Source organism: Brassica rapa, chromosome A03 (assembly GCF_000309985.2).
Source record: "Brassica rapa cultivar Chiifu-401-42 chromosome A03, CAAS_Brap_v3.01, whole genome shotgun sequence".
Taxonomy (NCBI): Eukaryota; Viridiplantae; Streptophyta; class Magnoliopsida; order Brassicales; family Brassicaceae; genus Brassica; species Brassica rapa.
Window position 1 is genome coordinate 7178401 of NC_024797.2, and position 121896 is coordinate 7300296.

Consider the following 121896-nt stretch of genomic DNA (forward strand, 5'->3'; position numbering starts at 1 on the left):
GAGTAATTAGAATAACAAGAGTTGTTGATTGATGACATTCTTTTAGAATATTTGATCAATAAATTCTATGTTTAAATAAATTTTCTATAAACTCCTCAAAAGGTTTTTGTTGATAGATGAACATTCTTTTAGAATTTTTGGGCAAAAGGTTGCATTTTTTAAAGAAATTTTCTAAAAACTGCTATCATAGAAAAAACTTTACTTTTGTAGAGAAATATTATAGATTTGAAATCGTGATTAAGCAATTGGGATAACAAGAATTTTTGTTGATAGATTGACATTAAGAAATTTAAGAAATTTATATTTTTTGTAGAAAAATATTGTAGATTTGGAATAGCAATTTAGAAATAGGATAACAAGAGCTTTTACCATAGATGAGTGTTCTTAGATACAGTATACAAAGTAGAAATATTATATTATAAAAAAAAATAAATAATAAGTAAATATACATACAAAAGAAATAAGTAAATATGCAATATAAAAAATAGATAAACTAAATTAAATATCTATTTGAAAAATGTATAGTAAAATAAACAATAAGTAAATATATAATATAAAAATATTACATTAAACATCTATTATAATATTAGAATATGTAAATATAAAATATAAAAAAATAAGTAAATATATAATATAAGAAATAAAAAACTATACTAAACATCTATCTGAAAAATTTATAATAAAATAAATAAGAAGTAAATATATTGTATAAGAAATAGAAATATTAGATTAAACATCTATCATAATATAAAAATTTGATATAAAAGCAAAACAATTAGAATAAGTAAATATACAATATAAGAAAAAATAAATAATAAGCAAATATACAATATTAGAATAGGTAAATATTCAATATAAAAAACAAACAATAAGTAAATATACAATTAAGAAATGAATATAAATAAATTAACCATCTCTCTGAAAATATGTAGTAAATAAATAATAAGTAAATATAAAATATAAGAAATAAAAATATTATATTAAACATCTATCGTAATATTATAATAATTAAATATACAATACAAGAAAAACTAAACAATAAGTAAATATATAATAAAAGAAATATAAATATTACATTATATATCTAACATAATATTATCATTTGATATAAAAGAAAAAAATGGAATAATTAAATATACAATAAAAAAATAAACAATAAGTAAATATACAATATTAAAAATGGAAAAACTAAATTAAACATCTATCTGAAAATGTATAATAAAATAAATAATAAGTAATATAGAATATAGAATATGAAAAATAAAAATATTACAGTAAATATCTATCATAATATTAAAATAATAATAAACAATAAGTAAATATACAATACAAAAAACAGAAAAACTACATTAAACATCTATCTGAAAATGTGTATTAAAATAAAGTGTGCTATGTTTATGTGCCAATGTGAAATCTATATTTTTATACAATGTGCAACTGTAGGTGACTTTGATTTGAAAAAAAAAATGGGATTAAAATAGTAATCTATTTTGATATGTTGATAATCATTATAGTTTTATGATCAGAATTTTTGGAATAGTAAAAATGATTGACAGGAGGTAGTACTAGTATATATGAAAATCAGAGATTGAACCAAAATGCACAACTGAATCACTCCAGGCTAATTCTACTCCCATTAAAAAAAAAAGACTTGGATCTAAAAATAGATTCACTATGAATTCGAAAATGAGAGGCCACACAAAACTCACGCAAATAGTGGAGAGATTGACCTTTGATCCACAAAAAGGATGAGAAGAATCTGCCAGAGGGAGATGAAAAAGTTTGGTCATGCATATTCAGATTGAAGAAAAAAGAAAGAGTCGTAAAACAGAGATAAAAGAAAGAAGACAGAAATGGTTGGAAGCAAGGAGAAACGAGACAAGAGACTCCAACAAGTCTCTCTCCTTCGTACTATTCCTTACTCCGATCACCAGAGGTATCTTCTTTTTAAGATGACTTTGTCGTTTTTGTCTTGTTTTTTTGGTGAACCATTTTATGTTTTGATCTTTAATCAGAAGTTATGATTATATTATGTCATTTAGGAGATTCATTAGATATTTTTGTTTTTTTTCTTGAATATGCTGAAATAAAAATTGTTGTTAGGTGGTGGACCTCTGAAACTGTGGCGGTGGTAACAGGTGCGAATAGAGGGATAGGATTTGAGATGGTGAAACAATTGGCTGGACATGGCTTAACTGTTATTCTAACATCTAGAGACGAGAATGTAGGCGTCGAAGCCGCTAAAGTGTTGCAAGAAGGTGGGTTCAACGTTGATTTCCACCGCCTTGACATCTTGGACACTTCCTCAATTCAGGACTTCTGCCAATGGATTAAGGAAAAATATGGATTCATTGATGTTTTAGTAAGTTTGATCCCATTATAACATTTTCTTTCACTTTGGTTATCTAAAAATCAGGTCTGAAATTCAACAAGATTTTTTAAAAATCAGTGCATTCAAAAAATCGTTTTTAGCACTGTTTAAACAATCTGCTAAATGGCGTTCGATTTCTTGAACATTGATTAAAAACTTGATGATGTGCTTTTTTTTTTAAGATAAACAATGCAGGTGTAAACTACAATGTTGGAACACATAACTCCGTAGAGTACTCTCATATGGTTATATCTACAAACTACAATGGGACAAAAAACATAATCAAAGCCATGATTCCATTGATGAGACAAGCTTCTCCAGGTGCTCGTATTGTCAACGTCACCTCGAGGCTTGGTAGATTAAAAGGCCGCCACAGTGTACATAATAATATTTAACTCTTTCGTTTTTTTCCTCTTCTAACGTTATGTTAGCAACAACAAATTATTATGATTTATTCTTCTTGAATAGAAACTCGAGAACGAAGCGGTGAGAGCGAAGCTTATGGATGTGGACTCTCTGACAGAGGAGATCATTGACGAAACAGTCTCTGAGTTTCTGAACCAAGTGGAAGAAGGAACGTGGGAATCTGGAGGTTGGCCACATTCTTTCACAGACTATTCCGTCTCGAAAATGGCGGTGAACGCATACACTCGAGTACTAGCCAAAGAACTATCTGAGAGACCAGAAGGAGAGAAGATATATGCAAACTGCTTTTGTCCCGGTTGGGTGAAAACCGCAATGACCGGTTATGCGGGGAATATCTCAGCAGAGGATGGAGCTGACACTGGAGTCTGGCTTGCATTGCTTCCTGATCAAGCTATCACTGGAAAGTTCTTCGCTGAGAGACGTGAGATCAGTTTCTAATGAGAAAAATTGGATGGGACTTGCTTCTTGTTTTCTTACTCGTTTTTTAAAGTTAGTTTATAGTTAATTGTGGAAGATATAAGAATTGATACTTGATATGAATAAAAGTTTTACCCCTTAACATCGTTAGTTTTCTGCATTTATGATATTTTTTCGTTTTGTATATGTTCTTTAGTGTTTTCACCCATTGTTTTCTTTGATTTATAAAGAATAATAATACTTAAAGATCTATGTTTCAAGAATTCATTCTGTAACTTATAAATCTTGGGATAATAATTATTTTTTGCTTAGAAGAACCAATACGAAATAAGACCATTGCAATTAATTTTCATATCAACTCTTGTATCTTAATGCACAATCAAATTCTTTCTTTAAAAACATGAAAATTAGTTTCATCATATTTTGACATAAACCTAATTGGATTGTTGGAAAGACAAAGAGTTGTTGAAATGAAGAAATTAATTATCCCTCAAACTTTTATTAGTATGAGGTTTTCTTTTCTTTTTATATAAACTTTTTTAGTTTATATATGTTCATTGTGATATTATAAAGACTTTTCTTTGATTTCCGAAGAATGAAAAAATATATTAAGCTCATGATATGTTCACTATCCTTTTGTACTTTCTATAAATCTTAGGCTGCATTTATTTTTGAAAAATAAACAAACGAACAGTCCCTTGACCAATTAACGAACTGCCTCTTCTCTGCAGTTTACCCGTGGCAATCAATCTCACCACTGGTTCCATCGTAATCGACACATCCTCCTCTTCTCTGCAGTTTTTTTTCTGATCGGCAAAATTGAACAAAATCGATAAAGGTGTTCATGTGTACCGGGTCGGGTTCGGATCCGGAACCAAGCTCCAACGGGTGGAGCCGAGCTCGTGGCGTCGTGGTTAAGACACTGGTCCTGATCGGAGGCGCTATTCTCCTCAAGCGTCTAACTAAATCCACCACTCGTAGGGATCACGCACGCGTCGTCTCTCGTTCTCTCACCGGAGAGAAGGTTTTAAAATTTCTCAATCCCCAATGCCTTCTTACTACACTTAAACGTTTCTTCCCTGATTCTTCTAAACTCTTGATGGTTTTGAAGTTCACGAGGGAGCAAGCTTCAAGGGATCCTGAGAATTACTTCAACATAAGGTTCTCGTTATTTAATGTTTTTATCTCTAAAGTTTGTGTTGTGGAATGAATCTGAGTTTGAATTAGCTTTTTGGCAGAATGATGAGCTGTCCAGCTGCTGAGATGGTTGATGGTTCACAAGTCTTGTATCTCGAACAGGTACTTGAAAGTAACACTACATTGATTGATCCATGTATGTTCACTTGTGTCATGTATGATTGTGTTCTTCTTCAGGCGTTTTGGAGGACTCCTCAGAAACCCTTTCGTCAAGTAAGCAGTCTTGTTTTGATTCCCGTTTGAACTAAAGCTAAAGTCTTTATTCGTTGTTACGGTTCCAGAGATTATATATGGTCAAGCCGTGTCCTAAAGAGCTGAAATGTGATGTTGAGGTGAGGTTATGAGCTGTTGTGAATCTTTTCTTATGTATTACAATACAGTATTAAAGTATATAAGCAATGTTTGATGCACCAGGTAAGTTCATATGCGATTAGAGACGCTGAGGAGTACAGAAATTTCTGTGACCGCCCTAAGGACCAACGCCCACTTCCTGAAGAAGTCATCGGTGTAAGTCTTTTAAGGGTTTTTGAGTCAGTAGAGATCGCTGGTTATAACAATGTTATCTAAAACTAATAGGACATTGGAGAGCATTTGACAACTATACACCTCAGTTGTTGTGGCCGTGGGAGACGTTGCTTGTACGAAGGCTCAACTTCACCCGGTGGATTTCCAAATTCATGGGTACTGCTCTTATTAGCAAAAGCCACTATCTCTAGCTTTTTAAACTCTTCCTGTTCTTCCTCGCTTGAAGTTTTGTTCTCCGATTGCAGAATGGGGCTAGCTATTGTACCTCAGATCTTGCAGTTTTGAAAAACAATGAGATACACCTCTGGGATCGTTGCTTTGATGAGAATCAAAACCAGGTTCATCCCATCTTTCTCACTCTTATCGAATTGCTGCTATTACTAAGAAATGAAATCTCATAAAGCTTACATAATAAGTGGGACTTTGGCATTGGGACATTGCAGGTTTGGGGACCAAAACAAGGTCCATACGAGTTCAAGCCAGCGACATACTCAAGCATCAATGAGAGCCTGTCTTCTTTGAACATACTTTATCAATCTTCAATCGATAGACCAATACAAGGATCACTCATCTTGCAAGACTTGTAGCCATTCTTTTACCAACCCCCTTTGTTCACACTTGTCTTGTATTTCATTTCCAACAACATTGAATACCGTTTTTGTACATATATAGAAATCTCAACATTTTACTTCATTTATAATGTCTAACAACAACTCAGAGAAGACATGTTAATACAAAACGAAACAAGAATGTAGCTAGCCTCTTGATGCAGCAGTTCATGCGGTACTGTTGACATAGAAGTAAAGAGCTGCTAAAGCTAGAACCCCAACAGCAATTGCTATAGGCAAAGCCTTCCTGCGTGAGATTACCATAAGATACAAAAAAATGATATGAATGAGAGTGGCAATAGATGTTAAAAAAAGAAGAGTGTTTTTGTCTTACCCAACGGCTTCGTCACGTTGGAGCTCAGCTTTTCTAGCCTTTCTCACATCCTTGTCGTTGACGTTCTTGCTCACATCAGGCATGTACGGTCTGAACCGCCGTTTAGGAGCAGCACACACTGCAAAACAGCCAACATTATAACACCGTTCAAAACCAAAAACAGTTCCTATAAAGAAAAAAAAACTGGTCAACATTCTAAGTAGTCAACATACCTGGACAGAAGTAATTATCAGGCAACTTATCGAATGGAGTTCTGTCATTGTATATATACCTGTGAATCAATAGAAAGAGATGATGATGATGATGATAAATGAACTTTTATATGTTAGAGAGAGAGAGAGGAAAGAGAGGGACTGAAAGAGACCCGCAATCACGGCAGATATAGGCTTGCTTGGAGGAGACACGCATGGAGAATCTTGGAGCAGAGGATGGTGACGAAGATTTCGAAAGAGACTTCTTCTTCTTGTCGCCGAGTATCCTCAACGAGTAATACGGCAAGAAAGACGATCTCTGGAGGTTTGAAGTCACTGGAGTCGGTTTGCCGGCGTAAAGCGTCGCCGGAGGAACGTACATCGTCGCCATTGAGAGAAGTAAGTGTGGTTGGTGGGATCAGTGGAGACGAGAGAAGATAAACGTGATGATGAGAGGAAGAGTATAGAAAGAGCGAGAGGATGTGGAAGAGTGTGTGCTCCTCACAAGCCCATTTCTCATTAGCCACGTCACAAAGTTTAGTAAAGTTTTTGTTTTTAAGCTTTGCTACGTAATAATAGAGGACAATATAGTTTATATAATAAACGAGACACAACATTACAACAATCCGACCTTAGCTCAGTTGGTAGAGCGGAAGACTGTAGTAGTTGCTGTAATCTTTAGGTCGCTGGTTCGATTCCGGCAGGTCGGATTTTTTATTTTATTTTGTATGCTCATGACAAAATAGTTTATTACTTGTTACTCTCTTACTAATAATCTTTACAAGAACACAACCCATCTTCAAATCAAACCTATGAAACCTTATCGAATCCCACATTGTAATCACTGATTTGATCCAGCTGTGGAAATCACTAAAACATCCTTATATTCCTACCCAAACTGTACTCTCTCTTTACCATAAGACTCTCAATGATTAGTTTTGTGTTAGTGACACCAGGAGACAATGAGAAGAACCAAATAAGAAGCCGGCCGACCTTAAAGATCTTACCATGTCCTTGAAGAACACATTTTGGGATTTGGTGGAGCTTTGCATGATTCCAAGAACTTGTTTCAACATCAGAAAATAAAAATAATTGTGAAATCACAACTACTAGAGGCAGAGCACATCAGTAAGGTTAAATAATCATTTATAAAACTGAAATTAATAGGAAGATCAAGACAAGCTTTCAATTCAGTTCCCCATGTAAATGATGTTGATGCCTATAAATAAGAATTGGTTTGTAAATCTATTTGAATTTGGGAATGATGACTAAGCCAACCAACATTAAGCTTTACTAATCCTGAACCTCAGCTCAGAGTGGTCAAGAGATCTTGTGCAGACCAATGTTGAGATCAGAAGATATGGAGATAAGAAGTGGCTGAGAGTAATGCCATTCCGCTTTAAACACTCTCTTCTGATGAGCTTTTATTGACTGCGTCGGTTTACGAGCATTGTACCTAAACCACACAATCCAAGCAGAGACAACAACACTCTTAAAATCACAATCCAATACTAAATTCATTTAATGCTGAAAGAGTTACCTGATGTCAAAAACATGGATAACCGGGTCAGCTGAACCAGAGGTGATGTATAAACCATCAGGAGACCAAGACTGGTTTATCAAAGCTGACTGTGATTCACTACTGTCTTGCTTCCAACCAAACGAATGAAGCTCCGTTCTCCTTAATCTGATATCAAACAATCTAAGCTGTTTCTCCGGTTCCCTGTCAAAGATTCTTACATTAGTAAACTCACAATTTTTTTAAAAAAATTATTATTTTTTTAAATAAAGTTTCTTCTTCTTACCCGGATTGAACCATAAACAGATTGAAGTCACAAGGGTTGGAGAGGACGCTCATGCATTTATACTCTATCTGATGCTTGTAGTCTGCTCTACCAACTTGAACATCAAACCCGTATATCCTCTTGTCTGCTCCAACCGACAAAACGACGTTCTTGTTCCTCATCCCATCAACTCCCATTACAGCAGCTGAATGCAGATTCCTGTGTAGAGTTTTCGACTTCCATTTGTTTTCTTCATCATCATCACTCTCGTTCCATAGAACAACGGCGTGATCACTCCCTCCCGTTGCAAAGCATGTGTTTTCCCACGGCATGAACTTTATGTTGTTGATTATCCCTTTCACGTGTGGTTTATTCTCCAGGAAAGTTACCTTTTAACAACACAAAAAAACAAAATACTTAAGTTTTAGTGACTTTCCACAAAAAAAAAAAAAATACTATTTTGTGTGTGTGTGTGTTGGTGTTTGTTACCCCGCGGGTCTTGTTCAAATTTAGGATGGATATCTGAGAATCACCATCGTCTGCAGTGTATACAGAGAAAAGGGTGTGCCCGGATGGGTGCCAGGCCATATCTTCTCCCCATCTTCTTTGTTTTTGAGATAAACAGTCTGTTGTACTAAGCAATGATGCAGCCAATCTGCAAAGAGATCACAAGGGTGTATTAACTACATGGAGAGACAATATTTTCTATATGGTAGTTAGGCTCTCAATCTTGTTTTACATTGGTTCTTCCTGATTTTAAATGGAACCATGAAACTTGAATCTATAATGCATTAGCACATATGATTTATTTGTTATGTTCTGTTTACTAAAGTAAACTAATCCTTCTAGATGGTATACTAACAATATATACAACAAAAAGATACTCAACCATTAACAACCTAAAGCAAGTAGCTACAAGGCATCACTTTTATCAAGCACCACAAGCTTCCTCACTCCTAAGTTAGTCCCAAACTAATATCAACAGAGAAAGATAATGACTAAAGTGGTGGGGAAAAAACGAACCTTCCAGGTTGCAGTTGCCATAAACTGACCATGCCATCCAGCGAACTTTATGATACATAAGGAAAAGATATCAGAGATTCAGAGTCCAGAGTCTTATTTCAAATACAATAATAGCAGACTAATGGGTCTTGTACCTTGTTGCAAACAGCTGCTCATTTACAGGGCAGAGAATCAAGCTTCTTAACTTCCTCTTGTGCTGACTGGAGATTTGGTTGCTAGAATTACACTTGATTGTAGTTGGTGAAGAGTTTCTAGCTATAAACCGAATCACCTCTTTATGCTCCTTTTGCTCTGCCATAAAGGGACACAAATATTCAGACCAGATTTTTTTTTTTTTTTTTTGAGACAAACCCCATACTCCCCAGACCCGAATAATATTAGTTTCGTGCCAACAGTCACTCGAACCAGAGACTTCTAACACAATTGTCAGTTGAGCTAACGATCCTGGTCCGACAAGAAGTTTAACATAGCAAAAAAGACGAACATGGAATGTTAAAAGAACTTACCGAACTTCCTTTTCGTCCCTCTATCCCGATCTCTGCTAGCTTTAAGATTAGGACTGTCACGAGAAGATGTTTGTTTCACAACAACAGTTTTGGACTTGGAGTTGGAGATACTGTCACGAGAAGATGTTTCAGGCTTTTGCTTCACAGCAACAGGAGTGTTGGTCTTGGACTTGGAGATACTACTACTATTACTTGTAGGAACAGAGGGTTTAAGAATCTTGCTAGGTGATGGAGATGGATAGTCTTTCCTAGAAGGAGTAAAGTTTTTTGTAGATTCATCATCATTAACATTTCTCAAAGTCTTTAATGGGTTCTCTTTCTTTGCACTACTAACAGATGGAACTGAAACTCCATCATCATGACCACGAAGGTTAGCTAGCTTAGCTTTTGAATCTCTCAAGCTTCTTTCTGCTTCAATAAGCTGAGAAATCCCCCAAAAATCAATTCAATCATTCCCAGAGAGGAAAGTTAAAAGGGAAGTAGACAAACCTTGGCTTGGTAGTTAGATATGTGATGCTTGAGACGCTCTGTCTCAGCTGAACGGTGCTCTACTAAAGCGACAAGGGCTTGTTCCTGCTCTTCTCTGCTACCGACATTATTATCTTCTTCTTCTTCTTGTCTTTTCGATATGGGTTTCCGAAGCTCGCTCATTTCTAATTCTTAAGCTTAAAACGACAAAAGGGGATCTGATCGTTCGTTTCTCTTGTCTGGTTTTCAACAAGATACAGGCTTCCCTTTCATTGGTAGCAATAGAAACAGAATTTTAGTTTTAAATTAAAAAAGAGTAAATAATGAAATATGCTATTTTTAGACTGGATGGTAAATACTTTCATGGAAATATCTCTTCCAATTAATGTCAAAATAATAGTATCTCTTAGCATTAATTTTATTCTTACCTAGGACATATTTCATCTTTGCAATATATTTCTAATTGGTTTTGTTTGATTTTTAATTAATTTGTAATTAACTCAGGTTTTCTAATTTAAGTTTTGTTTTCTGATTAAGTTTTCAACTAAAATCGGATCTAATTGTTTTCTGAATGTTTTAGTGACAAAACTCATCAAAAAAATTAAGGGAAAATCGGTAATATAGGACAAAATGAAAATATGTATGTTCCTTTATACATTAGCATTAATGGGCCAATGTTAGGCATAATTATTTTCATAATAACGAAAATAATTATGAAAAATATATATGTATATCAGAAATATGAAAAAAAAAATACTTTATCATGAAAATATTTTATATCTTTTAATATACAAAACTTTAATTCCAAAAAAAAATTGGATATGTTGATCAAAATTTGTTAGAATGTATGTTATAATATTTTTATAAGGATAAAATCGCCGTTCTAAGTTTTATAAAAGTTATAATTTGTATTGTAAACTTTTCTCTATGATCTATCTAAATATATAATACGTCTGCATCATTTCTAACCAAATGTCTTTGTTATTTATAAAATAATATATATTTATATAGATCATTGAAAATATATATATTGTAGGTTTTTTATTACACTGTAGAAAAATCTAAAGTAAGTCAACTTGTGTTATAGCTTTTACTCTATTATATATCGTAGAAAAAAACAACGAGTTTTTATATGTATGCTATATTCTAAACATGGTAATTTATATTCTAACCTTTTGTCTATCATGATCAATCTTTTTTAGAATATGTATTTTAACCTTTTTGTCGTCTATGGCTTTTTTTACAATATGTATTATATATTTTCGTATACTTTATGTTTTATCTGAGAAAATATAGAAAGCAAATCCTAACTAATTTTATACAAATTTATCTTGTTTTGTCTTTGAGTTATATTGAATCACGTTGAATTATAATTATATATTTCGATTGAACGATTTTTTTCTTTTCTTCTTTTTCTATATTTCCTTTTTCAACAAAATCAAATGTTTATATCTATGTAACATGTTGTGCTTGGAGACAGAATGTGAATAACGAGTAGAGATTATAAGGAATAACGAGGGAGATTATTCACCTTAGAATCGAGTACTACGTTAGAGCGGAGAGAACACCTGAGAAAGCGTCGGTGAGAACGCCGATGAGATCGCAAGAGATATTGCCGGAGAATCACCTTAGTCTAAGTTTTCCGTAAGTAGACAGATTGTAAAGAGGCGGAATAATCGAGATAGACGAAGATTCTTAGGTTTTTTGATCTTTTTAATGAAAATTAGATATGGAAATATTATTAATTTAGGGATAGTAAAATTATGCTATTTATTAATTATAGGGTTAATTTTGTATTTATAAAAGCAAAGATACATTGAGATAAAAGCAATGGACTCAAATGATATGGGAACAAATCATTTTTCAATATGGCCCAATTAACCAATTTTTCTTATTTTAAATCAGAAGAAAACTGTTGACTAGTATTTTGATGTTTTTAAACAACTTACAAATAAATATCTGTCACCTTCCATCAATAGTATATGTCACCTTCCATATATAATTCTATTTATTTTGGATAGAAAAGTTAATGGGTCATAATTGATGAGTTTTTATCACTAAAGACACTAAAGACGTTGTAAAATGCAGAAAATAGAAAATATATTCACAAGAGATATATGCATAGATTCTCTAAATATACGTAGCCTACTAATACAGTATTACATTAAGGATTTAAAAGTAAGAAAGTTAATGAAAAAGTCTTGTATAAAATTGCAGAAAAACTTCCAGGAGTCCAGGACATTTAAGAGCTTCTTCACCAAGCTTTGTATCTAAGATGTTATTGTAGGAGTGAAGATTTAGAGATCGGTGGTGCGAACAGGAGCATTGCTACTACTGGCTTTGTCATCTTTCTTGGTAGACACTTTCTTGCGTTTCCTCTCAGATTGTGGCTCCTTTGCCTTTAGCTCATTGCACAATGACCTCAAAGACGCAGCTAAGTTATCGTTTCTGTGCGCTGAAAACTCCAGAAAATAAAACATATAGGAGACTCATAACAAACACGAAGAACATTTGTGAGAGTGAAAGGGAGAAACAGTTAGTACCGGAGAGAACAACATCGTCCATATTGACAACTTTGCGTCCAGCATGATGAGCAAAGAGTTCAAGGTCCTTTGCAACATTCTCTGTTGTTCAATAAAAAAAAAAGCAAAAAACTTTAAGACTAAAAACTGTTCTATAGACTCAGAAAATACGATTCCTTTTCCTCAAATCCTATACAATGAGTTTTTTTTTTTTTTTTGAATTGAATATATACAGTGAGTTTTAGCAAACAAGCAACCACCACACACCATGCTTAAGGAAAATCTCACTATCTAGGCCACAGATATTTTGAACAAGATTCGTTTTATTTGGCGTTTCTATTAGCTAATCTACTTCCTAGGAAGAGAACCCTTCTTCAACACTGCTCAATTCCACAAGCAATGACCAATCTGTATTCCCTTGAAGCTATCATTAAAGATTTGAAATGAAAGCTTTTTAAATTAAGAGGGACCAAACCTGCATATTTGAAGGCTAGATCAGCCACGCATGCTACAACAGGTCCTGCTATCTCCATCCCACTTTTCTTTGCTGCTCCAAAAAAAAAACTAAAATTGATTCATCAAAAAACTCTACAGGGAGATCAAAAACCCCCAAATCTAATTCGAGATCCAAGTAATCGATTCAAACATTTTAGGTAATGATTATCGGACGAAGGAAATGGGAAACATCGACACGAATCAACACATATGGTGAAATCAAAATTGAAATTTGGAGAATCGATTGAAATGAGAGGAGAGAGAATCTAACCCTCGGATTCGGCGATAGAGATAGCGGAGAGTCTGAATCGGTCTCTGATGAGATCGTCCATGGAGTCTTCTTCAACCATTAGGTCTTCCTGGACATCGCTTACGTCCATGGCGTTAGCAAAATGAGCTTTAGGTTTTCGCCTGCGTCCTTCCGATAACAAAGGGGGGAGATTTTTACGCGGGAATACAAGACTCAAAGCGCAGCGTTTTAATCTGACACGAATACAAGATAGTATAAAACGGAGTGTTTTGTTTTGTTTTATTTTGACAAAGGCTGACTCCCCTGACACTGACAGGATATAAAGCGCAGCGTTTTAATCTGAATAGAGCCATGGGAATAGAGTATATAGCCCGGAGTGTTTAAATTGGGTTGCTATTAAATTAAAAGACCAAAGAACATACAGCCCACTGTTTTTTGGCAGAGTATAAATGGGTGACCCAACAAGAGATTACTTACACAGTAAGAGCCCATAATAATGTTTAAGGGATTTGATTCTTCCTTTCCTACCAATCATGAAGTATTTGAGTGCTCACCTTGCCTCTCTCTAACTTTATCTTAAAACTGAGTATAGGTTTTTATTTATGTTGGACAAAAAAAAAGGTTTTTATTTGATATTTTTATTTTTATTACACATGTGTGTCAGTCATTATTGGTCTAAATACTGAAAGATATTTCCATATATAAAATGAGGTTGGATATAATCCATGTCGCGCCCCTCGACTTCTAGGAAAATGAGTGGACGAACGAACAAAAGTGGTAACGTCTACATAAATAGAAAAGGAATAATCAAAAAGTTGATGTCGTACACGCAAGCTCTAACATAAACGTAATTGACAACTGAGTCCTTTGTCCAGATGCATTGCGACACCGATATTAGGAGGGTATAATAATCATTTACAATAACCACTCCAGCTGAACGTCACGTGTCTCGATCTTAGACTCTTTGAATCGGACGGTGGTGATTCCTTTATGTAGCGAAATTCTCTTTTGGCTGTTCACAAAATTGGTTTAGCTCTTTACCGACAATGTAACCTGTGTTTTCTTGGTTCACATTTTATATTAAAGTAAATTATGTATTTTAGGTTCGCGTTATTCAATTTTATACTGAAATTTCATTAGATTGACCAAATTACTGAGTTTTTCCTTCCGCTGGTTAGTCGATTAAAAACCGGTCGATAGATAACCTAAACCGAACCGGTAAGGATGTCGGTTTAGCTCCTGATATTTTTCAGTTGTATAAAGAAAAAGAAGAATCGAAGAGAGAGAGAGATAAGATAGGGTGAAGAGTAAAGCACATCCATCTGTTTTTTTTTTCATTTCTCTCTCTCTCTATCTCTCTCTCTTCTTCATCTTATCGTCTTCGTCGACCTTTGATCCTGCGTTCGGTTTAGGTGAGGGGACTTTTTCTTAAAATTCGTGTATTGGATCCTCTCAGAGAGGTTCTTAGTCGTCGGTGGTGCTTGTTCTTGAGTTTTATTTGAAGCTTACAGCTTCGTAATTGTCAAACCTAGGGTTTTATGTTCTATTGAGTATTGATTTGAGCTAAGTCGAATTCGATTTTCTGAGCTTAGTTGTGTGTTGAGACTTCACTTATCTAAAGTTCTTTACTTTTTTAATTTGATAGTATCTGAATTGGTCTTTTGTAGTCTTGAGCTTCATTTGATAAAATGATGTATGAGTCTAGCTGTTTCTTCAGGCAGAGTCATGCCTTGTTTTAAAATATATATACTAACTGCTTTATCTTGATTGATTTAGGAAGTCATGGCTATGGCCACAAGGGTGATGTCTCAATATACTCCACTGTCTTTAGCCTGTTCACAGAGGAATGCTCCCTCTCGTGGATCTGGCACCTCAAAAAGATCGGTGAAAATGATGTGCACTCAGCTACAAGTGTCTGGCTCAAGAATGCAAGGCTTTCTGGGATTGCGTGGGAACAATGTCTTAGACACTCTAGGGAGATCCCGTCAGAGTTTCGGTGGTAAGGTGCGGCAGGCAATGAATGTGCCCAAGGGGAAAGGTAGCCGGGGTGTGGTCAAAGCCATGTTTGAGAGGTTTACTGAGAAAGCTATCAAGGTTATTATGCTTGCTCAGGAGGAAGCTAGGAGGCTAGGCCACAATTTTGTGGGAACCGAACAGATTCTTCTGGGTCTTATTGGTGAGGGTACTGGAATTGCTGCTAAGGTTTTGAAGTCCATGGGGATTAACCTAAAGGATGCACGTGTGGAGGTTGAGAAGATTATTGGAAGGGGCAGTGGGTTTGTTGCTGTTGAGATCCCGTTTACTCCTCGTGCTAAGCGTGTTCTTGAACTCTCACTGGAAGAAGCTCGCCAACTCGGTAAGTACTTTCTCTGTAGCAAGTGTTTTGCTTTAATCTTTTGCCCCTGCTGTTAGCTGTTTGTCTAGTCATTTTTTTTTCCATTTTGTTTTCTAGTCTACCTTTTCCTTGTGTTAATATCTTCTTGTGTGAAATATCAGGTCACAATTACATCGGTTCCGAGCACCTTCTTCTTGGGTTGCTTCGTGAAGGTGAAGGTGTTGCTGCCCGAGTCCTTGAGAATTTAGGAGCAGATCCTAGTAATATTCGCACTCAGGTAAAGTAGTCATCTCTGTGATAGAATGATGTTTTCGTTTATATATTTTGAACTGATAGTACAAAGCATCAATAACTTAATTGAATTGGATGGCTAGGTGATACGCATGGTGGGTGAGAACAATGAGGTCACTGCTAATGTTGGTGGAGGAAGCGGCAGCAATAAGATGCCAACTCTTGAAGAGTACGGGACAAACTTGACAAAACTGGCTGAGGAGGTACTTACTTGTCGTACCATAACTGTATGTTGCAGAGATGATATAATTTGACACTTGCCCAAATATTTTGTTTCACTTCAGGGTAAATTGGACCCAGTTGTTGGTAGGCAGCCGCAAATAGAACGTGTCGTGCAGATTCTTGGCAGGAGGACCAAGAACAACCCATGTCTTATTGGAGAACCTGGTGTTGGTAAGACAGCTATTGCCGAAGGACTAGCGCAGCGTATTGCCAGTGGAGATGTTCCTGAAACTATTGAAGGGAAGAAGGTAAGGACAAGTCCTGCTTGTTTCTTAGTCTCGTTGAAAAGTTTGCCACTTAGCAGTTTAGAGTAATCTGATCGTTCTGGTGTTTTCTCATTTTCAGGTTATAACACTTGACATGGGTCTTCTGGTTGCTGGAACGAAATATCGTGGAGAGTTTGAAGAGAGATTGAAAAAGCTTATGGAGGAAATTAAACAGAGCGACGAGATCATCTTGTTTATCGATGAAGTGCACACTTTGATTGGAGCAGGAGCAGCAGAAGGTGCAATTGACGCAGCTAACATTTTAAAACCCGCTCTCGCTAGAGGTGAATTGCAGGTAATCATTATGTTTGATCCGATTCACATGACAACGCTCTTCACTTTGTAATTAATTATCAATATTAACCATTATGTTCTAAATCACGGCAGTGCATTGGAGCGACAACATTAGACGAATACAGGAAGCACATTGAGAAAGACCCTGCATTGGAAAGAAGATTCCAGCCAGTGAAAGTACCTGAGCCTACTGTGGATGAAACGATTCAGATCCTAAAGGGTCTGCGAGAGCGATATGAAATTCATCATAAGCTTCGTTACACTGACGAGTCTTTAGTAGCAGCTGCACAGTTGTCATACCAGTATATCAGGTAGCTGATCTCTCAAATAGTTAAAATAGCTTCAGTTTTAGACTTTCTGTTGATGGTGTCGCAAGCGTTACATCTGATTGTGATTTTATTACAGTGATCGTTTCCTACCTGACAAGGCAATTGACTTGATCGATGAAGCTGGTTCTCGGGTTCGACTTCGTCATGCACAGGTATGGTGAATCATATGCCAGGCGCCTTTTAGTTACCATTTCCATTTTTGATAATTATCTGACTTGCTCGGTTATGTAGGTCCCTGAGGAGGCTAGGGAACTTGAGAAGGAGCTTAGGCAGATAACAAAGGAGAAGAATGAAGCTGTCCGTGGCCAGGACTTTGAGAAGGTACACACACACACCTTTTATATTTATTCCTTTCATAACTGGTTTACATGTCGTAAAATGAGCTTTATGAGATGTAAATTTCATTTCAGGCTGGGACTCTACGGGATAGAGAAATTGAACTCAGAGCTGAGGTATCTGCTATCCAAGCGAAAGGCAAGGAAATGAGCAAAGCAGAGAGTGAGACTGGTGAGGAAGGTCCTATGGTGACAGAGTCAGACATCCAGCACATTGTGTCTTCATGGACTGGTATCCCTGTAGAGAAGGTATCAACCGATGAGTCTGATCGCCTCCTCAAGATGGAAGAAACCCTTCACAAACGTGTCATAGGCCAAGATGAAGCTGTCAAAGCCATAAGCCGAGCCATTCGCCGTGCACGTGTTGGACTCAAGAACCCTAACCGTCCAATAGCCAGTTTCATATTCTCTGGTCCTACCGGTGTCGGGAAATCAGAGCTTGCCAAAGCTTTGGCAGCTTACTACTTTGGATCTGAAGAAGCCATGATTCGTCTAGATATGAGTGAGTTCATGGAAAGGCACACAGTCTCGAAACTCATAGGTTCGCCTCCTGGATACGTCGGTTACACTGAAGGAGGTCAGCTAACGGAAGCAGTCAGACGCCGCCCTTACACAGTCGTTCTATTCGACGAGATAGAGAAAGCCCACCCAGATGTTTTCAACATGATGCTTCAGATCCTCGAAGATGGTAGACTAACAGACAGCAAAGGAAGAACAGTGGACTTCAAAAACACGCTTCTCATCATGACATCAAACGTCGGAAGCAGTGTGATTGAGAAAGGAGGAAGACGTATTGGTTTCGACTTGGACTACGACGAGAAAGACAGCAGCTACAACAGAATCAAGAGCCTTGTGACCGAGGAGCTGAAACAGTACTTCAGACCGGAGTTCCTCAACAGGCTTGACGAGATGATTGTGTTCAGACAGCTAACGAAGCTGGAAGTGAAAGAAATCGCAGACATTCTGTTGCAGGAAGTGTTCGAGAGGCTGAAGAAGAAGGAGATTGAGCTTCAGGTGACCGAGAGGTTCAGAGAGAGAGTAGTGGACGAAGGTTATAACCCGAGCTATGGAGCGAGACCGTTGAGGAGAGCCATCATGAGACTTTTGGAGGATAGCATGGCGGAGAAGATGCTAGCGAGAGAGATCAAGGAAGGAGACTCAGTGATTGTGGACGTTGACTCTGAAGGCAAAGTGACAGTGCTAAATGGTGGAAGTGGCACTCCAACAACATCCTTGGAGGAGCAGGAAGATTCTCTCCCCGTTGCTTGAAATAAAAGGGGAAGTGTGTTTGTTTCTTCTCTCTTCTTTTGCTTTCCCCCTTGAACGAATTAATGGCAAGAGAGATACTTGTGGGGGTTTCGTAATATACATTCTCTATATATGTAACCAATGTAATGTATAGATGACATTGTGTAGCTTCTATTTCTCAATGCTTTAAGGACTTGCTTTGGTACCAATGTTTGTGTCAATGGGTTTAGAATTAAGGTGTATTGGTTTCTGTGTGCCAAGCGAGAACAGACTTTTAAATCTGTCGATGTGAACCGAAGTCATAATCGAACTAACTAAAATTTTCGGTTTGGTTCGGTCTGGTTCAGAACCGAAGTTATACGGGGGAATAGGACGTGACCTGGTCTAAATACATAGAATTTTATTCGAGTGGCAAGACAATGTTCTAAACTAAAACTAAACACTCTTCACCCGTGTTCATCGTCGGGCATCAAGCAATTCAGCATAAACACACACAATGTTAAGCAACAGCGTATCAATCTCAATGTCGGACGACGACTCCAACGAAACAAACCGGATCCGCCCAAGTCGAACCCGTAGAAAGCGGAAGAAACCGGGTCACCGAACCACCTTCGGAGAGCTTCCACGCTACTTCCTCAGGCTTCTCCTTAGATACTGGATCCTCTTGGTTCTCCTCCTAGCCCTCGGTTTGCTACTCTTCGAATCAACCAGGATCGGAACCAAATCTGCAAATTCAGACCACAGCCAGCTGAAAAAACACAATCCAGATTCGAGCGGAAACAAGAAAAACGAAGGAAACTTGAATCGATTGGATCCCACCACGAAAGTTATCGGTGGTGTTAGGCAACGTAAGCTCTCTCCATCACCATCATTCAACATTAATTGAATCTTCTGCTATTGATAGATTTGTGTGTGTGTTATTAAGGTTGTTTAAAGCTTCTACCTCCTGAAGAGCTAGAGCATCTTGATATCTTAGAGCGTATAGACTCAACCTCTCCGGTTAAGAAACTTGTGTACCTAACCGGTACAGATTCATCAAGCTCTCCGGTTCGTGGGAATGGGACGCGTTTTAATTTATTTACTGGGAACCAGAGTTTTGCTGAGAGAGAGACTAGTTTTCAGGTCATCACTTGGTAATAACAACTTGGGTTTTCCCCCCGTTATTGTATGGTTCTTGATGCTGAATATTGTTGTTGGTGTTGCATTAGGTGAGTGAGACAGTTTCAGTGCATTGTGGGTTTTTCAATGAGAATGGTGGGTTTAGAATTGAGGATGAGGATAAGAAGTTTATGCGAAGTTGTCAAGTTGTGGTATCCACGTGTGCCTTTGGTGGTGGAGATAACCTTTACCAACCTATTGGAATGTCTAACGCATCAACTCAAAAGGTTCTTCACTGCTCTTGATCACTTCTTTTGGTTTTGTGCATTTAAATTGTGTGTTTTTGTGGATGCAGGTATGCTACGTTGCGTTTTGGGATGATGTTACACTCGCAACACAGGAAGCAGAGGGTCATAAGATTGGCGAGAATGGTTACATTGGTAAATGGCGAGTTGTGGTCGTAAAGGATCTGCCTTTTATGGACCAAAGGCTCAATGGAAAAATCCCAAAGGTGTACCCACTCATCTGCTTCACTTACACATGTTGTTCTGTGTTTCTGCTTGTATCTCACTCACTAGTGATATTGGGTTTTATTTAATGAATTTATATTGTTTGTTAGATGTTGTCTCATCGCCTTTTCCCGGAGGCTAAGTACTCGATTTGGGTAGACTCCAAGTCCCAGTTTAGAAGGGATCCACTGGGCGTGTTAGATGCTCTTCTTTGGAGAACAAACTCGGTGCTCGCCATTTCAGAGCATGGAGCTCGAGGTAGTGTATATGACGAGGCGAAAGCTGTCGTCAGGAAACACAAAGCTACACCCGAAGAAGTCCAAGTGCAGATCAATCAGTACCGGCGTGACAAGTTACCAGAAGATAAAAGATTCAACGGGAAAAAAGGTAAAAAACAACTCTTTTTTATGATCTCAGTGAGGATGAAGTTTTGTGACGACAACAAGTAGTGTTTTATTTGTGTGTGTGTTTTCAACTTAACAGCTTTGTCTGAAGCCTCTGTGATTGTGAGGGAACACACACCACTGACGAACCTTTTCATGTGCCTCTGGTTCAATGAAGTGGTACGCTACACGTCGCGTGATCAGTTGAGTTTCCCGTACGTGTTTTGGCGATTGAGAGTTCTGAAGAACGTCAATATGTTCCCTGTGTGTACACGTAAAGATCTCGTCAACAGCATGGGTCATGTACGCAAGGCAAAACCGTTAGAGTTTAGTCTATAAAGTTTTCTCTTAACTTTCCAATTTAAATTTTTATATAATCATTTTGTGTGTTAGCTAGTCTAGTGGATACATAGAAACTGAACCGGTATTTATCAGAACTGAAAGCGAGCTACAGTTTAATTTCGGCAATTTAAAGTTGGTGTGGTATGCTTGCTTCAATGGAAACTCGTTCAACATATGATAGTAAAGACTCCCTTCGGGCGAGAGTATCTCGTTGAATATAATAATAAGTCTCTTTGAACCTGGATTGGCTGAAGACTCCTTCTCATTTAGAGTCTTTTCTCTTGTTACTCTAATTGAGTACTAATCTTTCACAGGTACGATAATTGATTTTGCAATCAGTCAATATTGATCAGTGGGGAGAGTACATATTCTCTTGTGTAAATTTCCAAGTCTGCAAGTAATAGGCACTCTAACGGAAGATTCTCATTGAAAAAATTTGAATGAAAACATGTTCATTTTTTTTTTTTTGCCGTATGGTTCTGAAAGCCACTGGTTACAAGTCTGTTCCAATCAACGGTTTACCCTCTGATCACAAGAAATGTGAGTCTCAATTATTTGTACGATTAATGTCTATCGAAAAAAGGGTTAAGTTCTGATGACTTTTTTGTGTCATGTTTGAGCGTATTGTCCCGAATGTAAGAGGTCGAGTGGTTAGTCTTACTTCAAGAGCAGTTTCACAGGCTTATATTTATGTGGATGGCTCAAAAGAGGACCAGTAGGTTAGAGAAAAAATGTTAGTCTTACTTCAAGAGCGGTATCCAATTTCTATTGCTACCAAATTCTGTTCTTGTTCATTTGACAAACCTTTATTGTGCCGAGGAAACAGTAAGCACACCACCAAACATGTCCAACTAAACATAAAACTAATATTCTTTAGCTAAGAAATTAGGGGGATTAGGAAAAAAAATTGTTGCATGTTGGCAGCATATGCGAGACATTGAAAGTGTTTGGAAGAGCGAAAAAGCAGGAAGCAAAGGACTGATGCAGTTGCTTGAGAGAGAGAGGTGAAGAAGGTAAGATTATAGGGTGTGGGAGAAAATTAATGCCAAAGAAAAAAACAAATAGGTAGTGAAAGAAATAAACCAAAAAAAAATTTAGTCTCACTCATGGGGGATCTTTTAGCAGCAGCCAACTAAGATTAAATCTCGTTAAAAAAAAGGATTAAATCTCGTTTTCTCAAATGTCAAATAAAATTTTGACAAAAATATCAAAAATTAAAAAAAATATATAAAATTAATATTGCTTGAATAGTAAAATCCCGTAAAATCTAAATTAAGAAAATAAGATTACTTTTGGATTGTTAATTTTTTTAAATGAAAACATATATTGTGGATATATGAGAAAATCATAATATTTTTTTAACTCATCTACAAAAATAAAAGTGGATGGCAAAAAACCTTGTAGGTGAGTTTATGTGGAAAATATAGAGATTTAATGGAACAAATTATGCAACTTTCATGATTATTTGAATTATATTCAATATATATATATTAACATTTTTCAAGAAAAATACATTTTTAATTTCTGAACTTTTAGCTTGCAAAATTATATAATGAAACGGAATGCATAAAACTAAAATCGTTGAGATTTAACGGATTTTATAAAATGAGCAAGGATTGGTGGTAGTTTGATCACTTGAACGTTTCACTTTGTTCAAAAAAAAGAACCATAGACACCAGATTTTGGCGTCGAGAAAGGAGCTCAAATTTTTAGTCACGCTAACATACATTAATCAGATCATAGATACAAAAACACTTGTCACAAGCTGGTTTATAGACTAAACTGAAGTTGATATAACATAGGATTAAGATAAAACGTTTCATGTTGAATTTCGTATTTGTGTAAAAGAAAGCGAAGTCAAATAATGGAATCTAGCTAGTGCCAGTTGCACAGGTACTGTTAAATCTTTGGAGATTTTGCATACATCCGTAACTTGAATGAAAATGAGAAAGAGTCGTGCAATTACAAAACTCAATTTCAATTTGAATCATTTTTGTCTTTAGTATTTTTATTGCAATGTAGGCCATACTATTAGATTGTGAGTAAAGGTAATCGCTCGTATCATGATGATAGAGACTTCTATGATTATCTAAATCGTAGCTGGAAAAGTTCGTTTGTTCCTAAGTTAATATTTTTTTTGGTTAAAAAGTTAATTTATTTATATTCTTCTAACAAGAGAAGATCAATACCTCCCTGAACAACAAATAAATAATAACAGGCTGGATAAGAGTGAAAAAATTGAACACACGTTTCATTTCGTTATTTGCATCGTACATCTTTTATCGTAGTAAACTATTTATTATTTACTTAATCCATGAATGATAACATTATTTGAATATAACAACTACATATGAGATCAACCTAAAATATAAAAAGCTTTTGATACTACGTATATTTTACGAATCACATATTTATATTTAACTGGAAGTTGCCTGATCACACCGTAAAATGGAAGTTGTCGGTTTCTTAAAGTGAAGTAATCTATCTAATTATCGCATTCAGTATATTCATTTTTGAGATCTCACATATTCACATTTTTTATTGTGTCTTTCACTTAATTTTTCTTTTTTAAGTGTAGAGGAAATACATTTTCATTGCGTAGATAGAAGCCGCGATGCTAAGAAAGATATATGGCACGCAGCATGCTAAGAAATCATTTCTAATATAGATTTAGAACATAACTGGTTTTTTCGCTATCACCCACAAATACAACTTTTACAATTTTTAAGATTGGTAGCGGTTATTGGCGTTTTACAACAATCACTCAAACCGTTCTAAACCGGTTCAAACTTCTCTAAACCTCTTAAATTTAAAAACTGGTTCCAGCCATCGTTTATGGTTGTGGGCGGTTGCGATAAGGTAATTTTTTTAGTATTTAGTAGTTAACCAGTCATAAGTATCCCGCGAATGCACCAATTTTTAACCGCAGAACCAGTCATATAAATTTCTTAAAACCGTTAGAAACCACAATCACCCACATCCGCAAACTCCCGCAACCGCTACGTTTGAACCGGTCAAGTCTTTAGTAGAAAACGAATTACATAACATATTTTTGTATTGTTTCTTTGTACGAAGTTTCGGACCAAAACTCATGACTAGTGATAAGAACCGATTGCTAAATTCTCTCCCCTCAACTGCTGACACTCGAACATGATAGCTTTAGATATATATCATTTGTGATATATGATTCTGCCAAAATTAGGTGTAATGTATATGTTTTCAGTTATACAGTAACATTCTAATATAAGAAACACAAATGCCTAGAAATAGATACCAAAAAAGTACGTAGCATGCATTTGATAGGAAACGAATGACACAAAACACTATACTAATAGAAAAAAATGTAAGAAACATACATGCGTAGAAACATATACCAAAAAGGTATGTAGCATGCATTTAATAACAAATGACACTAAGCATTGTGGTGATTTACACAGTTATGTGTATAGTATTCGAGTTTAACTAAGGGAAATTGCACCCTATATACATGAAAAAAACTTAAATACACTAACTAACCAAAATTCCTCCCTCTCTCCTACTTTTTCTTCCTATCTCTCTCTACTCTCTCTCCCAAAATCTAATTTTCATTTTTTTTTTGGTTATTTGGCAAATAAGCCCTTTAACTAACTTATACTGACGGAAACAAAAAAAAAAAGAAGAAACAAATGGTATATGTTGATTCAATCAGTAAGACTTCAGGAGTTTTACTGAGAAAAAGAGTTACTGCCGGGGGAAAAAGTGATTTAAATGTAGCACTATAGATAAATTGTATTGTAGCTTTTTCTGTAAAACATAATTGTAATACATGCGAAAATATACATCACAGAAATCAGACACTAAATGCATTACAACGTTAAGAATGTATATTAGATTAAACATACGGATATAGATTTAAAGAGTTAAGTACCCGATTATATCAAAACAAAATATTGATTTAAGATTGTTTGTCTTATTTGTATGGTTAACGATATTATGGGATTAGACTTCACAACTTATTCAAATTTTCTGTTTTTACTTCTTTTTCTCAATTTTGTCTTCTTCTGTATAGGAAACTTCCCATGTCGATCCAAAGTTAGAAATGGACAAAGTATTTATTTCATTTTTACAAAAATGGACAAAAGTTTGTATCAGGCGTATCCACGTAAAGATTTTTAATGCTAAATTCACGCGTCCAAAAACATTTTTATTTTCTTCTTTTAAGCTTCATATACTATATGTTTGGGTAGGATAATCTAAGGGGTGACTGGATGAACTATATAGGCTGTAAGAATTTTTTAACTTTCATAAGTCTTTAAATCAGATTTCAATCAGACTTTTATATTTTAACAGTCATTAAAAGTCGAACAGGTTTCTAACTCCATCTTTTCTATTGTAATGTTTATCATTATCTTGGTGGGTGAACTTATTTTGAGATAAAATCAAACTAAAATTTCTAACTGATGTTAAAATACCAAAGTAATTTTAATTGTGGTCCACTCTTCATACATACAAATCTATTACGTATGTACTCGTGCTTGTAAATAGTGTGTGGTTCATCGAGAATGAATACATGTAACTAATGAACCAATGCAAGAAATTATAATTGGTAAAAAAGAAATTATAACAATTTATTTTCAAAATCTTGGTGTTATTTCCAAATGTTTTTCACGTGAAAACTTATGATACAGTACGTAAGAATCGTTAGTGATATACCATATAAACTTTTCTTTTACCACAATATTAATATATAATGCTTTGTTATTCTTCACACAATATTGTTAGTATACAATATTGATATTCAACAAAAAGGAAGAGAAAAAAAAAACAGACTCGCAAAAAAATTTGCCGCCGAAATAAAGGTAAAATATAAAACCAATGAAGAAAAGTGGTCCCCAACTACCATTTCCTCTGTTTCTCCATGCCTCTCTGAATACAAAACACAATTGCTTATATAAACTATTTCATGTCTTTACTTGTTCTTCCCACAAACAAGAAAACACACTCTCACAAAGATAAGAAATCTGAAGCTTCCATTCTTCAAATGGCATCTTTCTCTTATTTCCAACATTACCCTCATTCTCTTCTTGATCCTCTTCTCTTTTCCTCACCCAACTCCTCAACTAAGCTCTCTGGTTTCATCGACCAGAACCCTCTCTATCCACCACCAAACATTTCTACAATAGTAGATACTTCCTTGAACCCATTTCTTGATTCATTTAATGTTGAGAAAACCGAAAGCTCTGATGTTAAGAAACAGATCAACACTAATGCAACTGCAGCACTCACAGGCGACCAGCTCAGCCCCGGACCATCCACTACGTCCGCAGGAAAAAAACAACGGAGGAAGACCAGAAATGGGTCTAAGTCCAAGGTAAAAATTAAGTCAACTTGTAATGTGCTTTCATGTTTAGGAATCACAGGCAGAAACGTAAATGTTCGGGTGGTTTACAAATCAGGAAGGAGTAGAGGGAAGAAAATGCAAAAAGCCAAGAAATGGTAGCATCTCAACAGACGTAAAAGTGAAGAGAGCGAGCGAACAAGAGCCTCCCAAAGATTACATTCACGTTAGAGCCAGAAGAGGCCAAGCTACTGATAGCCACAGCCTCGCCGAGAGGGTATATTAGTCTTTTTGGTTTTAAATTGTATTTATTTCTTTAATGTCTTTAAATATAAAATTAGTTAATTGAAATAAGTTGGATGAATATAGGCGAGAAGGGAAAAGATAAGTGAACGGATGAGGACTCTGCAAAACCTTGTCCCAGGATGTGATAAGGTTAGCTTGAGGCTATTTTAATTATGAAATGACAATGTTTTTATATCCTTTTTTTATTTCTAGAAAGATTTTTATAATCCAAATGTGACATAAAACCGAATAGGTAACAGGGAAGGCCCTCATGTTGGATGAGATTATAAATTATGTTCAGTCCTTGCAGAATCAAGTTGAGGTGCATTTTTCTATATATCTTATTCTTATGACATTTTAAGTTTAAAATAGTAGGTACATACATATAAATTATAACTACTTTTACTTTTTCATTAGTTTCTATCGATGAAGCTAGCTTCCATAAGTCCAGTGGTCTATGACTTCGGTTCGGATCTTGATGGCATCATAGTTAGACCTGAGGTACTCCATCTCTTAATTACTTAAACCCCGTTTAACGAAAATCCGGTTTTGGTATTACCAAAAGTTGGTTACCGATCGCAATTAAGTCTCGTGCTGATGAACAGATGGGATCCGCAGACGTTGGAACGTCGTTTGCTAATGCAATGCCAACAACTACTACTAACTTTTCTTCACTATTGGATGATTCTATATTACCCGCAGAGGCACATCTTCAGGTATTTTATTTTCTTTTTATGAATTAAAAATTATATCGTAAAAAGGATATGATAGTAAGGATAATTAAGAATAGATAAGGATCAATTAAATATTAACAGATAAATTATGTGTTTCTTAATTTAGGAAGATGGAGGGGAAAGGGAGAAGACTGTAGACAGAAGTGGGTTCAACAACAACAGCTTTTGTTCTTTCTCTTAATTAATCACATGTCGACACAAACACAAAAGCCTGCTTTCGTGAGTTTCTTCTGATCTTGTCTCTTCAACAAACCTAATTATTGTTACTATTATTTTATTATTTCTCATATAATTGTCAAAAAGCTGGTTTTGGTTTCGTAATTATTGTTATTGTATTGGATGTAGGTTGATTCAATATCCTCAAATATGCAGGGAGGGGATAAAATCTACGTAAGCCAGGGCTGGTTTAGAGGATGTAATTAATTATTTTTTTCGAAGGTTTAAATAAAATAAATAAAAACTCATTTTCATATGTGGCCCTGAGATTTTCAACATCATTATTTGCATGCATGCTCTCATAGCATACATTCATCGCCATAATCATCAATATCATCGTCAAATTATAAAAGAGATGGTCATCCGAGGAAAGGGCAGAGGCAATTCGATGGAGGAAACAGAGACATATAAAACAAGACCGCTTAGCTTATTTATAGTGTTCTAATATATGATTCAAATTTGAATACTTTCGATTATTCACTTGTTAAGTATATCCCTTGACTAGTTCATGTAATTTAACTGCTTGTGTAAGATTTCTTGCACTAATGTTTTATTTATTTCTCCGTTCATTTTTGTGTAAACTGGTATCAAGGCACTCATGTTATATTTCTTAAACATAAATAATTAAATATATATATGCGGGTGAAAACCCATATATATATATTAAGATTCGTTTTCTGTCAATTCATTTGTTACATAATGTCAGAAATATTAGATTTCCCTTCCTGGAACGCTTTAATGTACAGTTGAATAGTTTGGTCATAGTTTTCTGCTCTCACTTGTCACGCATTGATAACTCCCATTCCCCTGTCTTTTCAAATTACATGCATCATACATATGCATATGTATATGTTACACATATCCTATGTTTTATTTAGGGTCTGAGAGGTAAAATATTAGAGTAACATTTGTTTTTTTGGTAAAAATATTAGAGTAACATAGGCAGAGTATGTAGTAATTGAGAAGAATAAAAAACAAAAAAAAATAGTTAGGAAAAAAAATAACTCTGGGTTTCCCTTCAATAATGAAGAGTGAAAATAATGATGAATGTGGCTGGATTGTATTATTTAGTGTAAACTTTTACTATAAAAATAAATTTACTCTAAATCTCACAAAAAGTTTAGTGGAATACATTTTTTTCACTTTTACACTATTTAAAAGGAAGGAAAACATAGATTGTACATATTCTACATTTTGCTGGAGTAAAAATGTTTTTTTTTCTTGTTTTTTCTCAATTTTTCCACTTTTTTCTTTTACTCTAGTTTACTCTAACATTACCAATCAAACCCGATATATGCCAAAAAACGCAAAAAAACTTAGCGATAATGAGAGTAAAACATTTTTTTATTTTCACTTGATTGGTTGGATTTAGAAGGAACTAGAGTAACAAAAAGAAAATTCTCCATATAGTGTAAAAAATTATTTTATGGATATAGATCTCACAACACTATATATACAACCCTTTGGTTAAACAATTGTCACTATATATCTATATATCTATATATTCCATAGATGTTCATAATTCAAATTAAACAGATAATAGTAAAAATACTGATTAGACCAAACTTAAGATACTTTCTTGGGAAAGGAGAAACCATAAGATACTGATGGATCAAACAATCGAAAGTATAGTATATATCAAAATTTTCAACTAAAATATGGCTTAATACAGCAGCAGCACTATTGGAAGAATCCAAACCACAAATGATATCCAGAAACTAATGGAATTTTGGTGCAGTAGTTTTTATTATACAAATTGCTCAGAAAGTAATCACTTGAATAAGTTAGCAGATTTCTCATCTCATTATTGTGATTAGTTGAATTATCTAACAATTACATGTGCAGCCATAATATAACAAATGGAAATTTCGTGTACTAGATCTAACTTATTTTACAGGTACCAAAAGTATAAAGATTGTAGCCGACCGTAAAATAAACATCTACAATATGCAGGCATCGATTGGTTATGTTTCAACAGTTGATAAGACTTGGGTATTACCAAGTAGTCAGTGTTTTGTTGGTCTCTGTCCTTTAGGTACATTCTGTGCTTTCTTGTTGTGTGTTCTTATTATTATATTATTTTCCAGTATAATCTTTTTAACGGTATAAAAATAATTATTTGATAAAAAAGAATAGTCTTTTATTTATTTTGTTTATCCAATTTGCCCTTTTCTCCCCCAATAAATATGAAGTGACACTTTCTACTTAAGGCTCCGAATGGTAACATCCATCTCGTACCGCACCGCAGTTAACAGTAACAAAAATCTCTACATATACCATATATCTATATTTTTTTATAACTATCAGAACCGCACCGCACTTAAACCGTTTGTTCCGTACCGCTCAACCCGAAGTCACCATTCGAAGCCTAAATTTAACATTCAAAAGCCAAAGGGGGCGTATTCCTCATATTGTTTTGTTTATTATTAAACTAACATCAGCATTATTACATTTTTACCAAATACATTTTTGTGATAATTAAATTCCAACTAAGTCATATAGTACATTTTTGTGATAATTACATTCCAACTAAGTCATATAGTTTTGTTTGTTCTACTATGACTTATAAACCGGCGAACCGGCGAACCGTATATATCAAGTGACAACGTCTGTGTGCGAATAATTGATAGATAAAACACAAGTGAAAATAAAGTTATATTTGACCCGCATGTCGATATTTAAACATTAATAAAGCCAAAACAATATAAATTCAAAAGAAACAATTCGAAGGCATGATTAAATGAGCAGTCCATTAGTCTTCAACGATTTTCATGTCTACAGTCTAGTCCCATCTCTTTTATTACACTATCTTTTTCTTTGTTTGCATGTACCTACCTACCTTTCCACGTACAATAATTTACATCCATAAAAACGTTCTAAAAGCTCTAGGTCGCAAAATAGTAGTAGTATAGTACGCGGAAACTCATACGCAACAGGATCTTCATTATACTATAAATTTTGTTGGCCACGTACAAAGAACAACAATAAAACACAAAGACATGTACAGATGAATGAATCTTTAAAGAGATAGATTGATGAAATTATCTTGCCTTCGTCTGCTCTAGAAATTACCACTGCCTCATGTCTCTATTCAAGAATTTTCTTTAACTAGAATTGATTTAGTTTGTTCCCTACATTACTGTTGAGATGCAAGCTAGTTAATATCTACCGTGAACAGTAGTAGTCCTTTGCCTGCTACTTTGATAACAATAATACAAATATATTACCTTTCTATTTATATGTATATAATATATATTTACATAGCCAGTCATGAGCATAGCATGGTGAAATATTTTCTGTGCCCTCTATGTTTTAAAGAATTGGTATAAACACGTCCTTATGCCTTTAAAACTGATTTTTAATTAATATTTACCTTAAAATATATATAGTCCCTTAAATTTTAGGAACCGTATATAATCTAGAGTAAATTTGTAAGAAAAGATGTTAAAATTGCATGCGTTTTAAAGCTCGAATTCCTATCATGAATCATGTGTTAATTACAGAATATGGAATGCGTTGCGATACTTGGGTAAATCTGTAGTAAAATAGTATCTAATTATATAAAAAAATGTTGGAGTCTCTCCTGCTGAGGACACGTCATCAAATAAGTAAACCACAGCTTGCCACGTGTCCTCCTCACACTACAAAAACTCGATCTTCGTTTGGGTTGCGGAAGGGCTTTTACACAAGTGAGCTATCTTAGTATTGGGCCGGAAAATCATCAGACACTTAAGCCCGTTAGACGCCTTCGCTTTGTCGACGTGAAGCCGACTTTAGTTTCTAAGTTTCATTGTCGTCTCAGAAAGCTGATTAGGTATAACATCAATGGAGATTCTCAAAGTTTCAGAGAGATGAGTCTTCTTCATTAATCGTTGCGTCTATGTTGGTTCGTGTTGTATCGTATCGTTCTCGATTCATCTCTTTACTGGCGTTACAAGTTCCATTGATTCAGCGTCATTAATGAGATCTTAACTCTTCTGAGCCACTGCAACCACGATCATTCAATTAATGATTATTATCCCTTTCCAAGCGGTGGGTCTCTACCTATAAAAAGATATCATCCTCACAACTCCAACAGCATTTGAAGATGACCAGCATGGTCTAGAGATTGGCTTCTCCTCTTTCTGTCCCTCAACAGGTTTTGTTTCAATCTTTGGAATCTTTTTTTTTTCTGTAATCTGATATTTTAAAGCGTTCATGTAGTAACTCTCACGTCCTGAATTTTTCTCACTCATATATCAGAGTTGTTCCTTTGGACTTAAATCATCGGAAGTGTTGATCTTTGTCGTATTAAGTTGTTAGTTCAATCCAACTCAACAAACTTTTATTATCTTTAAATGTTTTTTAAGCAATTTGATTGTTTTTGTTTCTTGCAGGTTATATTAGTCAGTGGAAAATTCTGAGTCCATGTAATTAAGCTACCGCAAACTACAATGTTGAAGCTCGCATATTGAATTGTTTGGAAGAGCCTCTTCTATTCACTTGGTGATCATCTTTAAGGATGTTTTAGCTTCTTTAGTTCTCTGTTTTAGTACTGCAGATTTCTAGGCTTCTTGTGATTACTGACATTGTTTCTTTTTGGTCCAGACACAATCAAATCATCATTCTACGAGGTCAAGAAGCTGCTCAACTCTAAACATCTCTTCTTTAAGGAGAGGAGATGTATGCTTATCACAACCGCTGCAGCCATCTCGACAACTGCATCAGGTTACGAGTCAGCATCGTCTGGAGCAGCATCACTGTTTTACGTGGCGGAGTCAGGAAACTGGAGAGAATCGCAGGGAGTGAGGAAGAGGAAGAGTCGGAAATGGCGGAGGGTTCAGAGTCTGAGACAGAGGAGACGAGCAAGAAGCAGATGAGAGTGGAAGGAGTATCGGCGGAGGTGAAGAAGATGAGAGAGGAAGCAAGTGTAGGATGATCCGGTGAAGATCATGTGTGAGAATAAGGAGTTGATGAGGAGGAAGGCATTGGAGCTGAAGGAGAGGAAAATTGGGTACGAGTGGAGGCGGTGGAGATGGAGAAGCAGAGAGTGAGGTGGATGAGATAGAGTAGCAAGAAAGAGAAAGCAAATGGATAAGGTTAACCGTTAAGCTAGAGAACTTGCGAGGAAGGCTTGAAATGGAAAGGATGGTTCTGATTATGAGGTGAAGAGATATTGAGTTGGCGGAGTTAAAGTCGTTGTGTAAACATGTTGCAACCGATTACTATCGATATAATCAGCAAAGTCAAAACGTATTTGCATGATTGATTCGAACAGATTAAGCATATTTATAATTATATTTTCCTGAGTTTGGTGCAGAATATTTCAAACAAAAAATTAGTTAAAATATGTAATATAACCTAATAATTAGTTAAAATTTAAAAATATTAAGAAAAATTGAGTTTTTAAAATTAAATAGAAACGGAGCTACCGTCTAATAAATAGATTGTAGTACTGCATTATGAGGAGACGAGCAAGAAGCATGCTACTCTCCATTTTAGATCAATTAATATAATTAAGTTTTTTGAATCAAAAAAATCAAACAAAGAGTAATTGAAATTTTATGAAAACCCACAAAGATAAAAGAGTTTATAGTTAAAGCTAAATGTTTTAAAATCTACATAAATAAATTATTAACACATAATATAATGAAAATGTAGTGAAATACATAACATAGCCAAAAATACTTAATATAACAAAATATATACATAAAAATAAGCTAAAAATAAAAATAATTTACAGATTAAAAAATAAAAAAATTAATCCAACAACTTATTGCTTATTTTACATTTCATTAAATTAAAGTCACCAAAAATTTTAAAAGAGTGAATTTAACTATTTTCGATCATTTAGCTCAAGCTGAAGAAACTATAGGAAAACCACAAAAAGTACATAATCAGAATATATATTTCAAGAAATAATTTTGAAATACTCTCCATTTCAGATCAATTAATATAATTTAGTTTCTTTAATCAAAAAATCAAACAAAGAGTAGTTGAAATTTTATGAAAACCAACAAAGATAAAAGAGCTTATAGTTAAAGATAAATGTTTTTAATTTCTACATAAATAAATTATTAACACCTAAAATAATTAAATTTAGTGAAATACATAACATAACCAAAAAGACTTAATATAACAAAATATATACATAAAAATAACCTAAAAATAAAAAACAAATTTGCAGACAAAAAAATAATAATAAGAAATTTAATCCAACAACTTATTGCTTATTTTACATTTAAAAAGTCACCAAAATTTTTAAAAGAGTGAATTTAACTATTTTCGATCACTAAACTCAAGCTGAAGAAACTATAAAATATTGAGAGAAATCCGCGAAATTACATAATCATAATATATATTTCAAGAAATAGTCTTGAAATACTCTCCATTTTAGATCAATTAATATAATTTAGTTTTTTTAATCAAAAAATCAAACAAAGAGTAATTGAAATTTTATGAAAACCCACAAAGATAAAAGAGTTTATAGTTAAAGCTAAATGTTTTCAAAATCTACATAAATAAATTATTAACACATAAAATAATTAAAATTTAGTGAAATACATAACATAGCCAAAAATACTTAATATAACAAAACATATACATAGAAATAAGCTAAATAAAAAAAATTAATCCAACAACTTATTACTTATTTTACATTTCATTAAAGAAAAGTCACCAAAATTTTTAAAAGAGTGAATTTAATTATTTTCGATCATTAAACTCAAGCTGAAGAAACTTATAAAATATTGAAGAAAACCACGGAAAGTACATAAACAGAATATATATTTCCAAAAATAATCTTTAAAAAAACAAAATATAACATAAAAATGAAAAATAAAAAAAAAAAACTTATTTTCATGATATAAACAAAAGATTAAGGTGACTATAGCTACTTATATTTTTATACTATATTCTAAAATTTATATATTAAAATAAACATACTAAATATATAATCAAAATTAAAATTTAAACAAAAACCCGGGCGTAGCCCGGGCCGACCCTAGTGTCATTATATACAAAATTTCACAACTCAAATTTGTTGACGTAATGAATGGAAAAAATGATGTAGAGTGTGTGTTTAATCTGTTTACTTGTATAATTGGACCATCCGCGCGCGGTTGAATATGGACTTTACTTAAAGGTTATGACGATAGAGTGTTTGACTAGACTAATAAAGAGCAAAAAGAATGTGATGACCAACTAATATTACAATTTTTTCATTTTATATATATGTATAGTCTCCTTAATTTCCTATAAGAAATTTAGTTAAGAGAAGCAAGATTAACGTGTTTCTTTGAAGCTTAGTTGTACGTTCAAAGAAAGTTAACGATGATTGCTTTACAATAAGGAGCATGTAAAGCGATTATGCGCTATAGCTTTCTAAAGAGCGGTCCAGATCCGATAGATGAACAAGAATTTAACACATTACTAATAGCTTTATTAAGCAAATTAAACCAGTCAAACTTACATTCGATTGATAAGTACCCTTACAAGAATATAGCAATAACTGGACTTTTCTGATTCCCTCATGATTTAAGTGTGCACAAATGTATTGTGAGATATGGTCTCGGCTAGCTCCTTAAAGTTTCATAATATTAAAATCGGTTTGTATTATTGGGTGGAAATAAAAATCAAAAACATATGTCTAAGATTTCTTCCAATCAAATTGCGCCAGCTAAGATTGGCCACAAATTATTTTTTTCAACTGTTGAATTTTTACAATAAAATATAAGCCACATAGATATGTTCTAAATTTTCACCATCATTGTTAAATATTCAACAGTTGATACTTGGTTTTAACACTACCATTGTAGGTGGTATTAGATATACTAGTTTTTCATATTATTTTTCATATAAATTCCGGTTACAAAATAAATAAACTAATATTTAAAAACATCTAAAAGGTTTAATATTAATAGATTATACACATTTGACATTATTTAGTTTATAGTACGTATTTGGAACATTTCCCTTGTTAATTAGCATAAAATTAAAAATCTGCTATAAAAAGTATGGTTTTTGAGTGTTGGTATGATTTTAAAATCTCTTTTTGTTTTTGCTAAAAATGATTTTAAAATCTTTACCACAACAATTCTTTTAAATAAAACACGACTGCTTTGTTTTAAATTCATATTAATAATCCCCTATATATTATTTGAGAAGCATTGCAACATTTTTTTGTAGCCACATGTCATCACTAGAATGATTCTTAGAATCCTTAGAAAAATATGTTGGTCCATCTAAATATATAATAAGTTTTTTTATTAAACCACAATAAATACATTATTAAATGTGCTTCATTATTTCCTTAAATAAGATTACGGAATTTCCTAATGTGGCTAAAATATATATGACAATTAATGATTTTGAATAATAAAGATTTGATAAAATAAGTGTGTATTATAATTATATTTGTTTAATTTTAAGCTATTAAAATAAATTAAACAATCATAGCAACTATATAATAAAAATTTAAAAAATTATTTATATATTATATTTTGAATTTTAAAAAACGAGTATAAATTACTAAAACTGTTAAAAGTTTCAAATTCAAATTTTGTGATCTATGATTTAAAACTTATGTTATGACATGGTACAAATAATTAAAAAATAATATAAGTTGAAAGTCTCATTTAATAAGTATCAAAAATAAAAGATATATAAATATATGTATCATTTTAAATTAAACTATATGCCATATAAAAATATATAAATATCTTAATTTTGAAATTTACTTTGAACATTTTTTTGATAAAAAATTTGAAAAATATTGACAACTTAATTTTTTAAAATATTATAAATTACTTAAACCATTAATCCCACAATGAAAATTTTGTTATCACTAATTTAGAATTTTTGCTATAACAGATACAAATGATAAAAAAAATAGCAAAAAGCATCATCTAATAAATATTAATATTAAAATATACCATATATATGTTACTATCATTTAAATTTAATTATATATCATATCAAATAGAAAATATATTTTTCTATTTATATAATTTATTTATATGTTTGCACCAATTTAATTATATAAGTAGTAGATAATGACTTTTTAATTATTCAATATATATTTATTATTTCATAATATGTTATAAACATATAATATATAAAACAATTTATATATATATAATGTTTATTCCGCGCAAGGCGCGGATCTTAACCTAGTGTATATAATATTCTATATGGAGCATAATCAACTCTGGATTCCTTCAAATCATCGTATAAATAAAAAGCAACATCATATAACTGATTTTGATCCGGATGTTGAATTCAAAGGGTTCTTAATTAAGTACATTTTCTCAGTTATAGTTTAGCAAGTATACATGTGAAAAAGCTGAAGCTGACACACATATTAATAAAATATATTTAATTTTGATAATAATACTATATTTGTAACTAATTCTTTTCTACAACTTTTAACTTACAGAATCAAGCAAACACAATTAAATTTTCAAATATTATCTAATAAAAATATATTGAATATGTAAAAAATATTTTTTGAAATAACATATTTATAAAATATGGATTTTGTTTTTGAAACTGAGGCAACGTTAGTTAAGAACATATTCGGTCTGCTTTCGAGAATTTGATTTTTTTTCCTTATTTCACAAAAATAGATTTGTGTATTATTAGTAATGTTTTTTCTTAAACATAAATCAACTGTAACTTACATAAGTGTAAGTTTCGGGTAAAGATAATTTTAGTTCTTATGAATGGTTAAAAATGTGATGTCAATACTCATAAGTGGTTTAAATACAACAATTAAAAAAAATCCAACAAATGATTACTAGGACAAATTAGTATAAACATTTTTTGAACTTTAGAGTAACCATTTAAACATAAAATGATTAGAAAAATGTATTTATCTACTTTGAAATATGTATCAAAGTGCCAAAAATCAAAATTTTGGAAACGGAGAAAGTATATATGATTTGTCATTAATATTTATGGTGACCATAATATTATGAAAACAAGTTGGCATGCGTGAGACGTGATATATATGGACCAGTAACTGTTGAAATCGATACGACAACTAAACTCTTCACCCGTCGCTGTTGTTCGAATCGGTGACCCATCTCATGCTTTTTCGTGTCTACTTTCTTTTGTTTTCAGCACTATGCATATATGATATCCTATTCGAAGTGAGAATCCATATATACAGATATACGTATGATGTATGCATGTATCAATTATGTATACTCAGTTCGTGTTGAAGTTATTAATGGAGCTATGATAACTCATATATATGTATCATCTTATTAATTTCGTTATTTTTAAGATAAGAAAATATTAGGTCTGTTTAATCTGGATATCGGTTCGGTTTTATGTTAGTTTTATTGGTTTTTAATCTCTTTAAATATAACTACCATTCTAAATTCATATTTATTTTAGTTTGTTCGATTAAAATTCTTAAGGTTTTTGTTTTTTTTCGGTGAGAGACCAAAAACTATTATTATTTGTTTGAATTCATGTTATATGAATTTTAAACAGTCTTGATGTCGAACTAATAATTTATGTTATAATATCTAAACACATGCAAAATCAAATCAAATCTAGATAATTATTGAAGAAAAGAAAAAAATTATTTAGACAAATTATTTCATTACAATTTGGTCGAAAGTAAAAGAAATCATTAAAAAAAAATATTTTAACTTCCTAGAGAATTAGAATCCTTACTTCTGGTGAATATTTAGCAGATAATATATTAGTAAAGCAAAATTGCATGTGAGTTTAGTATTGATTAAAAACACTGGAGTACATTGTGTAAGCGAGTTTGAGAGGTTTATGAAGGAGAAGACATGTCAATTAGTTTTTTTTGCAAATTATCTTTCTATGTGGAACCTTTGTATAATTTGTGAAACATGTACGTGAGTTTTATATTGAAAAAACCCGTAAAGTAGTACATAGCATGAACACATTTATGTAGAGTTTGTCTGAAAAAATATGTACATGTGACACGTCAGCATACTCATTCTCAAATCGTTGTGAAACTTCCATGTGGCGAATAAAACATAAACACACTAATGTCAAATGTTTATCTTTTAACATATAGGGATAAGCCTCACTAAATGACCATGGAAATATTACAAGATAAATATATATATATAGCAAATTAATACAAACATAAAATGGGGAACATAAGAAAATGTATAATGTAGTTCTTGATTTAGTTGACTTGATTCAACTTTTAAAATTTTTGTATTTGATTTCTAATTTTTACTTTGTCTAAACCTAGGTACAAGATTGGTAATAACTCGTATAGGTACCATCATTATTAAAATATACTAGTCAAAACTAATACGAGAAAGCGAATTCTTATTTGTGAACAGAAAAGTAACCAAATAAATTATTGAAATTATTAAAGGATTAGTGTGTTTTTCTTTTGACAAAGATGAGCGGACTAGTTAGTAGTTATTAACTTATTATTTAGAAAATTAGTCGTCTTGAGATATTAAATCTGAGTGGCTGTCGGGTGGGACGTTTGCTGCTGGAGAAATTTATCTGCTGACTAAAAAATGCCGGGGCCCAGCGGTGGGTTGGGTTGCGGACGGTGGAGCAAACCCATATGGCTATGCTCGATGTTGCCCCCACTACATATCTCTTCATTTTGATTTCCTGGTCTTATTTGTAAAAAAAGAATTGTTTTATATACAAATATAATATACTTCGTTTTGTTATCGTTTTAATATATGTTTTCTTGTTTTCATTAGGAGAAATCTTGGTGGCAGATGTCACAGTCAAGTTTTAATTGATTTTGTAGTAGTTTGTTTATTTATATATCAATACCAACTTGTGGTTTTAAAGTGATTATCATTGCAAAATGTTTAGAACTTTATATGTTCGCATAATTAACAAGGTTTTCTTAATCTATAAATCCAAGTATCATATTGGAAAAGTGGTTTACGCTGGATTAAATAATTTATGTTCATACGCAAGATCAAGTGTTTGCCTAAAGCAAACACGATTAACTTGTTCTCCGCAAATAAATATGTGGGAAAATGTTTATGGTGCAAAATGAAGATAGGTACCAGTAGAGGCTTAAGCAGAAGCAGTAGAAGCATGACCTTGATAATATAAATATTTTTTTGGCCATGATGGAGTCGAGTGTAGCAGAATTTGATTGAGTGACTTCTCTAGACAAAGCAATTGATTGCCTTTGGAGCGAGTTAACAGCTCCAAAGATCGAACTCAAATCCCTTTATGTTGGGCTAAGATATGTGTTTTTCAGACTCAATTCCAGTTACCGCCGTGTGATTATTGACTCTGATCTGAACAGTGTAGAGATTGTTTTGTGTAAACAAGTATTTTGAACTCTAGATTACTTGTTAGGCAATATCAATGAAATTTCTCCTAATCTTTGAATGCATGGAACACATCTAAAAGATGAATCAATTATTTCAGTAGATCATCAGAAGATGCTAAATTTGAACCTATTGTTAGGAAAGAAATAATGAAACTTTTTAGAAGCTTGTATAATTTATATGATATTCGATATTATTTGTTGTTCCTAAAAAAAGTTTTATAATCGTGGATAAAAATAACAAAAAAAATGAATTGCTTGCAACTAGAGCTGTTACATGCCTATGGTGTACATAAAATACTCGAAATTGAATGATGCAGGACTATTTTCTGTTGCCTTATTTTGATCAGATGCACTATTGTTTTAAGATGGTTATTCATGTTTCTTCTTGATTTCCATACATGATCTGGACGACCCGAAGAAGATGACATTCACTTTCTAATGACATTTTTTCTTTTCACATAATATCATTTGACTTGTGCAATGCCTCAACGACTTTCTAGTGCTGCTGCCCATTTTAATGACCTGATTGAAGATAATGGAAGATTTCATAAACAATTTTCTATCGTAGGAAAGTTTCTTCTTTTTTTGTTTGTTTGTCAAACTTGTACATGGTCTTGAAGTGTGGTGAGGAGGAACATATTGTATTAAACTGGGAAAATGCCATTTTATGGTAAGAGACGAGGTTGTGTTAAAACTTCGGATTTTGGGACAAGTAATCCAAGTGGACAAAGCAGAAATCAAGGTTACGATGAAACATACAATTGTCGATTTCAGTTAAAGGAATTCAATTCACAAATTTTCTGGATCATATTAGGTTTTACAGGAGGTTATCAAGGAATTATCTAAAATAGTGTTAAAAATGTGAAGCGCTGAAACCGGTGGCACGGTTTTTTGGAAAACTTTTTTGTTTTTTGTTTTTTTGTTTTTGTGAACCAATCGCGGACCGTCACGTATCGGTGGAACTCACAAACAATGCAAAAATCTTTCCAAGATCGGTCTTTATTTTGTGCTTTCTATCACCGATCCTTAATTTTTTGTGGAGTCCACTCAAATATTTAATTATTTTTTGTTAAGGATCTCCTTTAATGATGGTCTTATTGGCAAGTATCTCAAATAGGAATTCTTAAATAAAAATATGATTATTTTAACATTAATTCAATTATCTAATTAAAATTAATTATTGTTGATAAATTGAACCAATTAAAAAAGACATGTGGTATCACAAGCTTTAAAGGGAATCTAATAGTATCATTTTTAGATATTTTTCCTTGTCTCCCTCCTAATTTTCTTAATTTTTCTTTAATTTTATTGTTAAGATACTCAATGAGTGTCAACTAAGAGCATCACCATATCAGTAAGAAACTATGTAAATTTCTAAAATAAAAAAATATTAATATTATAATTATTTATTTATTTTTTATTTTCTTAAAATCAATTAAATCACTTATCTTTCCTAATAGATTGATAAGTGTCTTCTGAATATACTATAGTTTTTTTGAAACCTATAAGTTTAAGATTTTTACACATTCTCTCTCCTAATTTTATGTTCATTTCTTTTTTTTTTAAATCTTTAGGACTCTTCCTAAAATTATTGCCGGAGGTGCTCTAATGGAGGTGCTCTTACTCAGCTGATGTTTTTTTCTCTCTCTCTCTTTTACATGGCTTTGCCGTAGGTTACTGTACGTTTATACTATATCTGCTTGAATAGGAAACCTAGGAAGAAAGGCTGAGGCAGGATTTTGAGATTGGGGGACAAATCTTGTTTGCTAATTAGAGAAAACAGAAACCTCATTCAAATGTCATTCCTCCTCGGACCCCGTTTATGGCTGTATAGCTCATTAGCTCTTCAGTATTACGTACAATCTAGGTTAAATCATGACCCTGGTTGGAGATTTGTTAAGGTCTTATTGATTGCACTTCTTTTTCCAGTAGCATTGCCCCCTTTGATTATGGTTTTCAAGTTGATTTGTGTCCTCTATGTTTACATGGATTATTATTTGAAGGTAATTCTTTCTGATCATCAAATTTTCCGGGAGAAGAAGAAACAAGATAATGTCATACATTCTTCTCCAACGTAATATTCCTGGCTTTGATCCAAATACACGGCATTGTCCATACGGTCGGGTTAGTGTACCTATTTTTCTTCGTTTTTCCGTGGTAAAATGTTGGTGCTTCTTCCATCAAATTGCTTATTATTGGCAAGAGTTGTATATACAGTATGCAGATTTGATTATGCTATCTCTAACCACTCATGAAGTTCACTTTTAATTTAAACTTTTGGAACTTTCTTATATTTATAATGTGATGTCTTGTATAGTTCCTGAACATCTGGGTGCTGCGAGAATATCCGCAATATGAATTGGCCATTCTCGATCCACCTTTCATCATCAACTTCGAGAAATTATAGACGACTTTGTATTTCTTTGTTGGTAATGACTTCCTACATCATTGGAAATTCGAGAGGTATGTACATTGTGGAATCTTTTTGTTCCTTAAAGCATTGCCTGTTATACATCACATTAGAATTATGTTGATTGTAAAATTATATCCGGTTTCACGCACTAGAATGCTACTGGCATTTTACAAAATTATTATTTTTAATCTCTATTTATACTCTGTTTCCTTGTTATCTAACAAATTCTGGTGGTGTAAGTTATTGGTTTCTTTACCTTCTCCCACATTTCTTTCTCGCCTCTCAAGGCTCAATACCATATTTTGCACGAGCTGTAGAAAATGGTCGCTTATCTTAATGTAACTATTCACTTGAATTGTTCCGCTTCTAGTTTTGTTTGCCTAGATGATTACTAGTGAAAACCTGAACTGCATGATTTCTATAGACTCTGAGTGTGTGTTTTTACTTTTTATAATCCATTATTGACAATCTTCACTTTTAATAGGTTTTTTTAATAGGGTTTTCTCAACATGGTTGAGCATTTCAATCAAGCTGTGGCTGTAATGAAGATAGTATTCCAGAATAGGACAGGGATACTCTTAACATGTCCCATATTTGATCTTATGCAACCATTTGGAAGTTTCAGGAAAATACAGTGCTCATACCAAGGCATTAACTAACGAGTCACATCCTAAGTAATGTTAAAACCCAACATGCGTTTGGCACTAACTAACCACCATGTTGGGCCTCTCTAGCCTCGTTTGTGATCCTTTTCTAGATTCATCATTCTACTTTGTTGCGCTGTTGCTGTGTGGATACCAGTTGATAGTTTTTATATAATGGGACTAGTCCAAATATCCAATCCTTTTAATGGTAATAGGTAGAAGTAGAACTCGCCCTTGGCGAGCTTTTGAGTGAAGAACGGTGCTCCTTAACAGGCATTAACTAGCTCCACTTATGATTAATGCGTTTGTATCATTTCTTCTGTTATATCCAAACTGCATATAAGTTATGGCTAATGGTGTGCTGTTGTTGGTATCCTTGCTTATGAAAACTTGTTCAAAAATAAATTTTCAAAAATGATTCTTATAGATTTAGTAGTGTACTGAAATTCTTATTAGTTTTTTTTTCTATTTGAAAAAGTTCTTGTTAAGTTAGAATGTTTAGGAATGACTTTTAGATTATATTATGATAGGACCCTGGAATAAAATACGTGAAAGTTGCAAGCAAATAATTTTAAAATCTGAGCCGAGTTTAGTCACTGGTCAACTCATACCAGCCCCTTTGCTTCATTAGGACATTTTGCCTTTGTAACATTTATTACCACGTCTTTTTCACGCCATCGTCTTTTCTTTTGCTCAAGCCAAATTAGTAGTTTGGAGCAGGTTGAGTCTCTAAGAAAAAATATAAAAAATAGAAAAGTGAGACAAAATTCTCAAACTAATAAACTTTGAAAATCATTTGAACATAATACACTTATCAATTATATATATATATATATATATATGTTCAAAAAAAATTATATATATATATATATATATGTCTATTTTTTTAAACTAAATCAAATTACTTTCACATAAAATATCAATTAATTTTTTCTTTGAGAAATAACACACTTATCAATTATATATATATATATATATATGTCTAATTATTTTAAAAAAATAAACCAAATTACTTTCTCATAAAATATAAATTAATTTTTTTTGAGAAATAATATACATTCTCAGGCACTTGTATGTATGATATCCTCTATATATTATTCAAAGAAGGCAACAAAAATATTTTTGTCTTACCAAATTTTTTTTTTTTTTTTTGCCTGCCTATGTATCATTCTAAACAATCGGAGAAATATTTTTAAAATGCATTTTCCTAAATAAAACCAATTTTGTTGTCAACAAATAAAACCAATTTAAATGTATTATTCATTGAATAATTAAAAAAAATCTTGGAGAGGATGTCCAAACATTAACCCCCAAAAAGGTCCGAATAAAAAGCAGCAACTTTTTTTTTTTTTTTTTTTTTTTTTTTGAACACATAGCAGCAACTTTATAATAGAAAAATATCGATATTGTGTTTTTCCACGTAACATGCATGAGATTCTGATCATTGGGGTTGACGAATAAAATAAAACTGTAAACAAATACTAGAAACTAAAGCGCGTGGAACCCACTTTCCCCTCCCTGTATTTCGCTCTTTCCCAACTGGCGCAAACCAAACAGCTTTCACTTCCCATTAACTCTCTCTCTCTCTCTCTCTCCTCCCAAACCCTACCTCACTCCTCCGATGCCGTTAAACGACGGCGACCGGAGTTTACCGGAGCTCATCTCCTCTCTCCTCGACCTCATCCCCAACCTTCTCAGCTTCAAGTCCAAATGGTCCTCGATCCGCGCCAAGCTCTCCGATCTCAACACCCACCTCGCCGACATCTCCGACTTCGCCGCCTCCTCCACCAACCAGCTATCCCTAGACCTCCTCGCCTCCGTCCGTGAGACGCTACTCGACGCCGTCTCCGTCGCCTCCAGGTGCGAGGGACGAGATTTATCACAAGGAAAGCTCAAGACGCAGAGCGAGGTCGACTCGGTCGCGTCTCGCCTCGATCGCCACGCGAGAGACGCCGACGTTCTGATCAAGAGCGGTCTCCTCCTTCTCCAGGACGACGACGACGACTCGAAGAAGAAGCTTACCGTTTCGTCGAAGAAGGAAGGCGTGAGATCAGAGGCGAGGAGTCTCGTTATACGGTTGCAGATCGGTGCAACCGAGTCGAAGAACTCGGCGATCGACTCGCTGCTGGAGCTTCTCCGGGGAGACGACAAGAGCGTGATGATCGCCGTGGCGCAAGGAGTCGTTCCCGTTTTGGTTCGGTTGCTGGACTCGAGTTTAAAGGAGAAGAGCGTGGCCGCGATCTCGAGAATCTCGACGGTTGAGAGCAGCAGACACGTGTTGATAGCTGAGGGGCTGTCTCTGCTCAACCACCTCCTCCGCGTGCTCGAATCGGGAAGCGCGTTCGCTCGAGAGAAGGCTTGTGTTGCTTTGCAAGCTATGAGTTTCTCCAAGGAGAACGCTAGAGCGATCGGCTGCAGAGGAGGGATATCGTCCCTCCTCGAAATCTGCGGATCCGGGACTCCCGGGTCCCAGGCCTTCGCGGCGGGCGTGCTGAGGAACTTGGCTTTGTTCGCGGAGAGTAGAGAGAATTTCGTGGAGGAGAATGCGGTTTTGAGTCTTGTTGCTCTCGGTGGCTCCGGTACGCCTCTCGCTCGAGAGAATGCGATAGGGTGTTTGGGTAATTTAACGTCTGGCGGGGAGGATGATGAGGAGATGGTGGTGTTGGTTGTTAGAGAAGGAGGGATTAAGATGTTAAAAAGCTTCTGGGATTCGGATTGTAATGCGAAGTCACTTGAGGTGGGAGTTTTGCTTCTGAAGAATCTGGCTTCGTGTCCTGTTGTGAGAGAAGTTGTTGTCTCGGAAGGGTTTATCTCTCGTTTGGTGCCAGTTTTGAGCTGTGGGGTTCTCGGTGTGAGAATCGCGGCCGCCGAAGCTGTTTCATCCTTAAGTTTCACCTCGAAAAGCAGGAAAGAGATCGGTGGGTGCATTGATCAGTTGATTGATATGTTAGATGGTAAAGCTATTGAAGAGAAAGAAGCAGCTTCGAAGGCTTTGTCGACGTTACTGGTGTGCGCAAGCAACAGGAAGATTTTCAGGAAGAGTGACAAGGGTATACTGAGTCTTGTTCAGCTCTTGGACCCGAAGATTAAGAAGTTTGATAAGAGATATACATTATCTGCGTTGGAACTGCTTGTGACTTGTACGAAGTGTAGGAAACGAGTGGTTACTGCTGGTGCTTGCTTGCATTTGCAGAAGCTTGTGGAAATGGATGTTGAAGGAGCTAAGAAATTGGCTGAGAATCTCGCCCGGAGTAAGATTTGGGGCGTCTTTGCAAGGCCGTAAGAGACTCTGGATTAACATTGTATGTAAGAAAACATGGGCGATTCTTGTCTTTTTCTTTTTTTTTTCTCTATATGTTTTGTTTGATGAGTTTGGTTGTTCATAAGGTTTGGTTTGATTGGAGTAGGGAGAGTTTAATTGCTGATTAGCTCTGTTGACTAGTAATAATAATATCTTTGTAGAGTTTGATCCTTTCAACTTTCTTTCTTGTCCTCTAAAACTTTCAAGAACCTCGATTTATCTAAATCTAGGAACTGTGTAATGACTGTTCAGTGTCTGATCTGAAACTGTGTGTGTTGCATATCTGAGTTGGATTCTGGTGGTATGCCTTGTCCGAACATCAATCAAACAATGATGGTTGGAAAGCACATGGCATTTGTTTTGTTTATACCTTTTACAACTTGATTGTTTGTGGTCCCGTATGATTGTTACGGCCGTTAAGTTCTTTGGCATAATCCAATTATTCAAATCACCAATGATGTACAAGGAGTTGTCTCTGAAAGTTATAGGCAAGTTCTTGTCCAAGTCTCAAAACGTTGAAGCTAAAGATCTCTCCGATCAACTATAATGATGAGTTTGCCATAGAAATTGCAGAAAGCATGCCCGAACTTCGCCACTTCTAGCTTTTAAGTAACAGACTAGCTAACCAACACGGGTTTAAAGGCCATTCTTGAAGCTTGTCAAATCTAAATCTATCCAGCTTAGATTTGGAGAACATTGATATGAACTTAATTGTGACTTCTTCGGCAAATGCATATGACATGTTGTTTCTTTGGTCCGGACTCGGTATGTTTTGTCATTAATCCAAATGAAAAAGCTTTCGGTTAAGAGTTGTGTAGATTCCCTATTGTTTCGTGTAATTAATTTAAAACTTTAATAATTGTAAAGACAATTTATAAAATTTGAAGGCTAAGGGTTAGATTTTGATTGATATAACAATAACACATAAAACAAATTTTTAAACCTTTTTAAACTCTTTCATGTCAAATGACTTTATCAAATTTGAATAACACAAGATTGTGAATGTTATATTCAAATCTCTAATTAAATAACAACAGATTTAAAATTCTTTTACTAAAAGGATTGTAAATATAAAAACCAATAGATTTTTTTAAAAAATTAAGATAACTAATTTAAATACAATAATCATAATATTAAATTTAAACAAAAAGAATTAAAATCAGTAATTGAATAACATTAAATTATGATGACAAAAAAAAGGAATATCACTACTAAATTATAAGTAAAAAATCTAGAGAAGTAACTTTAAATATGCCATTGAATAACCAATTAACCACCCCCGGGTGAAAAAAAAAGTGACTGTTCGATAATCCCTGCAAGAAAAGAAAAGAAGCTTCTTTTAATTCTAACATCTTATCTTTTCCTCTCTCTCTCTCTCTTTGGGGGATTATTTTTTTTTTGAATCGGATCGCGAAGATGATAGATATCAGTCGAGTCCAGAAAGAGCTCCAAGATTGCGAGAAAGACAGAGACTCCTCGGGCATCCGGGTCTGCCCGAAATCCGATAACCTTACCCGACTCACCGGAACCATCCCGGGTCCAATCGGAACTCCTTACGAAGGCGGAACCTTTCAGATCGATATCACCATTCCAGGTCTCTCTTTTTCTGCTTTTTTTTCGATCGGTGATGCTAAAGTTTGGGGCTTTACTTGGTTTTGCTTCGAATTGAGTTAGGGTTTTGTTGAATTACGCTTATGGAATGTGAAATTCTTCTCGATTGGGCTTCAGATTGACTACTTTACTATCTAGGGTTTATGGGTGCATGATTGTTTATTGTGTTATTTCATGATTAAAAGTTTATTGTTTTTGGTTTAAATTGCAGAAGGGTATCCCTTTGAGCCACCAAAGATGCAATTTTCAACCAAAGTTTGGTAAGCAGATTCACTCTCATTCTTATTTCAATCACTGCAAAGTTGGTAACTTTAGTTTTCTGATTATAGAGATGTAATCATTGTTTTATGCATAACTCTTTACTCTCGGTTATGGTGTTAATGTTTTGGTTATATCATATTTTCCTTGGAGTGTTTGGTTTGATAATCTCTTTATCTTTGGTAAAGTTATTTTTTACATACATTTAATCATTTCAAACTCTGTGTATGTTAGTGTATTTGAACTCTCAGTTGAGTAGTAACAGTATTTGGGCAGTGCGTTGTGTGCTAATTAATGGTTTGTTTTTGTTGATTTTATTATCTTAACCAAACCCAAAAAGGCACCCGAACATCAGTAGCCAAAGCGGGGCAATATGCTTGGATGTCTTGAAAGACCAGTGGAGTCCAGCTCTTACTTTGAAGACCGCTCTTGTTTCAGTCCAGGCATTACTCTCTGCACCAGAGCCTAAAGACCCTCAAGATGCTGTTGTTGCTGAACAGGTTTTTACCTTAATCATCATTCATCGATTATGTTCGTTTTTTAATTAGTTACACTTTTTAAAAGCAGTTTTATTTTTTTCTGACGTTTACAGTACATGAAGAACTATCAAGTGTTTGTATCAACAGCTCGTTACTGGACCCAAACATTTGCCAAGAACTCTTCTCTTGAGGATAAAGTGAGTTGTTGGATATGACTATTTTAAAAGTAAAATGTAACGTCTGGTTTGTGTACTAAAGAGGCTTGTATTGTCGCAGGTGAAGAGACTCGTGGAGATGGGTTTCGGAGATGCTCAGGTTAGGAGTGCAATTGAATCAAGTGGTGGAGATGAGAATGTGGCGCTTGAAAAGCTCTGTTCTGGTTAGAATCCATCAAACCAGGCTTCATTTGGCGCTAGATATGATATTAATTTGGTCTATAACTTTATGTGTTGCGTTTCTGTTCTTGTCTGATGATTAAGAGTTAACTGCTTTTTAAAAAAAAAACTAAATGCAATGCTTATATCCATAAAAGGAGATCTTATCTAGTAGATCATTGGGCATGAAGTGTCATTGTCAGGTTTTATTCATGATCATTGTCTTAATTCTTATGGTTGAGTGTTGATGGAGTTGGTTGGTTTAAGATCAGTTTTCGTGATAGAACCGGTTATTTCTTCAGTCCATATAAACCAAACCACATACCAAGATGATTTTAATAGAGAAAAAAAATCTTGGCATATTCAATTATCCTAAATATTGAAAAGGTGGTTTAACTTCTTTTTCAATTATCCTAAGTAGAGAAAAAAATCTTGATATATTTGGCCAAAAAATAAATTATTGATATACAAGATCAGGTTTTTACTCTGGAAAGTGTATCTATGATCCATAAAGTTATAGAATGATTGAACCAAAACCAAACTAAAACCCACCTGAAATTCAAATTGCAAGGGATTTTAGTGTTTTTTTGTTAGTTAAAACTTAAACCTTGTGTGAGAATTTGTAAAATGCAGAAAGAGATAGAGATCGAACCAATAAAGGCATTGCATTTAGTGAACACGAAAGGTAGACGTTTGGTTTGGTTTGAAACTCAACTACCCGTCAAGTTTAATGTTTGACCATTCATTTATTTATATCTTTCTACAATCATTGTTTTTGAAGAAGAACTCACGGGTCTTCTTGCATAAGTTTTGTCGTGGTCTTTGGTTTGTTTACTTTGTTTGTTCCTTCTTGGCTCCTTGATAACACTTAATTTGAATTAGTCTTGGTGGGAGACTTACAACTTCAACATGTTGTCCATCGTCAACAAAGTTATATGACTTTTTGCTTGTATAAAATCAATTTGTTATAGGGGAGCATTCTTTGTTATAAATGATTATGTGAAGTTGCTATTTGTCAATAAATTCTCGAATATTAATAAATTTTAAATTTGGTAGTAACTGAAGTGCAGTGAGGAAGGAATCTAGAGGAACTTGATGTATTTAGATCAGATTGTGGGTTGGTTTAGTCCACGCGTCAATCATACAGACAAATGTCCTTGCTGGTGTATGTATGTATGTATAGACAAATGTCCTATACAGACAAATGTAGTCTATCAAATCTCAAGGACTAAATTGTATGATTGTACAATTGTACTAAATCTATGCTTTATTTTTGTTTTATGCTCACTGAAGCTACGATGCACTTGTTACTAAACTGTATGGTTGTACAATTGGGTTTAGGTGAAGTGGTCCAAAATATCAAGTTTGTATTGAATGTTGTGTTACCAAAAAGTGAAGCTGCAAAACATTAGGGATTTTAATAATATGTTGATAAATTATATAGATAACAAAATTAATCTAAATGATGGAAGTACAAAAGTTGCATATGAAGACGTAGTTTTAAAAATCATTAAAAATAACATGATTGAAAATTAAAATTTATAATTTGCTGAATTTGTTATCTTTCGATGGAAGGATGTAGCAAAATTTTAACATGACTGAAAATAAAATATCTTTACCGTCGTGAATTGTTCTCTTTATCTGAAAAATGCCACACCTTTACAAAATAATTTATTGGCGGAAATACAACGTAGATATTTTAATATTCATATAAAAATATTGATTCTAAAATTATTATTTTCGTTGACAAAACGGTATAAGCATCCAAAATTAAATAATAATGAGATAGGGATCATAAATAGACTTTAGTGAAAGAAAAATACACAAAAAGTCAAATGCGTTTGAACAAAAAAAAAAGTAGAATAACTTTTGGGCTTCAGCTTATTACGGATGACAGAGGCTTCATTAAGGGTCTGACTGGTTCAAACGCAGCGGTTGCGGTTGCGGCTGCGGGCGTTTGCGGATGCGGGTGGTTGCGGTTTCTAGCGGTTTTAAGAGATTTGTACGACTGGTTCTGCGGTTAGAAATTGGTGCGTTTGCGGGATACTTATGACTGGTTAACTACCAAATACAGCAGCGGTTAAATAATAAATTAACAATATTTACATTTTATATAATTATAAAAATATCAAAAATCATAATATTATAATAAATATGTAAATTATATTTTCAAAGTTATAGTTTTAAATTTTTTAAATTATAGAAAATATTTTTATTTTAAAATTTTATAATATTAATTAAAATATAATAGATATATTTTAGTATTTTTATAATTCCATTTTAAAAATTTTATTTTTATTTTTATTTTTGTATTTATATGGTTTTTAAAAAAAAAAGAAAAAAAAATTATCCTCCCGCAACCGCCCGCAACCGCAAACGCTAGCTGGAACTAGCTTTTGATTTTAAGAGGTTCGGAGCGGTTTGCGGGTGGTAGCGGGAAAACCAATCAAGCTCTTAAAATCAAAAGCTAGTTCCAGCTAGCGTTTGCGGTTGCGGGAGGATAATTTTTTTTTCTTTTTTTTTTAAAAACCATATAAATACAAAAATAAAAATAAAAATAAAATTTTTAAAATGGAATTATAAAAATACTAAAATATATCTATTATATTTTAATTAATATTATAAAATTTTAAAATAAAAATATTTTCTATAATTTAAAAAATTTAAAACTATAACTTTGAAAATATAATTTACATATTTATTATAATATTATGATTTTTGATATTTTTATAATTATATAAAATGTAAATATTGTTAATTTATTATTTAACCGCTGCTGTATTTGGTAGTTAACCAGTCATAAGTATCCCGCAAACGCACCAATTTCTAACCGCAGAACCAGTCGTACAAATCTCTTAAAACCGCTAGAAACCGCAACCACCCGCATCCGCAAACGCCCGCAGCCGCAACCGCAACCGCTGCGTTTGAACCAGTCAGACCCTAAGTTGATCAGTTTTATAACTTTACTTCAGGCATGTTACATGTACAAATACCAAAACTCTATGGCATGTCGCGTAATAAATATCACTCATATTCTTCAGAACTCTTTTAGTTACAGAGAGATGACGTCACATCTCAGATTGACGTGAACCCACACCGTTAACTATTAACGGAAAACCACCGTGATTCACTCTCTCCTACGTGCCAAAGACTCGTCTGCTTCAAAACACTGTCGTTTTTGGCAACTTCCGATTCCCACTGAAATAAAAGAGCTTCCGGCGATTCGAACAATATGGGCTGCGTTCTCTGCAAGAACTCCGCCGGAGCCAAAGATGAACCTCCTCCTGGAAACCTCCGCCGTGATACTAAGACGGATCATTTGCCTTCTTCTGTATCTGTACCGGAGGTAGTCGACATCGGAGAAAGAAAGAAGAATCAGATTCAGACGGCAAGAACGTGGCACACCGGCGACTTCTCCGCCGGCTCTTCTCGCCGTACGTTACGGATGAGTCTCTCTGCGCCGGAAGGATGGCCACCGTGGCTGGTTGCTGCTTGCGGCGAATCCATCAAAGACTTCACTCCTCGACGAGCCACCACATACGAGAAGCTCGACAAGGTTAATCCATTCGCATTAAATTAAGTATTAAACAAAACAATCATTAGCAGTTATAATAATAATTATTATTATTTTGACTTTTTATAGATAGGGCAAGGAACTTACAGCAATGTGTACAAAGCTAAGGATCTATTAACTGGAGAGATTGTAGCATTGAAGAAGGTTAGGTTTGATAATTTGGAAGCAGAGAGTGTAAAGTTCATGGCCAGAGAGATTCTTATGCTGCAACGCCTAGATCATCCTAACGTTATTAAGCTTCAAGGCTTAGTTGCTTCCAGGGTTTCTTGTAGTCTCTACCTTGTTTTTGAGTATATGGACCATGATCTCACTGGTCTTGCTGCTACTCAAGGTTCCAAGTTTGATATTTCTCAGGTTTGTTGTCTTTTTTTTTAACTTTAAAAGTGCTGAAAAGTGTTTTAACGGACCAGATGCCCTCTTAGGTCAGATGCTCTACTAGAAGAGCCAGATGTCCATCACCAGATGTCGCTCTAGTTGAGCATCTATCCCCCAACACGGACATCTGGTCTGGCTCTAGTTGAGCGTCTGGCCTGGCCCAAGAGGACATTTGGTCCGTCGCAACAAAAAATATTTTCTAGATAAATAATTAACTCCATTTTGTTTAGGTGAAGTGTTTTATGAAGCAGCTACTATCTGGGCTAGAGCATTGTCATAGTAGAGGAGTGTTACATCGAGACATCAAAGGCTCTAATTTGCTGATAGATAACAATGGAATACTGAAGATTGCTGATTTCGGGTTGGCTACGTTTTATGACCCAAAGCAAAAAAAGCAAACGATGACTAGTCGTGTTGTCACGCTCTGGTACCGTCCTCCAGAGCTTCTTCTTGGAGCTACGAACTATGGAACCGGTGTTGATCTCTGGAGTGCTGGTTGTATCATGGCAGAGTTACTTGCTGGCAAACCCGTTATGCCAGGAAGAACCGAGGTAAAACCAAAACCTTTAGCTATCAGATACAGATGTATAAAATTAATGCTTCTTGGTGAGTTTAACTTTTATCTTTGGAAACCATCTTGGGACCATATAAATGCATAATTAATAATGACTATTGTTTTTTTTAAACTAATTTTGTTATTTTTTTGTTAGGTAGAACAACTTCATAAGATATTTAAGTTATGTGGCTCCCCATCAGATTTGTACTGGAAGAAGTACAAATTACCCAACGCTACCCTTTTTAAGCCGCAGCATCCGTACAAACGTTGTGTGTCTGAAGCATTTAGCGGCTTCGCTCCATCAACTGTGCATCTAGTGGAGACACTTCTCGCTATAGATCCTGATGATCGTGGAACTTCTACATCAGCTTTAAATAGTGAAGTTAGTCATCTTTGCTTTATAATCTTTCAATTGCTTATAAAACATGAAACTTAGTTTGTTGATTAGATTTGTTATGCAAGTAAAAGCACTTTCTAAGCAAAAGTTTCTATAATTTGGTTTGTATGTGTACAGTTCTTTACGAGTGAACCATTAGCGTGTGATCCATCAAGTCTACCAAAATATCCACCTTCCAAGGAACTGAATATAAAGCTAAGGGACGAAGAGGCAAGAAGGTACTAACTCTTACATCGTCTTCTATGCGTCTTCTAAATGCTATTGGTTAGATTCATTTATAACCCTCATTCGTTTTGGCTTTTAGGCAAAAGAGTCTTGCGAGAAAAGCTAATGGTGTTGAAGGAGCTAGAAGAGTAAGGTTTCGTGGGGATCGCACAGGGCGAGCTTTTCCAGCTCCAGAAGCTAATTCCGAGAATCAAGCCAACTTAGATGTGAGCACAATCTTCTTTTCATCTCATTCATACTCATGCACACACACAATATGTATGTAACGTAACCCTTTCCCACTGTGTTTTACAGAGATGCAGAATGTTGCCACAAACAAATGGGAAGAGCAAGAGCGAGAAGTTCCCTCCTCCTCACCAGGATGGTGCAGTTGGGCACCACCCAGTGGAAGAAGATCATCATCAATCAAAGAAAAACTCAGTATTTAGTGCAAAGCATGAGGCTTCTTTCGGGTCATCGAGATCACTGAAGGTTGGGGAAGGGACATCAATGAGAAAGATTTCAAACAAAGACGGATCTTCTTCTTCTAGAAAGTACATATGGGGGCTTAAACCTCCTCCAGCGCTTGGGCTCTCTATGGACTTGCTTTTCAGGAGCAGATCAGAGGTGTTTGGGGTCCGGAGATAGGATTAGATGAAAGGGGGAAATGAGTTGGACAGTTTTATTAGTGCATCAATAATAAAGTATTGGTTGAAGTTCAAGTTCATATTCTTTGTAGCAGAATTGAAAGAGCGAGAGAGTGCACAAATGAAATGTAGTTTGACTCTGGTGTAAAAAAAAAACACAGTTCAGGTAGTCTTAGAATCCTACTTTATAAATTGTATAGTTGTTGAAATATGTTTTTGAGGCTTCCAAGATTAAAATGTTCATCCATTTTCTAATATCCCTTGCTTAATATATCAGTTTTTAACAGTCGCCAATCGTATCAGGATAACACACTAAATGGAAACTATTCTAGAAATGACATACTTGAAAAATTATAGAACATAAAACAGGATCAGGAACACCTCATTCATTATTTGGTGGGATTTGCCTCCCCAATCACTCCACAAAAGAAAAGGCAGGTGTTATGAACTCTCTTACTAGACTCCCAAAGATGTATAATTTTCAATTCGCAAGACAAAAAGGAAAAATAAAAACCGTAAGCCAGAGGATTAACAATAGCAAGAGATCAAATAAAAAATCACGAGGAACGGTTGTTTTGTAGCAAAAGAGACATCATTTTTCTCCTTTTTCTTATTTTCCTTCCCTTTAAAGATCAAAGAAGAAATGTGTTGGGGGTGGTGTCTGACGATGAACATTTTCTTTATTTGGATCTGTAACAAGCTCTCTTGGCTGCTCGAACGATATCCTCTACCTGAGGAAGAGCCAATCTCTCTAGGTTAGCTGCGTAAGGCATTGGAACATCAGCTCCTGCTATCCTCTCCACCGGTGCATCCAAGTATGAAAAGCTCTCCTCCACAACCGACGCACTGATCCCACCACCATAACACAAACATTAATCAATGATTCTGACAAAAGCGATATAGTAATCCAGAAATAGATTCGTTTCTAACCAGATTTCTGCACAGACTCCATGCTGAGGGAAACCTTCTTCAACTGTGACCAATCTACTTGTTTTTCTCACTGAAGCATTGATCGTTGCTCTGTCTAGCGGACGGATTGACCGCAGATTTATTACCTAAACATTTTATTACCAAAACATTTCAGAGCTTACGTATTTGATGTAGAATCACAAGATAAAAAAAAAACTGAAAATCTTCATACCTCAGCACTTATTCCCTCTTCTGCGAGCTTCTCAGCTGCCTGGAATCATTTATATTCAAGTTAATTCAGACACAGAACAAAGAGGAGCACCACTTTTGTAAGAATCATGCGAGGCAAAAAAATCATCCGAGAGTAATATTTTATCTATACTGAAAGGAGATGGTGAAAACATGTAAATGTCAAACCTTGAGGGCAAAACCGACCATCTTCGAGAAAGTTGTTATGGTTACATCCTTTCCTTCTCGTTCAATCTGTTATTAGCCAATACATCATTAAAGCATCCAACTGCTAGACTGAAGAAAAACGAAAGAGAAACATAAAAAAAGACAAAGAGGACGATAAATATCAAGCGACAAGCACCTTGGCTTTGCCTATCGGAAGACAGAAACTTGAATCAAGTGCTTCTTCTGAAATTGGAAATGATTCACCATATCTGCATGACCAAATCAAAATTAAGTGGGTTTTGTTATGTGTGTGGCTTTAGGCTCCTAATCACATGACAAGAATTCCGATTAGGCGTACTACTTACAGTAACTCGTTTTCGAGGAAGACAACAGGGTCAGGGTCTCTAATGGCAGCTTTAAGAAGACCACGAGCATCTTCAGCTGAATATGGAGCCAGAACTTTCAAACCAGGAACTGAGGCGTACCATGCTGCATAGCACTGCAAAATGTATAACAAAAGACATTCATTTAACATCCAGAGATACATAAACAAGGCCACAAGCAGTCGTAAACACAGATTATTCCTTGATCCCTAGTATTTATCATGTTACTTAAACAATGAATGGTACCACCACAATCATAAATACATCTACCAATCATGTTAGTCATACATTCTAGGCTCTTCTCTAAGACAGACAGTCATGGTTTCATGTGTTCATTACCAAGCTCAAGAGAAAACAGTTTGCACATTACTGTGCTAAAAACTTTTATCATAATCAATCAGTAAAATGGCTCATTTATTAAGGGAAAATTTGATCAACGTTAAAGGCAAAGATCCTATTTGATTATCATTATCTTTCTTTTGTGTGACGGAAACGGTATGTTCTACATAATTTGCGTTAGCGTTTACCTGAGAATGCTGAGCACCAACACCAGCAGCAGCACCATTGGGTCCTCTAAAGACAATGGGTACATTTATCTGTCCAGCAGACATGTAATTCGACTTTGCAGCAGAATTTATGATATGATCAATTGCCTGAAACAAATTCCAATATAGACGTTACGATACATATAAAAAGAATGTCTTTGCACAACAGTGCATAATCCCATAACGCAACAGTGATGCTAAGCAAGGTCAAGGAAAGAGGCAAAATGTAGAACAACATAAAACCAACGCTAACCTGCATAGAGAAGTTAAAAGTCATAAATTCTACAACAGGCTTTAAGCCGGCATAGGCGGCACCAACTCCAATTCCAGTGAATCCAGCCTAAGACATGATAAAAGATGACTGTTAGAATTCTTCTTCCCAATCTAGAAAACGGACATAAGGAAAGTCATAATATAAGAAACCCAAACCTCGGTAATAGGGGTATCGTAAACTCTCTCAGGACCATACTTCTCCAAAAGGCCTTTAGTGATCTGAGAGTACATGATTAAGGGTCAGACCAAGAGAACGTAAAAAAACTAGAAATTTATATTTCCACCAGGTCAACGCAGTTCTAACCTTGTAGGCCCCTTGATATTGTCCAACCTACATAAACAAGATAAAAATATGAAATTATATCAAAATATCGATACCTGACTATAAACGCCAGATAATGTAAGCTGCAACTAACCTCTTCACCCATGACGAATACTTTAGGATCTGCAGACATCTCCTCATCGATTGCAGAGTTTAGAGCGTCTCTGACTGTCATCTAAACAAAGGATATTCATAGAGAAATGTAAATGACGTTACATATACAAGGAACTTGCAATAAACAATAACTAAAAATTAAAACAGTAGCTCCTATATGGATTTCGATGAAGACGATTGATTACCTCTTTTGAACCAGCTGCGTAGCTCCTTGCGGAAACCAAAGAGAATCGCGTCCTTCTGAGAGACTGTTCAACAATCCATTTTCGAAAAATCAGAATCTCAAATCGGTATCGTCAATGAAGAGATAAAAGCAAAGGAGCAAAAGAATCTTATACCGAAGCAGAGAAGCCTCCTCCATCGACGGCACTTCGCCTCAAGATTCCCCACATCTTCTCTCTCTCTTACTGTAAAACAAAAATCAGCAGTATTAACAATCGTCGGGTGGAGAGAAAACGAACACAGAGAGATCACAATCCGGAGATCGATGATTACCTTAGCTTTGAACGATCTAACGCGCCGGCAAAAAAACGTATCGGAGACGGCGGATTATAAAGAGGAGAAGAGAACGACGACGACGACTCAAGCTTGAGCGAAAGGGCACTGTTTTTTTATATATTTATATATTATTATTTTTTTGTTGTAACAACAACAAAGCAACAGCTCTTTTATTCGTCTCAAATCACATGAGCCGTACGATTAGTTACATAGGTCTTGATCGAATGGTTGACATTTTCTCCTTTTTACTTTTTCTTTCTCAACTATTTTTATTCCATTTGGTCATCTATTCTATTAAAATAGCAGTGTGACCAATTGATAAAAGTAGGATCCAATTAAAAAAACTGATTTTTATATAACTCCAATTAATTATATCAAAGCACTAACACCTTATAATTTTATCTACCAAAGACAGTTATCACTTTTTCTGTGAAAGTGCTTTTACGATGATGACGTAAGCTTGTGAAATAAAACTGTCTTAATTCTTCTGAATATAACTGCAATAATTGACGTGTACAATGTACTCCACTATAATTTCTATTTTTTGAATATTATTTTTTGGTTTACTTTTATTTGTCTTGCACCATATGCATTCTCTTTTTTCTTTCACCATATGGGCCATTAATCAAAAATTTGTTGGCAAAAATGATATTTAAAAAAAACAATTAATTTTATATTTGTGTATTTTTTGTAATCATATTTGTGTATAAATTTTAATCAAAATATATTTTATAAAATAATAGAAATTTAAAAGTTGATCCAACATATGTTCGGTTCTTTGTAATTATATGTTTGTGTACCCGTTTCTTTGTAATCATATTATATGTTCTAGATTTTGACCCGCGGATCTAATGGTGGTTTGTAATTTTTTTTTTATGTTTCTATAAATATGTAACATTTATTGATAATTTCCCTTAAATAAATTAGATATAATTGTATAAAGAGAATAATAAGAAGCTTCTTAAATAAAATGAATACATAGTTAGATATAAATTAAATTTCTAGAAACATATATATAGAAACATAGAAAACAAAAAAAAATACAAACCAACGTTATACATACGGGTCAAAATCCAGAACATACAATATAATTACAAAGAACCGAATGTATGTTGGATCAACTTTTTAATTACGATTATTTGATAAAATAAATTATGATTAAAATTTATACACATATATAATTACAAAAAATACAGAAATATAAAAATTAAATTTAAAAAAAAAGTTAAAATAAAATATATACCCGCCCTTTGAAGGGCGGGTCAAAATCTAGTTATGACTTAAAAACGCTTTTTATATCTTAAAAAGAATACGAATTTGGAGAGACATATATTCTTTATTATTTATTTTATTTATTTCTATATGTGAAATTAAAGTTGACTAATGGAAATTGCAGATTTTTTTTAGTTTACAACTCCACAAGGAAAAATTGTAGCCAGTTTCTAGGTAGCTCAAGATTCCCCACATCTTTGTGTATATAAAATGTATATTCAGACATCGATTTGGTCTAGTTCAGATATTTTGAATATAAGAGAAACAATAACCAATAAAATGATTATTCGTTTTGGTTGTCTTTTGGTTCCGGTTAAAAAACACCCTGACCTCTGAATGATCCCCGAATTGCTAATTAGTTTACCACAAGAAACACAAAAGAAAAATACAAGGAAACAAAAACCTTAAAATCATAATCAATCTCTCTCACTGCTTCAAGCTTGAGCAGTAGAAGAATCACTAGTGTTAGTTTCTTTTTGCTTTCTTTCGGCTTGAAGGGATCTGCAAAGCGATTCAAGCTTATCTTTCTGATTCTTTGTCTTCTCCAACTGTTTCTTCAATCTTTCACGCTATTACAATGTTCAACCAAAAGCAGCATTGTTATCTTCTATTGGTTTCAAAAATTTGTGAAAAAATGGTTTGGTTTACCTCTTCAACGAGTTCTATGAGAGTAAGATCCGATCTCTCGGTTTTGCTCTTCAGGAATGCGTTTTCTTTCCTCAGCTCTTTGATTGCTTTTGACATCTACATGAATCACACCATCATAGATATATATAGTTTAACAAAATCACAGAAAATAGCATTTCAAGGACATGTTTTTACCTTATCGATTTCTTGTTTGAATGTTTCAAACACTTCGTTGCTCTTCACCAACGCATCCTGCATCATGTTTCATTTATGAACAAATGATCTTGTGGAAGAAAAGAAGATGAATACTCTGCAAGAAAATAAGGGGGGAAGAGAGCAGACCTGGAACTGCTGGAACTTCTCTCCATCAGATGTTAGCTGCACCCGCAAGTTTTTCTCCGTTGCTAAAAGCTGAGAAACTTGATCTGCATAAACCTTCATCTGAGACTGTTCATGGATGAGTTTCTCCTCATGCTGTTTGATTTTTAATTCAGAAATCTGTAGCTCCAGTGATTTCTGTTTCAGCTGTTCATTTCAAAAAAAAAATGAGATAAATAAATAGGTCACAGTTAAATGATGCTTCATATATAGTTTGAAGAAAGAATATAAATTGTACTCTTTGCTCATGTTGTTGTTCTGAAAGCATATATTGATCAGCCAGGTGCTTCAACTTCGTCCTTAACCTGAAGAATAAGTAAACAAAATCCACTGATATTGACGAAGGACCTCCGAAATATGTAAGAATATAGTTTGCAGAGTGTGACAGAGCGTGTTCATGATGATTTTTTTTACTTTTTGTGTAACAAAACGATATGTATGAAATATATGTGGGAATTGCAACACAATGTGCAGAGGATTGTATTAGATTCTATAACACTTCCTACTCCACTACAATTGAAAACTGTGGGGATTACGTTCTTTGGGCTTACATCTCATTTTCTTTTAGTTGTGAGAGGCTTTCATCCTTTTGCTCGTCCAACTTAATGCTCACATCCTATTAACCAAAGTGAATTTAGTAAGGTCAAGAGTATAGCAGAAAAAAAAAGGATGGTTTCATTTTTACAAGTTTCTGAATATTGCAAAAGCCTACAAAGTAATCAAATTAATGTTCTATCAGTCTGTTACAGAGTCTCCATCTACGTGAAACTAACATGTGCCAGCCAATATTATTGCGGAATTTCACATGTTAAGGAAGAAGAAAAAGGATAGATTATTTCCCTGAGCAAATAACTCAGAAGATTAAAGAAGACACTAAGGAATAGAACGAGATGCATCAGGATTTGCCTACTGAGGAAGGATAAACAAAGCTATTAAACATCAGTCCTTCTTACTACCAAATACCAATACCAGTGGCAAAATTTCTTAAACTTTGTAACCAGCAACAAAGATCAAAACACTAGGAAGAATTCAAATGTTCATCTAACCTTAATCGCTTCCTGGAACTTGGTTGATAAATCTGATCTTAAAGTCTGCCCCTCAGTCGAAACCCGCTTGCATTCTTCCTGTGATACAAAGGAACAACAACAAGACAAGACACTCTATAACGCAAACAAAGTAGAGTAAGAAAAAGAAGAATAAAAGAATGCATACCATCAACATTTTGTTCTGACGTTGTAACTCTCTACAAAGAGACTCAAGCTTGTCACGGACAGTAATAGCTAACATAAAATAAAGGAGAAACAAAACAAAATGACTTGCTGGGTTGGCTCTCAAAAGCATAGAACAATGGAAGTGACACAAACAAAAACAGGTTGTCCTAGTTAATTTTACCAGAATCTCTTTCAGAAAGGACTTGTTGATACTTGAGCATGAATTCAAGAAACTCCTTTTCAGATTTGAACACGTTCTTCGAATTCTTACGCTTAGTAGTCTCAACTGCCTCCTGCTTTCAATATCAGCACCACGTGTCATCAACACAACAGTATAGGCATAAATGATCATGACCTGCTTATGAAAGATATACTAACTTGTTTTCTGGGTTTGACCGAATCCACACTCTGAGTAGAGTCCGTTGCCTTGTCCTTGGCCAAGTTTAAATTTTGAGTAGACCCTTCTGATACTAACTCAAATAGCAAAGAACCAACGTTAGGTTACAAATACGAAAAAAAAAAGCCAATTAAGATTATACTATTCTCTCACATGCTTGAGGAGGAGGAGGAGGAGGAGGTGGAGATGATTCTTCCTGTTCTACGCTAAGCTTGCTCGAGACCTTGATTAGGTCATCAACGCCGCCGCCGTCATCATTGACATCCGTTTCTTCACAGAGCGGAACGGGGAAAGTCCTGGGCTTCTCTGCTTTCTCGATCGGGACATCATCGTTACGATTATGTTCTTCGGTCACCACCGGAGGCGGGTCAGCAGCTCCGTCGACGAATCCATCGGGTAGGGAATCGACCTCGGGGAGCAAATTCGAGTGAGGTGACTCCATTTTGACTCTGGATCTGGCAGCGAGCGCGAGATTGGGACAGAAACCCCCCAATTTTACTTACAAGTGTGTCGGAAGGGAGAATTAGACAACAAGAAAACTGAGCATTACTTTTAATGGAAAAGAAAAAAAAAAGTAATAAACCTGTTTTTTCAAAGTTCAACTAATAATAACACCAATATGGCCACACTACCTCTGTATTGTTTTTGCTAACCGGCCGAAACATTCTAACCCGATCCAAAAACCCGAACTGAAACTACACTAAAATATATGAATATCCGTCGATTAAAAAAAAAAATCCAAAGAGATATCTGAAGAAGTTGAGTCTTTGCAAAAGAGACACCCCAATACCATCAAATTGGTTTTCAAGTATATTCGCCACCAATGAAACAAAAACAACGATTCAACAATATATCAACCTAAAGAACACAATGAACTAATACATTTAAGTTATAAACTATGATCAACTTTGAATTTCAACAATCTCTTATAAGTAAACAACATGGCGAAGATTTTCTAGATTATACTTTTCTGATACTAATCTTGCACAATTATCCTAAATGTGTTCTGGTTCATGCAAAGAATATCATAGCCATTGTACTTCAGGTTCGTTCCTAAAACGTTGCCAAACTAATTCCGTCCCGATTTGTCCTCACTAACTGCTTGTAAATATTGCAATTCCATCACTCCATATATTTCTTCTAATGAGAGCATACATGTGTTTCTCTTCATCTAATAACCAACAACCGAAGGAAGAAGAGATTAAAAACTAAGATCGAGAATGCCGCACAAAGAACTAAAACACATATAAAGTAATTCAAACTTTGTATGTTCGTATCACACAAACAATATATTTATAATCAAACAAATCCAAGACTCGAGCACATACTTTAAATGTTTTCTATTTGAGACAAAACACTGAAAAAGAGACAAAATAAGTGAGAGGAAAGTGAAATTCATGAAATCTAAACACAAATGACTTGAAGGTATAAGAAGAAAAGACTCACTTGTGTAGTTCTCCATAGACTCGCCAGAGAGAGAGCTGGCAGCTACAATCGCAGGAGATAGAGTACGACAATCACTGGAAAAAAGAATTGTCATAGAGAGAGAAAGTTGGACAGTGATGAAAGTGAAAACTTTGATCGAAGGATTTAAGATTAGCTTGTGTGTGATTTTATATTTGGTGAGGGGCAGAAAATGTTGTCTATTTTTCGTTAATTATATATTTAGTGATATGGACAATGAAAACATTGTGGTAGATAATCATAAATTCTAAATAATTTTGTTGATAAATTAGACATACATATTAAAAATAGACAACATTTTCTTGCACAGTTTCAATTTTTCCAATTTCTGTTATTTATATTTCTTTTGCTTGTAAATGATTTTGCAGTTGAACAATAGTTTTCATTTTCTAACTCAAAAGCAAAATATACAGCTGCAAATAGCCACCAATTTTGTTTATTGCACAAGTTCAACTACTTACATCTTTTCACGCGAAATTAAAAAAAAAAACAGTAACATTCGTCAAACACTAATTTATCCTCAGAGAAAGCAAAGACGAACAATCGGTTGTACAAATTCGAAACAAGAGTATCTTAACACAAAACAAACGTCTAATTAAAAGCTTATAGTAGTTTCCATGGTTGGGTGCTTTTTGATTATTCATCGCCCCGTACGTTACACCACACACCGTTCGTCCTTCATCAAAGATGGCAAACATATTTTGTACGTTTGATCACTGGCTTGATTTTTCTTGCACCACACGAGAATGATCAGTGTTGTTGCCCATGCATCCTCTACCAGCACCAGCATAGCACGGTGCAGTTACATTTGCTAAATACTTCCTTGGCAATGCCATTCCGAATCTCTTTCCTTTTCTTTCTTTTTTCTCCTTTTTGACAATGCTTTCATTTTCCTGTGTCGTAATCTATTCATAGAATACAAATATATCAATATTAGAGAGCTTCGTATATCATATGAATGGTGAAGATAGATGAATGTGGTTCACTTTAAATAGATTGTAAGTTACTTAAATTGTTGTAAAGAGATATATGTACCTCTTTTGGCTCTATGATGACACTTTGGGTTTCCATCGACTTTCTCTTGTCTTCACCATCTTTTTCTGCCAAGATAATAGATAATTTTAATAAATTCACTTTACTATGAATCTTACTATGGATCTAAAATGAAGCAAAACTTAGCATTAGGCAAAATCTATGTAATATCTATATTGTTTTGACAAAAAAAAAGTCAGCATTCTCTATAGAAATAAAAACATATCTACCAATCATATGCACATGTGTGATGTGCATGCATCATCATTCCTCCACATATATGAGAGTAAATTGTTTTTCCTCTTTTAGATTTTTATTTGGTACGTACACTTGTATATATGTAATTATGTAAATATAGTAAACGAACGTATATAACTTACCTTTATCATCATCATCATCATCGTCATCATCAGAAGAAGTAACATTAATGCAATAAACCCTAAAGCTTGGAGATCCAGGACATATCATCCTCTCATCAAAATTACTCATCCTCCCTTCATCATGATCAATACCATCATCTCCTTGCTTCTTAAAAATGATGTCCTCATCATTTCCTTCTTTCTTAATAGAGATGACATCATCAATTTTCTCATCTTGTTTCTTCACAACCTTTTCCCCGTTTTTAACATCTTTTATCGAAGAGATCTTCTCATAAATAACTTCTTTCTTATCTTCCACGTGATGATCAGGCGCAGGAGCCACCTTAGCCGACAACTTCAAGCTGTCGTCGTTCTCCTCCGCCTCCTCTCCGTCCTCAGAGGAGCCGTGCCTTAGAAGCTCCTTCTTCGACTGCGTCTGGTTTCCTTTCAAGACGCTTGCATGGCTCCGTTTCTTCATCTCCTCTAATCTCCTCCTGAGAAGCGGACGTATTCCCTCCGGAAGTGGCACAACGCCGCCCTCACCCGCTCTCGCCGCCGCACCACCTCCTAGCCTTGAGCTACCGCAACCCATATCAATAAAACTATCAAATAGATGGGGGTAATCGCCGCCACCAAAAAGATCATACAGCGGCGGTTGGGTGGCGGGAGAAGATTCTTGAATTAAGGCAAAGAAGAGGAGAGAAGAGATTTGGTTTGTGATGAATGGAAGATCATTTTAGGAATCAGAGAAGATTATTAAAGGGCTGAGATTGTGTGATGGGTTGATTGGTTAGTTGCAGTTTATTTGCTAAATTTGGTAAATAGTGATTTATTTAGGCAAATGCATGAGTTGGTTCTTAACTTCTTATCTAAGTGACCTACTCATTCTTGTTGTCCTTTGACTTGCAGTTAGCCTCTCCTAATTTTGCAGATAAACTTTAGCCATTCAATTACTTTATATATTCGTTGCGTATTGCTTCAAATTATCTTGATCTTGCATTTTAGAGAATCTTCTTAACTAATTTCTTTGTATTAGTTACGAAGCTTTTATGTACAAACATATGACTTATTCTTGGGTTCACTCCCTAGGGTGAACCTCTAGATTCACCAACCAATAGGATTGTTTTATTTTATATTCGAAATCTTTTAAAAAAGGAAACAAAATATTTTCTCAGTTATAAGTTATATTATATTTTTAAAATAAAAAGGTTAAAATAAATAAATTTAAAAAGTAGTAATTAAAAAAAATATTTTTAACATTCTCAACAAAATACTAAACTCTAAATCCTAATCCCTAATCCCTAAACCCTAAATCCTAAACCCTTGGGTAAACCTTAAACCTTTAGATAAATCCTAAACTTCAAATCAAAAACACTAAACACTCAAGGGTTTAGGGTTTTAAGATTTAGTGTTTTTGATTTAGAGTATGAATTATCCAAGGGTTTGGAGTTTACCCAAGGGTTTATAGGATTTATGATTTAGGGTTTAGGGATTAGGATTTAGGGTTTAGTGTTTTGCTGAAGACGATAAAAATATTATTTTTTTTTAAATTTGTTTTTCTCTAACTACTATTTTTTCTAATTTTTTTAACCTTTTTATTTTAAAAACATAATATATCTTGATAATATTTTGTTTCTTTTTCTAAAAGATATCGAATTTGAAATAATAAAATCTTATTGGTTGGTGGACCTAGAGGTTCACCCTAGGGGGTGGACCCAAGAATAACTCCAAACATATATATACAAAATATACAATAGAAAATGATGAAGAATTTTTAATTTTTGGTTAACCATCCGGCAAGAGTTCTACTTCTATTGATACACATAGCTAAACTGAACTCAAACACAACTAACAGGAGAGTGCTAGTTGAAATATTCAAGTAACATTCGTTTGTAATCGAGAAAATTATTTTGATTTTATCAAGTAAATCTCGAACTGTGATATTGTGAAAATAATAAAACAGGAACGATAATTTTTGTGGGGCTTGGAAAGCATATAATAACTAAGAATTGGGCCTCTAATGGGCCTTTGACCCAATAAGCAAGCAAGCGGCGCCTTGCTTTTATGTGGCTTTGGGATACTTAGGGTTTTAGTTGCTAAAGAAATTCGATTCCTCTTCTCCTTCTTCTTCGTCGTCGAGCAGAGTCAAGCTTCCTACCGCCATGGATCCTAACCTCGCAAACAACCCCCAATTGATTCAATTCCTCAGCGTAAGTCTACTTTACTCTTGTTCATTTAAATCTAAATAGTTTCATCATATTCTCTGCTTGAGTAAGTTAGAACTATGAACTAGTTAGTAGCTGTCTTCATTTCATGACTGAATCGATTCATGAGATGTGTTTTGAAATGAGTGTGTGTGTGTGTTTCTTGTGGGGAACAACAACAGCAAGAGAAAGAAAGGGCAATGGCGAACGAAGTGGTGGCGAAGATAACAAGCTCGTGCTGGGACAAATGTGTGGACAAGCCAGGAAGCAAGTTCAGCTCCAGCGAGACTTCTTGCCTTAGTAACTGCGCCCTACGATACATGGACATGACTATGCTCATCATGAAACGCTTTCAGCAGCAGTGATTTTCATTATCATCATGATCATGATGATGTTACTTTACTTCTTTCCCTTTTATTTATTTTGAAAATCGTTTTTTTTTTTCCTTTTTCTCATGGCAACTGGTGTTGAACCCCGGCAATAATATTATTTCTCTTGGATGAATTGTTGTGGGATTAGTTTATGGTAATGTGAATGAGATTTTTATTTGATGGACTAATGAATCAGTGTGGAATGTTCAGCTTATTAAGATTATGGTGAAGCGGGCACATCGTTGGATATATTGTTTCCATTTTCACCATAATCTCAATGTGTCAGCAAAGTTGAAACCAGCTCTAAACAACTTATTCTATTCGTTTCTTTCAGTGTTATAAGCTGGGTAAACTGATTGGATTATAAGAGGATTTATATATTCTGTAATCCATTTGTGAGCATTGGGTTCAGTTATAGGGAGAAGAAAGAAGAACCATCAGTAACAAGGGCTGAATGAGACCACCCAATGTGAACTTGTGTAAGAAATCAGAATATCTATACTATACTAAAAGGGGATATAAGCCATGGAGAGGGTGTCCACATAAGATAGAAAAATCAACCAATCAGAGAATCCGAAATTGCCATGTCATCTCATTTATTTTTCGTAAAAAATAAAAAAAACAATGCGAATGTGAGAATCGAACCCGGGTTGGTATGATATATATATAGGACAGTTACCACTAAGCCATTGACACTTTCTTGGACACATATAAAGAACCACTAAGTATATAATCACAAACTTTTATGTACATTTACAATAATATGAATTCAACTTTCAAGACTCCGATACTTTGTTTTGTAAAAAAAAAAAAAGTAAGTGGCTAAGTTAATATATTCTTAGAAAGTGTGAAAACGTTGACAAATATGAAAAATCATAGATTTTTGTTTTCGTGACAAAGTTAAGAATTTTGTAAAAGTAAGTTTAACATATAAATTTTGGTGACAAATATGAAAAAACATAGATTTTTGTAAAATTTTGACAAAACAACTCAAAACATACTTCTCTAATGTCTTAATAAAATATTATTTAAGGGTGTAATAATTAAATATATTAATTCAATAAATTTTGTAATTTATAGACAAAACAATAACACAACAAATTTTGAAACATTTGTTTAACCTATCGATTTTTTTTCATGAGAATCCAACTAAACAAGATAAAAAAAATTAGATTTACAAATATTTAATTACCATTTTATTCAATTTTGATTAATTTCAAATTGTCATAATGTATCTTTTTGAAGTTACAAATATGAAAAAGCATAGATTTTTGTACAATTTGACAAAACAACTCAAAACATATTTTTCTAATGTCTTAATAAAATATTATTTAAGGATGCAATAATTAAATATATTAATTCAATAAATTTTATAATTTATAGACAAAACAATACCACAACAAATTTTGAAACATTTCTTTAACCAATCGATTTTTTTTTCATGAGAATCCAACTAAACAATTAGATTTACAAATATTTAATTACCATTTTATTCAATTTTGATTCATTTCAAATTGTAATAATGTATCTTTTTGAAGTTACAAAAAAATAATGTTCTTTCTTTATTACACTAGCATTGTATATAGATTCTATATACACAAAATAAATATAATATAACAACATAAGCTTGCTTTCCCCAATTCATATGAAAACTTTTTAAGTTATCCACCAAAGCAAATTAATTAAATCAATGAAATTGTTAAAATACAGCAAATTAATATATAATTTTATTTTAAATTAAATTATTTAAAAAGTGTATTTTCGTTAAAACAAAATAATAAATAAGTAAAACTGATTTGATGGTAATTTTTATGATATATATATATATATATATATATATATATATATATCAATTCTGTGAAAGAAATAGAAGCTTAATATGGAAAAAAATCTTAAATACAAAAACCTCTAAAAATTAACAAAAAAAACTAATAAATTAAACTATGATATCACTTAAAAGCTTCTTAGACCATATTAATAAAATATTTAAACGATAATTAGATAAATTTGATTTTTTTCCAGCAAAAAATTTATTATTAATTAGCATCAGTTATTTCAAGATGTTTAAGAAATGGTGGACAAAAAAATAAGATGGACATTAATGATATATGAACTATGAATAGTACTTTGTGAAGCAGACTTAGATAACATATCTGCACATCCATTTCCAGTCCTTTTTGATGCTTAAATTCAATTTCTTCAGAGTAGTTATTCCACAAATAGATCGTATGAGATATTGTTTTGATATGTAGATTTGTTTTTTCAATGTTAAGAAGATTGATAACTGTAAAAATGTCTCTTTCGAATATGATATGTCTATAACTGAGTCCCCAACATGAGACAAGTTTGTTTAAAAAGTAAATAATTTTATTTTTCTTATATTTTATAATCAATATATATTATTTACTGATAATAAAAATATAGTTATTCATCTATCACAAATATCTATGCAAATATGTGAATCAAGTACAACAATCAAACAACATAATGATTTCCACAAAGAAAATTTAAAAAATATATTTATGTTATGAAGTCATATTTTATATTCTTTAAATAATATAATACAATATTATACATTATTTTTTAGAATTGAGAAATACATATATCAGTTAGACAAATTAAGCGATAATTAGACAAATTTGATTTTTATTTTGTGAGTAAAAAGTTTATTATTAATTAGCATTATTTATTTCAAGATGTTTAAGAAATGATGGACAAAAAAATAGGATGGACATAAATGATATATGAACTATAAATAGTTTTTTGTAAAGCTGACTTAGATAACACATATGCACATCCATTTCCAGTCCTTTTTGATGCATAAATTCAATTTCTTCAGAGCAGTTATTCCACAAAGAGATCGTATGAGATATTGTTTTGATATTCAGATTTGTTTCTTGATTGTTAAGAAGATTGATAAGTGTAAAAATGTTTCATTCGAATATGATATGTCTATAACCGAGTCCCCAACATGAGACAAGTTTGTTAAAAAGTAAATAATTCCATTTTTCTTATATTATATAATAAATATATATTATTTACTGATAATAAAAATATAGTTATTCATCTATCACAAATATCTATGCAAATATGTGAATTAAGTACAACAATCAAACAACATAATGATTTTCACAAAGAAAATATAAAACATATATTTATATTATGTGGTATTATTTTATATTCTTTAAATAATATAATACAATATTATACATTATTTTTTAGAATTGAAAAATACTTATAATATCTTATCCGCGCGTAGCGCGGTTAAAAAATCTAGTGTATATAAAGAAAGATGGGAAAGGTGGAATGGTACCAGCGGTTTAAAAAATTCAATGGTGATCATAATTATTTATTGCAATGTTGGTATAAATTTTTGGATTTCAACCAGATTTTGTATCACTCCGATTAAAGACTACTCTCTTTTAAAAAAAAAATCAAAATAGAATTGTATTAGTCGAGAAGACTAAAAGACGGGGGTTTTAGATCGAATAATTTGTTTAACATTTATTTTGACATTTGGTGCATTCATTTGTTCAAACTATTTGTCCTCTCAAATTAAAAACATACCACATTAATGTTGAATGGTAACTTACAAAAGAGGTCCACATAGCAAAACCTCTCCGCTACACATGTGCATATAGACTAGAAACACTGGATGTTGAGATTAGACAAAAAAGTGATTGACGTTAACTGGTCAGCGATAAAAGCTGACACTGAACAGTAGAATAAGGACAACAGCAAAATTACTATTATATGTTTTTTTAGCTTTTAAGAAAAGATAAACTATTATTAAATCCATTAAATTTAGAGCCAAAATTAATATAATTCCAAATTTAAATAATCATCCATATATGTTTATAAAATCCTAAACTAAAATAAATATCTCAAGCAGTAAACCAAATAAACAATAAACAGTAATAACAAATAGAAATAAAATAAAGGTATTTCGGATGGGCGTTCGGGTACCCGTTCGGGTTCGGATCGGGTATTTCGGATTTTCGGGTATTTCGGTATAGAGGTGTAGAACCCGTTCGGGTATTTCTATACTTCGGGTCGGGTTCGGGTATTTTTAGTTCGGATTCGGTTATTTTGGATCGGGTTCGGATATTTAGATTTTGAAAAAAAAATTAAATTTTTCATTTCTTAAATTTTTTGTATTGAAGAATATAAATTTTGCTTAACTTTTTTTTTAATAGATTAAATGGTTAATAGATTTGGACATAACATTTTAAAACTAAAAATGCATTAATTTAGTTATTGTTTTTAAATTTTGGATGTAACTTTTTGTTATTTTTGAAATAAAAAACTTGACATGCTTTTTAAGTGAGTAGCAAATCATTTTTTCGTAATTGCATGTATATCATATGAACTTAAAGTATGTGTAGTATTAATATAAATATTTTATATAAAATGAGAGATGTAAACTAGAAATATAAAGTTAATTATACATATGTTCGGTTATCTTCGGATATCCATTCGGGTTCGGATATTATCCATTCGGGTTTGGGTATCCAATCTCTCCTAATTCAATACCCGTTCGGGTATTTTGCTACTTCGGTTCGGCTTTCGGTTCGGGTTTTTCGGATCGGGTTCGGGTGCCACTTCGGATATCGGGTAAAGTGCCCACCCCTACAAACATGAATGGAAGCAATTGCAAGACATAAGCAAAGAAAACCTCTTATACTTCTTAACACCAAATACTATATTATATTAAAAACTCACTGGGCTGAGTATACACTCGACAACAAGACGATAAGTGAAAAAAGTAAAACATGACGATGGATAAAGATAGTAAAGAAAAGAAGAGAGATGTAAAGAAACTTCACTTAAAATCTTAAACCTATTATTAGAAAAATAGGAAGAATTTGAATTTAGAACTAGCGTTGAAGAACCCAATCCAAACAAAATTGAAATCACTTAGTGACCGTCTCTGATGATGATCTACTGTTGGTGACAAAAGTTGCAAGACTCCAGAACCGTAGCTACAAGTGAGAAACTGAGGCCTTAATTTTTGGTAATGGGATTAAAATTCCAATGAGATGTAGCAACAGAAGACTCAAAGGGTAACCCTTTATTCAATGAACACGCATAGCTTTGAAAGTTGGGCTAAGGCCCTGGACAATATAGCAAACCCGTGTCAACATCCGATAAAGGTTTAACCAGAGACGTCGAGCAGAACAATAAACCGCCGTGTGAAGGAGATGGAGCAGTGAGCACCAACCGATGGAGGGCTGCGTTCACAATGATTATTGTCTATGTACATTGTGTCAGAAAGTGGCTTTCAAAGAGAAAGTGGCTTCCAAAAGAGAGTGGATGCTTCTGATTATGAACCACAAAAAATATTTAAGTTTCACCCCTGCTCATTTCCAACCTCAAAGACGATATTAAGCCAATTAGAGAAATCAGAGCAAATTAGAAAATACAAGTTTTACATAATTAAGCACTATTATGAAAAAACCTTCAAAACCAATTTGATTGAAATTATGCAAAAAGCAGTAAATAAACCTCAGCATTTTGCTATCGTGAAAATAAGAGCTTAAGCAATCTTTCATATACCTAAAAACAATAAATAAGCTTCATAAATCATTACGACAAGGAAGTAATTAGTAATCAAGCAGTAAAAGTTGCTACAAATCCCTCTATGAAATAAGAAATCATCATGTAGCTAGTTTCATTAAAACTGAAAAAGTATTCATGGAAAAAGAGAGTCAAAGATACTACTTAAGTTCTTGAGTTTTTCCATCGTGCGAAGATGTCAATGATGATAGACTATTCAAGAACTTAAAAATAAAAAAGAAAAAGGACATCTATTTTGGAATAAATATCTTATCTGAGGGCGGTGGCATTACCCCGACGAGGAAAAGAAGAATAAGGGAATCTTTGTGTAGAAATAAAACAGAACATTCTCTTACAATGGGAAAATATTCCAAATCGTCTCTAAGCCATTGGATCTGTTCCCGTTAGGATTAGAGTAAAGATTCTTAGTATCTCCCACTAACGTCATTGATTTACACATAAAGCTAACTCTTAAGTGGTAATCGCCAAAACCATGTTACCTTCATTGTATAATTTGTGGTGTTCATAGTATTAGGGGTTAACAGTTTGATTCATTTCTTAAAAAAAAAAACAGTTTGATTCCTTTTGGTTACTTGCGCTAATTAACTTTTATAGTTTTATGTGATCTATCAATCGGCGTTCAGAATTAACAATTAATCGCCAAAACCATGTTACCTTCATTGTATAATTTGTGGTGTTCATAGTATTAGGGGTTAACAGTTTGATTCATTTCTTAAAAAAAAAACAGTTTGATTCCTTTTGGTTACTTGCGCTAATTAACTTTTATAGTTTTATGTGATCTATCAATCGGCGTTCAGAATTAACAATTAAGTTACTTATCCTTGATTATTTGTTACCTAGTCAGTAATTAAAGTTGGGTGTGTTTAACTAAAAACGTATTGTACTATTCATTTGACAAATATATTGCAATCTTAAGAGAAAATTGACATTTATATTTTTCATACATATTAAGAAATTTATAGATTATTTGCAAGCACCAGATAAGTTTAATTTCTTGTTTAATACAGACAAAACACAAAATATTGTTTGTACTTGGAAAATATAAAACGATAGTTATATCCTAACGACTCTTACTACAAAGCAAAAAAAATTATTATAAATTTTAAGATCAAAAGGTATATCAGTATATGGCTACCATGCCAAAATGTTGGTATCTTTTTAGATAACGACGGTAGTCACTGTCCAAACGAACTCTGTATTGCTCATGCACTGGTTGAGCATGTACATCAAGCAAATTAAAGAAAACGAAATCATATAATGAGTCGAAACTTCAATAGCATGAATGTAATAATATTCCACAACTATTAACTTTTCATGAAAACAAAGACAGTCCGATCGAGTAGATTTTATTCCAAGAGTATCTTAAACACAGTGGATAAAAATTCAGAAGAACTAGAAAAATTTACTAATACATATCTCATATTGTCTAACGAAAAATATATATTTAAGAAGTCTCGTTTTCTAAACTTGTACATGGTTCAATTTCGGTAGACTGGTCCAAATGCACAAAAAAAAAATTTATAAGAATATGGACGAAAACAATGATACGATGATATCATCAAACGTGCATTAATTAAAATGTTTAGCATGTTCATATACAAAACGTTATTATTTGCGATGAGATTGGTAGCGTTTTCAATGACAAATCAGGCCAGAGAGAAAACTGTTCCATTGTATCGATCTCTTTGTTAGTTTGGTAATAATGAACGTGATTTTCTTATATAGAAAAAATAAACTAAAATGCAAAATGATACTCTATATCAATTTATACTGCACTCAAGAAAATGTTTTGTACATCACAACAAATGCTAAACCAAACTACTCTACAAATTTTGGATCCACCTATAGACTATGGATTATTACTCTCATTTTTATACAGAATGGGATTAGTGATTATTGCAGTTGCATCGTTTGGATTCACATATATTTATTTTAGCGAGATTACATACTATAATTAAAATACTGAGAGACAAAAGGTTTCCCTATTTTCCTTGTTGTTAATATGTTGGGGTAAAGATTTCAAAAGGGGGTTTCCTGATTTCCTAAATGAGTAATTGCAATTCGGAAAACGAACTATATGCATGACAATTCGGTTTAGGTAAAAGACCAACTTATTCTCTCATTGCACTTGTAACCCCTAAACTAGAGAGTTGTAGACAGTAGTAATCCTCAACACCTACTTGGTTGGTGACACGTCAGAAAGAACGACAATTTGGTGCAATAGAATGTACCGGAATGGTACTTTTACAAGATATAAGGTTTTAGTGCTCATAAGTTGCTGAGCTGGATAGATACCCACCCATTTTAGGTTTTAGGGTTTGATGATTATATTTGCCACAAGATTTATGAGATAAGACTAGGTTAACTTCGCATGCCGACATCAATGTGCGCACAACATCATTCGTTAGGTCTTGTTTCATTAGACGAATAAACATATGTGGATATTTTTTTGAAAGGGAGAGGGATTATATTCCTCACATGATTTATATTTCGTGGTTTTTCAAGCGGTTTACTGCTTTATATTGGTCACCCTCAAAAACTGATCAGACCCAATTCATACACAAATCATTTATTTGTTTGTCAAAAAAAATTTCACGCAATTACTCTTAATAGAAAAGTAAAGTATATGAATTACATTATGATATATATACTGACTAATATATTATTTTGAGAAGACGGATATATATTCTATTAAACTTAGTCATGTCCACATCTGCAGAACTAAAAGGTCGCAGAGAGGATTTAACCGCTCACACAAAACGCAGAAACTACGTAGGCATATTTATAAGTAGATGAATCATAAAAATCAATAGACGAAGGGTAAGATTAAGCTTAATTAGATTAAAGAAAAGGGAACCTTCGGGGCATGCAGTAAACAACTGTAAAGTAGAGATAATGCTCTCTGATTCTTTTTGCCCACTATCAACATCCCATTGAGTTCAAACTCTTCCGTTCTCCTCTCTCACTCACAGACGCATTTTGCAAGTTGATACACTTTTCTACTCCCTATATAAATCACTACCCTTCTCAATCAACAATTGCATCTTACATTAACAGATTCTCATCATGATCCTATAGTGTTCACTCGTTCCTTGCTTGCCTTCGGTTTCATAGAGAAAGAGAGGGGGAGAGTTTATAATAGATTATTATTAATATTTTCTTCACAGTAGCATTTCACTACTTTGAGAGAGATTAAAAAGATAAAATGGCGGTTTCAATAGTCGTCTTGCGTACGGTCTTTGGCATTCTAGGTAAATCTTCTCACGTTTACGTAAACGTTCATGTCTTCATGATGCATGCATGTACGTGAGTTATCGTGAATTCTAACATAAGATAATTATTTTGTAGGGAATATCATCTCCTTTCTCGTCTGTCTTGCCCCAATGTAAATGCCTTATAACTCTCTTTACGTTCCTCTTATATAGATAACGTTTTCCATCAGACATTAAATATACGTGTTGTTTATGTATTAGACCGACGTTCATTCGTATTTACAAGAGAAAATCATCTGAAGGATATCAGTCTATCCCATACGTGATAGCGCTCTTCAGTGCGATGCTATGGATATACTACGCAATGATCAAGACGAATGTAGTGATTATGATCACTATCAACGCCGTTTCCCTGGTCATACAAATCTTCTACATCTCCTTCTACCTATTCTACGCGCCTAAGAAGGAGAAGGTACTTATTCAATATTAACATAACTTCTTATCTTGAATGTACAAACAAGAATGACTACATCTTTACCTGACCGTTGTGTTTCGATATGGCAGACTCTAACGGTGAAATTCGTCTTATTTGTGGATGTTTTTGCGTTCGGCTTTATTTTCTTCCTTACATACTTTCTGCTTCATGGACAAAAACGTGTTCAAATACTTGGATACATTTGTATGGTCTTCTCTCTATGTGTTTTTGTCGCACCCCTTGGCATCATTGTAAGTTATCTCTTTCTTATTTACTCATTCGTTCATTCATTCATTAAAACTGTTTTTAATCGGTCAAGTTATAATCTTGAAAACACAGAGGAAAGTGATTAAAACGAGAAGTGCAGAGTTCATGCCGTTTGGTCTCTCCTTCTTCCTCACCTTATCGGCTGTCATGTGGTTCTTTTATGGTCTTCTCCTTAAAGACATGAATATAGCGGTACGTCTAAGTAGTCTTCATATTTGCTTTTTTTTTTTTTTTGTATGCTCCAGCTCTGAAAGCTAATGTTTCTTTAATTATTTTTTTCAGCTTCCAAATGTTTTGGGTTTCATCTTTGGAGTGCTTCAAATGATACTTTACATGATATACAAAAAACCTGGGACAAAGGTTTTGGAACCACCAGTGATTAACCTCCAGGAAATATCTGACCATGTTGTCGATGTCGTGAGGCTTAGTTCGATGGTTTGTTCCTCACAGATGAGAACTTTGGTGCCACAGGACAGTGCGGACATGGAAGACACCATAACCATTGATGAGAAGATCAAAGGAGACATTGAGAAAATGAAGGAGAGCAAAGAAATGCTTCTTATATCCAAGAATTAATAAGCTCTTAACTATCAAGTGTGGAGTTGTGTGTTTTAGTTGCTTGTCTGCTAAGTTAATGTTTAATCTGCATGTGTGGGCCTCTCTCTCTCCTCTTGAATGTAAAATAAGTTTCTATTAAATTAAATAAATGAATATGTCTTGTGTATGGGTGTCCTTTGTAACAAAAATAGATCGACTTGTCTATTATCTTTTTTTCAGTTGTAAAATCCAAAATCAAACTATATTAATTTTCTTCATCTTGTCATTTATACTAAAAAGTTTACACTTAGCAACAACTAATAATATCATATTTAGTATATATATATATGGTATTTTCTAATATTTAGTAAATATTTGCACATTAGCAAATATTTATCAAAGAAGTCTTGTTGTAGTCTCCTGCAAGTTTGTTCATTGAAGTTTGGGTTTCAGTTGATCTGGTTATAGGTTGTATTAGTTTTGGTGTTCATGTTTGTTTCTTGTTTCCTCCTTGTCTCCCATTTGCTATCGTCTCTATGGATTTCCATGTTGTCCCCCCGGCGTTTGTAACTCCGGGATTATATTCGCGGGGTCTTGTTGTAAATCTCAAGTTAATATATTCAGTGTTCAAAACTTTTTAAAAAAAAAGAAAGCGTGTGTTATATGCTCTCGGCTAGCGTCAGTCTGATGCTTTTGGCATGGTCTTCCGGTTTCATTAGTTGCAATTTATAATATCTATGATTAAATTCAAAAGCAAATGTAATTCAATTTGTAAATGTCAATTTGATGATCCTACTTACATCGACTGCAATAACCAATGTGTGAGTATTTGTTGGAGATTTAACTCTATTACAATACCCCTACTTCTCTACTAACTCCGGTGTGGTTGGGTCAGAGACAAAACTGCCACCACAAAAAAAAAAAAAAAAAAAAAAAACTAACGAGTCAATGGTATCCTCCTCCATGCAGTGACTATCCTTCCGAGCTAGCTCCAGACCTCTAGCGTCTCCCTCGGGATTTTTCATCTAACAACGCTTGGATCCTCTTTGACGCCTCCTGCAACCACAAGAAAAAGTTTACATTTCCTGAATCTGAGAGAAGATTTAGTAGAGAAAGGTGATAAGAAGAAAGAAGGAACCTCTAGCTTATTTCTGAGATCTTCTTCCTCCTTGTCGCGTCTGTCTCTATCCTCTGAGAATATGTCGATTAAACTCTCTTGCTCTTTCTTCACGTCTTCTAACTCGTCTTTTGTTCTTTGAACCTAACAACACCAAAGAAGAATCACCCATTGGTGACTAACTGATTGTTGCTTATAGGTTTGCAAGCAGACACAGTAAAAATGTTAAAGAGTAGAATTTATACCTCAGCTTCAAGTTTTTTGCGAAGCTCTTTCTCACGTCGCAGCTCTTCTTGCAACAGCAAGTAAACAGCTTCCTTTTTATTTAGCCTGAGAATTAAGGAAAACACAAAGCTTACAGTGTTGTTCAAACAAGTGAGAAACATGAATCATAACATGGTAACGTAAGGTAACAAAACCTCTCTTTTAACGTTTCATTCTCTTGCTCTAGTTGACTGAGGGTACGTGAATCAGTAGAACGTGGCTTGGTTGGTGGTTCGAAGCTCTGCGAGAACAAGTACACAAAAGGTTACGTTCATAATTCTATTTACCGGAGAAAAATAAAAGAAAGAGCATTGGAGGACCTTCTCAGGAAGCTCAGTGACATTTTCTTCACCCGGAGGATCGTAATCAGAGTCCTCATCACTGTTGATATCTTCTAAAGCTGGAGGAGCTCCTCGAGCCTTTGCTCGTCCATTAAATTTGGAAGAGGTGTTTCCATGTTTACCACTTTTCTCTGATGAACCGACCCCATTAGAATCTCTAACAGATCCTTTTCCTTTTCCTCCTCGATTCACAACTGTCCTTGCAGCAGTTGGAGTTTTAAAGCTCAACGATGCAGCAGCAGCAGCTCTTTTCCTGGTTGGGACTGCATACTCTGGTGATGATTCTACACAAATGTCCAAGAGATTTGTTTATTAGCACACGTTTTAAAACCCCGATTGTTTAAAAAAAAAAAAGAAGAAGATGTTAGTACCTCTGTCTTCAGAGTCTTTAGCGGACTTTTTGCCATGTGCTGAAACATATCCAATTCTGTGACAGTTCAACCTCCTGAATAAATCAGAAGCGCAAAGAGTTCAGTGAAGCATCGGCAATTTTCTAAAAAGCAAGAGAAGAGAGCAACAAACCAATAATTCTTCTGCATTACAAGAAGACGTGTCTCGAGTCTAGACAAAACTGTTGTACGCTCAAAACCTTGCTTATCATGAGCCGGCTCAACGAAATCAGCTTCCAAAACACCTTTTAGCAAACTAACGCATTAGACTTCACATTAAAAGAGCCAATCATGTATTATAGACCTTCCTGCAAAATAACGATTACCTATAATCCCACGACCTTGACTTCCTGCTGCATTCCATATCCTCCAAAATGGCTGACAAAAACAAAGTGGGACAGTTAAAAAACTGACAGAAACAAAGGTAATATAAGCCGAAAAGAGCGAGAGAAACCTTAATAAGGCGATTCTTGTGGTAGACATTGAAGCCTTGTACATCAACGTGATGTTTTGCATCCTTAACAAATCCAATCGTCACAACAGCAGACATCTGTTATAAATATTGCCACACAACCATATTTAGAAACTGCGCAAGTTCTTCAAATAAAATTTGCAGGAAGAAGTCTTTTGAGTATAACTAAGTTGTGAAAAACATTACATTTGAGAAATTAGATTGTCCACCGGGTCCTTCTTTTGGACGATAAGTGATTTGGTTTGTGTGCATCATGTCATTCACAATGTTGTGATGCTCAACATCTCTTCTTCGGAGAATGATACGGAACTCAGGTGGAACTCTCAGGTATAGAATCGATACATAACTCTGGAGACAACAATTCACAAGGTAACAAATGAATTTCGTAAAACAAAAAAAAAACAATTTCAACTGCCACTGTTAAGGAAAGACGGATAGAAGATTCATACTCTGAGTGAATGCCTGTATGTGAGGAAGTGTCTAGAGTTAGGGTACTGAGCAGCCATACTGATACTTTTCTCATCCCTATTGACCCCTCTAAGTTGGATATCCTGCAACCAAACGTGTGTCAAAGTATACGAATACAGAAAGCTTTTACATCGTTGCAGATCAAAATCACAGTAAAAAAAAAACACATACATGTGGATCCGTGTCAAAATCAAGTTCTAGCAGTCCTTGGTCATCTTCCCAGAGGTTATATATGATTATCCTTGTCCCATGCTCCTTCATTAGATTGAACTACAACAGCCATAGAGCACAGATAAGTGGAAATATTCTCAAAATAAACAAGTAGCTATAAATATTATGAAACAACTCCTTTGTTTTTTACCTGGCAAAGAAGCTCGTCTTCAGTAGAGAATGGGGACCATTGAACAATCGTATCCACGTTCTTATTCCAGTCACTAGCTGAAGACCGTACTATTGGACTCCATTCTGAACCTTCCCTTTCGTAGTCGAGCTTTCATTTAAATCACCATCAGAAGAAGATTAGAAGAGAGATTAAAATTGGCTAATTCTAATTAAATTTGGACAAACAGTTAACTCTGAAGCAGACAAAGGTTTCAAGGAGTTTGACGCCTATTTTCTAACAGTATTTCAGACAAAAGCTACTCTGAAACAGTGTCTGGCCTACCTAACTTTCTTATGCTTACAAATCAGTCACATGCTATCAAATATTCCAGATTATCAAGGGTTATATGAATGGTTATTTCATACAGTTAGCTTACCATGGGTACAACAATGTCCTCTTTTCCTGTGCTCTTCAGAAACGTGTATGACAACAGCCCAATTGTCTGTGTAAAGCTAAAACCAACCAACAAGCAAACAGAACATTGTAAAGCTTTTGTTGATCTCTTTCAATACACAACACATATCCCAGTAAAATCATTAAAACTAACTAACCTATCTCCATCCTTTCCAGGGCAACGAGAGAATACAATAACATCAGCTCCAAGTCTCATAGTACTAGTCTTGAATCCATTGCCATCTTCAAAAAAAAAAGCATATGAACTTTAAGTGTATTCTTGATGTAAGAAGCATTTAAAAATAAAATATTGCAGGTAAAAGAGTTGCCTTACACTGTCCAATAGTGTTTGCAAGTTTGCTCTTGGCAGAGTATCCTAAAGACATGCAGTGTCGCATCTTCTCAGGATTCATACCGCCTCCATTATCTGAAAATTTCCCAAACACAACATCATCAAAACGTGAATACAAACAGAAAGAAAAAAATACTAAATAAACTATTAAATACCTTCAATCAAGAGCATCCTGCTTCCATCTTTCTTATTGGTTAGCATGTTGACATTAACATAAGTAGCTCCACTGTGTACCTGATAACCCAAAACAGAAAAAAAAAAAAAAAAAAAAACATTACCACCAAACAGAAAAAATATTAAAAATAGAAACAAAACATTCCACACCTCATCCAGAGCATTGTCCAAAAGCTCAGCAAATGCTGCAAAAAATCAAACAAACATTCTTATTCCAACCAACTTCATAAAACACTGCTAAAAATAATAAAAATGAAAACTTTGATTAAAAAATATAAAAAAGATACCTCCAAGAGCCCACTTGTGACTTGTAGCGTTAGAATGCAAGAACTTGGGATGTACTCTCACATGATCAAACCCACCTGAACCAATTAACATCTCAACAAACTTTACCCCAAATAAATAGAGAAGTATACAACTCAGGGTTCGAGATTCGCTACCTGCAGAGACTTCCCAGTGACCACCAGAGGTTCCTTCGTAATCCCCTGCTTTCCAGAACTGCTTGCAAGACGGCGCCGACGAAGAAGGCCTCACGACGTTACAAGGCGTAGCCTGGAGAGCCACTATCGACGACGATTGCCCAAGCCCTTCCTCTACCGCCACCCTCTTCGCCGGAGTATCGATATCACAGTCCCTTCGCGCTCTCTTCTCGCCGACGGTTCTGGAAGCATCGATGCCGTCGTTGTCTTCTTCGTCGCTGCTGCAGAGATCGATTACGGAGGGTTTGATTCCGTTGACGGAAGTAGGAGTCGGGAGATTCTCTAGCTTTACGCGAATAGCATCATCATCATCCATTTTTAGGTTAAAGAAGAAAGGCTGATGACGAGGAAGGCGAGTCTGTTTTTTCTTCAAAAGAACTTTATTGGAGAAAGTATTAATTGATCTCTCCCGAGAATGGAGACTGCATTAAAAGGTTAAAAAAGCTTAATGATAGATACGAAACGGTGCCGAGGAAAAAAAAATGATACGAAACGGTGCCGTTTCTTTACTTTTATTTCTCTCCAGCACTTCAAATTAGCCCTGCCAGAGACCCAACCGAATCGTCGGTTTTTGGTTAACCGAAATTTTGGAAAACAATTTCGAAATTAACTGAACAAAATTTTGATTCGGTTTCGTTTGGTTTGGTTCTCGATTATTTTTGGTTTTCACTTTAATTTTCGAAATAACGATTTTTTTTTTGTTTCCGGTTAATTTCGGTAAAGTTTTCTATTTTTTTTTTGGATATTTTCGGTTAAATTTGGGTTTTTTGGTTAATTTTGGTTTTTCAGTGATTTTTGGTTTTTTTTAGTTTTTTTTTTGAAAATCGAAAACGAACCGAACCGAACCAAAAATCAAATTATTTTTCAAAAGCTTATCGAACTCAAAACCGTAACTAAACCGAAAGCCAAAAATTTTGGTTCGGTTCGGTTCGGTTCGGACAAAACCGCAGAGCTACTTCAAACATTAGGCAGAGGCCGAGCCGATCGTTAGTCAATTTTAATAAAGAGTTAACATATAATTGTACTAAACCATTCTCTTTTATATGGCTAGATCATTTACCATGATTTTTTTTAAATATCAAATCATATGACTCACTAGTTTGAACTTGAAGTCGTCTGAAAAACTATATCGAAATAAAACAACAAACGAAATATAAATCTCTGAGATGTTTATGTCTTCTAACTAATGAATCTACAACTTTTATTTTTACACAAATCTACTCTTCAGGATATATAACTCCTTTAACTTTGTAGGAAAGCTATACCACGTTACTAAGTCTTTTATCGTTGTTATCAGATCTTTAGCCTTTTGCACTTTTTAAATATACCATATTATTTATGGGTAAGGATATCTATCCATTTTTGAGTCTTCAATATTGTTCTTATGATAAAATAAATAATCCATATTGGTATATAAACTTAAAATAGAGAAAACCAAAAATTAAGAAAATGTTGTTGTTAAAACCCAAGTTTGAAGAGTTGATGGACACTCAAAAATATTATTGCTTATGGATTCATATTTAGTCCCGCATTGAGAACAATGATTATCACATCTCATGAGTGATTTGTTAAATTCATAGTTACATAAGGTTTCATGTGCTTGTCAAGTCACATAAGATGACATATCATTAATTTTCTAAACAAATGTTTGAAGCTGTATTAACTTCATGACATCAACTTCATGATTAAGTGTATTATTAGCTACTCAATATCCCAATTTGACTATACATATATAGACTATTATTCGTATAACTCGAACAAAACTATCTTGATGCCTCAATTGACTTATAGGCAAGGATTGTATCAATAAAATATCATCTTCCGCGGTAAAGTTCCTTATTTTTCCATCTTCCATGTTTTTGGCTCTCCATTAAGTCACTCACTATCATTAATGGATGAACAACATGTGTAATAACTCAACAAGACTTGCAAGCATTGTTGAGATCCATGGATCTTCTCAAAACATAATCTCATAACCTGAATGCACTTTTTGCTTTATCCCCAAATCTATTAGTGGCTTTGCTCTCTTTTCCAACATAAGATGAATTCACAAGGTTTGATTGCAATGGTGAATTCATTCTATAATACTTGCCTCGTAACATCCTAATTAACAGAGAATTAACTGGACCAGCATCTTAGTTGTTTTTTCCAATAAAATTAAATTAAATCTATGAACCATACGAAATTTAATTCCTTTTTCTCTTTATAAAAGTTTGATTGCAAAAGGTGAATTCAATCTATGATGCTTGCCTCGTGACATCCTATCTAACAAAGAATCCCCAAATTGGATTAATCTTCATAGTTGTTTTCTCAGTAAATCAGGATTGAATTCATGAATCATACAAAATTTAATTCCTTTTTATCTTTAGGATAATGAAATTACATAATTTATTTACAGAAAATCTAAATATAAAATTAATTGGCTAAAAGGATAGCATTTTAATTAATTAGATATGATACGATTAAATATAAACTTGAAGTCAGCTAAATTAAAAATGCACTAAATTTATTCAAAGAACAATTATATAACTAGCAAAATATAATGATGTTCGAATGACCCAGTTACCATCCGTATAGATATGGAGTTGCTGATAAAATTCTAGCACTATGCTATAAAAGTGTACTATGTTGCAAATATTATATAATTTCATTAATAAAATTATTAAAGTGGATGACAATTTTTTTTATTATAAGTGAGTGCAGAGTAAGGGTAAGTGATTCATAAATAAAATCATCATATTCTTAATCTAAAATACTATTATTTTAAATTATTTAAATATATTAATTATAATTTTTATTTTAAATACCATTTAACTTTTATATAAGTATATTTTTAATTTAATTTAAATAATTTTTATTTTATATTTAGTATTTTATATTTTAAAGTTAAATGCTCTCATCAAAAGCATAAGAGATCATTACATAAAGAGCATTTACATTTAATAGATGCTATGTTAAATATGTGAAGATTCTGGTTTGGTTTTTCATACCACCTCAAACTTAAATAATATATCAAGTTAATAAAAATAGTGATTAGATAAAGAATATAATGTTCTTGTAAAGGTTATACCAATCAAAATCTTAGTGAGGAGTCTTTTTATTTCAACTGTTAGTCTGATGTGCCTTGACAAGATCATTTTTCTTTTTCTTTTTATTGATATAAAATATTATTTTTAAGATAAATTAATAAACACAATAAATTAATAAAATCGATCGATTTTGAGTGATCGGTTCAAAATAAGATACAAATCGATAAGATAATAAGAAATAACTATTTAGATAATCATATGGAAATACATAGTCCCATTAAAATTACAAATTAGTAATTTAGATATATATACAGTTTATACAAGTTCAAACAAAACATTGTACTCTTTGATGTATATTTTCAATAGAATTCATCTTTTTTTTCTTAAACCTTCAATTTATTTAGATAATATTTAGTAAAATTATATCTAAAACCACACCAAACATATTTATTTTTTTCTTTTTTTTTTACCAAACATATTTCATATACACCAAATAATATAAAATTTAATCAATATATATACGGAAAAATCAAATTTTCTTATTTTATAAAAAATATATTCTAAAATAAATAATATGCTATTTGTATATATACAACAAAAACTCTATAAATTAATAATGTTGGGACTAGGATGTTCAATTAATTTAATAGCATGTTTTGTATGTTTTATGGATCTAAATAGTTGTAAATATTTGTGATTACTAATAATCAAATCCTTCTTATTCGTTCTTCTGTTTTGTCTGCAGAATAGTGGAGGAAATCATAGTTCCAGATTATTTTAAAGGAACTAGCTGAATTTCTTTTTTAATTTTTATTTTCAACTCAAAGGATTTTTAAATGTTTAATTTCACTAACTTTTGTTCAACATAAATGTCAAAAACCAGAAAATGCTTTGTCATACCAAGTTTTATTCGTCTAAATATACAATCATTTCGACCCTATCTGTGTTATTAATTGCTTAAACCCCCAAAGCAAATATGAAAAAATATTATTATAGAATGGAGAAAATATTTTGTAGATTTTCTTAAAGATTAAACCGTTGATGTTGTGAATGTCTTTGATGTAGTGGCTTTAAGTTCAACAACAAACAATTCTGTTTACAAGGAAGCGTTTGTTTCAGTAAAGTTAGTGCTTTTAGTAATTTCTTTAATTCAAAGTTTGCGTCATCCAAAAACACTCACATGTAAATTAAGATACAAAATCAGACATCAAAATCTCAGAAAAACAAATGGAATATAATTTAGGGAAATGTGAGGGTTCTTTTTTTTCCTCGCATTTTTTCTTTTATGCATAAGGTAATGGTATGAACAAGATCTTAGATATCTAGTATTATGGAAAAGGGAAAAAGAAAATCAAAACCTATATATCATTTTCAAAAAAACCAAAAAAAAAATCAAAACCTACTTAATTTGAACAAAGATGAAGATCGAAGAAGCTTGTACGAGCCGCTACGTCTCACGCCCATGGACTCGAGACCAGCACATCTATAGGGACTACCCAAACCGCAAATCGGAGGGTTAATCATACAATCATCATCATCATCTTCTTCATCGTACTCATCACCATTAAACTTCATATTAGCCAAAACCTTGTAGAAGAAGTCAACCTCGCAAGGAAGAACAATAGGCCCATCACGTCTATATCCATATTCAGCCTCTGCTTCTTCTAACAAGTTCTTGAACAAAGGATGGTTCAACAGTTTCGTTTTCACCACGACTCTCTCTTTCGTGGGACCCACGTAAACTGTGAAACACCCGTGTGGCGGCGGCGGCGGCGATTTTTTCTTGATCTTTCCTGTTGATTCCTTGTTATTAGCATTCTCGAGATGAGCAGAGCCATTCCAAGACTTGCTCTTGGTGATCGAAGCCGTGCTTGAAGAGCTCTTATGCCCAAAAGATTTCATTTTTCTCCATGTCTCCATTTGTTTCTTTGTTTTTTTTCTTTCTGTAGTTATATGTTTCTTGAATCTCTTTTATATATAGAGAATCTTGACTGGAAAAGAAGAGATATAGGTTTACTTTGAAGTCAATGACAATCAGAAGAGGGCGGGCTTAACTTTTCAATATAACCCTTACTTCACCATATACGAACTCATGGTCTAATAATTGAGTTTTTTTTTATAATATAGTCCTTGATAAAAAAAAAGATATATATTCAAGGTTATTGGTGATCTGGTATGTTTGTTTTATTCAGTTTTGTCAACGGAAAGGGTTTAGTCGCCTTTCTAAGATGGATACCACCTGATTTTCCTTTCGTGCATACCTATTATTTTCAATATCTAACAACTACATAACACACGTCATCTGTTCTCCTGGGCTTTTTAAAATATTTAAGCATTTCAATGGGTATTTAAATGGTTTTTGATGATTCTAAAAGTATCCAAAGACAATTTTTGATAGATAAGTATAGACTTTATTAAAAAGATTATGGGGGTGATTGGTTGGGTTGTAACTATAAAAAAATTACTTTAGCATTTTGTCTGTAGGATTTTTGATTAAGTTTTAAGTGATGTAAGTTTAAAATTTCCTACAACTAAAAAAATGGGGCTTTAAAAAATAAGATGTTTACAACCATTTTTTGAGTGTTTTTACTGTAGCTTTAATTTTTTGGTTGTATCTTTAAAAACCAAGATAAAGCATGATTGGTAATATTTAAGGTTGTAGATGAAAATTAAAGTTAAAGTCACTTCCTACATCCCAACCAATCACCCCCAATATACTTTATTTTCCTTAGAATCTGTGTAACTATGGTCCAACACTTCTTATATTCTCTTTTTCTTTTTGGTAGATGATAAAAAAAAATTGTGAAAGCATTGTAATTCATTTGTCAAAGTTTAAAGGTTTCTATACCATGTTTGGGGTTCGATTTCAGAAAAATAATTTCTTACAGTTATAGAACACAAGATTATCGGAAATTTCAGTGCTGAATACAGAATCATTTGTTATGGTCATATGTAGTACACGTAGAACCGCCAATCAATTCGAATGTTACAGGGTAAACTATATTGTGAAATCTTTGTCTTTGAAATTCTCATCATAATTACATATGTTGTAATTATCATATGAAACATAAAAAGATATTATATAATGATATAATCGATTATCAGTGTTAAAAAAATTTAAATTTTTTGCCGTCAATGTTCGAGGTTGGTTCTAGTCCAATTTAATATGGAATCATATACCTATAGTTAAAAAAAAAAAAAAAATATATATATATATATATATATATACCTATAGTTATTATTTTGTAATAAGGGAGAGGCACTAAAAAGGTTTATGCTTTCCACATTTTCCACAAGTTCATCTATAAATACCAAAAAGTCAACATCTGTCAAATAATTAATTTTTTTCTATTTGTTACTTTATCCGTTGACAGAAAAAATTACTGCTGTGAAAAACCTTCCTCATATTACAGCTACCCTAGAAAGACACTACCGAAGGAGAAGGTGATAACGTGAGCGTGTTGACTTGTTTAAATTCATATGAATTGACGAACATTTGTAAAAAGCATATGCGAACTTTGTTTGTTGTATCCACAAAAGTTGTATCCACCATTTTTTTTCTTTTAAAGTTTTTTTTTGGGTCTAATTATTTTCAAGTTGTATCCACCTTACTATTCGGCGCATGTAATTAATATCTATGCAATAATTTTTATTTTGTAGTTCTGTTTTAAAATTAATTAGTTTGTTGAGCCAAAAATGATCACTATAAGACAATAAATTTACTTAATGGAAACTCTTAACAATTGTTAACAAATGTAACTATTATAAATTATTAAATATTTCTATCACAGATAGACATTTTTATATATCACAAATCACTGATATAAAATATACTTAAAACATGAAAAGCGGAATTATTCCAAAAACCAAAAATCATTGTCTTAATGGATAATAGAATGACAAGTTACAAACAAATACATTTCAAAGAGGTTAGGATATCATTTTGCTGTGAATTGTGATATTCGATAGATCATTGATAAACTTTGTTTGGAAGTTTGTTTTTATCAAATTTGTATTCTAATGTTCCGGGTTTTTTTTGTATATTGTTCGACACACCCGTCCGTCACTGGCTAACTACCGCTGATGTTTGTAAAAAGGAAATTTTCTACTTGCGACTTGCTATGTTTAAAGCAACTTGCTATGTTTGGTATTATTAAATACTTTTGAGAAAAAGGAATATCCGGTACTAAATGTGCGCCCCGCAACCAAATTTATGTGGTATTCTAATACCTAATTTATAATATATAATTAAGTAATGACTCGTGTCATACGAAAAAAAAAATAGAAAGTTTATTAAAATATTTATGTTGCATAATATAAAATATGTATAATATATTTTAGTTTGAAAAATGGTTTCAAATGGTCTTAAATACAAATCTCAAATGATCCTATGACGGTCCTACCAAAAAAAAAAGATCCTATAACGGTAAAATGACCAAGTTAGCATTCATTAATGAGGTAAATGACAATATTTTTTAGATATATAAAATAAATAAATATTTAAATGAATTTTCTCAAAGATGATATTTAAAAAAATGATTTTTTTTTTTTTTTTTTTGAAAAATCTTTTTTATTAAAAAGCTTAGGAAGACATTCCTAAATATATATGATATCCTGAATTTGAGTTATATGCATATTTATAAAAGTATTACTGAAAAATATATTAATACATATATATAATATCTTCATAAAATTTAGGTAAACTCAAATATGTATTTATAAAACATTCTCAAATGTGTGTAAGAAAATTTTCATGAATATATAAGAATAATTTAATAAATTTGAATTAGATGTATATTTAGTAAAATATTTTTGAATATGTATAACATTTTCTAGGAAAAATCTTCATGAATGTGTATAAAATCTTCTTGAATTTGACCAATATTTTTTAGAAAAATAATATTGAATATATAACATTTTCTAGAATTTATGAAGTTATATATTTCTAAATATGTATAATATATTTATCAAATTTAGGAAAACAACCATTAATGTTGTAAAATTTATTTTAAAAAATAAATACATATAACTTGCATTTATAAAAAAAAGTACTCTTAAATTCAGAAAAACAATTCTTGCACAACAGCTGGGTGAAAGGTCTTGCGATCTTAAAGAAATCCTTGATGAAAGAAACCATGTCCCAAAAAACCTCTAAATCTCTTTAATAAAATTCGTCGGCTATAATAGAACTCGTTGGTCATAGAGTTCTCATAACCTTGATTTTTGTCTTGTTCACCTCAGTCATTTTTTGAAGTCTGATGTCTCAGCACGATTCTATCTCTCACCGTGAAAGTGCATTTCCTCCGATTTAGCAGAAAATGTTTTTTTTCACAGCGTTGGAACATCCTGCATAAATTTGATAAATAGACATAAAAGTTGTTCTTATAGACGAAAATATCTTCCTTGAAAACTTCCATTATATCTTCAATCGGATAAGTAAAAATAAACATCGTATGTTGGTGCATTTCACAAGCCAAATCATATTCTACGGTAAGTATAAGTGCTATAAGGACAAATGAATATCATCTTCTTATTGTTGTCATCTAGAAGGATGAGAATTTGAAAGAAACTTGAATAACCACTTGAAAAATAATAGTAAGGGTGGTTAGATAATGTCTCAAGCATTTGTTCATAAATAGAAGTGAAAAATGATCTTTGTGAGTTGCCATATTCAGTATTTAGAACTCAAAGCATTTTAGTTAGCCAAAAAAAAATGTCAAAGCATTTTCTATGGCCAGTAACACTCATAGTTGCCATGAATTCATTTTAATCACAATTGTGCCATATTTCTTAGAAGCTATATGAATATGACTAACCTAATTGCTATAGGAATATTTCGTGACCAAAATCATGTCTGCTTTTGTCACACTTTTAGTAAATATTTCGTGGTTTTCTTAATAATGAATTTGAAATGGTTAGGCACGTTTTGTATTTCACGATATGTCATTAATTCGAAAATAGCTATGTTTTCTCCGAGATTATTTTGAGGCTACAAGCAAAAAGATATATCTTTTAGTTTTTAACTAAGAAATATTTTAAAAAAAATTAATAAAAAATATTTTTTAGCAGAAAAATGTCAAATCGTAGTTTAAGAATCCCAAATGGATCTCCTTCACTAATCATGCTCTAAGGATGTCATGCATGATGAGGCAAATATCCACCAATTTAGTGCCACCTAAACCTGACAAACAAACAAAACTCTTTAGTTAAAGACACATGCCTCCTTAAGTGGTTGATTCTTGACCATTGGATCACATGAAGTCTTCCATCTCAGATCATCTCCAATGGTTTACTCTATTTTTTACTATAAAATAGAGTAACTCTATAATAGAGTTTGAGTTTGATCCAATGGTACTCTATTTTAGAGTAGAAAATAAAGTGATGAACAATAAAAAACAAATTACTCTATATTTGGAGTAAACCTATTTATTACTCTATTATAGAGTGAGAGTGAGAAATAGAGTACCATTGGAGCATTATTTACTCTAAACTCTATTTTAGAGTGAAAAATAGAGTGGGGTTAGAGATGCTCTCAGTCACAAAATTAATGTTTTCTCTTAATTTTCTTAATCAAACCTAATTTAGTTTTAAAACTGATCACAAGTAATATTCTAAAAAATCTCTAAGCATAATTTTGTAAATTACAACATTTATATCATTATCAATGAAATAATCAAGGCTTAGAAGCTTGTCGGAGGCCAACATAAACGAGTATTTCGACGTCCCGGACAAGCGATTACTTGGATATAGGATGGTATCAAGTCCTCTGGTACTTTCCTGTTAAAACAATCATTTCATCCATGTAATTTAAAGTAGCACACATCATTTCACCAATAAGGCTTAAATACATGTCGAGCAAAGTTAACGTCAACAATAACACACAGTATTACGTTATTGTACGAAGCACACTTCCAGAATGAGATATATAAATAGAAGATCACAACAATAACAAACCTTATTCATGCAGCAATAACAGGCATCACTTATAATCGTCAATTTTTCATCACTTGGCCGTGACATCTTTTCCACCAACTGAAGGGTTAAGCTCCTCCCACGCCTCAGTCCAAGCGATCATTGCATCAGCCAATTTCTCAAAGGATCAACTTTAGCAAGCTGTTTTGTCATCTTGGACAACTCCATATAGCATCTAGTGGTGGCAGGCCGGTCCTGAGCCTATAACTAAAAAACATGGGTATGCGGCCCATAATTTTTAAAGCTTTTAAGGCTTAATTTTGTTATTGTTGTTAGTAGAAAAATATAAAAGTTGGATCTAAAATATATTTCAAACATTTAACAAAATAATTTTTGAAGTTTAGTTTCTTATTTACATAAAAAGAAAAAGAAAATAACTTTTAAATCTGGTAGCTATGTATACTTTTGAAGAATTTTTAATTTTTAATCGTAAAATTAATTTTTATCAAATTTTAATTTTTTAGAGTTTATATTTTTAATTTCCTATTAGACCTAAAATATCTTAGGACCAGCACCGGTGTAGGGTTTTTTGGAGAGACAAACGTTCCGGAAGAAAGGAACCATATCTTCTTGCCAATGAACTCACTTGTGCTCTTTCTTTAGGTTCACGAACGTGTTAATCGCTTTGCTTTAACCGGTCTTCCTTGTACTCCCTTGCGTCCAAAGCGGTCTTGCTAACATTCATCCGCGCAATGGCGCTAGTCTTAAACGAAGTTAAACAAAAATTGTTTAATCTAATATGCAGAATGTACACTGGATTTATGTACATTACATTTATCTGAGAGTACGACAAATGAAAACAATGATATTTTTTTAAAGTAAAAAATAAACGGAAGTACTTTTCCAATTTTTTTTTTAAATTTGTGTAATTTTGTATTTTATTTTATTTATGATTTTTTGTTTTACTATTAGTCTGTTTCTGTTATCTGTAAAAAAGAAGTAAATATATGCCTTTTATCTTGTTAACTAGGTTAAGACCCGCGCCTTGCGCGGGATGAACATTATATATATAAATTAATTTATATATTATATGTTTATAACATATTATGAAATAATAAATATATATTGAATAATTAAAATGTCATTATGTACTACTTATATAATTAAATTGGTATGAACATATAAATAAATCTTATAAATCGAAAAAATATTTTTTCTATTTGATATGATATATAATTAAATTTAAATGATAGTAACATATATATGATATATTTTAATATTAATATTTATTAGATGATGATTTTTGCTTATTTTTTATCATTTGTATCTGTTATAGCAAAAAGTCTAAATTAGTGATACCAAAATTTTCACTGTGGGATTAATGTTTTAAATAATTTATAATATTTTAAAAAATTAAATTGTCAATATTTTTTCAAAATTTTTATCAAAAAAATGTTGAAAGTAAATTTTAAAATTAAGATATTTATGTATTTTTATATGACATATAGTTAAATTTAAAATGTTACATATATTTCTATATCTTTTATTTTTGATACTTATTAAATGAGACTTTCAACCTATATTATTTTTTAATTATTTGTATCATGTCATAACAAAAGTTTTAAATCATAGATCACAAAATTTGAATGTGAAACTTTTAACAGTTTTAGTAATTTATACTCGTTTTTAAAAATTCAAAATATAATATATAAATAATTTTTTAAATTTTTATTATATGGTTACTATGATTGTTTAATTTATTTTAATAGCTTAAAATTAAACAAATATAATTAGAATACACACTTATTTTTATTAAATCTTTATTATTCAAAATCATTAATTGTGTTATATACTCTAGTCACATTAGATAATTCTGTAATCTTATTTAAGGAAATAATGAAAGACATTAATAATGTATTTATTGTGGTTTAATAAAAGGCTTATTATATATTTAGATGAACCAACGTATTTCTCTAAGGATTCTAAAAATCATTATAGTGATGACATGTGGCTACAAAAAAATGTTACAATTATTCTCAAATAATATACAGGAGATTGGCGTAGGCAAGAATGCCTTATTTACCGCTCCAGAAATATTCGAGATGTCGGCTATGCATGTTAAAATAAAGTAAATCTCATGTAGCTTCGTTGTTTTTAATAGAGTTTTCTCCAGTTAAAAGTGTTAAAGTAGAATTCATGGATTTTACTCATTTAAGATTTTTCTAATCTTCTTAAGGAGACAGTAGTTACATTATGGCTTATTCGGACATCGAAAGAATACCATCTATCATCGCATTGCCCCTTGCATTGTGAATTTACATCTAGTTTTCTGTTCTGCCATTTGCAAAACAATTATATTAACACAACCGTAGTTGAATGGTACGGGGACTTGGAAAATAGTAAGCATTTCATATTTAAACTCACCATTTTAGATATGTCGTTTGTGTGGTCATGCAACAGAAGTATCTAATGTCCACTGTGAACAATCAGATCTATTTAACGCCGGTAAATATATCTCATGGATTAGTCGGTTGAGTCTCGGTCCGCCGGACATTTTGGAAAATCCAAAGAAAAAGATAATTATGTTCCTTTCATTTCATGAAAATATTATTTTAACATTTTACATAAATAATGAAATGATTAAAATGCATATATTTTTAGTAATTACATTTGTTTAATTAATAATCTTTCAGATGAATAAATTTTTTTATAAATCAAATTTTTTAATAATTAATATTTTAAAATGAGTATAAATTGTATTAAAAATTTAAAGTGGCGTTATTTGTATATTAAAAAGAATATCAAAATGATAAAATTTATAAAACATAAAGGGTATATGTCAGTTAAATATGAAAGGTCTGCCAAATATTAACTGCAATTATTCTTAGAAAAATTATTTTTTTGACGGGGTAAATTTGATCTAATGTATAGTACTATATGAAATAAATCATTCATTTTTACCAAAAAAAATATTCGTAAGGAATATAACGTTTAAACCGTTGTCACATATAGAGCATGGATGGAAAATATCAAAATATAAAGTAAATAAGAGGAAAAGAAAAAAGATGAAAATGAAAAGAAAAAAATGAGAGAGAGAATAAACTAGGTAAACACATTTACTCTTGTTTGAATTGGAGTAAAACTATTAACGTGTTTTATTCTCTTGTAAATAGCAATTAGAGGTAGGAGGAAGAAAAGTGTTTTTACCTGATTGATAAGATTTCAGAATAAATAAGAATAACTGATATTTTTTCTTCAATATTTACTCTAGACATGACTTACAATCACACCCATAATCATGTACGCTGACTAGGTTTCAAATAGTGTACTCACAAGACTTTCATGCTCAATTATAAAGCCGTTAACGTCTAGCATTATGAACTCTTTCTTCAAATCACATTTTGTATGTGCTTCAAATTTCCTATATATATTAAATTATGTAGAATACTTTACAAACGCACTGGGCCAACAAATTTCATATATATACAATATACACGCACCATTGTATACAAATGTCACTATTATACCATATGCAATGGGTTTGTTGAATTTTACTTTCAACTATTGAATACCTGCAATGGATCTGTTGAAAACCTAAAAAAATGAGGTGGATTATTTGTTGTTGAATATTTTCTACATGTTGAAAGTATTTTATGTAAGATCCACTATGTTGGTTTTGCTTCACTTTAAACTACGTTCGGGAAAAAACATAATCGAATATGAATATAAGCAAATTTCTTTTAAAAAATAAAAGATTATATATTGATATATGTATAACTATTTTATTGGTTGTTACATCCTAATAACTTGAGATTAATTATTTTATATCAAATAATATTTTTGTAGAAATAAATTATATTAAAATTTATTATTTTTGTGTTCCTTAAATAGAGATTAGGTTTTTTTATTTTGATATATAAAAGTCTATTTTTAATCTTTTATATTAAGTGGAACATAAATATTTTTTATTAAAAATTTACAATTTATTAAGTTTTAGTTATTATAGTTTAAAAAAAATATTTTTCAATTTTTTGCTTACAAAATATAATTATAAAAAGGAAAATATGAGATAAAATGGTGGATTATAGTGTTGTATTTTATTAAATAAATTATCGTAAATATAAAAATAAGAAAATATTAAACTAATAGGTGGATGAAATAAAAGATGATGTGTAAGCCTAAATTATGGTGTTGAATAAAGCCACCTATTGTACATAGCCTTAGTAGTCGTGACTTGAATCAAACATTAATGAAGTCTACATCATCAACAAAAGTCTAGCAATAAGGAAAAAAAAAGCATGCCAGACAGTATTTTTTGTGGCTTAAAGCAAGAAAATAGTGTGACCTTCGTTATATTTTAACGTAAAAACATTTAGTGTTAAACTTTGTTATAATTATTAATAAAAATACATTATTATTATTATTATTATCATATTTTGTTGGAAACAATTATTTCAGTCTGAAAAACTTTGAATATTTTCTGAAAATTAATTACGTGATAACTCTTTGTGGTTTGTCAAGTAAACAAGACAATGAATGAATGAATGAAAATACACTAACAAAACATTCTTAAAGTTTTATTATGAAATATATATAAAACTATACAAAGAAAATTCTAAAAATATTTTGGGTGAAATAAGTGCTTTTGTTTTTACAATAAAATGTGCATATGCAACTTGATAGAATAGATTTCCAAAAGAAAATTTTATTTTTGAAAAGATTGTATAAAATTATTTAATCTGAATTTATAACTAAGAGGAATATTTATTTGTATAGATAATAAAAAGTTAGCTGAAAATAAATGATAATAACTAGTTAAAAAAGAAAATAATGTAATAAAACAATCAAAATAATTTTAAATATTAAATATCAGCAATATTAAATGATAATAAATACTAGATTTATTGGGGTTTTCCAAGAAAGAGACATATTGACTGATTTCATAATGTCATTTCACTAAAATAATATTCTATCCGTTTCACAATTATTTATGTTTAAATTTTTTATATATATTAAGAAAACATATTTTTTTATGAAAATGTATTAATTGTGATTATCTATTTGACACAATTTTAAGTCAGCATAAATTAAATAATCACAATTATTTTTTTGAATTTTATAATTAACAATTATTATGTGATAAAATATGGATTAAAAATGTAAAAATGTATTTTTGAAACACATTTTTCTAAAACATGGATCGTGTTAAAACATGTGGAGTATTAGAAGTTTAATTAAAAAAAATGTCAAAGTGATATCTTTGTAAAACATAAAGAGTATATTTCAGTTAGATATGTAGGTTCTGCCGAATAGTAATGCAATTATTTTTTGTAGAAGACTTAATATGTTGACAATCAAGCCGAGTAATTACTTCAACCGATAAGGTTTGAGTTATGGTAGATAAGGTTTAAAACTGTATTCAAATTTTGGAAACAATACGAATATACGATTAGAGAGTACCCAATATTGGTCAAATATACAAAATAGCTAAAAACACTGAGAAAAAAATCAGTTAAAACAAAACACTGAGAAGAAACATTTTATAAAAGATCTTCAAAATCTATGAATAATTGGATGGGAAAAATACTAATAAGTCTCTGTACTTGTGGTTGTGGGGTGAAAAAAAAGAAATAAAAGAAATAGTATGTGTCTTTTATATAACCAGATCTCTCTCAAGTCCGTAGAAAGAAGAAGAAAAAACTTAAATAAGTGAGCCACTAAAAAACTCTCTCAAGTCTCAACAGTCAACACTGGCACTAAAATCAATGGGAGAGGTTTGTATTTCAAACTTTCAGATTCACAAATCCAAACACTATTCCTAAACTTTTTTTCTCCTTTTTTACCATTTTCAGGAAGATAAGAAGAAATCAGAAGAGAAAATGGAGAAAAAAGCTGAAGAGCCACAAGTGAAAAAACCAGATGATAAGAAAGAAGAAGAGAAGAAGAAAGAGCCACAAGAGATTGTTCTTAAGATCTTTATGCATTGTGAAGGTTGTGCTAAAAAAATCCATAGATGTCTTAAAGGCTTTGAAGGTACAACTAAACACATTTCTTTCATATCCATTTGTGTAATGGTTTAGTTAATTTTGGGATAATTGAAAATGTGATTAGGGGTGGAGGATGTAACAACTGATTGTAAAAATAGTAAAGTTGTGGTGAAAGGAGAGAAGGCAGATCCACTAAAAGTGTTGCAGAGACTGCAAAGAAAGAGCCACCGTCCAGTGGAGCTCCTTTCTCCTATCCCAGAGCCTAAACCGGTTTCAGATGAACCGGAGAAAAAAGAGGAGAAACCAAAACCTCAAGAAAAAAAAGAAGAGGTTAAGACTTTTGAGGATAGATTTGTAATTTGAAGAAAGTAAGTTGGTTTTGTGTAATTAACATTAAAATTTTGTGGGCACTGAGAAAAACAGGTAGTGACAGTGGTGTTGAGAGTTCACATGCATTGTGAAGCATGTGCCATGGAGATCCAAAAGAGAATCATGAGAATGAAAGGTTTGTTTTCTTTTTCATCTTCTTATTCAAAATTTTAATTATAATATCCTCAACTGGGTATGACTCCTATTAAATCGAAGTTTTCTCTGACTTCACTTAATTGGGACATTACGTTTTGGACTCTTATGTATGTCATAAGTTGATTCCATCTTTAAAATTGTGTGTACTATGTAGGCCCTTTAAAAAGAGCAATATACAAGACCATGCGTTTAGACCGTTAGAGCATTTCCTCCTTTAAAAAGAAACTCATTCACCAGATTATTTGTTACTATAATCATATATTTTAATATTCACCAAAAAAAAAATAATCATATATTTTAACAAAATTGTCCCGAATATTTTTTTTTTTGTTTCTTTTAGTATTTCAAGGTTACATGAAACTGTAGTGGGTTTGAATAGAGTCAACTAAAGTCAAGTGCTTTGTATTTACTTCACCTATTATATTTCCCAAGGATCTCAAAGTTCTAAACACTTTTTTAGTTAGTTAGTGAATACATTCCTCGTATGCGGAGTTATCTAAAATTCCAGTACGTATGTGTATATGCTAACTATAAGTTTTACAAATTGTTGTTTCTAGAAAGTGTGGATATTTTTATGCTTGATAGATATATACACATAAATGCTATCAACTAATCGAGTTCTAAGTGCCAAAGAATAGCATTGGTTGCTTAAGAATTGAAATTAGTTTTGCGCATTCGATATTTGTAATGCAATTTGAAAGTTCGACTTTCTTCGATTATTAATTCCTTGAATATTGTATTATTAAAAAAAAATAAAGCAACTACCTTTTACTATACAGGAGTGGAGTCTGTGGAACCAGACTTTAAAGCATCACAAGTGAGCGTGAAAGGAGTTTTTATACCGGAAAAGCTAGTTGAGTACGTTAACAAGAAAATCGGGAAGCATGCTGCGATTGTCAAGCAAGATCCATCGCCAAAACCACCGGAGAAAGAAAAAGAAACAAAAGACAAAGACGAGAAGAAAAGGGAAGAAGAACAATACAAAGAAAGCAAAGAGGCTAAGGAAGACGGTGGTGGAGTGGCCAAATCGGCGGTCGGAGATGGAGGTGCTGCAGCGGAGGGAGGTGACAAAGTGGTGGATTTAAAGAAGAATGAATATCAATACCAGCCACCGAGGTATCCTGTGGAGATGTTTGCTTATCCACCACAGATATTCAGTGACGAGAACCCCAACGCTTGTACCATGATGTAGTAAATCGTTTGCTTAAGAAGTTAGAAATTTTACTCTATTTTTGTCGTTAAATGGATTCTTTCTTATTTCAAGCTTATTAGATGATCATGTTATTGTTAGTATTGTAACATAAAAAATTCTCCATGCAGAGATTTGAGCCTCGAAATTGATGGCTTAATCTCACGAATTCGTTTCACTCGCACAAATGACTTGAAAACAAGAATACCCAATTTTTACAACTTATTCATTTGAACTTTCTTAGGAACTCATTGTTGAAGCACTCATGATACAAACTCAATATAAATGCACTTACATGTTTCTAAAAGTCTTCATCTCTAAATAGTAAAAGTAAATACTACGTCATGTTTAAAATGTCCTAATACATTATATACTATCTTTGTGCTTTCTTGCAAAACTTTCAAAACACTCTCAAACAGTTTTTTTTTGCAACTTATCTCGCTGCTTCCTCCATTTGAGATGTATGGATTTTGCTTTTTTGTTCCAAAAAAAAATACTTTTGCTGTTTTGCATGTAGTTTAATGTGTGGAAGTTCGTAACTAATATACACAAACTTTGAGCTTTCCACTGCAAAACCCTCAACACATTTTCCAAACAACTTATGCAACTCATCGCAGTGCTTTGTCTATTAAAGAGATATTTGGGTGTTACATTCTATTAAAAAATTGTTTGGTTTTACAGTTGCGAATACATCTTGCGGTGATGGTTTCTGATCGTTGATATCAACTAGTAAACATAGAGAAAACCTGGAGGTTAGTCATACATCTTTGAGTTTACGAATTCCCAAGCAATTTTTTCTATCACATCATCATGGGATGCTCTCAAAGATCGATCACCTTTTCCAAAATATAATTTTCATTCGTTTAGATACAGTTTTTTTTTTTTTTTTGAGAAAAGGCTTATCGTTTAGATACAGTTTCAACATGTTTTTCAAAATATATTTATTAACATTCATTCATTTGAAAAGCATATTTGTATCTTCAATAATTTTTGTCTTTTTTACGGTATTGTATATCTCAAATGTGTTTACAGATATATGGTTTCATGTGTCTTTCTTCCATGTATCTAGTTGATAAAAAATATTTAATACTTTCAAAAGAAAATGAAAGAAGTATATAAAAAAAAAAATTTGTATATAATTTCTAACAAAAGTGTTTAGCATATATCAGATATTTTTCTAAATATTATAGCATATTAAACTATTTTTACGAGTGTTGCTACAACAAAAATATTTGTATGTGTAATTAATGATAAATCAATATAGTAGGAAAAAAAAATATATATAGTAGGGAAAGCATGGAAAATAACAATAAAGAGAATCCCACCGACATCGGGACTCTATTGGCCGGTGACATGTCGGACACGCTCAAGTTAGAATCTGATACCTCTTGTCTCTTCAGCCCACGTGTCCGGTAACTCATTGAAACTTAAGCCACCAAAATATGTAAACCGGACTAGTAAACTCGATTTTGATCGCCTAGTTATATGAATAAGGCCGTCTCACTAAACCATCAAATTTGGTGTAATTTGATCTTCAATAAAATTCTAAAATTAACACTCACCAAATTTGATGTAAAGCACACCAATAAATAATATAATTTAATTACTATAAAATTTGTAATTAGACATAAATATATTGTATTATTTGTATTTTAAATTTATTTTCGCATAATTAAAAAAATATTTTTTTTAAAATAAATTATTAAATGACTATTATCATTTATCTACGTTGCACGGAAGCTTCATCGGACGTCTGCTTCCAACTTCGGAATCGGAATCGGAATCAGAATCTTGTGGAAGCTTACGGAATCTCGCTTCCAAAACGCTTCTAAAATATTCTTCTTAAAAACATGTTGGAAGCTTACGATTCCGTTTTGGAATCACGCTTCCATTCCTTAAAAAAAACACAATGTTTTATATCAATAAAAATATAAAATTATAATTTTATTTTATATAAAATCTAAATTTTAATAGTATTGAATAGAAAGAATAGAAGTATATAAAAAAAAATTAACAATATAAATTATCTTTATGCATTGAGGGTTTTAATAAAGATAATCATATATTCAAATATATGATGTCAATTAATTATAAAGTAATAAAAATAATTAATATAATAATTTATTTTAAATTTAATTTATGTGTATTTCACAGTTTTAATATGAAATAATTTGGAAACTATTATAAATGAATAGATGCTTTATTTTAAATTTAAACATGTAATTTTTAGTTCTAGATTTTTTAAAAAAAATTTATATATGTATACGCTTCCAATACGTACCCGCTTCCTAACTTTTTTTAAAATCTCGCTTCCGCGCTTCCATACGCTTCCGCTTCCACGTATCCGCTTCCGTTTCCATGTAACATAGTCATTTATCACTTAAAAATAACAAAAATATTAATAATATTTTAGATATTTATTAATTAAAAATAATAAAAATTAAATTTTAAAGTTAAAAATATTAATAATATATAATATTATTTTTGGTGTAAAATTTGGTGTCATTGTTAGAGATGGTAACTATTTTAACATCAAAATAACAAATTTGGTGTTATTTCATTATTGTAGATGCTCTGACAAAACTTTTTTCATCGGTTTGGTATCCAAAATATTGAAATATAGTTGTCCCGGCTTAAACCAGGGGCTGAACCACGTGCCAAACTGTTTTAATGTCTAAGTTTGATATTATAAATAAGAAGATCTCCTTCCATCTTTGGGCGTGTTGGTTAGAAAACAAAAGGGTTTCGAAACTTCTCTTTTATTCTTCCTTTGACTGGTTTGGATTTTTTTTGTGTTCCTCTTACAATGACTAAGCTTTGGACTTTCCTCTCTGCTCTTCATTCCATCGCTGGGTACTTACTTGACTTTTCATATTATTTTCTCGATTTAATACTTATCTCCATCAATTTATGGCTGAATTGTTTTTCTTTTATAATAGCATTTTTATTATTAAAATAACAACGTGATTTCGTGTTTTGTTTACTTTTTACGACCATATGCAGTCCTGTGGTGATGCTGCTTTATCCGTTGTAAGTAACTTACTATTGTTTCTTTGATAAATTCACATTTTGTTTCGTTTTATTTCAATGATTAAATTCAAATTGTTTTTTTTTATATTTATAATATTGGTAAGATATGCGTCGGTGCTAGCAATAGAGAGCCCATCAAAAGCAGATGATGAGCAATGGCTTGCTTATTGGATTATCTACTCTTTCTTAACTCTCTCAGAACTCATCCTTCAATCGCTCCTAGAGTGGTAACAATAATACTAACTATGTATTTTTATTTGTCCTGGAAATAATGTGAGAAACAAAAATTGAATTTTTGTGTGAAAATGTATATAGGATACCGATATGGTACACGGCGAAGCTAGTGTTGGTAGCATGGTTGGTTTTGCCGCAATTCAGAGGAGCAGCTTTCATATACAACAGAGTCGTGAGGGAACAGTTTAGGAAGTATGGCATCCTCAAACCTAAGGTCAACTATTTCATCTTTAACCATTTTCCTATCTTCCTATAGGTTACTATAACGTAAATATATATCTTGAACTCATATAGCATATCCACTTGATTTGAAAATTTATGGTGGTGATGAAAATCTTTGTGAGGGCAAACCTAGTCCTAAATAGGTTGGTCCACATGATAGCTGAGTTATCATCCTTCGAATATGGTTTGGTCATTTTTCCGGATTTGTTTGAGCTTCACTATGTAAGTGCAAGGGCCTTTCATTAAAAAAAAAAAAGAGTCTACTAGGCATGTAACGTGCCAAAATGATAACCGGTTTTTAATACTTAAGGTTCAAACGAACTGGATCTAAAGTGTGATCAAAACGGATTTGGTTCAAGTGCAGCGGAGCAACAATCTATCACTATAATCTTGATTCAAAAAATGATGTCAAATTCAGGGAAACAAAAGCACCATAGGTTGCATTTGCATAAAGGGAAAATAAATAATTATACCAATGAAAACTATTAACTTTCCTTCATAATGAGATTTTTTTTCTTTGCAAAAAGTACTAGAATGGTTGTCTAGGTTTGTAATACTACATGTGAAACAAAAAGAAACACTATTGTATATTGACGGTCTTTTTTTTTTAATTTGGTGTTTGGAATACAGGAACGACACCAGACTGAGTGACTAAAAAGAGAATGCACGGGACACAAAGAGGCTTTAGTGTTGGTTCCTTCAGTCTCTAATATTTGATGCTTTACTTCTGTCTTTCTCTCCTATTTAATTTACGGAAAAATGCGTTTACAAGTTGATGATATGATTGTAATTTCATTTCTTATGAGCCGTCTGCTTGAACCTATGTGAAAAGTTCAGTCTGACGTCAAAAATATTATTTTTAATATATTACCAGTTTAAATTGTTATGCTCGGTTTGTTTCTTTTTATAAGTATGCCATACTTTCTCACGATATGCATCACTTATTCTCAAATCATCACACTGGTGATCTAAAATATAAATGCCAAACAAATCATCACACTGGTGATCTAAAAAAAAGCCATCCAGTCTATTTTTTCTGAACACAAACAAAGTCGTCCCTAAAAGGGCCAAAATTCACTTATGGCTGTACATTTACTCATTTAGTGGTTAGATCTGAGTTTTGAGGCCTGACGATCTCCAGAAAACTTTCTTTACAAGAATTTATATTCAAGTTAGTTCTACAAAGATCTTAATTTACAAGGCTTTAAATTCAAGTCACTTTTAAAAATAATACCATAAACTTTAACATTATATTCCTTGAATTGTTTAAAACTAAATCTTGGTGTACTAGAGGGCTTAACTAGCAGATATTGCGGATTCTTTTCAACTCTCATAGCCATTATTTCTTTTATACATTTCAAATCTCTTTAAGTAATATCTTATAAAGATTTTCAAAGGTAAATATTTTTCTTTACTCCTCTTCTTTTGGGATATATAAAGAAAATACCTAAATTATTTTTATTTTGGGTTTTTAACTGGATTATTCTAATAAAATTTTTGACTATGAAGCGATGATCTAACTTCTTCCAGTTTCATTGTATCTTTGCCAATAATGAACGATTGCACGAAATTTTCAAATAAGTTCGACATAGATACCAACATGATTACTGTAGTGTCTTCATCCTCCACCTTAACATCGATGTTACACATCTCTAGTAGTATCAAATTTAACTTGCCAGGATGGTCGCAAATCTCAATATATATATTTTTGCATATGCAAGGCAAAGAGGCGTTGCTTTAGAAGTAACTTGTTTACAAACTCTCTAACTTCTGTCACAAACTAGCAATAGTTTTCTCATCCGATACTTCGATGATGAACTCATCTGTTAAACACAACCAAAATTTAGAGAATGCCTTTTCTTCCTAAGTATCTAAAACAGCAACATTAGACTTCTTTCCTGACAGCGGCCCGCATATGCCATGGTGTTTCGGAAACGTTTGCAATACTAGAGATTGAAGTTATTTCTCCCATCAAACTTTTCTATCTTCGCATTTATACCAGCCATCTTCTCACCAAATCATAGACCCGAAGCTGTGATGCCACTTTGTTGTTACATACATGAAAATGAACATATGCAAAAACAGATGGATAAAGCGATGTAACAAAGACAAAAAGGTTTAATGTGGTCCAATTTGGATACGTCCACAGAAAAAGTGAGATTTTATTATTATAGGCGATATTAAGCTTATCGAGTACAAATAAAAGTTATTTTGAATACAAAATATATATACACCAGTATCATGCATCTTAATACTTTAGTACATACAACCTCATGGAACTAAACTCACTATCAGGTGTAACATCCACAACAATTTGATATAACACATTTGATGTAATCCAGTATGTATGTACTTGATTCAACATCCATCGCTTAGTTGCAACATCCGAATTCAAGATAAATCAATATATTTAAATAGTCAAACATGCAACTAAATTTTTTATTTTTATTTCTACAACTAACTTATTCTTCAAAAATAAATTGATTTTGGAGAAATTTTTAACGAGGGTGTTAATCAGCCATTTCTAATTATTTCTCTGTTTTACAAATAGTATCATTTGATACTTTTTTGTTACACAAAGATTGACATTTATATTTTAAAGCAATTTATACTTATTTGAAGTTTAATATTAATTATAAAATATATTGATTCTACAAATAGTTTTATTTATCTCAAATACTAGTGGTTAAATAGATTTAATTAATAAAAATAGTAATATATTTTAATATTTTAATCTATATGAAAAGTGTTAAAGTGATGATACTCTTTAGAAGAAGTAGAAGGCTAGTTTGATTCTTTGAAGACAAGACATGTTATTTAAGAAAAGGAAACAAAATATGTTTATTAGTTGTTGGCAAAAAAACATATTATTTGTCGACTTGTGAGTTGTGACCCGTGAAGGAGTAAATGTTGGTCGAAGAAATAGCGCGTATCGGGGAAAGAAAGAAAGAGATGATAAAAACAGAAGAAGATGTTTGTGTAATGCGAACCACGACGTTCACATGCTATGTTTTGCCGTAAGCAAATAAGCATCATATACCTCTTATTTATTACTTTCCAATTTTTTTTTTTGTTATTTACAAGAGCATATTAGAAAACCCTGTCTGTCTTATTCTTATTTTCAAAGAAACAAGGTGACCATGTTTGAAAGCTATTAAAATTGGATAGATGCTATATATATTGCAAACGATTGCTATGTACTATAACAAATTAAAATAAAGATCTTGATAGTTATTGGGAACAAAATAAAATTTTAACCATAAAGTGATAGTTTAGTAATAAAAATCTTGTAGGCGAACTTTGGAATTGCCAATCAACATAGAGTTGATGGCATTCCACTACACTTTACTTTGTGACTATACAAATATAAATTTATTTTATGGTCCATTTGAATAGCTAGAATGAAAGTCCATTTGTAGATCATACCACTCGTTCGTTCACATGGATGCGGAGTTACCAACATGATTTACAGAGTTATCATGAGTCTGTAAATTTCTTGCTGTCAAAAAAAAAAAAAGACCATACCACTCGTTTAGAGATTAGTTTGGACATCTACATGAACTTGAAATATACTAAAGTAAAAAAACAGAGTAAAATTTTGGATAATCAGATGCTTTATACAATTTATATTTAGATTGATTGTGATTTTTTTTTGTCACAGTTTGATTGATTGTAATTTTAATTGGATATAATGACGTTAACAGAATTAGTTGGTATAATTAAACTATTGTTCACACCAAGTGAAATTCAGGCTAACGACAATCTTATGACTTTTTAAAAAGGTTGTGCTCTATCATCTCTAACTTATGTTTGGAAGATTTTCAGTTTTGAAAAATGTAAATGTCAGCTTAAAATTTTCAAATTCTAGTTCCATGAAGAACAAATATTGTTTAATCATACACATTAAATTCTATACTATTTTCAACGATATTAAAATTTTAGTATAATTTGCTTTTCTCAACAACATATCAGGTCTAAATTAGATACCAAACTACTAACATAAACTGATGAGTTACATGTTTAATGTTTTTTCATATAAAATATATAAAAAATTAACTAATGATGCTGTGTATTTTTCATATCATTTCATTTAATTATCATAAATTCAGACTTGTTGGATGGCAAACAAATTGATAAAGAAAAATTGGTTATATACATTAAGTTGTCTATCATTTTTAAATTTTATATTCAATAAAAATATTTTAACATTTGAATTTATGGTTTAGTAATTATTGTTTAAGATTTAGGTTTATAAATTTTTATAAATGTTTTATAAACTATCCTTAAACATTATAAATAATTTAAAAGAGTTAATTTATTTTTTGTCAAAAATTTGAAGTATTTAATAAAATAATTATCATTTAAGGATAAATTTTTAAAATAATAACAAACTTGTTACAAAATTAAAAATTTCGTAAGCAAACTAATAAAGAATTTTTTAATTAAAAAAACGCAAAAGTTAGCAAATGAACAAACAACAATAACAGCTGTCCCTTTGCTCCACTCTCTCTCTCTCTCTAAAGAAGGATATCAACAATTCCTATATTAGGAAAGCAAATAAACAATTAAATTAAGCTTCATTTTTAAACTTAGTAATATATTACTTTTTTCTTCACTTTCTCTTGTGCATTATTGCAGCAGCAGCCACTCTCGTTGTCTCCACTTTCTCTCGCTAAACCCATCAACTCTCTTTCTCACTTGTCAATATTTTGTAGATTTCGCTCTTCTCTTTTTTGAGTTTCTTCTACTGACCATTGGTAGGTGCATGGATTTGGTCAGATTTCTCAACCTTCAAATACCAAGCTTTTCTTATTTTATAATTTATGAATAACATGTTTCATCTTTCTTTAATCTCTGTCTCTTTATTGCATTAAATTCTTGCTTTCAAGTGAGTGACATAAATAAAAAAGAGAGAGGGGTTTTATGATGAAGTGAAACTCAAAACTGCAAGTTTATATATTTGCTTTATTTTTATTTTGTTTTGCTTTCTTCCCATTACATGGGATCTGTTCTAGTTCTATATATCTGCACTTCCCATTTGTTTTTTCAGTACAGTAAGTTTGCCCATTTTGGGATTTTTTAATTTTTTTTAAAAAAAATTCTTCAAAATTCAAGATTAATCGAGTTAAAAAATTTCATGTTTGAAAGTTGAATTTATTGTATCCTTTTCTTAAACCTGTCAATTTAGATTAACAAAACCAAAAGGATAAATCTTGATATTTTTGTTTCTATGTATGTCTTCTTTTAGTGAGTGAAGAAGGAGAAGGAAAAAAGCTTTAAATGGATTGGAACTTCAAACTCAGCTCCGGTTATTTCTCTGAATTCGACCAAGAATCTGTACCGGATTTAACCCCAGTCGATGCATCGATCTCGTTCGGTGGGTCATCCTCACCACCAAGAAGATTGCAGCCAAAAGGAGATTTACCATTTGATCTGAAACTTGGAAGAAACATCGGACACTCCTCTTCTTCCTCCTCCTCCTCTGCTTTTGGCAAGACAGAGAAAGTGATAAGTCTTAGTAAGTTGAAAGAGAGCGCCTCTGAGGCTTCAAGAAGCTCCAAGAGGACAAGAGGGAACAACCAGATCCCGATTTGTCTGGTTGATGGATGTGATTCTGATTTTAGTAACTGTAGAGAGTATCATAAAAGACATAAAGTCTGTGATGTCCATTCTAAAACTCCTGTGGTTACAATCAATGGTAATAATCAGAGGTTTTGTCAACAATGCAGCAGGTAAAAACTGATTGTATTCATATGTTGGATAATGTTAACATCTGTGTATATATTGCTGAGGGTGCATTTGCACATACTACAGTTTTTTTGTGTTATTTTAGCCTAGATTAAAGCCTAATTTTTAAAAAATATATATTTTATTTAAAGAAATGAATTCCAAAAAAAAAAAAATTAGCTCATGGTCCATTTTGTTTTTGAGATAGGTTTCATGGTTTGGAAGAGTTTGATGAAGGTAAGAAAAGTTGTAGGAAACGTCTTGATGGACACAATCGAAGAAGACGGAAGCCTCAGCCCGACCATACCGATCGTACTGCAACTTTCTTCCAAGGTTTTTGCTTTTCTTCTTTTAAAAAATAAAAAATAAATTCTTTTTTTTTTTTGGATCCAATAGACTTAAGAGTCCCTAAGCACCATCTTGTTAACAGGTAGCAAATTGCTGGATTTTTCAAGCTCTCCACACGTGTTTCCAACTACATCTGTTGTGAGTCCGAGCTGGGGAAGCGGTCCTGTAAGCGTAGCTATGGCCAATGGTTCAAGTTACGGGCAGAACCAGAGCTATGTTGGTTCTTTTCCTGCAAAGACAGGCATTACGTTCCCGATATCTTCTTCTCCAAACAGCAGAGGGAAACAGTTCCCTTTCTTGCAAGAAGAAGAGGACAGCTCGAGAATGACGAGTTGCATCCATGACTCTGATTGCGCTCTCTCTCTTCTGTCATCATCTTCCTCTCATTTGCTTCAGCCACAGCCACCACTTTCTTTGTCCCAAGAGACTGTTTTTTATGGGTCCGGTTTGTTTGAGAATGCGAGTGCAGTCTCTGATGGATCCGGTAATGAGGCTGTACCTCTTCCACAAACCTTCCCTCCGTTTCACTGGTAGATAGAATCAGAAAGATGTTTGTCTGCGTCGTCTCGTTCTCTATTCTCTTCTCTTTCTCTCTAGTTTTTCAAAGTTTTGTAATTTATAAGCAGTACACTGTTGTAGCATGATGCAAGTTTCAATAATTACGTTTAAAGCAGAACTTTACTAAATTTTTGGAAAAACATATTGAACCATAATGTGGTTGAATAAATATACTAAGTTTGGTCTATGTCGGTTTAAGTTATGACCAATCATAGACTCACCATCTTCGTCCAGCACATGCTCAGATTTTTAAACCTTTGGATACAGAACATATCCATCTCTTGTTGCCTCCATGGTTACAGCTTATAATGCTGCAACCTTTGAAAATTGTATGGCCGGCTTCTTATCATATTGTCCCCCGACTAATGGTTGGGCTGGAATCCATTTGATGACCAATTGCTATATCACTTCAACCACAGCCTTATGAAGACACTTGCAATTCACATGGTCGTCCCAAGACACGAGGCTTTCTCCACAAAACTCTCAAGACGCAAAATAATCATCACCTTTCTTATTTTTGGCCAAGAAAGCCATTTAAGGCCAACAGCTCTTTCCCTTTATTTTCTTTGATCTCTATTTGATTTTGGCTTAGCAATCTTTGTCTTCAGAGTCTATTTAAGCTCATGGTCGTCCTTGTACAAAGCACTTTCAATCAACCAAAAAGTTTTATAAAAGAAATTGCTTCCTTCTTCAAAGAGTGTATCTTGTCTTTAGTATTTGAGTTATTCATTTGTTGCTCTTGATCACTGGATTAGGATTGTTGTGCGATTCTAGAAATTCTGGTTCACCATTGATTGAGAGAGTCACTCATACCCATTGATTGAGAGAGCCAATTAAAGGTTTCACTGCCATTTTTACCATCAACTATCTTCCCCGAATTTCTTGGATCACTTTGATCACCTTTTGAGAACAAAACTGTGGAGAGATTCTCAATTGTGTATCATCTGACTTAATATATATACTATCTTAAGATCCGCGCAATTGCGCAGAATGAATGTTATATATAAAAATATTATATATATTATTATTTATTTATATTCATTTACATATTATATATATAATTAAATTAGATTAAGCACATAAATCAAAATAATACATCTTGTTTATTTACGATACTTTTTTGGTAAATTAAAAAACAATAATTTTATTTATTTTATATGGTATATAACTAAATTTCAGTGACATGGATATAAATATATAGTATATTTTAATATAAATATTTATTATTGAGAATTTATAATCATATGATAAACACAAAATTTTTAATGTGCGAATTTTTGAATGCAAATTTCAATATTAAAATATGAAGGTTTCAATACTTTTTCAATACAAATTTAGAAATTATCATATTTAAGTATTTTTCTATGTTTTATAGTTTAATTTTAAACTATAATTTTAAACTATATTTAATATATAATATTAATGTCTAGTGAGTGAGACTTCATATTCATACGATTTATGATCATTTGTTTCTTGTTATTACAAAAAAAGTTAAACCATTGATCACAAAATTTTAGTGTGAGACATTTAACGTTTTTAATAATTTGTAGTCGTTTTAAAAATTTAAAAATATAACATATAAAAAAATATTTTTTTATTATATGGTTAATGTGATTGTTTAATATATTTTAATAATCTAAAATTAAACAGAAAAAAGAGCTAAGATACAAAAATTATAATCAAAAATATATTATTCATAATCATTAATTGTCATATATACGTTAATCATATTAGACAATTCTGTAGTTTTTATATAAAGAAAGTACTAAAATATTCTTTTGTACATTATTTATTAATTTAATAGCTAATTTAGTAAAAAGTATAGTATAAGTTAAGATGAACCTACATATTTTTTTAAGAATTCTGAATTTCATTTTCACGGTGACACATTGCTACAAAACAATGTTGTAATGTTAATTAATTAATATACAAGGGATATGATAAAAAAAATTTTAATATCCGACCATCGGCAGTTAAGCTAATGGATTTTTCACGCCTGTTCACTTGGCATATGGGTCAATTTCATGGCGATGGTCAGTACATTAATTTATCTTTGAGTTTAGGAAGACTAGTGTATTGACCTTACAATCACTAAATAAATTTTTTTGTACTTTAGTTTTACGATATCGCAAATGGAGTATGTGTTACAAGGAAACACATTAATTTGTCTGGAGGCAAGAAAGACTTCTTTTATTTTTGATAGAGTTAAAATAATATACATAGTTCTATGTTACAAGGTGTTAGTTAGGTGATAAAACACATTAATTTTTCTGGAGGCACGAAAGACTTCTTTTATTTTTGATAGAGTTAAAATAATATACATAGTTCTTTTTCTTTCCAAAATTTTAATAAAAATATTCAGAGTGAAAGATTAGCTGTCAAGTATAATTTTATCACTAGAATTGATTGGTTCAAATCCAACATAAACTTAACACATTAGAAAAAATAAAAAGAATTTTACATAAAAGACTTTTCCTCAAATTTTGGAATCAGGCATATCATTTTATGAAGTAGACATTGACGATGACCCCAAATTTATATAATTGACCTTATTATATAAGGAATCAAATGTTTGTTTTTTAATTATACAAGTATTAAGATAAATAATGTTTTTCTATACAAAATAGGATAACAAACAAATTCTGGAATGGTTAAGAGCAGAACAATAAAGGAGATCAATATGTTTAGATAATTATGGTTTATAAATTGATTAGCAGTACCTTTATTTATTTTTATTTGTTATCTTTTTCTGAAATTCTGTATCTTATTAATAAAACAGTACTTCACAAAAAATTTCATTTAAATTGTTTATATTGTTAATAAATAAAATTCATTTTTGTAGAATCGAACAACCAAAACAATAAGATGTGTGGCTCATGTTTTTTTGGGGGGCTCATGTTAGTTATGTGAACTAGATAACTCATATCTTGAATTCGTTGTTATTAATTGAAAATTTATGATTGCAAACTTGACAACAATTCTAAACTTTATTAATTCGGTTTATTTCATACAGAATATATATATATATATGATCATATAACAGTCCACATTGAGAACATAATTAAAATTGAAATGCACTTTTATTTGCATAAAACATATTTCTTCAATATTCTATTTAAATAGTCATTTGAGATCTTTTTAGTTCAAATTTGAAGAGTTATTATCTTAAACAGCCGGTGTAGCAGCGTTTACAAAGCACGCACATGTATACTTAATAGAATTAGGATACCATTTGATGCATTGTCCGCCTTTAGCAAAGCCTGAATTTTTGCATGTCTGACTGCAGTTCGGAATCTGTGCGCAAGGACCTATAGGAATTAGCTTACTCCTATCTTGAGCTTCCGCAAGATCTGAGCATATATTTTTAAAAAGAAATTAGGGAGTTATTTAAGAACATGATTTTTTTGTTAGTGTACAATTCAATATCTCAAAGACTTATCCTATAACAAACAAATGTATATACTTTAACCGAAACCCTATATAATATGTTACACTACATACATGAAGGGATATATAATATAATAACAAATAGAAACAAAATAATCAACATATATTGCATACTTAGAGTCAAGAGAATCGCCAAACACAAGAACGCCAAAAAATAACATTTTCTTATTGATATCATTTTGATTTTTTTGTCTTTATTGTTTTAGTTGTTTCTTATGAATATGAAGAGTCTAAAACCTTTCATATATATATTTGAAATATTCTTTAAATATATGGATCCTTTTTGATTATATACTATACTGGAGATGATATGTTTTTGACTCTGACTATTAGTTTTGACTTTTGACATTCCTTACCAAGCAACAAACTATTAATACCTCGAAAAGGAAAGTCAAACTGAAGTAATATAATTTACTAGTTTAAAATTCCTTCACAGAATGATTATTGTATATACAAATTATTTTTATATATTATTATTTATTTTATTTTTTATATATTATGAAATAATATATATATATATATATATTGAATAATTGAGAAACCATTAACTATTGTATATATATTTAAACCAGCGCAAACACATAAACCAAAACAATTACTCTTATTTGTTTAGAATAATTTTATGCTAAATAAATTAAAACAATCACTTTTATCTATTTTATGTGATATATAATTAAATTTATATAATAACAACATACATATATAATATATATTTTAATATGACTATCTATTAAATCAGACTTTCTACTTATATATTTTTATAATTATTTATATATGCTTATAGCAAAATTTCAAAACCAATACTAACAAATTTTCAATGTGTGATTTTTAATAGTTTTAATAATTTATAAAAATTCAATGAAAATTTTGCAATTAAAATTTTAAGTTTTCAATACTTCTTCAATGCAATTGAAATTAAAATATTTATTTATTTTATATGGTATGTAGTTTAATATGTAGATATATATCTGAATGATTATTAAATGAAATTTTCACTCATATGGTTTTATGATCATTTATATATTCTTATAACAAGAAATTTAAATCACTGGTCACATTTTAATGTGGTTATATACTAAAAATCTAAATTTTATTATATGGTTAATGTGATTGTTTACTTTATTTTAATAATATAGAATTAAACAAAATGATTGAGGATAGACAAATTGTTATCAAATACTTATTATTATAAGTCATTATTTGTCAAATATATATTTGAATCACATTAGGTAATTCCGTAGTTTTTTCTAAGGAAAGAATGAAAATATTAATTGTAGATTATTAATTTGATTGTATAATTAGTCTAATGAGAAGTATAATATATGTTTAGATAGATCAACTTATGTTTCTAGATAATTTAAAAAGCATTCTAATTATGACACATGACATAGCTCAAATATTGTAATATTTCTCAAATAATATATTGAAATAATCCAGCTTTGTATATTTGTTACAGACTTTTCTTTTCTTATAAGATTACTTAAAAAAATTTGGTAATTTTTTTATGAAGAGACAAAACAATGTAAAGCTTTAATACAATGCAATAAATTTTCTAAAGATAAATTTATGATTACAAAGTATTAACTTTTTATTTATATTGCGAATTTTTTTCATCATCGTCATTACATTACAAGCAAAAAAAAATCATCACATTGAGCTTAGACTTATAATTGATTATTGTTATTACTAAGTCAATACTCACATAACGCTAATTTATATAATCCTATATTTTATTTACAAAATTAATAATTTCATTGACGTTTTTGGAAAACCATTTTAATCAGTTTTTCCATTATAAATACATATTAAAAACCATTAAAAAATATTTTGGTCAAAAAAACTATTAAAAATTTGTTGACCAAAAAATAAACTATTAAAATTTTATACCGATTGTGCGTACATTGCTAGACATAGTCACATAGATTAATACATGAGCAATTTTCCAAGCTTATCTCGAAGCCTTAGAGAAGTAAGTTGAAGAGATGAACTCAGCTACGGCAAACAATAATACCACTACATGCAATCCAAGAGTCACCTCAGAGGTTCAAAACTTAAAATAGCAGATGGAAAGAAATTCCAAACCGCTAGAATAAAGTGCTTAGACTAACTCAGCTCGAAGCAGAGTACATGGTCCTCCAAAGAGAAAACTCTACTTTGACCGCAGCTAGGGGAACTGGACGAAGGTTCTGAACCCGCAATCAACCCATGCAAACTCTAGATCCCCCGCTGTGACATGAAACATAACTCTCTAAAATCATGTGGGAAATGGAGAGCATGACATAGATGCTCAAGTCACGAATACTACTGATCGTGCAAACTTACATTTGGACAACGATGGCACAGACACAGACACATATACGTAGGTGCATGAAACATTTTTCGAATTTTGTTTCAAAATTTTATTTTGAAATTCAAAAATTTTTTGAAGCTATTTTTTTAACTCTAAGAGTATAAGTGTCTATTTACTTTTTAATGAAATATGTTGGTAATTTTGATCCTTGAAGACTATATTTGTGATAAAAGGGATTTTAGGGTCATTCTAGAAAATTTTGTCTTTCTTTTCAACCTTTGAAATTGTATGTTTTTCAGTGTAAATGGAATAATATCTAAATTAAGAAGAGTTTCACGAGTACATTTTTAACTTAAAAACAACAATATATAAGTAAAAAAAAACTGGTTTATTCATAATAGTGCTAAACAAAAAGGGGGAAGAAAGTTTAATTGATTTTCGATTTGACAGAAGCATAAACGTAGAGATCTGGATCAGTCTCGTAGAAGACAATGTCACCAGTGTCACTGACGTAATGATCTTTCTTAATACTTGCTACCAAACTCTCCACCAAGTGGATCGGTATTGCTCCTGACGTCTTTGGTTCTCTGTAGTATCTTCCCAACACATGTTTAGCTGCTTTTGTCTGTCACATTCCATTTGTTAAAATCACTACATTAGTAATTAATCACCCTTTAATCAAATGGTTTTGATGAAAGTAGCCAGAGAGTGAGATGACTCACAGCATCGACCAAGTGATAGTGAGGGATTTGTGGGAAAAGATGATGGATCACGTGAGTTCCAATGTCGTGATGAATGTTGTTGAAAATTCCGTAATCTCTATCAATAGTTGTTAATCCTCCACGTAAGTAACTCCATTCCTATTATTAATCACAAAACATCAAGAATTAAGATTAATCAAATATACTAATCATTAGTTTTTTGTAAAATACTTGTAATAGTTAATTTAATTACCTTGCCTCTGTACCAAGGCAACTTCTCATCATGACCATGGTGATGCAAGTAAGTGACAGCGTCCAACCACATCACAAAGATCTGAATATTTCAAAAATATATGACAAAAACAAATCATATAGTATATATATTGAATAATAAATATATACCCTTTATGATATACTAAGAAACTTACAATGTAAGGAACGCCGTATACTTTGAGAACTGTGACTGGACCAACGAGGAAGGAAAGACAGATAAGAATTGCCAACATTATGGACCAGCAAGTAGTCGAAGTTGCAATAAGCTTTCTCTCGCTTGGAGCAAATAAACCACTGTATGGGTTAAAATGTGACCCTTCTTTTCCAGGACTTCTGTACCACTGCAGTAAAACCAAACAAAAATAATTATATTGTTTTAAAACACAGTCTAAAATGACTTGTAGTAAATTTTAGGAATTAAAAAATACCAGATAGATCGGGTAAGCGAGCATGGGCAGAGGGACAGTGTATCTGAGCATCCGAGTACTGTGGGGTAAATTCTTGTATAACCTTTCTGGTAACTGAAAGGAACAATTAAAATGAATTTTAGTAATCAAGATTAAGTACTTGGAAAAATAGTACTTAGATATGTATTGGTATATATATTCGTACATATTCATTGCATGCTATGTGTTTATAAGCTTTTGTTTTTATTATTTTTTGTTAGTTTTCAAAATACAGACAAACTATTACGAAATGCCAAATTAGAGAAAGAAAATAATATTAGTATAAAAGTAAATGCATTTAGAGGAGTAAGAAATTCAAAATAAAAGCATTTGCATTAGTGAGTTTTTGACGAGATTTTATCACAAATTATATTAATATATAATTATTATTTTAAGAAAATTTGAAATATTTATACCAAAATCTATTATTTCAAAGACTTTCACATGAGTTTCGCATAAACATGTCTTTCAATTTTTCTAAAAACTCTTTAATTAAGTATTAATAATTTCTTTCCGTTTCAGTTTAATTGTCGTTGTAAATTAATTTCGTTTTAAAATAAGTATTATTTTATAATTTCAATACAAAATTTATAAATAATATTTTCTAATTTATTTTTATTGGTTGAAATATGGTTAGTTGTATAAGTAATTGTGTTTTTATTTTGAAAATGTGCAAAATATTTTTATTAATCTATGTGCATAAATCTAAATCTGCAACTAAAATAAATCGGAGGGAGTAATTAAAAGATTCACCAATACAAATAAGCGTGGTCCGTTGTCACATACCATAATGTATATTTTATTTTACAAAAATGTTACTTCTATAAATCGTTAAAAAGAATCAATTACCGGTTAACTGTGACACTAGCAAACTGTTTTTACTACAGCTAAAAATCAAATTTGACAAGTGGTCGTTCTGGCCTCAAATTTCGAAAAACTAATTATTTTGACAGAAAAATAGAAATTATTAAAGAGGGAAATGTTACCGGAACCCAAGACTCGTCGTTTTCAACATGGCCATGGTTCTGGTGGTGTGTCCGATGGCTTATTCTCCTGCAGCCTCAAATTATTAAATGTGTTTTCATAAAAATTAAATTGTCTATATAGTGTTGCTTTCATGGCAGATTCTAACTATCTCACTCTATTTTTATTTTTTTTGATCAAACAATCTCACTCTTTTAAGTTTAAAGTTACTAGTAATAAATTGACCAAAAAAAAGTTTTCAGTAATAAACTAATTTATTGCCAGGAATAAGTGACAATAATGTCGCAGCAAAATAATGCATGTAAGTCTATTTTCAAAGATATTTGAAGATGATGTTACATTTACCAAACAAAAAATTATACTGTTACTACATAAGACCATCTTTATTGGAGATTTGAAGTCAGTTTCTCATTATTAAAAATGGAGAAATAGAAAAGATTAAAAGATAAAAGGAGTTCCAATAAACAAAGTCATGAATAATTCTTAAAATATCTAACCTTTAATAATTGGTCTAATATTATTTATAAAATGAATATTTAATTATAATTAAATTAGCTGCTGTTCAGAAAAAAATATAAATAAATTATATGCAAAAAACTAATGACCAAGACATAGACCCATTGCATTTAATAAAAAATTTGATTCCTTTTTCCTTCGTTGCTAAAGATTTGATGCTTTTCGACAGGAATAAGAAAAGCTACCTCACATAAATAGTCATATTCTCACATGCATTATTTAATTATAAAATTGTCTCTAGCCAAAAAAAAAAAGAACGAGCAATGAATAGATTTTCAGTTATCAGATTACATTTACCAACTTGCACCAAGTATACAAATGCAAGTTTAATAATTAATAATATAGTAAAAAGGGTTAATAAGCTGACTTACCAACCATGGTAAGGAACGAGGATGAAGGAATGAAGAATATGGCCAACCACACTATTCAGCAGAGGAATGTCTGAGAAACTCCCATGTCCACTGCCATTATTCAATTATATTTCACATCATTATTCATCATATACATATATATCATTTATTGCACTATTTATTTAAACTTTCCATGTTTGTTTTAAACACTTCAACAAGGTAATGACGTGTCACATTTCTAAATCTCGAAATAGATTGGAAATACACCAAAATAACAAAGAAACAATATTATCTTTCTTGTTTAAGAAAAATAATAGATATTCTTGATATTATACTTTAATTATAAGTTGAGAGATCCATAAAATGCGGAAGCAGTAGTAATTATAGAAAAAAAAGATGTGGTGTTGTAACGAGTCGTACGACCGATGAAAGGTGGTGGTGGAACAATGATTTAAAAAGAAAATCTAAAAAAAAAAATCTTAGATCTTCAAAAAATGAACATCAAAAGAATCATTTTACGAAGTAACTGACAAACAATACTCGTAGAACGTGCATTCAATAAATCGATGCAATGCAAAATGGAAGAAACTTTACCAGTCGTGGCCGAGGACGAAGATGGCCCAGAAAAGGGTTCCTTGGGCGACCCAATAGAGAGGACAGAGGAACCAGCTATCAAAATACACGGCGGCAATGGCCAAAGCCGCGACGGCACAAATGTCTCTGGCTACGTAGCTCATAGATCTCAAAGGACTTTTCACCCAACAATGCTTAGGAATCGCAGCCCTTATGTCCCCGATCTTAAACGGCGGTTGTGCGCTCGGATCAAACCCTTCTTCCTTCCGGGCACCGGCATCTCCGTTCACATTGGTGCGTTGGTCCATAGCAACAACCATCCTGGGAGAGAGAGAGATTTGGAGGAGGATTCTCTCTCTATAATTCAAAAAAAAAGAGAGTGTGGGAAGTGGAATGTGGTGAAGAAAGGGTTCGATGTATTTTGAGGTCTGAAGTTTCTTTATATAAAGGGGAAGGAGGATGTGTAAGTCTGTAGACATTGATTGAGATACTCAAAACTGTTTTTTTTTAATAATTATATATTTGTTGAAAAAAAAAAAAATATATATATATATATTTAAAGAAATAATTATATATTAAAAAAAGGATAATTTGCTGTAATTTTAAATGCAATGGGTTTGTTACTTTGTTACATCGTTCTATTCAGTGAAATTAAATTAGAAAAATATGTATGCGAAAGTAAATATGTAAGACCTTTTTTATGGACCAGGGGTGTCCTAAATCTAAGACTAATCATAATAGAGTGTTTAGCCTGTTTTTCAGGCAACAGATAAATCCGTTGTTCTACGTGAAAGTTTTATATTCACACACCCTTTAACCATGTAAAAGACAAATCTGAATGATAGATTTCAAATCGATAATGTCTAACACTTTCGTATCACACAACCATATCCATATGGTTGAAATATATAAATCCTTATATTTTTATATTTTGTCTCAGATTATATTACTTTTAGACATAAGTATCCAAATGGCTATTATTCTATGGTATGAAAAAACAATATGAAAATTTGAACCTGAGAATTAAACTGTTTTGAATTCGACATAAGTATCCAAATGGTTATTATTCTATGGTATTTCAGATTTTAGTTTTTACCCAAATCAAATTCTAACGGAAATCGAAAAAAAAACTCAATTTTTTAAAAATCTTAAAAAACAAAATGAGTCAATTTTGAATCATTATTCAAAATACTTAAAGATCCAATAATTATTCAAAATACTTAATGAACTATAATATTTAATTTATAAAATTAGTAATTTATCAAAATATCATACTTAGATTTATATATTTTAAAATATGTTTATATGTAAAATAAAAGGAATAGATTTTTTCGTGAATTATATATTAATTAAGTTTTGTAAACTTAGCTCTCATAGTGTTTATTAAATTATTTGACATATATATAATATGAATCACATAATGTTAATATTTTTAAATATATAATTATAAAATACTTTGAAGTGTTGAAAAAATTAGAATTAGTTTCATTTTAAATAAAAACCATACATAACAATATTTTTTTATGTTTATATAATTTTTATACATCAGTTATTAATTTACAATTGTAATGAGACAATATAATTTAATGATTTTTTTTATAAATGTTAATTTTTTGAATATTAATTTATTGAAAATATTAATTTATTGAATACTAATTTATCGAATATTATATTTTTTTACTGAAGATTAAAATATTAATTATTGAATATTAAAAATATTAATTTATTGAATACTAATTTATAAAGGTTCTATAGTCTGTTAACTCAAATATTTCTCTAACACTGCTAAATAAGCTTCTCGCTTATTATACACGTCTCTACGTGTTTATCTATAAATCGTGTACGTCGAAAGGAATCATTTCGTAGATACCCACGATGTTACCCAAGTTCAAGAATTAAGAAAACTATCTATCATTACGCTACTCACCAAAAATAATATGAAGAGTAGGCCCGGGGAATATGCTGCCTGTTATAAATTTGCAAATTACAATGAAAATAACTTATATATTACACTGAAATATCTCTAATGTGTAGGGTTATAAAGGAAAATATAATCAGTTAAGTGATGTTAGGAGTTTTCAAGGCTCCTAAGACAAATGTTGTAGTATAGAAGATTGTCGAACCAGTTCTGAGGGATATCAAAGCACTGAGAATGCAAGTACTCACTTAATCTAAGTGCAACCAATGATTTAGATGGGTTTTAAACTACTACTAAACTAGAAAGCAATAACAGAATGATACTTTCTTGACTAAGGGAAAAGAGAACTCATGGGCATAGGGATTAGATCTTGGGTGATCAAGTATCGAACTAAGGATGGCAAATGATCAATCAAACTATCAACCTTAAGCCTAAACACAATTCTAAGCAAGCTCTATGTCTAGATGAATGCTCATTTGCTAACATATCTCAAACATCAAATGTCTTTGGTTGAATAATATGAAAGCAATCATTACT

The 121896-nt window shown here is 32.3% G+C and overlaps 23 protein-coding genes, 2 long non-coding RNA genes and 1 other non-coding gene across 40 annotated transcripts; 16 read left to right on the plus strand and 10 right to left on the minus strand.

The window, feature by feature from the left end:
- The first annotated feature begins 1173 nt into the window (after nt 1-1173).
- On the plus strand, nt 1174-3532 carry LOC103857252 ((+)-neomenthol dehydrogenase). Its single transcript, XM_009134428.3, has 5 exons — nt 1174-1936; nt 2104-2362; nt 2554-2748; nt 2840-3360; nt 3411-3532. The coding sequence occupies exons 1-4, from the start codon at nt 1854-1856 to the stop codon at nt 3233-3235; spliced, it is 933 nt and encodes a 310-aa protein (XP_009132676.1). The 5' UTR covers nt 1174-1853; the 3' UTR covers nt 3236-3360; nt 3411-3532.
- A 232-nt stretch (nt 3533-3764) lies between these two features.
- Nucleotides 3765-5629, plus strand: LOC103857254 (chromophore lyase CRL, chloroplastic). 10 transcript variants are annotated; one of them, XM_033288811.1, is made up of 9 exons: nt 3860-4238; nt 4326-4375; nt 4453-4513; nt 4589-4624; nt 4693-4748; nt 4831-4918; nt 4988-5092; nt 5182-5274; nt 5380-5629. In XM_033288811.1, the coding sequence occupies exons 1-9, from the start codon at nt 4059-4061 to the stop codon at nt 5521-5523; spliced, it is 813 nt and encodes a 270-aa protein (XP_033144702.1). In that variant the 5' UTR covers nt 3860-4058; the 3' UTR covers nt 5524-5629. The 10 variants fall into 10 exon arrangements, with proteins under 10 accessions (XP_033144699.1, XP_033144695.1, XP_033144697.1 ...); XM_009134430.3 differs by having other exon boundaries at nt 3879-4238; nt 4693-4743; nt 4826-4918; XM_033288808.1 differs by having other exon boundaries at nt 3765-4375.
- Nucleotides 5564-6592, minus strand: LOC103857253. The gene is made up of 4 exons (XM_009134429.3): nt 6243-6592; nt 6091-6149; nt 5879-5996; nt 5564-5791 (listed from the first exon to the last, which is right to left on the minus strand). The coding sequence occupies exons 1-4, from the start codon at nt 6458-6460 to the stop codon at nt 5713-5715; spliced, it is 474 nt and encodes a 157-aa protein (XP_009132677.1). The 5' UTR covers nt 6461-6592; the 3' UTR covers nt 5564-5712.
- Nucleotides 6593-6695: 103 nt separating this feature from the next.
- TRNAY-GUA lies at nt 6696-6779 on the plus strand. Its single transcript is given in 2 exon segments — nt 6696-6732; nt 6744-6779. It is a non-coding gene; the product is annotated as a tRNA-Tyr (tRNA).
- Nucleotides 6780-7198: 419 nt separating this feature from the next.
- On the minus strand, nt 7199-11657 carry LOC103857256. The gene is made up of 9 exons (XM_009134432.3): nt 11382-11657; nt 9872-10116; nt 9383-9803; nt 9011-9167; nt 8877-8921; nt 8343-8508; nt 7875-8242; nt 7610-7792; nt 7199-7525 (listed from the first exon to the last, which is right to left on the minus strand). The coding sequence occupies exons 2-9, from the start codon at nt 10031-10033 to the stop codon at nt 7390-7392; spliced, it is 1638 nt and encodes a 545-aa protein (XP_009132680.1). The 5' UTR covers nt 10034-10116; nt 11382-11657; the 3' UTR covers nt 7199-7389.
- A 251-nt stretch (nt 11658-11908) lies between these two features.
- LOC103857678 (protein MHF1 homolog) lies at nt 11909-13940 on the minus strand. The gene is made up of 4 exons (XM_033288812.1): nt 13139-13940; nt 12848-12919; nt 12394-12474; nt 11909-12305 (listed from the first exon to the last, which is right to left on the minus strand). The coding sequence occupies exons 1-4, from the start codon at nt 13245-13247 to the stop codon at nt 12148-12150; spliced, it is 420 nt and encodes a 139-aa protein (XP_033144703.1). The 5' UTR covers nt 13248-13940; the 3' UTR covers nt 11909-12147.
- Nucleotides 13941-14275: 335 nt separating this feature from the next.
- Nucleotides 14276-18646, plus strand: LOC103857258 (chaperone protein ClpC1, chloroplastic). The gene is made up of 10 exons (XM_009134434.2): nt 14276-14529; nt 14894-15473; nt 15614-15729; nt 15827-15946; nt 16028-16213; nt 16311-16526; nt 16619-16836; nt 16931-17006; nt 17086-17175; nt 17265-18646. The coding sequence occupies exons 2-10, from the start codon at nt 14900-14902 to the stop codon at nt 18456-18458; spliced, it is 2790 nt and encodes a 929-aa protein (XP_009132682.1). The 5' UTR covers nt 14276-14529; nt 14894-14899; the 3' UTR covers nt 18459-18646.
- Nucleotides 18647-18827: 181 nt separating this feature from the next.
- On the plus strand, nt 18828-21013 carry LOC103857257. The gene is made up of 6 exons (XM_009134433.3): nt 18828-19285; nt 19363-19559; nt 19646-19822; nt 19891-20046; nt 20155-20431; nt 20528-21013. Exons 1-6 carry the CDS (start codon nt 18934-18936, stop codon nt 20764-20766), a joined length of 1398 nt encoding a protein of 465 aa, XP_009132681.1. The 5' UTR covers nt 18828-18933; the 3' UTR covers nt 20767-21013.
- A 4548-nt stretch (nt 21014-25561) lies between these two features.
- On the plus strand, nt 25562-27895 carry LOC103857259 (transcription factor bHLH137). Its single transcript, XM_009134436.3, has 8 exons — nt 25562-26119; nt 26205-26363; nt 26456-26521; nt 26625-26693; nt 26789-26872; nt 26977-27087; nt 27212-27324; nt 27451-27895. The coding sequence occupies exons 1-7, from the start codon at nt 25712-25714 to the stop codon at nt 27284-27286; spliced, it is 972 nt and encodes a 323-aa protein (XP_009132684.2). The 5' UTR covers nt 25562-25711; the 3' UTR covers nt 27287-27324; nt 27451-27895.
- A 1669-nt stretch (nt 27896-29564) lies between these two features.
- On the plus strand, nt 29565-33933 carry LOC103857260. The gene is made up of 2 exons (XR_004456805.1): nt 29565-31459; nt 31698-33933. It is a non-coding gene; the product is annotated as an uncharacterized LOC103857260 (long non-coding RNA).
- Nucleotides 33934-44090: 10157 nt separating this feature from the next.
- LOC103857262 lies at nt 44091-46190 on the plus strand. The gene has a single exon (XM_009134437.3). It carries the CDS (start codon nt 44292-44294, stop codon nt 45951-45953), a length of 1662 nt encoding a protein of 553 aa, XP_009132685.1. The 5' UTR covers nt 44091-44291; the 3' UTR covers nt 45954-46190.
- A 1067-nt stretch (nt 46191-47257) lies between these two features.
- On the plus strand, nt 47258-48912 carry LOC103857263 (ubiquitin-conjugating enzyme E2 27). The gene is made up of 5 exons (XM_009134438.3): nt 47258-47565; nt 47794-47842; nt 48181-48340; nt 48433-48516; nt 48596-48912. Exons 1-5 carry the CDS (start codon nt 47388-47390, stop codon nt 48701-48703), a joined length of 579 nt encoding a protein of 192 aa, XP_009132686.1. The 5' UTR covers nt 47258-47387; the 3' UTR covers nt 48704-48912.
- A 2749-nt stretch (nt 48913-51661) lies between these two features.
- On the plus strand, nt 51662-54687 carry LOC103857265 (probable serine/threonine-protein kinase At1g54610). Its single transcript, XM_009134440.3, has 7 exons — nt 51662-52249; nt 52337-52621; nt 52873-53193; nt 53353-53580; nt 53713-53813; nt 53900-54026; nt 54115-54687. Exons 1-7 carry the CDS (start codon nt 51926-51928, stop codon nt 54445-54447), a joined length of 1719 nt encoding a protein of 572 aa, XP_009132688.1. The 5' UTR covers nt 51662-51925; the 3' UTR covers nt 54448-54687.
- Nucleotides 54688-54879: 192 nt separating this feature from the next.
- LOC103857264 (pyruvate dehydrogenase E1 component subunit beta-1, mitochondrial) lies at nt 54880-58071 on the minus strand. Its single transcript, XM_009134439.2, has 14 exons — nt 57884-58071; nt 57727-57795; nt 57574-57636; nt 57369-57449; nt 57257-57283; nt 57109-57171; nt 56933-57019; nt 56662-56787; nt 56117-56250; nt 55948-56020; nt 55773-55838; nt 55588-55626; nt 55377-55501; nt 54880-55292 (listed from the first exon to the last, which is right to left on the minus strand). Exons 2-14 carry the CDS (start codon nt 57778-57780, stop codon nt 55127-55129), a joined length of 1104 nt encoding a protein of 367 aa, XP_009132687.2. The 5' UTR covers nt 57781-57795; nt 57884-58071; the 3' UTR covers nt 54880-55126.
- Nucleotides 58072-59364: 1293 nt separating this feature from the next.
- Nucleotides 59365-62481, minus strand: LOC103857267 (alpha-taxilin). Of its 3 annotated transcripts, none has more exons than XM_009134441.3 (11): nt 61925-62481; nt 61753-61844; nt 61556-61670; nt 61376-61443; nt 61210-61287; nt 60715-60779; nt 60402-60468; nt 60128-60310; nt 59981-60037; nt 59807-59902; nt 59365-59727 (listed from the first exon to the last, which is right to left on the minus strand). In XM_009134441.3, the coding sequence occupies exons 1-11, from the start codon at nt 62211-62213 to the stop codon at nt 59593-59595; spliced, it is 1245 nt and encodes a 414-aa protein (XP_009132689.1). In that variant the 5' UTR covers nt 62214-62481; the 3' UTR covers nt 59365-59592. The 3 variants fall into 3 exon arrangements, with proteins under 3 accessions (XP_009132689.1, XP_018512585.1, XP_009132690.1); XM_018657069.2 differs by having other exon boundaries at nt 61556-61648; nt 61752-61844; nt 61925-62477; XM_009134442.3 differs by having other exon boundaries at nt 61556-61667; nt 61925-62474.
- On the plus strand, nt 60389-61345 carry LOC117132481. The gene is made up of 2 exons (XR_004456058.1): nt 60389-60612; nt 60651-61345. It is a non-coding gene; the product is annotated as an uncharacterized LOC117132481 (long non-coding RNA).
- A 1159-nt stretch (nt 62482-63640) lies between the features above and the next one.
- On the minus strand, nt 63641-65613 carry LOC103857268 (mitotic apparatus protein p62). Its single transcript, XM_009134443.3, has 3 exons — nt 64648-65613; nt 64271-64335; nt 63641-64140 (listed from the first exon to the last, which is right to left on the minus strand). The coding sequence occupies exons 1-3, from the start codon at nt 65216-65218 to the stop codon at nt 63949-63951; spliced, it is 828 nt and encodes a 275-aa protein (XP_009132691.2). The 5' UTR covers nt 65219-65613; the 3' UTR covers nt 63641-63948.
- Nucleotides 65614-66686: 1073 nt separating this feature from the next.
- LOC103857269 (mitochondrial import inner membrane translocase subunit TIM8) lies at nt 66687-67415 on the plus strand. Its single transcript, XM_009134444.3, has 2 exons — nt 66687-66836; nt 67013-67415. The coding sequence occupies exons 1-2, from the start codon at nt 66789-66791 to the stop codon at nt 67193-67195; spliced, it is 231 nt and encodes a 76-aa protein (XP_009132692.1). The 5' UTR covers nt 66687-66788; the 3' UTR covers nt 67196-67415.
- Nucleotides 67416-75804: 8389 nt separating this feature from the next.
- LOC103857270 (bidirectional sugar transporter SWEET10) lies at nt 75805-77542 on the plus strand. The gene is made up of 6 exons (XM_009134445.3): nt 75805-76029; nt 76127-76163; nt 76252-76462; nt 76555-76716; nt 76805-76924; nt 77015-77542. The coding sequence occupies exons 1-6, from the start codon at nt 75984-75986 to the stop codon at nt 77306-77308; spliced, it is 870 nt and encodes a 289-aa protein (XP_009132693.1). The 5' UTR covers nt 75805-75983; the 3' UTR covers nt 77309-77542.
- A 468-nt stretch (nt 77543-78010) lies between these two features.
- On the minus strand, nt 78011-82626 carry LOC103857271 (protein MICRORCHIDIA 4). 2 transcript variants are annotated; one of them, XM_009134446.3, is made up of 20 exons: nt 82062-82626; nt 81909-81983; nt 81772-81806; nt 81603-81681; nt 81430-81522; nt 81254-81338; nt 81079-81154; nt 80682-80810; nt 80492-80590; nt 80302-80403; nt 80039-80200; nt 79835-79930; nt 79707-79758; nt 79514-79625; nt 79363-79436; nt 78971-79275; nt 78806-78891; nt 78632-78716; nt 78408-78530; nt 78011-78325 (listed from the first exon to the last, which is right to left on the minus strand). In XM_009134446.3, exons 1-20 carry the CDS (start codon nt 82414-82416, stop codon nt 78269-78271), a joined length of 2280 nt encoding a protein of 759 aa, XP_009132694.1. In that variant the 5' UTR covers nt 82417-82626; the 3' UTR covers nt 78011-78268. The 2 variants fall into 2 exon arrangements, with proteins under 2 accessions (XP_009132694.1, XP_033143894.1); XM_033288003.1 differs by having other exon boundaries at nt 81603-81806.
- A 3659-nt stretch (nt 82627-86285) lies between these two features.
- LOC103857272 (auxin-responsive protein SAUR72) lies at nt 86286-92722 on the minus strand. The gene has a single exon (XM_033288004.1). The coding sequence runs from the start codon at nt 87047-87049 to the stop codon at nt 86522-86524; it is 528 nt and encodes a 175-aa protein (XP_033143895.1). The 5' UTR covers nt 87050-92722; the 3' UTR covers nt 86286-86521.
- A 4835-nt stretch (nt 92723-97557) lies between these two features.
- On the plus strand, nt 97558-99876 carry LOC103857273 (heavy metal-associated isoprenylated plant protein 7). The gene is made up of 5 exons (XM_009134448.3): nt 97558-97815; nt 97894-98074; nt 98153-98358; nt 98452-98533; nt 99333-99876. The coding sequence occupies exons 1-5, from the start codon at nt 97807-97809 to the stop codon at nt 99743-99745; spliced, it is 891 nt and encodes a 296-aa protein (XP_009132696.1). The 5' UTR covers nt 97558-97806; the 3' UTR covers nt 99746-99876.
- Nucleotides 99877-102126: 2250 nt separating this feature from the next.
- LOC103857274 (HVA22-like protein e) lies at nt 102127-104115 on the plus strand. Its single transcript, XM_009134449.3, has 5 exons — nt 102127-102595; nt 102746-102772; nt 102877-102999; nt 103088-103220; nt 103859-104115. Exons 1-5 carry the CDS (start codon nt 102549-102551, stop codon nt 103877-103879), a joined length of 351 nt encoding a protein of 116 aa, XP_009132697.1. The 5' UTR covers nt 102127-102548; the 3' UTR covers nt 103880-104115.
- Nucleotides 104116-104370: 255 nt separating this feature from the next.
- On the plus strand, nt 104371-110003 carry LOC103857275 (squamosa promoter-binding-like protein 13A). 3 transcript variants are annotated; one of them, XM_009134451.3, is made up of 4 exons: nt 104371-107985; nt 108477-108960; nt 109164-109288; nt 109386-109989. In XM_009134451.3, exons 2-4 carry the CDS (start codon nt 108509-108511, stop codon nt 109835-109837), a joined length of 1029 nt encoding a protein of 342 aa, XP_009132699.1. In that variant the 5' UTR covers nt 104371-107985; nt 108477-108508; the 3' UTR covers nt 109838-109989. The 3 variants fall into 3 exon arrangements, with proteins under 3 accessions (XP_009132699.1, XP_009132698.1, XP_009132700.1); XM_009134450.3 differs by having other exon boundaries at nt 106741-108002; nt 109386-110003; XM_009134452.3 differs by lacking the exon at nt 104371-107985 and adding an exon at nt 108011-108282 and having other exon boundaries at nt 109386-110003.
- Nucleotides 110004-112829: 2826 nt separating this feature from the next.
- LOC103857277 (putative defensin-like protein 31) lies at nt 112830-113576 on the minus strand. The gene is made up of 2 exons (XM_018657506.2): nt 113423-113576; nt 112830-113211 (listed from the first exon to the last, which is right to left on the minus strand). Exons 1-2 carry the CDS (start codon nt 113484-113486, stop codon nt 113027-113029), a joined length of 249 nt encoding a protein of 82 aa, XP_018513022.1. The 5' UTR covers nt 113487-113576; the 3' UTR covers nt 112830-113026.
- A 2323-nt stretch (nt 113577-115899) lies between these two features.
- On the minus strand, nt 115900-119930 carry LOC103857278 (acyl-lipid omega-3 desaturase (cytochrome b5), endoplasmic reticulum). Its single transcript, XM_009134453.3, has 8 exons — nt 119463-119930; nt 118890-118979; nt 118005-118071; nt 117001-117093; nt 116728-116913; nt 116553-116633; nt 116321-116458; nt 115900-116223 (listed from the first exon to the last, which is right to left on the minus strand). Exons 1-8 carry the CDS (start codon nt 119918-119920, stop codon nt 116026-116028), a joined length of 1311 nt encoding a protein of 436 aa, XP_009132701.2. The 5' UTR covers nt 119921-119930; the 3' UTR covers nt 115900-116025.
- Between the last annotated feature and the right edge of the window lie 1966 nt (nt 119931-121896).

Bases quoted from the DNA above. Each gene is read 5' to 3' on its own strand.
- LOC103857252 (XM_009134428.3), top strand. From the start codon at position 1,854: ATGGTTGGAAGCAAGGAGAAACGAGACAAGAGACTCCAACAAGTCTCT. The intron at 2,363-2,553 runs GTAAGTTTGATC...TTTTTTTTTAAG, and splicing joins ATGGATTCATTGATGTTTTA to ATAAACAATGCAGGTGTAAA. The intron at 2,749-2,839 runs GTACATAATAAT...CTTCTTGAATAG, and splicing joins GATTAAAAGGCCGCCACAGT to AAACTCGAGAACGAAGCGGT.
- LOC103857254 (XM_033288804.1), top strand. From the start codon at position 4,059: ATGTGTACCGGGTCGGGTTCGGATCCGGAACCAAGCTCCAACGGGTGG. The intron at 4,749-4,830 runs GTTATGAGCTGT...GCACCAGGTAAG, and splicing joins AAATGTGATGTTGAGGTGAG to TTCATATGCGATTAGAGACG. The intron at 5,093-5,181 runs GTACTGCTCTTA...CTCCGATTGCAG, and splicing joins GTGGATTTCCAAATTCATGG to AATGGGGCTAGCTATTGTAC.
- LOC103857253 (XM_009134429.3), bottom strand. From the start codon at position 6,460: ATGGCGACGATGTACGTTCCTCCGGCGACGCTTTACGCCGGCAAACCG. The intron at 6,150-6,242 runs GTCTCTTTCAGT...ATTGATTCACAG, and splicing joins TATATCTGCCGTGATTGCGG to GTATATATACAATGACAGAA. The intron at 5,997-6,090 runs GTATGTTGACTA...GCTGTTTTGCAG, and splicing joins TGATAATTACTTCTGTCCAG to TGTGTGCTGCTCCTAAACGG.
- LOC103857256 (XM_009134432.3), bottom strand. From the start codon at position 10,033: ATGAGCGAGCTTCGGAAACCCATATCGAAAAGACAAGAAGAAGAAGAA. The intron at 8,922-9,010 runs GTACAAGACCCA...TGTATCATAAAG, and splicing joins GAGCAGCTGTTTGCAACAAG to TTCGCTGGATGGCATGGTCA. The intron at 7,526-7,609 runs GTAACTCTTTCA...TGTGTGGTTTAG, and splicing joins ATCCATGTTTTTGACATCAG to GTACAATGCTCGTAAACCGA.
- LOC103857678 (XM_033288812.1), bottom strand. From the start codon at position 13,247: ATGGACGTAAGCGATGTCCAGGAAGACCTAATGGTTGAAGAAGACTCC. The intron at 12,475-12,847 runs GTTTGGTCCCTC...ATTGAACAACAG, and splicing joins TCTAGCCTTCAAATATGCAG to AGAATGTTGCAAAGGACCTT. The intron at 12,306-12,393 runs GTACTAACTGTT...TGGAGTTTTCAG, and splicing joins GGACGATGTTGTTCTCTCCG to CGCACAGAAACGATAACTTA.
- LOC103857258 (XM_009134434.2), top strand. From the start codon at position 14,900: ATGGCTATGGCCACAAGGGTGATGTCTCAATATACTCCACTGTCTTTA. The intron at 16,214-16,310 runs GTAAGGACAAGT...TCTCATTTTCAG, and splicing joins AAACTATTGAAGGGAAGAAG to GTTATAACACTTGACATGGG. The intron at 17,007-17,085 runs GTATGGTGAATC...TCGGTTATGTAG, and splicing joins TTCGACTTCGTCATGCACAG to GTCCCTGAGGAGGCTAGGGA.
- LOC103857257 (XM_009134433.3), top strand. From the start codon at position 18,934: ATGTTAAGCAACAGCGTATCAATCTCAATGTCGGACGACGACTCCAAC. The intron at 19,560-19,645 runs GTCATCACTTGG...GTGTTGCATTAG, and splicing joins AGAGAGAGACTAGTTTTCAG to GTGAGTGAGACAGTTTCAGT. The intron at 20,047-20,154 runs GTGTACCCACTC...ATTGTTTGTTAG, and splicing joins TCAATGGAAAAATCCCAAAG to ATGTTGTCTCATCGCCTTTT.
- LOC103857259 (XM_009134436.3), top strand. From the start codon at position 25,712: ATGTCTTTACTTGTTCTTCCCACAAACAAGAAAACACACTCTCACAAA. The intron at 26,120-26,204 runs GTAAAAATTAAG...TTTACAAATCAG, and splicing joins GAAATGGGTCTAAGTCCAAG to GAAGGAGTAGAGGGAAGAAA. The intron at 27,088-27,211 runs GTATTTTATTTT...TTCTTAATTTAG, and splicing joins CCGCAGAGGCACATCTTCAG to GAAGATGGAGGGGAAAGGGA.
- LOC103857262 (XM_009134437.3), top strand. From the start codon at position 44,292: ATGCCGTTAAACGACGGCGACCGGAGTTTACCGGAGCTCATCTCCTCT.
- LOC103857263 (XM_009134438.3), top strand. From the start codon at position 47,388: ATGATAGATATCAGTCGAGTCCAGAAAGAGCTCCAAGATTGCGAGAAA. The intron at 47,843-48,180 runs GTAAGCAGATTC...AAACCCAAAAAG, and splicing joins CAATTTTCAACCAAAGTTTG to GCACCCGAACATCAGTAGCC. The intron at 48,341-48,432 runs GTTTTTACCTTA...TGACGTTTACAG, and splicing joins ATGCTGTTGTTGCTGAACAG to TACATGAAGAACTATCAAGT.
- LOC103857265 (XM_009134440.3), top strand. From the start codon at position 51,926: ATGGGCTGCGTTCTCTGCAAGAACTCCGCCGGAGCCAAAGATGAACCT. The intron at 52,622-52,872 runs GTTTGTTGTCTT...CATTTTGTTTAG, and splicing joins CCAAGTTTGATATTTCTCAG to GTGAAGTGTTTTATGAAGCA. The intron at 54,027-54,114 runs GTGAGCACAATC...TGTGTTTTACAG, and splicing joins AGAATCAAGCCAACTTAGAT to AGATGCAGAATGTTGCCACA.
- LOC103857264 (XM_009134439.2), bottom strand. From the start codon at position 57,780: ATGTGGGGAATCTTGAGGCGAAGTGCCGTCGATGGAGGAGGCTTCTCT. The intron at 57,172-57,256 runs GTTAGAACTGCG...ATGTACTCTCAG, and splicing joins AATATCAAGGGGCCTACAAG to ATCACTAAAGGCCTTTTGGA. The intron at 57,020-57,108 runs GTTTGGGTTTCT...ATCATGTCTTAG, and splicing joins ACGATACCCCTATTACCGAG to GCTGGATTCACTGGAATTGG.
- LOC103857267 (XM_009134441.3), bottom strand. From the start codon at position 62,213: ATGGAGTCACCTCACTCGAATTTGCTCCCCGAGGTCGATTCCCTACCC. The intron at 60,780-61,209 runs GTTAGATGAACA...TTTGGTTAATAG, and splicing joins AGTTCCAGGAAGCGATTAAG to GATGTGAGCATTAAGTTGGA. The intron at 59,903-59,980 runs GTAAAAACATGT...TGATTCATGTAG, and splicing joins TCAAACAAGAAATCGATAAG to ATGTCAAAAGCAATCAAAGA.
- LOC103857268 (XM_009134443.3), bottom strand. From the start codon at position 65,218: ATGGGTTGCGGTAGCTCAAGGCTAGGAGGTGGTGCGGCGGCGAGAGCG. The intron at 64,336-64,647 runs GTAAGTTATATA...TTATCTTGGCAG, and splicing joins TGATGATGATGATGATAAAG to AAAAAGATGGTGAAGACAAG. The intron at 64,141-64,270 runs GTACATATATCT...TTCTATGAATAG, and splicing joins TCATCATAGAGCCAAAAGAG to ATTACGACACAGGAAAATGA.
- LOC103857269 (XM_009134444.3), top strand. From the start codon at position 66,789: ATGGATCCTAACCTCGCAAACAACCCCCAATTGATTCAATTCCTCAGC. The intron at 66,837-67,012 runs GTAAGTCTACTT...GAACAACAACAG, and splicing joins AATTGATTCAATTCCTCAGC to CAAGAGAAAGAAAGGGCAAT.
- LOC103857270 (XM_009134445.3), top strand. From the start codon at position 75,984: ATGGCGGTTTCAATAGTCGTCTTGCGTACGGTCTTTGGCATTCTAG. The intron at 76,030-76,126 runs GTAAATCTTCTC...ATTATTTTGTAG, and splicing joins TACGGTCTTTGGCATTCTAG to GGAATATCATCTCCTTTCTC. The intron at 76,164-76,251 runs GTAAATGCCTTA...TTTATGTATTAG, and splicing joins CTCGTCTGTCTTGCCCCAAT to ACCGACGTTCATTCGTATTT.
- LOC103857271 (XM_033288003.1), bottom strand. From the start codon at position 82,416: ATGGATGATGATGATGCTATTCGCGTAAAGCTAGAGAATCTCCCGACT. The intron at 80,404-80,491 runs GTATGTGTTTTT...GTTTGGTTGCAG, and splicing joins ATTTTGACACGGATCCACAT to GATATCCAACTTAGAGGGGT. The intron at 79,931-80,038 runs GTAATGTTTTTC...TATTTATAACAG, and splicing joins GACAATCTAATTTCTCAAAT to ATGTCTGCTGTTGTGACGAT.
- LOC103857272 (XM_033288004.1), bottom strand. From the start codon at position 87,049: ATGGAGACATGGAGAAAAATGAAATCTTTTGGGCATAAGAGCTCTTCA.
- LOC103857273 (XM_009134448.3), top strand. The intron at 98,359-98,451 runs GTTAAGACTTTT...TGAGAAAAACAG, and splicing joins CTCAAGAAAAAAAAGAAGAG to GTAGTGACAGTGGTGTTGAG. The intron at 98,534-99,332 runs GTTTGTTTTCTT...TTTACTATACAG, and splicing joins GAGAATCATGAGAATGAAAG to GAGTGGAGTCTGTGGAACCA.
- LOC103857274 (XM_009134449.3), top strand. From the start codon at position 102,549: ATGACTAAGCTTTGGACTTTCCTCTCTGCTCTTCATTCCATCGCTGG. The intron at 103,000-103,087 runs GTAACAATAATA...AAATGTATATAG, and splicing joins CTTCAATCGCTCCTAGAGTG to GATACCGATATGGTACACGG. The intron at 103,221-103,858 runs GTCAACTATTTC...TTTGGAATACAG, and splicing joins ATGGCATCCTCAAACCTAAG to GAACGACACCAGACTGAGTG.
- LOC103857275 (XM_009134451.3), top strand. From the start codon at position 108,509: ATGGATTGGAACTTCAAACTCAGCTCCGGTTATTTCTCTGAATTCGAC. The intron at 108,961-109,163 runs GTAAAAACTGAT...TTTTTGAGATAG, and splicing joins TTTTGTCAACAATGCAGCAG to GTTTCATGGTTTGGAAGAGT. The intron at 109,289-109,385 runs GTTTTTGCTTTT...TCTTGTTAACAG, and splicing joins TACTGCAACTTTCTTCCAAG to GTAGCAAATTGCTGGATTTT.
- LOC103857277 (XM_018657506.2), bottom strand. From the start codon at position 113,486: ATGATATCAATAAGAAAATGTTATTTTTTGGCGTTCTTGTGTTTGGCG. The intron at 113,212-113,422 runs GTATGCAATATA...ATATATGCTCAG, and splicing joins GGCGATTCTCTTGACTCTAA to ATCTTGCGGAAGCTCAAGAT.
- LOC103857278 (XM_009134453.3), bottom strand. From the start codon at position 119,920: ATGTCTACAGACTTACACATCCTCCTTCCCCTTTATATAAAGAAACTT. The intron at 118,072-118,889 runs GTAAGTCAGCTT...TTGAGGCTGCAG, and splicing joins CTCGTTCCTTACCATGGTTG to GAGAATAAGCCATCGGACAC. The intron at 116,634-116,727 runs GTAAGTTTCTTA...TGAAATATTCAG, and splicing joins TATACGGCGTTCCTTACATT to ATCTTTGTGATGTGGTTGGA.